The sequence below is a fragment of the Coregonus lavaretus genome (assembly GCF_964263955.1).
Source record: "Coregonus lavaretus genome assembly, chromosome: 25".
Taxonomy (NCBI): Eukaryota; Metazoa; Chordata; class Actinopteri; order Salmoniformes; family Salmonidae; genus Coregonus; species Coregonus lavaretus.
Genome location: NC_140012.1, coordinates 17,427,237 through 17,561,118, shown reverse-complemented (window position 1 = coordinate 17,561,118; position 133,882 = coordinate 17,427,237). Strand labels below are relative to the sequence as shown.

Sequence of the window (133,882 nt, the reverse complement as noted above, 5' to 3'; positions counted from 1 at the left end):
AAACTAAATGCATGCTTTTCAATCGAACGCTGCTAGCACCCGCCCACCCGACTAGAATCACCACTCTCGACGGGTCTGACCTAGAGTATGTGGACAACTACAAATATCTAGGTGTCTGGTTAGACTGTAAACTCAACTTCCAGACTCACATAAAGAATCTCCAATCCAAAGTTAAATCTAGAATCGGCTTCCTATTTCGCAACAAAGCCTCCTTCACTCATGCTGCCAAACATGCCCTCGTAAAACTGACTATCCTACCGATCCTTGACTTCGGCGATGTCATTTACAAAATAGCCTCCAACACTCTACTCAGCAAATTGGATGTAGTCTATCACAGTGCCATCCGTTTTGTCTCCAAAGCCCCATACACTACCCACCACTGTGACCTGTACGCTCTTGTTGGCTGGTCCTCACTACATGTTCGTCGTCAAACCCACTGGCTCCAGGCCATCTATAAATCACTGCTAGGCAAATCCCTGCCTTATCTTAGCTCATTGGTCACCATAGCAGCACCCACCCGTAGTCTGCGCTCCAGCAGGTATATCTCACTGGTCATTCCCAAAGCCAACACCTCCTTTGGCCGCCATTCCTTCCAGTTCTCTGCTGCCAATGACTGGAACGAATTGCAAAAATCTCTGAAGCTGGAGACTCTTATCTCCCTCAATAACTTTAAGCATCAGTTGTCAGAGCACCTTACCGATCACTGCACCTGTACACAGCCCATCTGAAATTAGCCCACCCAACTACCTCATCCCTATATTGTTATTTATTTTGCTCTTTTGCACCCCAGTATCTCTATTTGCACATCATCTCTTGCACATCTAGCATTCCAGTGTTAATACTATTGTAATTATTCTGCACTATAGCCTATTTATTGCCTTACCTCCATAACTTGCTACATTTGCACACACTGTATATATATTTTCTGTTGTATTTCTGACTTTATGTTTTTTTTACCCCATATGTAACTCTGTGTTGTTTTTATTGCACTACTTTGCTTTATCTTGGCCAGGTCGCAGTTGTAAATGAGAACCTGTTCTCAACTGGCTTACCTGGTTAAATAAAGGTGAAATAAAATCAAAATAAATAACATATAAGTGAAATTGTCCCAATACTGTTGGTCCCCTAAAATGGGGGGACTATGTACAAAAAGTGCTGTAATTTCGAAACGGTTCACCCGATATGGATGAAATTACCCTAAAATGAAAGCTGACAGTCTGAGCTTTAGCCTAATATTCATTGTAACATATCCAAAGTGCTGGAGTACAGAGCCAAAACAACAAAAAATGTGTCACTGTCCCAATACCTTTGGAGCTCACCGTATTGGACTCAGGAGGCGCGCACACCATCCACGGCTTCCGAGTATATTACTCGCTAATGTTCAGTCTCTGGATAATAAAGTAGACGAGCTCAGGGTGAGAATCTCCTTCCAGAGAGAAATCAGGGATCGTAACATACTCTGTTTCACGGAAACATGGCTCTCTCGGGATATACTGTCTTAGTCCATACAGCCAGCTGGGTTCTCAGTACATCGCGCAGACAGGAATAAAGAACTCTCCGGGAAGAAGAAAGGCGGGGGTGTTTGTTTCATGATTAACTACTCATGGTGTGATTGTGATAACATACAAAAACTCAAGTCCTTTTGTTCACCCGACCTAGAATACCTCACAATCAAATGCCGACCGTATTACATCCCAAGAGAATTCTCTTCGGTTATAGTCACAGCCGTATATATTCCCCCTCAAGCCGATACCACGACGGCCCTCAAAGAACTAAACTGGACTTTATGCAAACTGGAAACCACATATCCTGAGGCCGCATTTATTGTAGCTGGGGATTTTAAAAAAGCAAATCTGAGGAAAACGCTACCGAAGTTCTACCAACACGTTGACTGTAACACTCGCTCTGAGAAAACATTAGACCACTGCTACTCAGCTTTTCGAAATGCCTACAAGGCCCTCCCCCGCCCTCCCTTAGGCAAATCTGATCACGACTCCATTTTGCTCCTCCCTTCCTATAGGCAGAAACTCAAACAGGAAGTACCCGTGCTAAGGACTATTCAACACTGGTTTGACCAATCAGAATCCATGCTTCAAGATTGTTTTGATCACGCGGACTAGGATATGTTCCGGGTAGCCTCTGAGAATAACATCGACGAATACACTGATACGGTAACTGAGTTCATCAGGAAGTGTATAGGAGATGTTGTACCCACTGTGACTATTAAAACCTACCCAAACCAGAAACCGTGGATAGTGTGGTAGAAATATTAGTTCAATAATATCTCTCAGAAACCGGAGCTTGTGAATTCAGAAAATACTTTATTACAAAGTAACATAGCCGAGCTGGTCCATGGAGCAACTGCCTGCCCTGACTCAGAGCTCTCCTTTTATACAGTTTCATGCTTACACAACATGCATAGTCATGCTTATACAACATACATAGTTACTCCTCTTTATGTAAATGATTAACATCTTTCAGTGCCACGCACTGTTTACTTTCAAAGTCTACGTGTCGTCTCTCTAGGCAGGGCCTTTGCCTCTCATCTCATTATATTGGTGGCGTGACTCTGACACTTTCCCAAAAAATAATATACATACATACGTTACAGAACAGTTACACAATGTATTGACTATAGTCACTATCCAGGCATGCATCTGGATTACAAAGTGTCAATGATGTTTATTCTGTTTTGCCCTTATCATTTCATAACATATAGTATCTCACAAAAGTGAGTACACCCCTCACATTTTTGTAAATATTTGAGTATATCTTTTCATGTGACAACACTGAAGAAATGACACTTTGCTACAATGTAAAGTCGTGAGTGTACAGCTTGTATAACAGTGTAAATTTGCTGTCCCCTCAAAATAACACAACACACAGCCATTAATGTCTAAACCGCTGGCAACAAAAGTGAGTACACCCCTAAGTGAAAATGTCCAAATTGGGCCCAAAGTGTCAATATTTTGTGTGGCCACCATCATTTTCCAGCGCTGCCTTAACCCTCTTGGGCATGGAGTTCACCAGAGCTTCACAGGTTGCCACTGGAGTCCTCTTCCACCCATGACGACATCACGGAGCTGGTGGATGTTAGAGACATTGCACTCCTCGACCTTCCATTTGAGGATGCCCCACAGATGCTCAATAGGGTTTAGGTCTGGAGACATGCTTGGCCAGTCCATCACCTTTACCCTCAGCTTCTTTAGCAAGGCAGTGGTCATCTTGGAGGTGTGTTTGGGGTCGTTATCATGTTGGAATACTGCCCTGCGGCCCAGTCTCCGAAGGGAGGGGATCATGCTCTGCTTCAGTATGTCACAGTACATGTTGGCATTCATGGTTCCCTCAATGAACTGTAGCTCCCCAGTGCCGGCAGCACTCATGCAGCCCCAGACCATGACGCTCCCACCACCATGCTTGACTGTAGGCAAGACACACTTGTCTTTGTACTCCTCACCTGGTTGCCGCCACACACGCTTGACACCATCTGAACCAAATAAGTTTATCTTGGTCTCATCAGACCACAGGACATAGTTCCAGTAATCCATGTCAGTCTGCTTGTCTTCAGCAAACTGTTTGCGGGCTTTCTTGTGCATCATCTTTAGAAGAGGCTTCCTTCTGGGACGACAGCCATGCAGACCAATTTGATGCAGTGTGCGGCAAATGGTCTGAGCACTGACAGCTGACCCCCGCCCCTTCAACCTCTGCAGCAATGCTGGCAGCACTCATACGTCTATTTCCCAAAGACAACCTCTGGATATGACGCTGAGCACGTGCACTCAACTTCTTTGGTCGACCATGGCGAGGCCTGTTCTGAGTGGAACCTGTCCTGTTAAACCGCTGTATGGTCTTGGCCACCGAGCTGCAGCTCAGTTTCAGGGTCTTGGCAATCTTCTTATAGCCCAGGCCGTCTTTATGTAGAGCAACAATTCTTTTTTTCAGATCCTCAGAGAGTTCTTTGCCATGAGGTGCCATGTTGAACTTCCAGTGACCAGTATGAGGGAGTGTGAGAGCGATGACACCACATTTAACACACCTGCTCCCCATTCACACCTGAGACCTTGTAACACTAACGAGTCACATGACACCGGGGAGGGAAAATGGCTAATTGGGCCCAATTTTGACATTTTCACTTAGGGGTGTACTCACTTTTGTTGCCAGCGGTTTAGACATTAATGGCTGTGGGTTGTGTTATTTTGAGGGGACAGCAAATTTACACTGTTATACAAGCTGTACACTCACTACTTTACATTGTAGCAAAGTGTCATTTCTTCAGTGTTGTCACATGAAAAGATATACTCAATTATTTACAAAAATGTGAGGGGTGTACTCACTTCTGTGAGATACTGTATGTACTAGAAAATTACCCATATATTCCCCCCTTTGGGACTTACTAAGTCCCAACCAATAAAACCAAAGTTAACATAAAATGAGTGTAAGCATGCGCATATACTTATTCCTAGCCTTGCCATTTGTGATTTCATTTTATAAGAATATTTTCAGATCAATATATCTTCCTCATTATCTGACCCATCACAATGAGGCCGAGGAGCCCAGTCAGGTACTGGGTTTAGGTCCGGGAGGTTTCCTTCTGAGCTAACACCCAGTTGTTGCTGTTGAGTTTTGCAACCATGACAGGCCCAACCACCCCCAGGGACAACACAATACAGACATTCAGGATTCCCAAACGGGCAGTCCAGTGGTCCTCCTTTAATATTACAGGGCTTTCCATATTCGTTAACATACTGTCCTGGAGCTCCCGGGACGGGGTATAATCTTTGGGTGAATTATTAACAATTGTCTGTACAGTTATTTGTTTTACTGTGGTTTGGATCAAGAGTGATTTCAGCAAAGGCAGTACACAGCAAAAGACCACTCCCATCACCACCAGTGCTATGCCTATCATTATTGCCATTTTTGTAAACATTGCCCCCCACTTTCCCAGGGTTAAGTCCATACAATCCCAGGTGTGAGCATCATGCCCAGCATTGTCCTTAACTTTTTTCCGTAGTCCTTTAAGCTTAGTCATTACTTCAGTGAATGAGCCATCTGGGGCAGTATTATTGGGAATGAAGGTACAACACTCATCCCCAAACATAACACAAACTCCACTTTTTTCTGCTAAAAGACAGTTTAGAGCCTGCCTATTCTGCCAGGTCATTCTACTTGTTGCCTTAGCGCAGAGTCTGTGTAATTAATAAACCTCTGTTGATTATAGTAAATATAATTGATCCATTCTAGGTTTTTGTTGGGTGATCTCCAGACAAATATTGATTCAAATCCTGTTTTAATTTAATCTCTTGCCTTATATTCATTTGGAATTCCTCTAGGCTCACCTATTGAATCTAAATATACAGTTAGGGAAAAAAGTATTTGATCCCCTGCTGATTTTGTACGTTTGCCCACTGACAAAGACATGATCAGTCTATAATTGTAATGGTAGGTTTATTTGAACAGTGAGAGACAGAATAACTACAAACAAATCCAGAAAAACGCACGTCAAAAATGTTATAAATTGATTTGCATTTTAATGAGGGAAATAAGTAGTTGACCCCTCTGCAAAACAAGTCTTAGTACTTGGTGGCAAAACCCTTGTTGGCAATCACAGAGGTCAGACGTTTCTTGTAGTTGGCCACCAGGTTTGCACACATCTCAGGAGGGATTTTGTCCCACTCCTCTTTGCAGATCTTCTCCAAGTCATTAAGGTTTCGAGGCTGACGTTTGGCAACTTGAACCTTCAGCTCCCTCCACAGATTTTCTATGGGATTAAGGTCTAGAGACTGGCTAGGCCACTCCAGGACCTTAATGTGCTTCTTCTTGAGCCACTCCTTTGTTGCCTTGGCCGTGTGTTTTGGGTCATTGTCATGCTGGAATACCCATCCACGACCCATTTTTAATGCCCTGGCTGAGGGAAGGAGATTCTCACTCAAGATTTGACGGTACATGGCCCCATCCATCGTCCCTTTGATGCGGTGAAGTTGTCCTGTCCCCTTAGCAGAAAAACACCCCCAAAGCATAATGTTTCCACCTCCATGTTTGACGGTGGGGATGGTGTTCTTGGGGTCATAGGCAGCATTCCTCCTCCTCCAAACACGGCGAGTTAAGTTGATGCCAAAGAGCTCCATTTTGGTCTCATCTGACCACAACACTTTCACCCAGTTCTCCTCTGAATCATTCAGATGTTCATTGGCAAACTTCAGACGGGCCTGTATATGTGCTTTCTTGAGCAGGGGGACCTTGCGGGCGCTGCAGGATTTCAGTCTTCACGGCGTAGTGTGTTACCAATTGTTTTCTTGGTGACTATGGTCCCAGCTGCCTTGAGATCATTGACAAGATCCTCCCGTGTAGTTCTGGGCTGATTCCTCACCATTCTCATGATCATTGCAACTTCACAAGGTGAGATCTTGCATGGAGCCCCAGGCTGAGGGAGATTGACAGTTCTTTTGTGTTTCTCCCATTAGCAAATAATCGCACCAACTGTTGTCACCTTCTCACCAAGCTGCTTGGCGATGGTCTTGTAGCCCATTCCAGCCTTGTGTAGGTCTACAATCTTGTCCCTGACATCCTTGGAGAGCTCTTTGGTCTTGGCCATGGTGGAGAGTTTGGAATCTGATTGATTGATTACTTCTGTGGACAGGTGTCTTTTATACAGGTAACAAGCTGAGATTAGGAGCACTCCCTTTAAGAGTGTGCTCCTAATCTCAGCTCATTATCTGTGTAAAAGAAACCTGGGAGCCAGAAATATTTCTGATTGAGAGGGGGTCAAATACTTATTTCCCTCATTAAAATGCAAATCAATTTATAACATTTTTGACATGCGTTTTTCTGGATTTTTTTGTTGTTATTCTGTCTCTCACTGTTCAAATAAACCTACCATTAAAATTATAGATTGATCATTTCTTTGTCAGTGGGCAAACGTACAAAATCAGCAGGGGATTTTCCCTCACTGTACATTGGGGTCATGTTCATACGCTCTTTTTACCCTTTTATTGTTATTCTGTGCATCCTGATCTATTGTTTTTACTGACTCCCATTCTGATATAACTACTTCCTGAAGCATTTGTACTCGAGCACATATTCCTATCCATTTCTTAGGCAGGGTGGCTCTAATTCTTTGTCCTCCACATATCCAAAAGAAGTCTGCCACCGCCACCGACTGCTCCTCATAAGTAGAGATCAGTGATAGTGATAGCGTCTGCTTCTCGCATTCCCCAGGGTCACCAGGGCCCCCATTGGTAACTATCACTCCAGTGCTTGACCCTGCTGCCTGATAGGTTGCGTTTCGGGGCGTGTCTGCATTCCAGGAGATATCGTTATTTAGGTGCCATGTGGTTTCACATTTTCCCATACATTTTCCCAAATCATGCGCCCCGCTTGTTTTGTTGTAGCACTCGTACTTCTGCCCATAATCTTTTCGATATTTCTCAGCTGTTTCCATTTTTCTAGGTTCTATTCGGACATTCGTTTTTTACACCACTCCCCCCCATCCTGCTTGATTATAGTATTTGTGGTGGTCAGAACTTCCTAAGAAGGATAAGCATTCCGCAGGGCAATAGGGTCTCTCTGATCTTTTGAGGTGACAGAATTTCAGTTTAAAGTCAGCGCAATCCCTGTAGCTGTGCGGACTTGGTATTACTATCAGTTCCTTCAATGGGGAGGGGGCGCATACTAGACAATTCGTTTTTTTATTACTCACTTTAGCTGAGTATTGTGCCCATTTGTACCAATTAATTTGTAATGCTCCCTCCCATAGTCTCTTCAATTTTGTTGGTGCTTTCATTGTTTCCGGTACTGCTATGGGGGCTGAACTAGATTGTTTATTTTTCTGATTCCTCCAATTAGTCAGACTCCCATACATTTTGAAAGAACCCAGTTGGTTTTGTTGTTTCTAATTCTGTCATTGCTGGTTTAGTTGTTATGACAATTGACAGTCCTTGGGTGATTGCCATGGTTGCGTTAGCTGTCCCTGTTTCTCTTTCCTGTCTAGGTTGACGTGTGGGAATAGGAGTAATGTCAATCGTTGTTATATTGTTCCCTTCTGACCATTTAGTACTGACTATTTCCAAAACGTATTTTGCATCGTTCTCTTGCGTCAAATCCTTCTAAGGTAATTTCCCAAGTGGTGTTTCCCTTGTCAATTTCTATTTTGCAACCATATTAATCCCAGATGGCTTCTCCTATTGTTTGATGATTGGCCCACCCACAGAGTGATAGTTCTAGCAGAGGTTTGCTCCTCCGTATTGAAAAGGATCTTTGAGTTTCTGTAGCTGTCATTTCTTGGGCTGGAATAAAAATACTAGTTTGGGCCGTTTCCAATGGTACCTGCTTTTTTATTCTGCTTTTTATTCTAGCTTCAGAGGCTAGTTCCTTAGGTATTGGTGGGATCACACAATGTTTGGCTTGTTTTATATCCATTATTTTTGCATGTTTATTCCATACAGGTTTTCCATATTTATTTATTTTTGGCTTAACTTCCACACAATGATTTTTTAGGCATTTAATTCTAAACAGTGCATATCCTTCTGACATCTACCTAGTCTAGGCCAGCCTGTGTACAATATTTGATCCCTGTTCATAATATATATTCTTCCTGGTTCAGTAAGGCTATCTCTAGAATATTGTATTGTTGTGGGCAGACTCACTACCATCTTTCCTAGGTTAACTGCTATTAGTGTTAGAGCCATTCCACAGCTTTTCAGTTGTTCTGTTAGGGGGACCATGTGAGGGCAGAGAAGTCAATGGTGGGGAAATCACTTTCTTCAATGGTAGGGAAGTCACTTTCCCCTCTATCTCCTGTTGTCCCTCCGTTGCCTGGGTCATTGCCTGTGCTTGGGGCACCTGCCATAACAGGTATCCCATTAGAAGTATTCCCCACGTCATCAGGCCCCATCTCCTGACTCCCCGGATTTTCAGGAGGGAGAGCCCGCTAGCCTTCGATGTTTGTGCTGAGGCTCGTACTTGCTTCTTCTTCTTCTTGGACTCCGCCTGGTGCCTCAATATCCTCAGCTTCCTCATGGCTCGCCGGTGGCAGGCCAGTTCCCTTCGGGACCCTAGTGCAGTGATTCAGATGGTACCACGTCGTACTTCCTTCCACCTGTATCGCTGTGGGTGTTGCTCGGATCACCGTGTATGGTTCTTCTCTCCTGGGCTCGTTCCACTTTCTGCGGAACACTCGGATGTAGACTTGGTCTCCTGGTATCACCATTCCTGGCTGCTCTGGTCTGGGTTTTTTCCTGGAGATGAATAACTTTATGTATAGCAGTTAGTTATCTTACATATGCTTTAAGCTCCATCTCTAATTGTTCCAATGAGGGTCCTTTGTAGGGTCCTCTCAGAACTGGCACTGGCATGGGTCGACCCGTAAGCATTTCATGCGGGGTTAGGTGCATATTTCTGTTAGTTTGCATGTGATAGCTCATTAAAGCAAGTGGCAGTGCATTCACCCAGTTAAACTTTGCACTGGTACAGATTTTATTCAATTTAGCCTTGAGGGTTCCATTCATTCTCTCAGCCATTCCTTGCGACTGTGGGTGATATACACATCCCAGTCTTTGCTTAATTTTTAACTGCTGTAGTACTTGCTTCACCGTTTTCTGAATAAATACTGATCCATTGTCTGAGCTGATTTCTGTCTGTATTCCAAATCTGGGTATTACTTCTCTGGTTAGAAATTTGATTACTGTCCCTGATCCTAGATCTGCTGATGGTACCGCCTCTACCCATCTGCTAAATCTATCTATTATCACTAGCATGTATCTTTTGCCATTCACCTTTTTTATCATATCCTCATAATCCATGACTAGGTGTCGGAATGGTCCTTCTGGGACTGGTATGTGACCTATTGGCGTGGTTATTCCTTTTCGCACATTGTTTTGTGCACACACCTCACATTTTGTTACTGCCTCATCTACCAATGCCTGTATGTATGGTGACCAGTATCCTTGTTTTTTAATTTTGCGCATCAGTTATCAGTAGATTGAGCAACATAGTGGGTGCTACTATGGTTCCTTCATGAGACCGCCATAGTCCTGTCACATCTTTGGTGGCCCCTCTTTGTTGCCACATTGTTTGTTCATAAAGTCCTACCCGGACTATTTGCACTGCCCCCCCACCCCCACCCCATCTTTTTACGCTGCTGCTACTCTGTTAATTATTTATGCATAGTCACTTTAACTCTACCCACATGTACATATTGCCTCAACTACCTCAACTAGCCGGTGCCCCCGCACATTGACTCTGCACCCCCCTGTATATAGCCTCCCTACTGTTATTTTATTTTACTTCTGCTCTTTTTTTCTCAACACTTTTTTGTTGTTGATTTTTTATTAAGAAATAAATGCATTGTTGGTTAAGGGCTGTAAGTAAGCATTTCACGGTAATGTCTACACCTGTTGTATTCGGTGCATGTGGCAAATAAAAATTTGATTAGATTGTTCCTGCATCCTAATTATATCATCTGGTTGTGGTATAGATTCAATAATGACCATTGGTGCCGTTAACACTGGGATGGTGCAATGAGATGCTTTTTTGACAGTTTCATCAGCCGCATTAATTCCTTTAATCACAATCCCATTTCCTTTCTTTTTGGCCTGACACTTTATTATTGCAAGTTTTGTGGGGTACATTAATGCCGTCATTAATTTTATGATCTGCTCGTAGTGTTGTATGGGTGCACCATCACTTTTCCTAAATCCTTGTTGTTTCCAGCCTGCCCCAAATAGGTGGCATACCCCATGTGCATATGCCGAATCAGTATAGATGTTAACTGTCTTTCTTTTTCCTAGAATGCAGGCCGCGGTAAGTGCTTTTAGTTTGGCTAACTGAGCTGAGCATGGCTGTGGACAGTATTCTGCTATCACTTCTTTAAACTCCTTTCCTTGTTTTCATACTACTGCATAACCTGCATGATTTCCCGTATGATCTTTATAACAGGACCCATCCACAAAATATGATTCTATGTACTCTTCCCCCATATTAAGCAATGGGGTTGACTCTAGGTCTGGTCTAAGTCTGGTAAACGTCAAGGAGTCCGCTACACAGCCATGTGCTTGTCCCTCAAATTCCAAAGGAATTCTCTCAGCTGGATTTACTGTACTGCACCGTTTAATGGAAACGTCTGGATAGGTCAGTAGAGTCATATATTCTAAGGTTCTAGCATTGGTAAGGACAAACTTTCCTTTCTCTATTAGCTCCACTATTTTATGGTGTGTGTGTGTATAGTTACTGGATATCCCATGGTAATGGTGGATGCCTTCTCATATGCATATTGTAGCGCAGCTAAGCCTTGATATCAGGGTGGGTGTCCCTGGGCGACAGAGTCCAATTTAGTACTATAATACGCAATGCGCTGTTTACGTCTTCCACTGCATGTTTCTTGCATAAATACCGCTGCCGCATACCTATCGCATCTATTTGCCACATACAACAGGAATGGTTTTGTATAATCTGGGGCTGCTAGAGCCGGAGCAGACTGCATCTCTTTTTTCATTGTTTCAAATGCAATTAGGGCATCCCTGTTCCATTCAATACTTGCTCTAAGGTCTAGTTGTCCTACTTCCTTCATAATTTTAACCGCATACTCCTCTATCCAGTCTGAGCTAAATCCAGTCATTCCTAAGAATGTCATCATCTGGGCCACTGTTTGAGGAAGCGGCACTTTGCTAATCCCTTCTTGTCCTGGTGCTATTGCCTTTGTTCCATGCGCTATTGTTCGTCCTAGGTATTCAACTTGGGATTGGCAGTACTGGAGTTTTGTTTTTGACACCTTGTGTCCTCCTTCTGCCAATCACTTTAAGACCTTCATAGAATCAGCATGGCATTGCTCCAAGGAGGAGGCACAGATCAACAGATCATCTACATACTGAATCAATGTCCCTTCAAGTATTAGATCTTCCATGTCTGCTTTTAGCACCTGATTAAACACTTGAGGAGAGTGCTTAAACCCCTGTGGCATGCGGGTATATGTGTACTGTTTTCCTTTGTATGTAAATGAAAACAAATGTCTGCATTCTTCCGCCAGGGGCACACTAAAAAACGCTCCACATAGATCAATTACTGTAAAGTACTTGGCTTCTGGGGGAATGTTGGTCAGTAGCGTGTAAGGATTTGGAACTTCAGCAGTCCAGTCCTGTACTATGTCATTTACGGCCCTTAAATGATGGACTAGCCTCCACTTCTTCCCATCTGCTTTAAGAACCGGCAACAGAGGTGTGTTGCAACAACTTTGTGTTTCTATCAGTACTTCTGCTTTTATTAGTCCCTCAATTGTCATGTTGATACCCTCTTCTGCCTCAGGTTTCATATGGTATTGAGCCTTCCAAGGGGGCTTAGCATCTGGTTTTATCTTGACGCATACAGGACTTGCTGATTTTACCAATCCGACATCTGTATCATGTTGTGACCATACCTCATCTGGTATGTTTCTCTCAATTTCCTGTTTTTGCTGGTTGTCTAGTTCTGTTGCTTCCCCTAGCTGTATTAGCTGTTTGGCTGTAACTTCTACCTCCCTTGGGTCTCCAGTCATTACTGTGGTAGTCAATATTTTAATGAGAGCTCTATCTTTTGAGTGATAAATCAACAGGTTGTCTGTTTTGTCCTATTGACTTGTTTTTGCTCGTTTCATCACGGGGCTCAGATCTTTAGCCTCCATTCCCTTATGTACTATTAAATTAATGTTTGGGGCAGCACCGGAAACATTATACCATTTTGCCACAAAGTCTGAGCTGTCCCTGTCTGTTACTTCCATTGCTGCTCCCTGTTTTTCTATAACTATGTACTGAGACATAATTGGTACTGATTTCCCATTTGCGTTTAACAACCACAGCTGTTCCAAAAGATTATCACGATAGGGATCATATTGCATTGTGCAATGATATTCTGATTTTGCTCTATCTGCTTCTGGTATCTGAGCCTGAATAAACCTACCCCATTTCTTGACTGTCTTATCTACTTCTGTCTCAATGCCCCCTAACTAATATAAATTTGCTGTGCCCTGTGTCATTACCATTTGCAAGTTTAACCCTGCTTTATCTATAATCACCCCTTCAGAGGAACACCGAATTTGTATACCCATTTTGCATAGAGCATCTCTTCCTAATTTGTTGACAGGGGTGTGTGCTGATACTAGTATAGGGAGGGTTGCGGATTTGTCGTCAGCTACGAATTGGAGCTGTCATTGGAATTAACTGTGTTTGTCCCGAGAATCCTACAGTTTTGGCGTATTTGACAGACATGGGGAGGTGAGAGGCATAATTTGGACTTACACAACTGTAAGTGGCTCCAGTATCTATCATCATGGGTGTGCCTCTATTTTCTATTTGAACCTGCAGCATGGGTTCCTGATCAGCTCGCGTAGTTAGCACTGGAAACTGACCCTCCCCTGTAGGACTCTCTGGGCACCCCTAGTACCCCTGATTGGGCCCTGCCCATGGGTTCACAGGACCTTGGCATTGTTTTTGATTTTGTTGCCAGCCACAAGTTTGTTTCCAGTTACTTTGGTTTCTGTTCCCCTGTTGTTGCCAGGGGTTTGTGGGGCAGTTTCGCCTGGTATGCAACGGCTGTTGGCAAATAAAGCAGATCCCTGGTGGCCCTTGTGGGCCCCGGTTTCCTCCTCTCTGATTGTTTTGCAGAGGTTTTTGTTGTCTATTGTTATTATTCCATTGCTGGGGTTGTTGTGCATACACATTCACTACTGGTGGTGTGGGTTGCACTTGGGCCTGTGGCGCAGGAAGCAGTTGTGGCCCTCCGGAGGAGCCTGCAGCCACCATTCCAGTCTCATGCACAGGTGCTGTTACTGGAGCCTGGATTTTCTTCTTCCCTTTGTTTGTCAGTTCTTCCAGCTGGCGTTGAGTCAGCTTTCTTTGAATGTCTCTCCCCTGTTCCGTGAGTCTTTGTTCATCCTTCCTGTGTTTTTCTACTGCATGTATCACATGGTCACATAATTCTTTGTGTAATTTTGAGGTTAGTCCTACCACATCCTCCAGCCTGCTTTTTACCGGCTGGGTCATGGCCTCTATTACTGAGTTTCGGAACAAAGTTGTCATCAGTGGGTCCCCCTCTGGGTCTCGTTCTGTTTCCAGTCTCCATCGTTTCAGTTGTTCATGTAGATAGGCAGCTGGATTCTCTGTTTCCCCCAGTGTTCCCCCTTTTAGTGACTTGGGATACATTTTTGCCGGATATTCCAGTCTCAGTATTCGCCAAACTTCAGGGCAGTGTGAGTCAAAGTCCGTCCCGTCTCCTTGCGTGTCTCTCACTTCTCTCCTCAGGTCACTGTTCCCCAGTATATCCTCCATCTTTGCCACTCCTACCACCCTTGCCAACAGTGCCTTTAGATCCCCCACAGCCAGCAGTTTCCCCATGGTTTGTTCCTCAAAGGTCCTTATCCATTTTCCTGCCCCATCATGCAAATCTGGCAGGTGGGCAACCAATCCTTCCAGGTCCTGTGATCCCCACGGAACATAATGTGCCTGGCTACCTTTTATTAAGATTGGACATTGCGCCTCATATCTTTCAGGTTTTTTCACTGTTCTCCTATTCCGCACTCTTCCCTCTCTTCCTTCTTGGTTGTAAACTACCTCCCTTGATTCAGACACTGCTCTTTCTTCCTCCTCCTCTAGTTCCCTGCCAGTCTGTTGTCTCAACCAGTTCTGTTCTCGTTCCTTTCTTTCTTCCTTTTTCATCAGTTTTCTCATCATTTTGTCTCTTTCTCTTCCTATCAGTTCGTTTGTTGCGTCGATAGTTGTCATATCTTAATCCGGAGATTCCTCATCGTCTTCCTTCGTCACCTTCATTCTTCCTAAGGCCTCCCTTAACCCTCCATAGCAGTCCAATCTTTTTGGATTTATTTCTGCCCTCTGTTTGATTCTTTCTGTTTCTTTCAGGTCCTTTTCTCTCATCAGAGAAGGTGTAAAAGGAGTTTCCCTTTCTTCTTCCATTTCTATTTCTCCTTTTATTGATACTAATCCGGACACCTGTGGATATTGTCCACCGGTGTATGGCGGAGGTCCCGTGGACCAGTCCACATTCTTTCTGTTTATTTTCTCATCATCCTTTCTCAACATGTTTCTGGCTTCTTGTATGTTTTTCAGCAGTCCTTTTCCCTCTATTTTAAACATGTTTAGTACTTCTTTTTCTCTTTCTCTTTCAGCCTTTCTCTTCTTTCCTGTGTCATTTGTTTTAGTTTTTTATTATTGTTTCCATTTCCTCACACACCGAGAAGTCAAACGCTCCTCCTTCTCGCCATTTGGTGCCCATCTTCCTGGTGCGTTGTTCCCATTTTTTTGATGTTTTTATTATTTATTCCTTGTATAGGGGATACCTAGCATTCAGGATTTATACTGCCGTTTTGTTCATATCTATAGCCTGTATTCTTGAACTCCCCAATGCCAGTCCCAAATTCAACCCCCTTTTGGCTTCTTGTAATATCTGTACTATTTTTTGTTCCCTAGTTCCTTTTTACCATGTTATTTGCTTTTTCCTACTGTTAATTTGTCCACACTCTTGATTCTCCTAGCTAGAACTTAGTTATTGTAAATGTGTGTGTTCGGTTTTCTCTTATATCTCCTGATGTCCACTTTTCTTTTGTGTGGAACACCTCATAAATCTTATTTTTATTCTAATTTTTCTTATTTCCAAACCACTTGACAGCATGTATCTTTCCACTCTTTCCACGCACTTAGTGCTTTAATGGACATTCACGCACCGTTCACACTTCCTCTCCCAGTGCGAGACTGGGTGTGTCTTCTCTGCCAGGTTACATTTAAGCAACGATCCAGGAGAGGTGTGCAGCCCCTTCCCCAATCAGGACAAGAATCTCTTTCACACTTCTTACTTTCAGTACTTTAATCACACATGTATTCACACTCCCCCCCCCCCCCCCCCCCCCCCCTAGTTCAAACTGGGTGCATCCTCTCTGCCAGGCCACTTTTTATGTGAGGATCCAGGAGAGGTGCGCAACCCCTTCTCCACCAGAGCAGGAATTCCTTTCACACTCACTTGCACTCTCATATTTCCATACGCTTTCCTAAGCGACCTGCAAATTCAGCCCTTTTCCTGAATCACTTCCTCAACACAAGAAAAGCGGTATTATACAGGATTTTTGCCTACCCGTGCAGTCCTCTTAGTGATACACTTCCTCGACACACTTAGAGCGGTATTCGCAGGACTCTCTGCCTATCTATGCAGCCCTCTAGTGATACACTTCCTCGACACACTAGAGCGGTATTCACAGGACTTCTTAATTATTTTCTGATCGCCCAAAACTGATTGGCAGCCGCTTGTGCTGAAATGAATCAGACAGAATGACCAGCAGGACAAACAAAATGAATCAGACGAATTTAACAAATGCCTCAGATGAACAACCGAGTGACCTTGATGAATTGAATGCACAAATTGAGTCAGACCAGTTGACCAAGATGAAAGAGTTGCTTTCGCAAACTCAAGCAGGTCCAATAAAACCAGTCTTGTACAAAACGAATCAGACAAAACAATAGAATAAAACGGATTGATCAAGCTGATCAGATGAGCAACCTGAATGAAACAGATGAAACATCCAACTTGACCACAACCGAATGAACCACAACCGCCCAAGCAAACCACCCACCTGCTCGGGCTGAGCAGATCTACTCTTACTTAGGCTTTTTCTATGTATTGCAACCCTCAAGGCTTTTTATTTCTTTATTATTTTGCATGCATTTCGAATTCAAAAGCTCCCAGTTTCTGTTTTTCTAGTTCTTATGTTTGGAGAGACCTACTTGGTGTCCTGCAGCTGAGGCTGGGCCCTGGAGCGAACCACACAAACTTTATACTATTAAGCAAGAACTTGCTTACCTTTTTAGTGGCCACTTGTTTGTGTAGTTCGTCCAAGCCATCCACAGTCACAGGTGTTCACCGTCTCTGGTCTCTGTTTGTCACTCCTGGCAAGCTCACCATTTAAGTGGTAGAAAAATTAGTTCAGTAATATCTCTCAGAAACCGGAGCTTGTGAATTCAGAATATACTCTATTACAAAGTAACATAGCCAAGCTGGTCCATGGAGCAACTCCCTGCCCTGACTCGAAGCTCTCCTTTTATACAGTTTCATGCTTACACAACATGCATAGTCATGCTTATACAACGTACATAGTTACTCCTCTTTATGTAAATGATTAACATCTTTCAGTGCCACGCCACCATTAGCTTTCAAAGTCGAGTCTCTCACGTGTAGTCTCTCTAGGTAGGGCCTTTGCCTCTTTTCTCATTATATTGGTGGCGTGACTCGGACACTTTCCCAAAAAATAATATACATACATACGTTAAAGGACAGTTACACAATGTATTGACTATAGTCACTATCCAGGCATGCATCTGGATTACAAAGTGTCAATGATGTTTATTCTGTTTTGCCCTTATCATTTCATAACATATGTACTAGAAAATTACCCTTAATAGATGGCAGCATTCGCGCAAAACTGAAAGCGCGAACCACCGCATTTAACCATGGCAAGGTGACTGGGAATATGGCGAAATACAAAAGGTGTAGTTGTTCCCTCCGTAAGGCAATCAAAAAGGCAAAACATCATTTTAGAGACAAAGTGGAGTCGCAATTCACAGACGTATGTGGCAGGGTCTACAGACAATCACTGATTACAAAGGGAAAACCAGCCACGTCGCGGACACCGACGTCTTGCTTCCGGAATAGCTAAACACCTTCTTGGCCAGCTACCAAGGACAGTGTGCTCTCCTTCTCCATGGCCGATGTGAGTAAGACATTTAAGCGTGTTAACCCTCACAAGGCTGCCGGCGCAGACTGCATCCCTAGCCGCGTCCTCAGAGCATGGGCAGACCAGCTGGCTTGAGTGTTTACGGACATATTCAATCTCTCCCTATCCCAGTCTGCTGTCCCTACTTGCTTCAAGATGTCCACCATTGTTCCTGTTCCCAAGAAAGCAAAGGTAACTGAACTAAATGATTATCGCCCGTAGCACTCACTTCTGTCATCATGAAGTGCTTTGAGAGGCTAGTTAAGGATCACATCACCTCTGCCTTACCTGACACCCTAGACCCACTTCAATTTGCTTACCGCCCCAATAGATCCACAGACGATGCAATTGCCATTGCACTGCACACTGCCCTATCCCATCTGGACAAGAGGAATACCTATGTAAGAATGCTGTTCATTGACTATAGCTCAGCATTCAACACCATAGTACCCTCCAAGCTCATCATTAAGCTCGGGGCCCTGGGTCTGAATCCCGCCCTGTGCAACTGGGTCCTGGACTTCCTGACGGGCCGCCCCCAGGTGGTGAAGGAAGGAAACAACACCTTCACTTCGCTGATCCTCAACATAGGGGCCCCACAAGGGTGTGTTCTCAGCCCCCTCCTGTATTCCCTGTACACCTATGACACGCCTCCAACTCAATCATCAAGTTTGCATTTACATTTACATTTTAGTCATTTAGCAGACGCTCTTATCCAGAGCGACTTATAGTTAGTGAGTGCATACATTTTTGTACTAAATGCAGACGACACAACAATAGTAGGCCTGATTACCAACAATGATGAGACAGCCTACAGGGAGGAGGTGAGGGCCCTGGGAGTGTGGTGCCAGGAAAATAACCTCTCATTGAACGTCAACAAAACAAAGGAGCTGATCGTGGACTTCAGGAAACAGCAGAGGGAGCATGCTCCTATCCACATCGACGGGACCACAGTGAAGAAGGTGGAAAGCTTCAAGTTCCTCGGCGTACACATCACTGACGATCTGAAATGGTCCACCCACACAGACAGTGTGGTGAAGATGGCGCAACAGCGCCTCTTCAATCTCATGAGGCTGAAGAAATTTGGCTTGGCACCTAAAACCCTCACAAACTTGTATTACACACATAAAAACATGTGTAATCTCCCTGAAGTCTGAGGTGTTCCTCCAGGGAGGCTATTCTACCTGACACAGGGACACTGACAAGTCCACCCAGCCTAGCCTAAACCCCGGATAGAGGAGCTCAGTGTGTTAGAGGAGACACTGTATAAGGACAGATTGCCAGCTGGCCAGTCTAGATAAACTCCTACTCTTTTTAAGAGAGAGAAGATGGTTATGGCAGTGCTCTTGTCATTGTGCCAGGCAGTGTAACTGTCATTAGAGCAGTTCAGACTCCAGCACACAGCATTTTGTCCAAGTCAGCAGTCATGTCCCTCTCCTTTCCTGCTGATCCCTCTGTAAGCTACTCCCATCAGAGTTCTCCCACTCCACTCTGCCTCCCAATAGCAGTGCCCAGTCAGACCCTCTCTACACAGCAGCTGCCTCCAGTAGTTAAATCTCTCTGGGTGATCAGGAAACGGCTACTCTTTCCCTCGTGTCACCTTCCTGTTCTCCTCAGACAGTGAGAGCTCTCTGTGTGCTGTGTTTGGGTCCTGTGTGAGCTCACAGGCAACTGACAAAAATACAAAACTCATAGTAAAATGTCACATGTGTATGTGTATGTACAGTTGAAGTCAGAAGTTTACATACACTTAGGTTGGAGTCAATAAAACTTATTTTTCAACCACTCCACAAATTTATTTTTAACAAACTATTGTTTTGGCAAGTCGGTTAGGTCATCTACTTTGTGCATGACACAAGTAATTCTTCCAACAATTGTTTACAGGCAGATAATTTCACTTATAATTCACTGTATCACAATTCTAGTGGGTCAGAAGTTTACATACACTAAGTTGACTGTGCCTTTAAACAGCTTGGAAAATTCCAGAAAATGATGTCATGGCTTTAGAAGCTTCGGATAGGCTAATTGACATCATTTGAGTCAATTGGAGGAGTACCTGTGGATGTATTTCAAGGCCCACCTTCAAACTCAGTGCCTCTTTGCTTGACATCCTGGGAAAATCAAAAGAAATCAGCCAAGACCTCAGAAAAAACATAGCAGACCTCCACAAGTGTGGTTCATCCTTGGGGGCAATTTCCAAACGCCTGAAGGTACCATGTTCATCTGTACAAACAATAGTATGCAAGTATAAACACCATGGGACCACGCAGCCGTCATACCGCTCAGGAAGGAGACGCGTTCTGTCTCCTAGAGATGAACGTACTTTGGTGCGAAAAGTGCAAATCAATCCCAGAACAACAGCAAAGGACCTTGTGAAGATGCTGCAGGAAACAGGTACAAAAGTATCTATATCCACAGTAAAACGAGTCCTATATCGACATAACCTGAAAGGCCGTTCAGCAAGGAAGAAGCCACTGCTCCAAAACAATCATAAAAAAGCCAGACTATGGTTTGCAACTGCACATGGGGACAAAGATCGTACTTTTTGGAGAAATGTCCTCTGGTCTGATGAAACAAAAATAGAACTGTTTGGCCATAATGACCATCGTTATGTTTGGAGGAAAAAGGGGGTTGCTTGCAAGCCGAAGAACACCATCCCAACCGTGAAGCACGGAGGTGGCAGCATCATACTGTGGGGGTGCTTTACCGCAGGAGGGACTCGTGCACTTCACAAAATAGATTGCATCATGAGGAAGGAACATTATGTGGATATATTGAAGCAACATCTCAAGACATCGGTCAGGAAGTTAAAGCTTGGTCGCAAATGGGTCTTCCAAATGAACAATGACCCCAAGCATTCTTCCAAAGTTGTGGAAAAATGGCTTAAGGACAACAAAGTCAAGGTATTGGAGTGGCCATCACAAAGCCCTGACCTCAATCCTATAGAACATTTGTGGGCAGAACTGAAAAAGTGTGTGTGAGCAAGGAGGCCTACCAACCTGACTTAGTTACACCAGCTCTGTCAAGAGGAATGGGCCAAAAAATTATAATAATACTAATTGAGTGTATGTAAACTTCTGACCCACTGGGAATATGATGAAAGAAATAAAAGCTGAAATAAATCATTATTTCTACTACTATGACTAAAATGTAAAAATGTAAAATTATTCTGACATTTCACACTCTTAAAATAAAGTGGTGATCCTAACTGACCTAACACAGGGAATTTTTTACATTTACATTTTACATTTTAGTCATTTAGCAGACGCTCTTATCCAGAGCGACTTCCAATTAGTGAGTGCATACATTTTTCATACTGGCCCCCCGTGGGCCTTTAAAAAACCCATAGCTGATACGGCTGACTTGCTTAAACAAATGTGGTTTCTACTGACAATTGACATGTACAAACTATGGCATAAGGGAACGATGAGCGAATAAGAGGCAATCCATAATTTCGATTAAGACATTAATGAGTGAGCTAAGACGGACGTAATCAATATAACTATTTGTTCAGCACTTTTGAAATGTACAGCGATAGAATTCAGAACATGGGCCGTTCTTACAGTACTCTCCCTGTACACCAAGTCAGAACCGTAGGATTAATAAAGGGGGCATATAAGCAGACAGTGAAAGCTCTTCCAATATTCAATGATGACATTTCTCTAAAACAGGCTATAGACTACATGTGCACCACCAAGTCAGAACAGTAGGCTGAGCTATGAGGAGGAAAGGGACCAAATTATTAGGGGGAGGCACATGGGCTACTAAAAGCTTACTACACAACATACACTTTGTATTACTTTCTTAGCTACAGTTTACATATCTCCTTGGCATATTACACCATTTATGCAGCAGCATACAATACATTTTTGGATTCACCTTGTTGTGCTGTAATCACTTGAACAGGAAGGTGGCACGGCGCTCCTTCTTGTAGTTACATTTTGTCATCAAACTTTGTCATCAAAGTCTGGCCAATGTCTGGATTTATGGTGCTTTCAAGACAACTGGGAACTCTGAACAAAAACAAGGTTGAATCATGACGTCAGTGATCATCAGGTTGGAGCTCTAGAAAGAGGCCCGAGTTCCCGACATGGAATTCCGAGTTGGATGACCGTTCAAAACGTATTTTCCCAGTCGTAGCTCGTTTTTCTCAGAGTTCCCAGTTGTCTTGAACTCACTGAAGTCTGAGATTTCCAAGTTTCCAGTTTCCAGTTGTTTTGAACGCGGCAGAAGTCATGCTGGATTGACAGCATGGCCAACGTATTCAACCTTTTCTGGCCCATGTTTCTGATGCATGTGAATGTTTATCCTTTTAAGCTTGGAAAAGAGACCCTTAAACCCAGACTTGGACCACACACCCTCTCCACTGAATAGCAGGCTAGTGATTGCTCTGCAACGCTTGCAGTTAGCCACTGATTCCCTCCAAACCACTCATTGTTGAATTTGTGATTTCCAACTTGTTGTGTAATGTTTATGTCCAATGGCCGATGTGCACCGATACGTTTTATCCATAATTTATCTTCATATGACAAAGATTGAAAAGGATTTGCCAGTAGATTGTCGACTTGGTTCATGATGATGACTGCTTGTCTAGCTTGTTAGCTAAGATTTCTAAAGTGTGATGTTGACATGATCAGTCCAATCAAAGCAACCATAGATATAACGTGATTTGACGTCATTTTATTGGTAGCCAATGACCTTGAGCCTTCTTGGATGGGCACTTCTAATATAAGTATAAGGCAGCACCTAAGGGGCTTACATTTTCGAGCTCTCCCCGTAGATTTTGTGGTGACGTACTGTCCCCATGAGTGACAGAACACTGAGCCAATCACGGCACAACTAGAGAACATTACCAACCCCTACGCTCTGTATTTTCCGCTGGCTGCCCCACCACCACAGAAAGCACTGAGCTAGGCTGAAACACCTGCATTTTGGAGCTGCCTTACTCTAGAAAGCAAAACAGAGACCATGTTAGTATGCAGCTTTATATATTTTTTTCTTACATTGTTTGCAAACTGATATGTGACAGGTATGAATGCCAAAATAACATGCAAAACAGGTAACAAAAAATATATATATACTGTATATATATTTTATTTTTTGCTAAACAGGTGGGGCTCAAAAGACAGGTAGAGCTGAAAGACGGGTCACCACTGGTGTAGATCTTGTTGAGATGTTTTCCGGTGCATTTATTTGCACCTCAAATAAATGCTTCACAGAGTTCAAGTAACAGACACATCTCAACATCAACTGTTCAGAGGAGACTGTGTGAATCAGGCCTTCATGGTCAAATTACTGCAACGAAACCACTACTAAAGGACACCAATAATAAGAAGAGACTTGCTTGGGCCAAGAAACACGAGCAATGGACATTAGGCTGGTGGAAATTGTCCTTTGGTCTGTCAAAATATGAGATTTTTGGTTCCAACCGCCGTGTCTTTGTGAGATGCGGTGTGGGTGAACGGATGATCTCTGCATGTGTACTTCCCACCGTAAAGCATGGAGGAGGAGGTGTGGTGGTGCTTTGCTGGTGACACTGTCTGTGATTAATTTAGAATTGAAGGCACACTTAACCGGCATGGCTACCACAGCATTCTGCAGCGATACGCCATCCCATCTGGTTTGGGCTTAGTGGGACTATCATTTGTTTTTCAACAGGACAATGACCCAACACACCTCCAGGCTGTGTAAGGGCTATTTTACCAATAAGGAGAGTGATGGAGTGCTGCATCAGATGACCTAGCCTCCACAATCCCCCGACCTCAACCAAATTGAGATGGTTTGGGATGAGTCAGACCGCAGAGTGAAGGAAAAGCATCCAACAAGTGCTCAGCATATGTGGGAACTCCTTCAAGACTGTTGGAAAAGCATTCCAGGTGAAGCTGGTTGAATGCCAAGAGTGTGCAAAGCTGTCATCAAGGCAAAGCGTGGCTATTTGAAGAATCTCAAATATAAAATATAGTTTGATTTGTTTAACACTTTTTTGGTTACTACATGATTCCATATGTGTTATGTCATAGTTTTGATGTCTTCACTATTATTCTACAATGTAGAAAATAGTAAAACTAAAGAAAAACCCTGGAACGAGTAGGTGTATCCAAACTTTCGACTGGTACTGTATATGTAGCAGAAAAGCTGTAAAAACCAAAAAAGATATGTGTCCTCCGAAGAGGGGATGGGTTAATATATTTATTTAAATACAAAATAAAAAATAAAAAAAAGTTGTCACCTCTCGATTCGCTCATCTGGTCAAATAATCAAGTGACAAACACAGTATACAAAGGCTCCTGTGTATGTAAAATAGATGGTTCTGTGGATTTTCCTGTAAATATTCCATTCAAACTGAAACTCTTTAGAGACTGCAGTATAACAATGCAGGTTTAGGATTGTTTGATCTTGCTCTCTCTAAATACAGGTTACTGGACAACGTTGCAATCTTGTGGTTCTTCATACCAAAAACAACTTCAGTTCCAAAGCGTTTCCCTATTCTTACCACTGCCAAACAACCTTCTCTATACAGATCTATAGTAAGACTGCCATACACCCCTTCTATCTGTCTTACTGTTGTCTTCAGTATTTACAGGAACAGGTTCAAACATGGTGAGATGGGCAGGTGATGCTTTAGATGGAACGATGGGCTCTGAGAAGAGAGACAATGTGAGAGATAGAGAGAGGAAAGAACAAGAGAAAGAAAGACAAAATAAATGAGTTTAAATACTTAACGCAAGGTGATTTCTTCATCAATTGTTAGAACGCATCAATACTTTAGAAGTATGTAGGCTACTTACCGTCGTCTATGGAGTTGACTCTGATGTTGAAGTGAACGGGACCATCAATATGGCAGCTGGAGAGCGAAGGGGCCACAACATGGCCGCCAGTCTGAGATGTACAAATGAGGTAGACAGGAGAGGCAGGAACCGGAATTGAGGCAGCTGCTCCGTCAACTTCAGCCTTTACTGAGAGAGAGCTAGAGAGAAGAGTTTTTTTGTCAACTCCAACACAGATTTTTCCAGCGTATTTATTTTCTCAAGCAATACTAAGCTGTGTAGGTGTGAAAGAATATGGTATATCCACCTTGGTGATCTGCCATTAACTTCTTGGTGAGATCATTCTGATTAATCTTTCTCAAGATTTCCAGTGAGATCTTCATAGCTCCATCATGGCCGTAGGAGTTCACCATCGTATCCACGGTGTCCTGCCGTCTGCGTTCTCCAGATGGCCTTGGGGATGAGAGAAAAGCCATCTGGTCGGTTCTGAGTCAGGTACCAGTGAAATGTCCAACTAGCTCCTTCAGAGCAGCCAGTAGCAGCTCGGGGACTGGAGCAGGTGTCGCCATCGTAGAACACAGAAATGTACACTTCAGACACGGACATGTTCAAAATGTGTTGAACTGAACGTTGCGTATTTATTCACACACGTTCTCTGCAGAAATGGAACAACTATTTCTCGGTCTAGCTTCTGAAATGTCCATCACTCCTTTACTTACTATGCATCACTACATCTCACTCTCGCTGTCTCCCTCACCCTCTCTCTCTCTCTATTAGTCATCTCTTGTACCAGTCAGTGAAACAGTTTCCTGTATGATGTGCTTAGTGGAGTGCTGCAGATCAAAACAGGAAGCTGTCTGTCTGTAGTTTGATGTTCGGTTCTGCAAGCGTTGCTAAAAACTGTAATTTCCCCACACTCTACCATGTTTTGTTGAAACATGGGTGTCTTTTTCATGTCCTCACATGCCCACAGAGCTAAACAGCTCTACCTTCTGTCATATAAATTAAGCTAGTATCCCTTTGATAACTTCCCCACTGGGCACAGATGTCAATACAACATCTATTCCACGTTGGTTCAACGTAATTTCATTGAAATTACATGGAAACAACATTGATTCAACCAGTGTGTGCCCAGTGGGTCCTTTGGGCTGCTCTAGCAGAATAGAACACAACCTGTGTCACATCTTACTCTGAGGACCTGAGATTAGTAGAATTGTCTAACATTATCATAACCAAAAATGTCATTCCTTGTGCACAACTGATGTCATACAATTCAAGTGCTATTTGCACAATAAAATGGCAAAGGATCCATTTGCTCCATATTGTGGTTTGCACAAACACTGGTTTTGTTTCTTTTTGACTAATTTAATTGAAATCAATTATAATAAAATAATAAACAATTATACACTGAGTGTACAAAACATTAAGAACACCTTCCTAACATTGAGTTGCACCCCGCCCTTTTGCCCTCAAAACAGCCTCAATTTGTCGGGGCATGGACTCTACAAGGTGTCGAAAGCGTTCCAGAAGGATGCTGGCCCATGTTGACTTCAATGCTTCCCATAGTCAAGTTGGCTGGATGTCCTTTGGGTGGTGGACCATTCTTGATACACATGGGAAACTGTTGAGCATAAAAAACAGCAGCGTTGCAGTTTGACACAAACCTACTACCATACCCCTTTCAAAGGCACTTAAATATTTTGTCTTGCCCATTCACCCTCTGAATGACACACATACACAATCCATGTCGCAATAATCTCAAGGCTTAAAAATTATTATTTAACCTGTCTCCTCCCCTTCATCTACACTGATTGAAGTGGATTTAATCAATCAATAAGGGATCATAGCTTTCATCTGGATTCACCTGGTCAGTCTGTCGTGGAAAGAGCAGATGTTCCTAATGTTTGTACACTCAGTGTAAGTGACATTATTGTTACTCAGAAATTATTTTATATGGAATTTATTACCACTGTGCAGCACCTTTAAACACACACACACAGCTCAGTTGGAGAGAGGTAGTTTCATGTTGACAGTATAGTATTTATTATAAGCAGAGAGACAGACAAACCGACACCCCTCCAGGTGTTACACTACATTTGGCACAGAGTGAAATAGTGTGACCAGGAACAATTTTACCCCGGGGTGCACATAGCATCACTACATCGCCTCTAACAGGCCTGCCATATCAACCACCTCTGTCTTTAACACTGTACACTATACACAATTATTCTTAGAGAGTGTGTGTGTGTGCATTTGTGTGTGTACATAAAGTAGTGCACTATATAGGGAAGGGTGCGATTCCCTCCTCTAGCTACTGTTGACAGTTTACAAAACAGAACATAAAAAGGAAATAACAGTAGAAAAGCAGCAGGAACTAAAAGTGTTTTTGGCTGAAAGAAATGGCTTCTGGGAGGAGGGGGTTACTATGGGTTACTAAGTCTCAAACGCACACACTGCAGAACACACACACAACACGCACCATACACAAATATAGAGACAGACACACACACTGGACAGAAATAGGGAGTGTGAGTGCGAGCGAGGTAGTCTGTACTACATTGAGGACTACTCGTCCCTGATTGGGTGAAAGTAGTTGAAATGAACTAGTTAGACGCTGACGCATAAGCAAATGAAACAAACTGTACAAACAAAACAATATTAACCAATCAAATACATCTCCTGTCAAGAAAATAAACAATACCATACATATCCAGCCAAGAAATAAACACACCGATAAAATATATATAATCAGGGTCATTTACCTTGGAGTTTGCACTTTTGGGACTATTCCATTGGTTCCTTTGTACCAGACAAACCAAATAAAGCACAACACAGGTATTTTATAAATGTATTTGACAGATGTATTTGACCCAAGGTATAGTCTTTCTCACTACAGTGGACAGTAGTAATAATAGTAACCAGTAGCACCGGTCCATGCTTCAGACTTCTCTACGGACACAACACTTTGTAACCAATCAACACAGGCTTTATACACACATCTAAACCAGAGTTCTCAAGTCTGTATCTCTGCACAGAAAGAGAAGCCTTTAAAGTCCTCCTGGTTGATCTGTCTGATAACGGCCTCGTCTGTGGGAGTTAACACTGGGTCTTCTCTGGTGAAGTCCTGGTCAAAGTTATTCACATCACGCTTTGTCTTCTACAGAGAGAGAAGAAGAGAGCGAGAGAGAGAAGGCGGAGTCAACCAGGAGACACGTGTTTGTGTGTGTGCGTGTGTTTGTGACTTACAATGCGTGGTTTGAAGGGGGGTTTGAGTCGTCTCTGCTCCAGCAGGGTCCAGTCGATGTCTTTGAAGAATGAGTGTTTCTTAATGGCCTCCTCACAACCCTGAGACAACACACACCCTAACCTCTGGGCTGGAGCCTTAGTCATAAACTACACACACACACACACACACCAAACAGAGGGAGAGACAACAGTAAGAGGGAGAGATCAGTACAGACACAATGATGTTAGAGAAAGACAGAGAGAAATGCAGAAATGCAGAAAGACAGATCAGTTCACACAGATGTAAGAGGGGTGAGATAAAGGTGTACAATGATGGAGTGATGGTACGTACAGCTCTGAGGATGGATACAGCCTCCTTGCTGAGCCAGACAGGGTAGAGGACATCGTCATGGAGGATAGACTCAAACAGGTCGTCTTCGTTGTCTGCTTCAAATGGAGGCTGGCCAGCCAACATCTCATACATTAACACTCCCAGAGCCCACCAGTCCACTGATGGACCATACTCCAACTCCTGCAGGATCTACACACACACACACACATCATCATCATTATCTTTAACATCTGAGGATCTGAAAACACCATCACACGTCAGACACGGGGGAATGTTTAGATATACCTTATGGGACAGAAATGTATGTAACACTGGCTCAGCTCACCTCAGGTGCTATGTAGTCAGGCGTGCCACAGAATGTGGTGGTGGTAACTCCATTGATGATGCCCTCCTTACACATGCCAAAGTCTGCCAGCTTACAGTGTCCCTCTGCATCCAACAATATGTTATCTAACTTCAGATCCCTGAGAGAGAGGACATGGTTGCCACCAACAACAAAAAATGTAACACTGGTTCAATAACAGCAGTTACCATGATATAATTATCATGTGGTGCTCGAACATGTGGGCTGTGGTTCAAGGTCAGGGGTTAAAGGTCAGATGTTACCTGTATATGACCCCGTTGCGGTGCAGGAACATGAGTGCAGAGGTGACTTCAGCAGCGTAGAAGCGAGAGCGAGCCTCGTCAAACTTCCTGGAGCGTTGGATCTGAAACATCAGGTCTCCTCCGTTCACATACTCCATCACGAAGAACAGACGGTCCTGGAGAAGAGAGGAGAGGGTTGGGGTGTGTTTGTGTGTATGTGTGCGTGTCCGTGTGTACATGTGTGTGTATTTGTAGTGTGTACCCGGGTCTGGAAGCAGCAGTAGAGCTGGCAGAGGTAGGGGTGTGTGCGAGCCAGGGCCAGGATGCGTTTCTCTGTCAGGGTGCAGTCCACATCATCATCCTGCTGGATCACATCCTTCTTCAACACCTTCACTGCAAACACCTCCTCACTGCCTTTCAGCTCTGCTAACATCACCTGCAGAGGGAGGGGGAGAGAGAAAGAGAGAGAGAGAGAGACTTTACACCTCACAACCCTTCAACATTAGTTCCATCCCCATGATGGTCATTAGTAGCCTACCAAACTTGCTAACGGCCAGTCGCTAATGGCCTGCTACTCAGCGCTCTATTGTCCCTCTAATCACTCCGACATCAATACAAATGCAATCAAAAATCAAATCATACACTTCAGAGTTTGAGTGGAATAGGATCACCTGTTGCGCAGCGAGAGCCAGCTCCTCATAGCTGGTTGATGCATGGAATTCAATTAATGTTCCTATAAGCACATGTTGCGCAACATTTCTATAGGCTATGCTATGTAATTGTGTGAGAAAACAGGGTTTTGATGACCTCTAATAAAAAGAGTAGGATCCCATCAGCTTTCTATAGGCTAGGCCTACTATATACATTTCTCAACTTTCCTAATATTAAGCACATTGCTTCGCTTTACGACCAGAGTAACCTACCTTACTGGCATGAAAATGAACCGTGGGAAAAGCGTCCTCCATTCGCTATTCAAGTGCATACGGATTACATGTATTTTTCCCCCCTGCCCCTGTTCCGACAGGTGCATGAAAATGGCCCATTCTACACTGAACAAAAATACAAATGCAACAAGCAAACAATTTCAAAGATTTTACTGAGTTACAGTTCATATAAGGAAATCAGTCAATTGAAATAAAAAAATGAGGCCCTAATCTATGGATTTCACTTGACTGGGAATACAGATATGCATCTGTTAGTCACAAATATCTTTTTAAAAAGGTAGTGGTGTCGATCAGAAAACCAGTCAATTTCTGGTGTGACCACCATTTGCCTTATGCAGCGCGACACATCTCCTTTGCATAGAGTTGATTAGGCTGTTGATTGTGGCCTGTTTTTCCTCTCCTCTTCAATGGCTGTGCGAACTTGCTGGATATTGGCGGGAACTGGAACACGCTGTCGTACACGTCGATCCAGAGCATCCCAAACATGCTCAATGGGTGACATGTCTGGTGAGTATGCAGGCCATGGAAGAACTGGGACATTTCCAGCTTCCAGGAATTGTGTACAGATCCTTGAGACATGGGGCTGTGCATTATCATGCTGAAACATGAGGTGATGGCGGCGGATGGATGGCACGACAATGGGCCTCAGCATCTCGTCACGGTGTCTCTGTGCATTCAATTTGCCATCGATAAAATGCAATTGTGTTCGTTGTCCGTAGCATATGCCTGCCCATACCATAACCCCAATGCCACCGCTCACCCACACGACACCATACACACAGTACAGTTGAAACCAGGATTAACCCATGAAGAGCACACTTCTCCAGCGTGCCAGTGGCCATCGAAGGTGAGCATTTTCCCACTGAAGTCAGTTAGGACTCCGAACTGCAGTCAGGTCAAGACCCTGGTAAGGATGACGAGCACACAGATGAGCTTCTCTGAGACGCTTTCTGGTTCTTTGGTTGTGCAAACCCACAGTTTCATCAGCTGTCCGGCTGGCTGGTCTCAGACCAGGTGAAGAAGCCGGATGTGTAGATCCTGGGCTGGCATGGTTACACGAGGTCTGCGGTTGTGAGGCCGGTTGGATGTACTGCCAAATTCTCTAAAACGACATTGGAGATGGCTTATGGTAGAGAAATTAACATTACATTCTCTGGCAACAGCTCGGGTGGACATTCCTGTAGTCAGCATGCCAATTGCACACTCCCTTAAAACTTGAGACATCTGTGGCATTGTGTTGTGTGACAAAACATTTTAGAGTGGCCTTTTATTGTCCCCAGCACAAGGTGCATCTGATCCTGCTGTTTAATCAGCTTCTTGATATGCCACCCCTGTCAGGTGGGTGGATTATCTTGGCAAAGGAGAAATGCTCACTAACAGCGATGTAAACAAATTTGAGAGAAATAAGCTTTTTGTGCATATGAAACATTTCTGGGATCTTTTATTTCAGCTCATGAAACATGGGACCAACACTTTACATGTTGCGTTTATATTTTTGTTAAGTATAATTTCACACATATATTATTTAGTATATGTAAAGACAAGATTAAATTGAGAATAGTCTGATGGGTGAGAATATTATCACGTGAATGATGCCCAGCGTGTGCAGTCTAAGGCCAGAAACAGCGCGACTTTTTCTAATCATAGTCACATGCATCATGTATCCTAGCCCATAGGCCTATATGTTTTGATAAGGTTTGTATTACAACTAAAGTGGCCAAATAACTCCAAGTGTAATCTAAAGGCCTAGGAGCAGGGTTGGAGTGCCCATAGCCTACAGAGAGCCTAGTGCAGGGTTCCCCAACTGGTGGCCCGCGGGTGGTTTATTTGGCCCCCCCAATTATTCTGAGAAAAAATATTTTACAGAAATCTGTTCCCAAGTACTCCCATGCGTAATAGAGAGACACGTGATAGTATACAAATGTAGGCAAGGTTTTAAATGATTATGTTTTAGACAAACATTATATCTGTTTGGGCTTCTTGCGGTCAGTTTGCAGTCTACAAATTATTTGTAATTATGTTCCGGAGTTTTGACTGGCCACTATTTAAAAGAAGATCCCAGCTTTTTCGTGGCACTATATTTATTGCTCCATTCTTAAAACTAAGCACATTAATCCACTTTACAAACGGTGCAGACTACCTGGTATATTAAAAACCTAACCGCACGTAACCTCCATTCGAGTGCAGGCTACGGATTACATAATTTTTTTGTTGGCCATTATAAATCAAACATAATTCCACACATATGTTAGTAGGCTATATGTAAAGACCAGATTAAATTGAGAATAGCCTGATGGGTGAGAATATTATCAAGTGCTTATCAAATTGTGAATGAGAGACTGATGAAGTGTGTGCAGCCTGTGCAAGAAACACCTTTCATGCGACTTTGTTCAAATCATTATTACAGTTGCATCATGCAGCCTTAGAATGTATTAGAAATCAAAACATATAGCCTAAGGTTTGTATCACAACTAAAGTTGCATAAATAACTCTAAATTAAGCATATAGGAGAACCTGTTACAAATTATCACTTTGTTAACCACTCAACACAGAATAGCCGCATGTGCGCAGTCCCTCGAAAATCGTATGGGAAAAATATCCTTTCTATTTTATTTTCTTCAGCTATGTTCAATTGTATTCTTCTTACTTTAAAATAATGCCACGGGAATTGTAAACTAATCTTGTCTGCTAAATCAACTAGTCCAGCCCACAGCCATATGGCATAGCCAGATCAGGGCCTAACATAAGGACGACTCAGAGTATGCTATTTTGTTCTTCTGAAATAGGCTACATTTTCTTCACATCATAATGTTTCTTTAGACCTGCCTAAAATAAATAATGGATTTATTGTGATGGTGTAGGCTAGGGATGGGCAACTCCAGTCCTCGGGGGCCTGATTGGTGTTACACCTTTTGCCCCCAGCCCCAGCTTTTTTATTTTTATTTATTTATTTATTTCACCTTTATTTAACCAGGTAAGCCAGTTGAGAACAGGTTCTCATTTACATTTATTTACAACTGCGACCTGGCCAAGATAAAGCAAAGCAGTGCAATAAAAACAACACAGAGTTACATATGGGGTAAAAAAAAACATAAAGTCAAAAATACAACAGAAAATATATATACAGTGTGTGCAAATGTAGCAAGTTATGGAGGTAAGGCAATAAATAGGCTATAGTGCAAAATAATTACAATAGTATTAACACTGGAATGCTAGATGTGCAAGAGATTATGTGCAAATAGAGATACTGGGGTGCAAAAGAGCAAAATAAATAACAATATAGGGATGAGGTAGTTGGGTGGGCTAATTTCAGATGGGCTGTGTACAGGTGCAGTGATCGGTAAGGTGCTCTGACAACTGATGCTTAAAGTTAGTGAGGGAGATAAGAGTCTCCAGCTTCAGAGATTTTTGCAATTCGTTCCAGTCATTGGCAGCAGAGAACTGGAAGGAATGGTGGCCAAAGGAGGTGTTGGCTTTGGGAATGACCAGTGAGATATACCTGCTGGAGCGCAGACTACGGGTGGGTACTGCTATGGTGACCAATGAGCTAAGATAAGGCGGGGATTTGCCTAGCAGTGATTTATAGATGGCCTGGAGCCAGTGGGTTTGACGACGAACATGTAGTGAGGACCAGCCAACAAGAGCGTACAGGTCACAGTGGTGGGTAGTGTATGGGGCTTTGGAGACAAAACGGATGGCACTGTGATAGACTACATCCAATTTGCTGAGTAGAGTGTTGGAGGCTATTTTGTAAATGACATCGCCGAAGTCAAGGATCGGTAGGATAGTCAGTTTTACGAGGGCATGTTTGGCAGCATGAGTGAAGGAGGCTTTGTTGCGAAATAGGAAGCCGATTCTAGATTTAACTTTGGATTGGAGATTCTTTATGTGAGTCTGGAAGGAGAGTTTACAGTCTAACCAGACACCTAGGTATTTGTAGTTGTCCACATACTCTAGGTCAGCCCCAGCTAACACGCCTGACTCCAATAATCAACTAATTATGATCTTCAGTTTAGAATGCAATTAGTTTAAATCAGCTGTGTCTGCTAGGGATGGGGGAAAAGTGTGACACCACTCCGGCCCGAGGACTGGAGTTGGCCATCTCTGGTGTAGGCTATATTAAATGGATTTATTACACTAAAATGTAGATGTTCCAAAGGTCTGCATCAGTGGCTTGTAGGCTATGCCCGGAAATGCTAAACGTGTTTATGTTAATTAACGCTCAATAACCGTGAGACCGGCAGTTATTCACATGACAGTTACCGGCTGACAAAATGTCATGGCCGCCACAGACCTATGCTCCTCCCTCTCCCTCCTTCTCCTCCCTCTCTCCTCACCTTTCCGAAGCTTCCTTTCCCCAGGACCTTGATGAAGCTGAAGTCTTTGAGAGTCCTCTTCACTGCTCCGTTCTCCCGCGAGGTAGAGGAGGCGTAGGAGGAAGTGGAGGAGGAGGAAGAACCTTGCATCTCTAACGACATCCCCTGTTGTAGCCGCTCCAACTCTGCCAGCTCTGCACACACACATAAATTAAGTCAGACAACTTTGTGTCTTCGAGTATGTTTGTGACCGTGTGTGTGTGTGTGTGTGTGAGTGTGTGTATTACCTTGCTGTGAGGGGGAGGTGAGGGGAAGCTCGTCTGAGAGTTCTGAAGGTGACAGGGATTCTACCCCTGGGGGTAACTAGAGAGAGAGGGGAAAGAGCAAGTTATCGTTATCATTGTCATCATTTCCATCGTCAGTCTGTGTGTTTATACCTTTTTCCTGCGCTGTGCGGTAGTGGAGATCTTGTCAGGGGTGACTCCCATTTCAGCCAGGACTTTGGCGATGCCTTTGGCATCCACACCGCAGTTGGGAGCTACGTTGGCCTCACACCTCTTGTGGACATTCATCTTACACACTACACACACACACACACACACGTCATAGTTAAGAGCTACATTATACTCACACCGTCTGTTGACAATGAACACCCATCTTGCATACTACCACACGCGTGCACGCACGCACGCACGCACACACACACACACACACAGGTGCCATACCCTTGCATTGCAGGCCCTGCCTCATTAGTCCCCATAGTAGAGATCCACAGTGGTCACAGAAGGTAGGGGCCTTGTAGTTGTGGTTGCTGAACTTATGAGGCATGTTGACACTAAACCTCTGGGCACCAACCTGGAGAGAGGGAGGAGGTAAGGAGTGAAGGAGGAAGGGAAGGAGGGAGAAAGGGAAGGAGGGTGGGAGAGTTAGGGGGAGTTTGGAGCTGTGATAGGAATCTACACCTAGTACATAGGAGCATCTCTCTACACACTCTCTTATAACAGTTATGACCAGAGCACAGAGGAACATAGGCCTATAGTTTATAATAGACAGAGTTTGGCATTTGTGGGTCCAAACCAAAATATATCATGATAACTCTGTGGTGGCCAATAACAGTCCACAATACCTCCTCTGGTGTATCCTCCTGCTTCTTCATTCCGGCACACTTGGTGATGATGTGCTCATGGCAGCGCTTGTGGACCACACACGTGCACACTGCAATAAACACACACACAATTACACACTTCCACAATTACACACTTCACTGAACAACACACAATAATAATTCAACATAAAGACAATGTGCATCTCAATAACGTCTCAATTCATTCTAGAATGTTCAGGTATCACTAGAACTTTCATAATAATTCAAGAACCCAGACAGAAAGACAGACAGACAGAGACAACTTGTACTCACCCTGGCATTGGTAACCCTGCTTTCCCAGTACTCCCCTATAAAATCAAAGAGAGAGAGTGAGAAAGAAAGAAAGTCAGCATTTTGTAGAGAAAATAGGGATATTGGCAGCAGGTAGCCTAGCGGTTAAGAGCGTTGGGCCAGTAACCGAAAGGTCGCTGGTTTGAATCCCTGAGCCGACTAGGTGAAAAATCTATCGATGTGCCGTTTAGCAAGGCACTTAACCCTAATTGCTCCTGAAAGTCGCTCTGGATAAGAGTGTCTGCTAAGAGACTAAAATGTAAATACACTATATCGCCAAAAGGATGTGGACAACCCTTCAAATTAGTGGATTCGGCTATTTCAGCAACACCCGTAGCTGACAGGTGTATAAAATTGAGCACACCGCCATGCAATCTCCATAGACAAACATTGGCAGTAGAATGGCCTTACTGAAGAGCTCAGTGACCCTTTCAACAAGTCAGTTCATCAAATTTCTGCCCTGCTAGTGCTGCCCCGGTCAACTGTTAAGTGCTGTTATTGTGAAGTGGAAACGTCTAGGAACAACAACATCTCAGCCGCGAAGAGATAGGCCACACAAGCTCACAGAACTGGACTGCCGAGTGCTGAAGCGTGTAGCGCGTAAAAATCGTCTGTCCTCGGTTGCAACATTCACTAGTGAGTTCCTAACTGCCTCTGGAAGCAACGTCAGCACAAGAACTGTTCGTTGGGAGCTTCATGAAATGGGTTTCTATGGCTGAGCAGCCGCACACAAGCCTAAGATCACCATGCGCAATGCCAAGCGTTGGCTGGAGTGGTGTAAAGCTTGCCACCATTGGACTCTAGTGTGTTGGAAACGCGTTCTCTGGAGTGATGAATCACACTTCACCATCTGGCAGTCAGACGGACGAATCTGGGTTTGGCGGATGCCAGGAGAACACTACCTGCCCCAATGCATAGTGCCAACTGTGAAGTTGGTGGAGGAGGAATAATGGTCTGGGGTTGTTTTTCATGGTTCGGGCTAGGCCCCTTAGTTCCAATGAAGGGAAATCTTAACGCTACAGCATACAATGACATTCTAGACAATTCTGTGCTTCCAACTTTGTGGCAATAGTTTGGGGAAGGCCCTTTCCTGTTTCAGCATGACAATGCCCCTGTGCACAAAGCAAGGTCCATACAGAAATGGTTTGTTGAGATCGGTGTGGAAGAACTTGACTGGCCTGCACAGAGCCCTGACCTCAACCCCATCGAACACCTTTGGGATGAATTCGAACACCGACTGCGAGCCAGGCCTAATCGCCCAATATTAGTGCCCGACCTCACTAATGCTCTTGTGGCTGAATGGAAGCAAGTCCCCACAGCAATATTCCAACATCTAGTGGAAAGCCTTCCCAGAAGAGTGGAGGCTGTTATAGCAGCAAAGGGGGGTCCAACTCCATATTAATGCCCATTTTAGAATGATATATTAGACGAGCAGGTGTCCACATGCTTTTGGTCATGTAGTGTATTCTATGATAATTATTGGGGCTGATTTCTGAGCTGCTTTATCTGGGTCTCACCAGCAGAGGGAGCCCTAGGATGGAACAGAGGGTTGAGGCTGGTGTGTGTGTGAGTTTCTCACCAGATGAAGTCTCGGCAGTGTGAGCAGTAGGTCGGTTGCCGTAGATACGTGGCCATGAACTTGTGTCCGTTAACCTGGTGAACACGCCTCCGGACGGCCCCCTGCCGCTTCCGAGGACCAATCCGCTCTCGGAACACACGCTCCTCATTTTCATTGGCTGCTGAGGCTAACGAACAGACAGACAGACAGACAGCATTAAAGAGGGGTCCAATTCTCAATCCCAAATCACCCCCTGTACCATATTACTTATCCTGTAAGATCTCCACCTGTGCCTAAGGAAGGTTGGGGTAGGGGTAGAGGCTTATGTCCAATGGTGGATTGGACACAAGATCATTCCTAAAAGTACAGTATCTTTCTCCCTCTCTCGCTCCATCCTCCCCTACCTCTCTTTATGTCTTTCTGTGTGGGCACTACAACTAAGGACAGAATATGAAGATTTCTACATTTTCTTCTCCTCCAGCCCCATCGTTTTACCTCCCTCCCTCCATCTCTCCCTCTCTCTGTGTCCCTAGGACCGAATTAGCCTTATGAGACAAGAGAACCACCTCCACTCCTCCTACTCTCTGTCTCTCTCTCTGTCGCTCTCTCTCTCTAGGTTGTCTTGCAGAGGTGGTTACTGTGTGTGTGTGTGTGTGTGTGTGTGTGTGTGTGTGTGTGTGTGTGTGTTTGAGAGAGAAAACAAGAAAGTGGAGCAGCTAAACAGGCCATTACTGAGATCAGTGTGTTTTTACATAATACATCATCCATCTGTTCACACACACACACACGACACAGCGGGGCGGGGTTAGGCAGGTGTGAGTGATTGCCGTGGAGACGGGTGTACTATGAACTCGCAGAACACTAACTGACCAATCACAGCACACACACAAACATACACAATCACAGAGGATCTCAAGTAAGGAAAAGTGAGAGAGGAGGCTAGAAAGAGAGTATATAAAAGCTCAACAACCAGGGTAAAGGGAGTGAAGAGGAGCGAATGGTGGAGTAGAGGTAGAAGAAGTATAGGAGGATACGCAGAAGAAGAAAGAGAGATGATGGAGGGAGGGGAAGGAAGGGGACGAGAGAAGGCCCCTGAGCAGCACAGAACAGATTGCAGAGAGAAGAACTCCTAAAAATACATCTTTCTCCTCTCCCCTCTCTCTCTCTCTGTTATTCTTTTTGACTCCCCAGTTCTTGCCAGTCCTTATATACAAATATAGTACAAATGAATAATAAGCATAAATTAGCCAGCTGAACTCGGAGGAAGTTCAGGTGTGAGAGGGGGTCTGGGAAGCAGTCCGGCTGCACAAATTAACCAATGATTAAATGCCAAAACATTTTAATTTACCAGTCAGGCATCAAAACACTAAATTACCAGTCAGGCATCAGATTGCAATATCATATTGATCTAGTCAATGACATGTTGAGGGAGAGAGAGGGAGAGGGAGAGGGAGAGAGAGAGAGAGAGAGAGAGAGAGAGAGAGAGAGAGAGAGAGAGAGAGAGAGAGAGAGAGAGAGAGAGAGAGAGAGAGAGAGAGAGAGAGAGAGAGAGAGAGAGAGAGAGAGAGAGTGACAGAGAGTGACAGAGAGTGACAGAGAGAGAGAGAGAGTCAGAGCTTGTGTGAGGCTGGGTGCAGGACAAAGGAGTGAGAATCGATTGAGAGAGAGACACACACACACACAAACACACACACAGCTTTACCGACTGGCCTTCCAACAATAGCCCTAGGGCTGGTGTCTGACCTCACTCTCTATGGGTAGAACAGTAGGTTGTGGGTGAAGCAGAGGGTTGTGGGTAGAGTAGTTTTACCTTCAGTAGAAGATCCTGACAGATCGATAATCACATAGACCTTCCCCTCTGGTTCTAAATCAACCTGGAGAGAGAGAAAGACAGTCTGTTTCGATGTACAACACACTGTATGCACACACACACACACCAATGACATCATAGAATAGTAGTATAGTCCAGCTGTTATGACGGAAATGTATCTCCAACACCCAGACATTCAAACACATATTATTGAGAGGAGCACCTATAGCTCCTGGAGCCATGTAGGTGTTGTCAGTTAATTCTCACATGTTTTATTACCCACACCAGGATTTGAACCTGCTTCTGTAACCTAGGCTACCTGCCACCCTCCATAGCTTCAATGGCAGCTGGCCTCACAAGTATTTTACATTTTCCAAATGGAGAGAGAGTGGGGAGGGAGAAAGAGAGAGGGAAAGAGAGAGGGAGTGAGAGAGAGAGCTGGGGACAGACAGACAGACAGACAGACAGACAGATAGATAGATAGATAGATAGAGAGAGAGAGGGGGGGGGGCTGGGGATAGACAGAGAGAGAGAGAGAGAGAGAGAGAGAGAGAGAGAGAGAGAGAGAGAGAGAGAGAGAGAGAGAGAGAGAGATGGGGGTTAAATCCTAGGCTAAGCTCTGGACAGCCGTAGATCCTCTTACGCAACGCTCTGCCTGTCATATAGCAGATCTGCCACCATACACAGACACACACACACACACACACACATAGAGCATATAGCAGATCTGCCACCATACACAGACACACACACACATTACATATGTATGTAGGCCTAATATAAACACACACACATACAACAAGATGGCTAAGTTAGAATCACACACTCAGAGACATTGCATTGCTGAGACTTTAACTACTTTACTGTCGCCATGGACATGGAAAAATTAGTTCACCTCATTAATCTGGTTAGCCAATTAGGATGCAGGGATACAGCCCCAGCCACACACACACACCGTATCATTGGGTGTGAGTGTGATCTGTGAGTGTCTGGTGTCTAGGGAACCTAAAGTAGGTTGCAGACTGAGGCCAGCATTAAATACACATCTGAGTTCTCACTCCCTGACACACACACACACACACACACTGACAGTTCACACACACAGCTCACGTTACACTTACACTGTGTCTGCACCGCTTCCTATCATCATCTCTCTATCCCTCTTCTTCTCCCTTGAGTCCAGTAACTTCTCTCCCTCCCTTTCTCTCTCTCCCTTTATCTCAAATTAAATTCGATCTGCTTTATTGCCATGACATAGATAGGTAAACATTGCCAAAGTAAGGGAGTTTTAAATGCTATTTATTAATAAAAATCACTTTTTAAGTCACCCTATTTCATCCTTTTCACTAAGGCCATATATGACACACATTAGGTAGACACACACAAACACACACAGATTGTATTGTTGATCAGGTTTCCATTTCCAGTGCCTTTGTGCTTGTGAACGCACTGGCCCATTGGTGTGTGTGTGTGTGTGTGTTTACCAGGGCATCTTAAACCCAGTCTGCCCTACTTCTACCGAGGGTCACTGAGGGGCGTAGCCAGTGATGTCACTGCCCGGCAACCATCCAGTTATTACCCAGGAGGCCACAGTCAGTGATGTCACCACAGAGACAGGAGAGGAGGGTAGAGGGTAACTAGCTGTAGCAGTACAGAGAGAGAGTATTGACTAGGCTGGCTCATCAATAAAAACGGATCGATCAGCGGAGTGATCCATTGATCTGCACACTCTGACCTCACGCTGGTTGACAGAGCAGGACAGGAAGCCCTAGGGTGTGTGTGTGTGTGTTACAGTGCCTTCAGAAAGAATTCACACTCCTTGACTTTTTCCACATTTTGTTGTGTTACAGCCTGAATTTTAAATGGATTAAATTAAGATTATGTGTCACTGGCCTACACACAATACCCCATAATGTGAAAGTGGAATTTTGTTTTTTGAAATGTTTAGAAATGTATTAAAAATGAAAAGCTGAAATGTCTTGAGTCAATAAGTATTCAACCCATTTGCTTTGGCATGCCTAAATAAGTTCTGGAGTAAAAATGTGCTTAACAAGTCACATAAGTTGCATGGACTCACTCTGTGCGCAATAATAGTGTTTAACATGATTTTTGAATGCCTACCTCATCTCTGTACCCCACACATACAATTATCTGTAAGGTTCCTCAGTCGAGCAGTGAATTTCAAACACAGATTCAACCACTAAGACCAGGGAAGTTTTCCAATGCCTTGAAAAGAAGGGCACCTATTGCTAGATGGGTATAAAATAAATAAAAAGCAGACATTGAATATCCCTTTTTGCGCATGGTGAAGGTATTGATTACACCTTGGATGGTCACTACATGGATGATATGGATGATCACACCCAGTCACTACAAAGATACAGGCGCCCTTCCTAACTCAGTTGCTGGAAAGGAAGGAAACCTCTCAGGGATTTCACCATGAGGCCAGTTGTGACTTTAAAACAGTTACAGAGTTTAATGGCTGTGATAGGAAAGAACTGAAGATGGATCAAAAACATTGTAGTTACTCCACAATACTAACCTAAATGACAGAGTGAGAAGAAGGAAGCCTGTACAGAATAAAAAATATTACAAAACATGCATCCTGTTTACAATAAGGCACTAAAGTAAAACTGCAAAAAGTGTGGCAAAGAAATTAAATTAATGTCTTGAATACAAAGCGTTATGTTAGGGGCAAATCCAACACAACACATCACTGAGTACCACTCTATATATTTTCAAGCATGGTGGTGGCTGCATCATGTTATGGGTGTGCTTGTCATCGGCAAGAACTAAGGAGTTTTGGGGGTTAAAAAGAAACAGAATAGCACTAAGCATAGGCAAAATCCTAAAAGGAAAACCTGGTTCAGTCTGCTTTCCAACAGACACTGGGAGACAAATTCACCTTTCAGCAGGACAATAACCTAAAACACAAGGCCAAATATACACTGTTGCTTACCAAGACGACATTGTTGCCTAGTTACAGTTTTGATTTGAATCAGCTTGAAAATATATGGCAACACTTGAAAATGGCTGTCTAGCAATGATCAACAACCAACTTGACAGAGATTGAAGAATGTAAAAAATAATAATGTGCAAATATTGTACAATCCAAGTGTGCAAAGCTCTTAGAGACTTACCCAGAAAGACTCACAGCTGTAATCGCTGCCAATGGTGATTCTAACATGTATTGACTCTGTGGAGTGAATACTTATGTAAATGAAATACTGTATTTATGTATTTATGTATTTCATTTTCAATACATTTGCTAAAATGTCTTTTAAAATGTTTTCACTTTGTCATTATGGGGTTTTGTGTGTAGATGGGTGAGAAAAAAAAAGTATTTAATCAATTTTGTATTCAGGCTGTAACACAACAAAATGTGGAATAAATCAAGGAGTATGAATAATTTCTGAAGGCACTGTACATACTCATCAGCCCAGCCCTCAGCAGGCCCCCTCAACCTCTACACGTCACACACAGGTACAGACAGACACAAATGTTCCAAAATTAATTTTGCCTGTGTGCCACAAAACTGTGTTAGCCTGCTGAGCTAAAGCCTATGCATTAGCTTGGGGAGCTAATTCATGTCTTAATTTTACATTTACATTTTAGTCATTTAGCAGACGCTCTTATCCAGAGCAACTTACAGTTAGTGAGTGCATACATTTTTCATACTGGCCCCCCGTGGGAAACGAACCCACAACCCTGGCGTTGCAAGCGCCATGCTCTACCAACTGAGCTACAAGGGACTACAATGTCTCAGGCAAGGATGATTCTCTCTCTCACACACACCCACACACAAGTCTTCCTACCCAGGCCTGGTAGTGTGTGCTGCCGTTCTGCAGAATGTCCTCCAGCTGTATGCTACAGTTAGCCACAAAGTCGTCATATCCGATTGGTGCATCATGGAACACTGACATCTCCAATTTCCGTCCGTCCGTCATCTGGGCTGTAAAGTCCTACAAAAAAATGTGAATAGAATAATATAATATACTTTTTGTCAATCTATCTCCAACTGCAACATTTTGTTGGCCAGATTTACACCAGCCACCTTCTTCTCATTAGTCCGCCTCTGTAACCTTTAGGCTAGCCCTAAACTGAAGCGCATGATTAGTTCAGGTGTGTTTGTGTTGGGCTGGAGCGAAAGTGTGCCACCAATCCTGCCCTGCCCTGGAGGAGTGGATCTGGTACAGTACCTGGTTCCATGCTGGTGAGTTGGTCCTGTTCTTGGTGAAGGTCTGTCCCAGGTGGGTCTGGTCCAGGTTGAGGGTGAGGTAGGGGTCCAGGAGGAATGAGGATGAGTTCTTCCCCCCTGCATGGCGGAGTGCCCAGGGGGTGGGCTTCAAATCCACCGCCTCACACACACGCACCTTCAACACCCCACTGAACACTGGCATGGTGGTGTGTTTGTGTGTATGTGTGTGCAGATGGTCTGTCTGTCTGTAAGTCTGTTCTTTCTAACTAGTCACCATATTAGATAGGTAATCCTGCATACTGTCACAGATACACACACATAGCCTACACACACACACACACACACACACACACACTGTCTCACACACACGGTAATGTTAAAACGTTAACATGGGTAAAACACCCCTCTTCGCTCCTAATAGTCTATAGGACACACCCCACAGTCCGGTACCAAGCCTGCTTGCGCCAAACCAGGTCGGAACAGACTACAGACAGTGCCCTCTATGTTTGTTTACAGTCCGTCCCGTGCAGATGGCAGAGATAGCGAGGGTTGTCGTTAACAAAAATAACGAATAACGACGCTATAGAAGAGGTCTCGGTGGCGGGAGGTGAGGAGAGAAGCCCGATGAGGAATCACAGAGAACGGCTCCGGTCCTGATCATCTGATCAAGACTGTCCCCGGTAGAGCAGCTGCTGTCTCGGGCTCAGGGCGGGGGAGGAGACCTAGCCATCCGCGATCCCTCCACCGTGTCCCGTGCCGGTCGTAAGCAGCTCGAGCTCAGTAAACAGCTCCGACAGAATCTGTCTTGTACGGGGCTGGTTCTCTTCTTTCCCGGGATGTCTGTCTGCTTATCCGGTCGGTCCCACGGGTTACAGGGCTAACCAGTGACAGGCTATCGGTCCCCCTGAATCTGTCTCTAGTTTTCCTCTCTCTCTGCGCGTTCACCCGTTTCCCCCAGCGGTTTCCCAGTGTGAGCGCGAGCTTCAGGAAATGCGCAAAACGCGTCAGCCGCGCAGCTTGCGCTCTGCGCGGGATAGGGGATTGTGTGTGTGTGTGTGTGTGTGTGTGTATATGTGTGTGCTAGATACCACACCCAATATGGTCAATCAGACAGCCTCTCTGCCTAACGAAAGGACACACACACACACACACGTAGAAGAGATGGTTTGGTACACTGATGAATAGCCTAATGGTTTGGCTTTAGCTCAGCGTGCTAACAGTCTTGTGGCGCACTGACTGCGCAGACAACCAAGGTTCAAATCTAGTGGTTTACCTAAGGACACAAGAGCGGTGTGTTGATGAAAACTTGACTGTGTCCCTGCTATGATGTCATACATTATATCCATCTCCATGTTGTCAGTAATGTCTACTGTCATGTCTCCTTTGTCGCGCGCACACACACACACACAGGGGATCCGCAATAGGTTTTTAGTTCATCCAGTCACTTTAGGATGAAATCTCTGTAACTAAATTGTTGCCTATTTAAATTTTTTACATGTAGGCCTAGGCTATTGAAAGCAGTTGGCTAACTCCCCTCAAATGTAGCCTACTCTGAACATTTCATGACTCTAGGACCAAGAAAATGTAGGCCTATTTAAAATAGCTTCTAAAGTTTTATAATTGTATATTCGGTCATGGGAAAATATGGCACTTTTTTTCAATTTCCAGAAAAGTTTCTGTTTTGGAGATTAGGTTTTCACCAAGGACATTCTACTGGAGACATGCGCGTGTGTAGATCGATGGCTCTGCATTCTAGTCTGTTGTCTCCATCTCGGGGCCACAAGGAGGAAGTGCGCCTGGCAGAATAATCACTCATTATAGCCACCAGAGTGCACTGTTTCACATGATTTGGTGCCAGTTTATGTTCATGCAGTGATGAAAAAAACACCTCACAGAGTTGGTATGGCAAAAAGCAGTCAGATTCCCTGAATGACAACGCTTTATACATTGTAGAACAACGCCCAACTCTAGTCTAAGAATAAATTCACTAAGAACAATAAATTAATTTGTATAACGTAACAACACTTCATTAGGCCAACAACGTATTTGTACTATAAACCAACAAATAGGCCTTTACAGTGCTTCAACGGGTCTTCTGTAAATACTTATGTCATGCAATAAAATGTAAATTAATTACTTAAAAATCATACAATGTGATTTTCTGGATTTTTGTTTTAGATTCCGTCTCTCACAGTTGAAGTGTACCTATGATACAAATTACAGACCTCTACATGCTTTGTAAGTAGGAAAACCAGCAAAATCGGCAGTGATTCAAATACTTGTTCTCCCCACTGTATGTTCTGCACATTGTAAATATCATGTAGGCCTATTTCAGACAGCAAACTCTCATAACATAACAAAAAGAAAGATATCCATTGCATGCTGTTGGAGATGCAACTTCGTGCGTCCTGACGCAAACGTGGCCAGGTGAAATAAAATATTAATTTAAAACAACGTAGGCCTATCTCTCTGGTAGGCTATTCTCCTTGATACCCCGCTTCCTTATTAGCTTGTATCCCAGTGAGCAGAGTTTCAGATGTCAAATTCATGGTCGCTGTCCATTACCGAGAGGTGCATCTCCGGACTGCACGCGCTGCAGGTGGGGGTGTATTCTGTCCCGGCCAGAACGCGCATGACGCCTGGTTGCATCCCGTGGTGCGCGAGCCTGGGAAATATATATATATATAAACTTGTTTTATTATAATATCACCAGTTCACCACCCAGATCTTCTGAACGTAAGTTGTGGGTTAGCCTCAGCCCGTCTGCACTAAACTGAGATTAAATCACGTTTATTTACTTTATTAATGACAATGACCTGTTCTTGTTGGCGGCCGTGGTCTCTCTGTCTCCGACCAGTTTCCGACCTGAGTTGGAGTGAGCCCGATGGCGCGCGCCAGCTCCCGTTTCATCGCGGGGTCTGGGTAGGGGTCCTGGAGGTACCATTCCCTCAGCAGGCCCCGCGTCCGCTCCTGGGAATCATCATCATCATCACGATCATCGTCACCATCATCATCATAAACTGTAGGTTATTTATGAGAAAATAAAGAACGTTGCGCTTCAAGTAATTCAAACAACAGGTAGATACATTGAAATGAAATGTATCCATAACAATTAAGGTATATAATTACACCTCCTGAAGAGCCATAGGCTAGTGCATATTAAATACCAATAATCACCAATAAAACAAACAGACCTTGAAGCAGTGTGTCTTCCTCTCGCCATCCCAGATCGTTCTTGGTAACGGGATCTTCTTCCTTACACGGTACTTGTCCAGCGGTCCCTGCGACCGCCCGCGCAGCCTCTCAGCCTCCCCGTTGTGCGCCTCGAGCAACATGGCCTGTAGCTTACCTTGCGAGGCGCAGTGCGTAAAGCTGTGTTTCTCCAGGATGCAATAGAGCTCGCGGTAGTTCCCGGTGTGAAAGGCGACCACAGCATGCGCCCTCCGGACTGATTCATGCTCGGCGATGGAGCACGCGCCACCTGGGACCACCTGCAGGGACCACAGGAACCGCGCAAGCCGCTCGACGTCCCCGATCTCCTCCAGAGTCTCACACACACTGGCCACCTGACAACAACAACAACAACTATCATCTCCAAAAGTAAGACACACAACACAAATAAACAAACACAAACCTGCGCTGCGTAGAAGCGGAGCCCCGGGAGAGCAGAGGCAGGTGCACACGTGGTAGGCTCCTCCGGTAAGAGCGTGCCGGGCAGGAAGAGATGGGCGTGAAAGAGCTCGAGCGGCGACCTGAACACCATCGGGTCAACGAAGAGAAGAGAGAAGAAAAAGACAGTTGTCTGTTATGAGCTCGCTGGTCTGGTGGAGTCTTTCTCTAGCTCACCTGAAGGGCAGAGTGGGACCCTAGTGAAGGGCAGGGTGGGACCCTAGGTCTGCATCTCCATTTGGTGTCCTGCTGGAGGGGGCGGGGCTATGAAAGCAGCGATGCCAATCACAGCGTAGCAGGCGTCAGACCCTCTCCTCTCCTCTCCTCTCCTACCTCCCGGCTCCTTTCCCAGACTTTATGCACGTACAGACTGTGATGTGTCTTACACTTATTTGTCACATGCACCGAACACAACAGGTGTAACCTTTACCGTGAAATGCTTACTTATTAGCCCCTTCCCAACAACGCAGAGTTAAAAAGTAAGACAATTTGCAAATTAAAATAGAAAACAGTAACACAATCAATTAAAATAACCAGGCTATATACAAGGACTACCGGTACCAAGTCAATGTGCAGGTGTACGAGGTATTTCAGGTAATATGTACATGTAGGTAGGGGTAAAGGTGACTAGGCAATCAGTATAGATAGTAAACAGAGTAGTAGCAGCTATGGGGATAGTGTGTGTATGTGTGTGGTAAATATGCATGTGTGTGTGTAATTTGTGTGTGTTGGAGTGTAAGTATGTGTGAGTGTGTGGACAGAGTCCCAGTGAGTGTGCATACATAGATTTTTGGCCTTCAAGAGGTGCCCAATCTGCCAGGGCACCCAGGCCATCTTCTAGGGGACAAAGGCCATTAACCAAAATAGCCAATGAAATTGATTTAAAAACGGAAAAACACTAGCTATTCTGTTAAGAAAAACATTAGTGTATGTAAATGTACATAAACAATTTGCGTAGGTGATAGCCTATGCATATTAGCTACAGCATGTCATGTCCAGACCAATGCTAAGATGAGGGAGGCGCCTGAAAATGTAGCCAAACTTTAATTCAATTTTTAATTAGGCCTACATATATACAGTATAGGTTAAACGCCAGTCATGTTTGACAAATATAATGTAGGATCATTATTAATATTAACATCTAAAGGCTTGATTCTGTCAACATACTTGAGGCACTGTTCTTAAGGCACTGTTTGTTCAAATAGGAGAGAAAGGCCAGTGAGAAAGGCCACCCACCTTGCAATCTGAGTCAAGGCAGTCAACATTTTGAAACTATTGAACAATAAACATAATTGTTTTAAACCTGGACGTTTTTGTCATTTTATGAGGCATGTCTTATCGTGTTCCAACCATAGGACTGTTAAGGGGATTCTCTTATAAACACTTCCACATATGCCATTGAAACCAGAATTTCTCTCATGTTCTCAACTTTCTTTCGGTGTCCAGCAGCCAAAGACACAATCCTAGTCATATTAACAACCCATGCTCGTTGTTGCGTCTTTAGATCTTACCTCTTTCAACATTTCTAAAAGATATTTCAATCGTTGTCATATGAACCCACTCGCATTTGCGGTGCACTTTTGAGAACGGTGTTTTGCATTTTTGAACATTCGGCTTACTGCCACGTGTGCATGCTGTACTTAATGTGAAGAAATAGCCTAACAGTTTATCAACATTTTAATCTAAACATTCTGATCTGTTGCATCAGCCTCATTTTTGATAGTGGTTGTATTAATTTGGGATCTAGCATGCTTACTTTTCTAGGGAGTATTACGGCCACACAAGGGGGCATCGACGGCCATGCTGCCGGGAAATTCGAGGCCTGGGCTTATGGCTTGGGGGTAGAAGCTGTACAGGTGCCTTTTGGTCCCAGACTTGGCGCTCCGGTACCGCTTGCCGTGCGGTAGAAGAGTGTACAGTCTATGGCTTGAGTGGATGGGGTCTTGGACAATTTTCCGGGCCTTCTTCTGACACCGCCTGGTATAGAGGTCCTGGATGGCAGGGAGCTCGGCCCCAGTGATGCACCACCCTCTGCAGTGCCTTGCGATTGAGGGTGGTGCAGTTGCCATACCAAGCGGTGATGCAGCCAGTCAATATGCTCTCAATGGTGCAGCTGTAGAACTGTTTGAGGATATGAGGGGCCATGACAAATATTTTCAACCTCCTGAGGGGGAAGAGGCGCTGCCACGCCTTCTTCAGGACAGAGCTGGTGTGAGAGGACCATATTAAGTCCTTAGTGATGTGGTCACAAAGGAACTTGAAGCTCCCGACCTGCTCCACTACAGTGCTGTCGATGTGGATGGGGGCGTGCTCGCCCCTCCATTTCCTGTATTCCACGATCAGCTCCTTTGTCTTGCTGACATTGAGGGAAATTTGTTGTCCTGGCACAACCTTGAGTTGTATGTCCATATCGTCTGTCAGACAAGTTTCTGAAAAACATAGAATATTACAGTTTTTCACATCCCGTTGGTAGGAAACTCTCTAATGGAGTTCATCCATCTTGTTCTCAAGTGACCGGACATTTGACAATAAAATGGAGTAGAGTGCCGGAATATTTTCTCTGCGTCTGAGTCTAACAAGGACTCCAGTCCTCCTTCCACATCTTTGCTTGCGGTGCTTGGGTTCCCGAACAATGGAGTAGGGTACGATGTAAACAAGGGAACAGCTGAGTTGGACTTGAAGTAGGAGCTGAAATCAAGGTTGAAGTCGAGGTCAGTAGCTGTAGTTTCGTAGTACAAAAGTACTTGCCGGTCATAGGTGATAATGGTTTGAGCTTTCTGTGCAAAAAAGTAAGGATAAACATGGGGAAAAAACTCATAAAATAGTCGGGTTGGAGCAAGAAAGATGACGTCCATCTCTGTCGGCATCATCTTATCTGACATGAGGATGAGAAGAGAAGAGTGTGTTAAAAAAAAGGTTACAGTTTATACAGAAAAAGTTGATGATAATAAAGATGATTACATCAGGTGTCTTCTGAATTCTTTAATGTGAATGGAGAATCTCAATTGGATTTCCTCGATTCCTTGCGTCCACTCCTCGCGTCCTTTTGAAAAAGGTCAAAGGTTAAGATTAAGATCACCTTATTGGTCAATTTCACACAATGTCCAACCGAAATTTGACTTCCACTTTTAACCCAACCCCTCCGAAAGACACATACATACAGGTCAAAGGTAATTGTGGAGAGGAGGGGAGGGAACATGTAAACAAATGCGCTTGTAAGAAATTAGACTCTCCTTCTCCACTATAACGTCATCAGGCAAAGGACATTTACAGAAGTGGAATCCAAAAAAACATGTGTAAAGTGGTAAGAAGATACAGTATGTAGCTAGTTGTGCTAAACATTTTATAGATGAAGGGATAAGTATCATATCAAACAGCTGTTTCAGAGGGGTTGCGGATTTCAAAACTCTTCCGTGGTAGGATACATCTGAGCATCCTCTGCCAGAGCAGGCAATTGAGGAGCATTTCAGTGGTGCAACTGGGTAAGGTGCTTCATTAGGGCAGTCACGTGTGTTAGCAAGGCTGATGTCCTGGGTTCGAGCCTCGGTATGAGCCGAATTAGGAGGCAGTGGTATTTGCAAAGCAAGCAGCGTGACGCCCTTTGCAATGGTGCCGTTACCCGGATCTGCAGTTGTGCTCAGTTCAACCCTGGGATTGCTGTGGAGTGAGTTTGGGGGGTGAATGTAGCAGATGGGGATCTGTGAAACTCTCGACTTATGCTGCCGAATAGCTAGCTTTTCGGTGGCACGACTGGGATAAGACGCTTCAGGAGGTTGAGGAGATTCACCTATGTTAGCGAGGCTGAGGTCCTGGGTTCCAGCCTCGCTATTGATCTGAATCAGGAGGAAGAGGTACTCGCTAAGCAAGCAGTGTGGCCTCCTTTACACAAGGAATATTCCTTTCATATTCTAGACATGATAACTTTTGAACTGATTGCCAATATTCCAAAGGACTGGATAATGAAATGCCTAAATCAAATCAAGGCAAATTTGATTTGTCACATGCACCGAATACAACAGGTGTAGACCTTACCGTGAAATGCTTACTTACAAGCCCTTAACCAACAATGGGGGGGGGGGGGGGGTCAATGTAAATAGTCCGGGTGGCCATTTGATTAATTGTTCAGCAGTCTTATAGCTTGGGGGTAGAAGCTGTTAAGGAGCCTTTTGGACCTAGTCTTGGCGCTCTGGTACCGCTTGCTGTGTGGTATTAGAAGAGAACAGTCTATAACCTGGATGACTGGAGTCTTTGACAATCTTCTGACATCCTTTAAATGGGTCATCTATTAAGCAGCCCCTGGGTACTATCCAGCTTTTACATGTACAGTGAGGGGAAAAAGTAATTGATCCCCTGCTGATTTTGTACGTTTACCCACTGACAAAGACATGATCAGTCTATAATTTTAATGGTAGGTTTATTTGAACAGTGAGAGACAGAATAACAACAAAAAAATCCAGAAGAATGCATGTCAAAAATGTTATAAATTGATTTGCATTTTAATGAAGGAAATAAGTATTTGACCCCTCTGCAAAACATGACTTAGTACTTGGTGGCAAAACCCTTGTTGGCAATCACAGAGGTCAGACGTTTCTTGTAGTTGGCCACCAGGTTTGCACACATCTCAGGAGGGATTTTGTCCCACTCCTCTTTGCAGATCTTCTCCAAGTCATTAAGGTTTCGAGGCTGACGTTTGGCAACTCAAACCTTCAGCTCCCTCCACAGATTTTCTATGGGATTAAGGTCTGGAGACTGGCTAGGCCACTCCAGGACCTTAATGTGCTTCTTCTTGAGCCACTCCTTTGTTGCCTTGGCCGTGAGTTTTGGGTCATTGTCATGCTGGAATACCCATCCACGACCCATTTTCAATGCCCTGGCTGAGGCAAGGAGGTTCTCACCCAAGATTTGACGGTACATAGCCCCGTCCATCGTCCCTTTGATGCGGTGAAGTTGTCCTGTCCCCTTAGCAGAAAAACCACCCCCAAAGCATAATGTTTCCACCTCCATGTTTGACGATGGGGATGGTGTTCTTGGAGTCATAGGCAGCATTCCTCCTCCTCCAAACACGGCGAGTTGAGTTGATGCCAAAAAGCTCGATTTTGGTCTCATCTGACCACAACACTTTCACCCAGTTCTCCTCTGAATCATTCAGATGTTCATTGGCAAACTTCAGACGGGCCTGTATATGTGCTTTCTTGAGCAGGGGGACCTTGCGGGCGCTGCAGGATTTCAGTCCTTGACGGCGTAGTGTGTTACCAATTGTTTTCTTGGTGACTATGGTCCCAGCTGCCTTGAGATCATTGACAAGATCCTCCCGTGTAGTTCTGGGTTGATTCCTCACCGTTCTCATGATCATTGCAACTCCACGAGGTGAGATCTAACATGGAGCCCCAGGCCGAAGGGAGATTGACAGTTCTTTTGTGTTTCTTCCATTTGCGAATAATCGCACCAACTGTTGTCACCTTCTCACCAAGCTGCTTGGCGATGGTCTTGTAGCCCATTCCAGCCTTGTGTAGGTCTACAATCTTGTCCCTGACATCCTTGGAGAGCTCTTTGGTCTTGGCCATGGTGTAGAGTTTGGAATCTGATTGATTGATTGCTTCTGTGGACAGGTGTCTTTTATACAGGTAACAAACTGAGATTAGGAGCACTCCCTTTAAGAGTGTGCTCCTAATCTCAGTTTGTTACCTGTATAAAAGACACCTGGGAGCCAGAAATCTTTCTGACTGAGAGGGGGGTCAAATACTTATTTCCCTCATTAAAATGCAAATCAATTCATAACATTTTTGACATGCGTTTTTCTGGATTATTTTGTTGTTATTCTGTCTCTCACTGTTCAAATAAACCTACCATTAAAATTATAGACAGATCATTTCTTTGTCAGTGGGCAAACGTACAAAATCAGCAGGGGATCAAATACTTTTTTCCCTCACTGTATACTGAACAAAAATATAAACAAAACATGCAACAATTTAAAAGATTTTACTGAGTTACAGTTCATATAAGGAAATCAGTCAACTGAAATAAATTAATTAAGCCCTAATCTATGGATTTCACATGACTGGGAATACAGACATGCATCTGTGGGTCACAGATACCTTTATAAAATGGTAGGGGCAGGATCAGAAAACCAGTCAGTATCTGCCACCATTTGCCTCATGCAGCGCGACACATCTCCTTTGCATAGAGTTGATCAGGCTGTTGATTGTGGCCTGTGGAATGTTGTCCCACTCCTCTTCAATGGCTTTGCGAATGTGCTGTCATATACACTGCTCAAAAAAATAAAGGGAACACTAAAATAGCACATCCTAGATCTGAATGAATGAAATAATCTTATTAAATACTTTTTTCTTTACATAGTTGAATGTGCTGACAACAAAATCACACAAAAATGATCAATGGAAATCAAATTTATCAACCCATGGAGGTCTGGATTTGGAGTCACCCTCAAAATTAAAGTGGAAAACCACACTACAGGCTGATCCAATTTTGATGTAATGTCCTTAAAACAAGTCAAAATGAGGCTCAGTAGTGTGTGTGGCCTCCACGTGCCTGTATGACCTCCCTACAATGCCTGGGCATGCTCCTGATGAGGTGGCGGTGAGGGATCTCCTCCTAGACCTGGACTAAAGCAACCGCCAACTCCTGGACAGTCTGTGGTGCAACGTGGCATTGGTGGATGGAGCGAGACATGATGTCCCAGATGTGTTCAATTGGATTCAGGTCTGGGGAACGGGCGGGCCAGTCCATAGCATCAATGCCTTCCTCTTGCAGGAACTGCTGACACACTCCAGCCACATGAGGTCTAGCATTGTCTTGCATTAGGAGGAACCCAGGGCCAACCGCACCAGCATATGGTCTCACAAGGGGTCTGAGGATCTCATCTCGGTACCTAATAGCAGTCAGGCTACCTCTGGCGAGCACATTGAGGGCTGTGCGGCCCCCAAAGAAATGCCACCCCACACCATGACTGACCCACCGTCAAACCGGTCATGCTGGAGGATGTTGCAGGCAGCAGAACGCTCTCCACGGCGTCTCCAGACTCTGTCACGTCTCTCACATGTGCTCAGTGTGAACCTGCTTTCATCTGGGAAGAGCACAGGGGCCAGTGGCGAATTTGCCAATCTTGGTGTTCTCTGGCAAATGCCAAACGTCCTGCACGGTGTTGGGCTGTAAGCACAACCCCCACCTGTGGACGTCGGGCCCTCATACCACCCTCATGGAGTCTGTTTCTGACCGTTTGAGCAGACACATGCACATTTGTGGCCTGCTGGAGGTCATTTTGCAGGGCTCTGGCAGTGCTCCTCCTGCTCCTCCTTGCACAAAGGCGGAGGTAGCGGTCCTGCTGCTGGGTTGTTGCCCTCCTACGGCCTCCTCCACGTCTCCTGATGTACTGGCCTGTCTCCTGGTAGCGCCTCCATGCTCTGGACACTACGCTGACAGACACAGCAAACCTTCTTGCCACAGCTCGCATTGATGTGCCATCCTGGATGAGCTGCACTACCTGAGCCACTTGTGTGGGTTGTAGACTCCGTCTCATGCTACCACTAGAGTGAAAGCACCGCCAGCATTCAAAAGTGACCAAAACATCAACCAGGAAGCATAGGAACTGAGAAGTGGTCTGTGGTCACCACCTGCAGAACCACTTCTTTATTGGGGGTGTCTTGCTAATTGCCTATAATTTCCACCTGTTGTCTATTCCATTTGCACAACAGCATGTGAAATGTATTGTCAATCAGTGTTGCTTCCTAAGTGGACAGTTTGATTTCACAGAAGTGTGATTGACTTGGAGTTACATTGTGTTGTTTAAGTGTTCCCTTTATTTTTTGAGCAGTGTACGTTGATCCAGAGCATCCCAAACATGCTCAATGGGTGACATGTCTGGTTAGTATGCAGGCTATGGAGGAATTGTGACATTTTCAGCTTCCAGGAATTGTGTACAGATCCTTGTGACATGGGGCCGTGCATTATCATGCTGAAACATGAGGTGATGGCGGCAGATGAATGGCATGACAATGGCCCTCAGGATCTCGTCACGGTGTCTCTGTGCATTCAAACTGCCATCGATAAAATGCAATTGTTGTCCGTAGCTTATGCCTGCCGATACCATAACCCCACCTCCACCATGGGGCACTCTGTTCACAACGTTGATATCAGCATAACGCTTGCTCACACTGCACCATACACGTGGTCTGCGGTTGTGAGGCCGGTTGGATGTACTACCAAATTCTCTAAAACGACGTTGGAGGCGTCTTATGGTAGAGACATGAACATTCAATTATCTGGCAACAGCTCTGGTGGACATTCCTGCAGTCAGCATGCCAATTGCACGCTCCCTCAAAACTTGAGACATCTGTGGCATTGTGTTGTGTGACAAAACTGCACATTTTAGTGTGGCCTTTTGTCTCCAGCACAAGGTGCACCTGTGTAATGATCATGCTGTTTAATCAGCTTCTTGATATGCCACACCTGTCAGGTGGATGGATGATCTTGGCAAAGGAGAAATGCTCACTAACAGGGATGTAAACAAATTTGTGCACAAAATCTGAGAAAAATGTAGCTTTTTGTGAGTATGGAACATTTCTGGGATCTTTTATTTCAGCTCATGAAACATGGGACCAACACTTCACATGTTGCATTGATATTTTTGTTCAGTGTAGATTAATTACGTTTATAGAGCAAAGGTTCTGCACTGCAGCTGCCTTGAATAGTTATTTCACATGAACACGTCAACTATAAAGGCTATTACAAAGAAATGCCTTTATAGTGGTCCTCTGTAGCTCAACTGGTAGAGCACGGCGCTTGTAACGCCAAGGTAGTGGGTTCAATCCCCGGGACCACCCATACACAAAAATGTATGCACGCATGACTGTAAATCGCTTTGGATTAAAGCGTCTGCTAAATGGCATATTATTATATTACGGGAGGTGCCATTTGGAGCAGTATAATATACTCTGACCTCATCCTTGACTGTTAGACAATTACATTATTGAAAGAACATTATAACTTCACCTATAACAAACTCACAGACAGTAGTTAGAATGAATGGTAGAGACAAATCTCTGGTATTGGTATACTGAATGATAACATTTTGTTATGATGGGGTCTCTCAGGCTTCAAGGAATACAAGTCCCAAGTTCACTGTCTTGCCTTGCCAGTGTACAGTCGTGGTCAAAAGTTTTGAGAATGACACAAGTATTGGTCTTCACAAAGTTCACTGCTTCAGTGTTATGAGATATTTTTGTCAGATGTTACTATTGTATACTGAAGTATAATTACAAGCATTCCATAAGTGTCAAAGGCTTTTATTGACAATTACATTAAGTTTATGCAAAGAGTCAATATTTGCAGTGTTGACCCTTCTTTTTCAAGACCTCTGCAATCCGCCCTGGCATGCTGTCAATTAACTTCTGGGCCACATCCTGAATGATGGCAGCCCATTCTTGCATAATCAATGCTTGGAGTTTGTCAGAATTTGTGGGGTTTTGTTTGTCCACCCGCCTCTTGAGGATCGACCACAAGTTCTCAATGGGATTAAGGCCTGGGGAGTTTCCTGGCCATGGACCCAAAATGTTGATGTTTTGTTCCCCGAGCCACTTAGTTATCACTTTTGCCTTATGGCAAGGTGCTCCATCATGCTGGAAAAGGCATTGGTCGTCACCAAACTGTTCTTGGATGGTTGGGAGAAGTTGCTCTCGGAGGATGTGTTGGTACCATTCTTTATTCATGGCTGTGTTCTTAGGCAAAATTGTGAGTGAGCCCACTCCCTAGGCTGAGAAGCAACCCCACACATGAATGGTCTCAGGATGCTTTACTGTTGGCATGACACAGGACTGATGGTAGCGCTCACCTTGTCTTCTCCGGACAAGGTGTTTTCCGGATGCCCCAAACAATTGGAAAGGGGATTCATCAGAGAAAATGACTTTACCCCAGTCCTCAGCAGGCCAATCCCTGTACCTTTAGCAGAATATCAGTCTGTCCCTGATGTTTTTCCTGGAGAGAAGTGGCTTCTTTGCTGTCCTTCTTGACACCAGGCCATCCTCCAAAAGTCTTCGCCTCACTGTGCGTGCAGATGCACTCACACCTGCCTGCTGCCATTCCTGAGCAAGCTCTGCACTGGTGGTGCCCCGATCCCGCAGCTGAATCAACTTTAGGAGACGGTCCTGGCACTTGCTGGACTTTCTTGGGCGCCCTGACGCCTTCATCACAACAATTGAACCTCTCTCCTTGAAGTTCTTGATGATCCGATAAATGGTTGATTTATGTGCAATCTTACTAGCAGCAATATCCTTGCCTGTGAAGCCCTTTTTGTGCAAAGCAATGATGACGGCACGTGCTTCCTTGCAGGTAACCATGGTTAACAGAGGAAGAACAATGATTTCAAGCACCACCCTCCTTTTAAAGCTTCCAGTCTGTTATTCTAACTCAATCAGCATGACAGAGTGATATCCAGCCTTGTCCTCATCAACACTCTCACCTGTGTTAATGAGAGAATCACTGACATGATGGCACATTTTGGGGGGGGATTAAGTTCATTTTCATGGCAAAGAGGGACTTTGCAATTAATTGGAATTCATCTGATCACTCTTCATGACATTCTGGAGTATATGCAAATTGCCATCATAAAAACCGAGGCAGCAGACTTTGTGAAAATTTGTATTTGTGTCATTCTCAAAACTTTTGACCACGACTGTAGACAATGGGTAGTGCTGTATGCATGTGTACGCAAAGAACCTTGACATAACCCTGGACAACACCCTGTCGTTCTCTGCAAACATCAAAGCAGTGACTCGCTCCTGCAGGTTAATGCTCTACAACATCCGTAGAGTATGACCCTACCGCAGACAGGTAGTGGCGCAGGTCCTAATCCAGGCACTTGTTATCTCCTGTCTGGACTACTGAAACTCGCTGGGCTCCCCTCTTGTGCCATCAAACCTCTGCAACTTACCCAGAACGCTGCAAACCGCCTGGCGTTCAACCTTCTCAAGTTTTCCCATGTCACACCACTCCTCCACAAACTCCACTGGCTTCCAGTCGAAGCTCGCGTCCACTACAAGTCCATGGTACTTGGCTACAGAGCAGCAAGAGGAACTGCCCTTCCCTACCTTCAGGCTATGCTCAAACCTTACACCCCAACCCGAGCACTCAATTCTGCCACCTCTGGCCTCTTGGCCCTCCCACCCCTACGGAAGGGCACAGCTCACGCTCAGCCCAGTCCAAGGTCTTCTCTGTCCTGACACCCCAATGGTGGAACCAGTTTCCCCCTGAAGCTAGGACAGCAGACTCCACGCCCATCTTCCGAAAACAACTGAAACCCTACCTCTTCAAAGAGTATCTTAGATAATCTCACAGCACCACCCCTCCTCACCTCGAATTCCCAAACTTTTTTACTCAGGCCCCCATTCCAGCATTGGGGAACATCCCATGCCATTCTATACATTTTGCCATGGGACTGAGACTTTTTATTTTTTGCCATTTTAAAGCTCATTTCTTGCAATTCTACAAATTTTGTCATGGGGTACAGAGAACATTTTGCAGTTTTAAAGTCTTATGTCTGTTCATGCCGACCACATGCAGTTTGGGAACCACTGTGCTAAATGACAAAAATGTACGTTTGAGATGTTAAGCCTTGGCTAGATTGGTGTTTTGTGCATCTCTTACAAACTGGGCATTCTTGTACTATTATGGTTTCATAAAATTCTTGATTAGAATGAACACCCATCTGCTCACTATTTGATGATGTAGGCTACAAGCTCACTGCATGGCATTCTGATAGCAAAACAGCTCAACCATATTCTTGTTTGTAAAAAGTTTGTCCTGTTATGTGATATGCCCCCATTTTGAAACACCAGTGTTACACCAGTGTTACAGGATGTGCAAAGTCTCCCATTGGACCTTTGGCAGTAACATCTTTCAGAAGAGAAACCTGTCAAGGTATGTGCTCTACTTTCAGCCAAATATACGCCGTGATTGCACCTGGCTCCTACTTAGTATGTGATGCCACAGATGGCCAGAAAACTAGCACCATTAGATTTTTATATAAAATCTTTCTATCTTTCAAAACACTCGTAAGCATCTGTTCCATGGCTATCAGGAAACCCGGGCCCATGACATATGGCTGAGCCTAACTGAATCTGTTTGTCTATCAGACTAAATGTTAGATATGATAATCTGACTATAATAGAATGTAGTGTGGCTTAACACTCAAATTATACATATGATAAAGCAGAACAGTGATTAGAATAATGGTTTATATCATTGGCAGACCACTTAGAAAAACATACTTTGCTTACCGGTGATACAGTGGACAGAGGTCACACCCTGGACCTGAGGTTTCTTTAACCATAATAATAATGGTACGTGTGTGTGTGTGTGTGTGTGTGTGTGTGCTTGTCTGTGTCCAGAGCGCCCAGTGTGTCCACTACCTTGGGATGCAGAGATCACACAGTGCGATTTGATTTCAGAGGGCAAGATTAAGCTATCGTACCTATCCAATCCTCTCAGATCTACAGGAGTGCCAATGAGGTCTGTGGGTTGATTTGGGATGGGTCGAGATTGTTGTGCCCTGTCCAAAAACAACCATATACCAGATCGGTGATTGACACTAAGAACAACGACAAAAACAACCGGGAAAACAAAAAAGCTGAAACATACACACACAGGCCCATGCAGATGTGTCAGTGTGAACGGGGGGGGGTCGCTGCATGGGCTCAATTAATGCCAATTACCCCCACAGGCAGATGGATCTGTCTGAACCCAGTCACAGTGTGTGTAGCGCTTCTCTATTCTCTAGCAATGTGTTGGTGGTTTATTCACTCAGGATGTTCTGGGTCAGGATATGTCAAGGCTGTGTCCATTCATTCCATTCTCTGTCTCTCTCTAACACAATTACTCCTTGAGATGCCTTAGCTGTTGATCACAGATCCACTACATGACTGAGTGGTGTCTAAAGCAGACTGGTGGGTCTCTATAACAGAACAATACCACCAGGTAGGTGTGTGTCTCTCCTCGACACACACACACACACACACACACACGTACGCCAGGGTTTCTACACCAGGTATCAATGTTCTGTATTTATAGCTGTATATCTGACTGGTTCAAGGCTTTCTTAACTCTCTATTCAATACACAACTATTGTTCCCAATCTCCCCATAGAGAAATATGAACTGTACAGGAACATACAGCACATTTAAACAGGAGAACAATATTGCATACCACCCGGAATCCCACTGCTGGTTTGCCACAGAAGCTAAGCAGGCTCGGTCCCTAGATGGGAGACCAGATGCTGCTGGAAGTGGTGTTGGAGGGCCAGTAGGAGGCACTCTTTCCTCTGGTGTAAAAAAAATCTCCCAATGCCCCAGGACATTGCCCTGTGTAAGGTGCCGTCTTTCAGATGGGACGTTAAACGGGTGTTCTGACTAAATGTCCAATCTGGCCCTCTTACCATCAAAGTCACCTAATCTTTCCCACTTTCTCTACCCTGTAACTATTCCCCAGGTCGTTGCTGTAAATAAAAATGTGTTCTCAGTCAATTTACCTGGTAAAATGAGGGTTAAATAAATCAATATGAAGAGGAAAAAGAGCGGAGAGGAGTTACCACCCAATTACACACACAAACACCCGTCACACACCCAAAAGCACAAACACTCACCTACAGTATAAACAAAATCACAAGATCATATTTCCTCCCAAACAACCCCTCGTCTCTGATCCAAGCTGTGTTTGTGCGTGAGAGAGAGAGATAGGGTAGGATGAGATGGGCAGATGTTGACTCTGTGATTAAATCGTTATCCAGTAATGTGGTAACATCACATTAACAAGGTTGTTTTTCATGGCTAAGTGTGTGTGGGTGTATGTTGAGGCAAACACATACAACTGACCTGACAAACACACCAGCAGCCAAAAACACAAACAGCTGGAGGGACACACAGACACAGCTGTCTACAGCTGTCTGTTTTCAGTATTCACAAATCGGCAAAGCAAGAGAAACAGAGGAAAGGGAGAAAGAGAAGGAGAGAGAAGAGGGTAAGGAAAAGAGGGAGCGAGAGTGTTGAACATGAGGAGGGTCGGAGGAAAAATGTAAGTACAGGGAGAAAAGAAAGGGACAGAGAGAGAGAGAGAGAAATGTACAGGGGAAAAAGTACAGGACCTATACAAAAGGAGCGAGAGATGGGAAGAGGAAGGAGGGCCCGAGAGGGGCACAGGAAAAGGGAGTTTTGGAGGGAGGGGACAGTAGGGTTAGAGAGAGGAGTGAGGGCAGCATTGTGTGTGTGTGTGTGTGTGTAAAATAATCTGCTCTAATCCGGATCGTGTTAACCCATTTGAGCAGTCAGAGCAGAGCAGAGCAGTCATCTGCTAAATGGCCCCACTCTAAATCATATGCTGTCAGTGACACACCATCTATATGTAGAAGGACCCTCCAGAACACAAAGAATTGCAGGACATTGTCACCTCATACAGTGCATTCGGAAAATGTTCAGACCCCTTGACTTTTTCCACATTTTGTTACGTTACAGCCTTATTCTAAAATTGATTAAATTGTGTTTTTTTCACTCATCAAATCCACACACAATACCCCATAATGACAAAGCGAAAACTAGTTTTTAGACATTTTTATAGAAATAGAAATACCTTATTTACATAGGTTTTCAGACCCTTTGCTATGAGACTCGAAATTGAGCTCAGGTGCATCCTGTTTCCATTGATCATCCTTGAGCTGTTTCTACAACTTGACAATTCCTTCAACCTCATGGCTTGGTTTTTGCTCTGACATGCACTGTCAACTGTGGTAAATTCAATTGATTGGACATGATTTGGAAAGGCACACACCTGTCTATATAACAGTTGAGGTCGAAGGAATTGTCCGCAGAGCTCCGAGGCAGGATTGCGTCGAGGCACAGATCTGGGAAAGGGTACAAAAAAGATTCTGCAGCATTGAAGGTCCCCAAGAACACAGTGGCCTCCATCATTCTTAAATGGAAGAAGTTTGGAACCACCAAGACTCATCCTAGATCTGGTTGCCCGGCCAAACTGAACAATCGGGGGAGAAGGGCCTTGGTCAGGGAGGTGACCCAGAACCCGATGGTCACTCTGACAGAGCTCCAGCGTTCCTCTGTGGAGATGGGAGAACCTTCCAGAAGGACAACAATCTCTGCAGCTCTCCACCAATCAGGCCTTTATGGTAGAGTGGCCAGACGGAAGCCACTCCTCAGTAAAAGGCACATGACAGCCCGCTTGGAGTTTGCCAAAAGGCACCTAAAGGACTCTGACCATGAGAAACAACATTCTCTGGTCTGATGAAAACAAGATTGAACACTTTGGCCTGAATGCTAAGCGTCACATCTGGAGGAAATCTGGCACTATCCCTACGGTGAAGCATGGTGGTAGCAGCATCATGCTGTGGGGATGTTTTTCAGCGGCAGGGACTGGGAGACTAGTCAGGATCGAGGGAAAGATGCACGGAGCAAAGTACAGAGAGATCCTTGATGAAAACCTGCTCCAGAGCGCTCAGAACCTCAGACTGGGGCGAAGGTTCACCTTCCAACCAGACAACGGCCCTAAAGCACACAGCCAAGACAAGGCAGGAGTGGCTTTGGGACAAGCCTCAATGTCCTCGAGGGGCCCAGCCAGAGCCTGGACTTGAACCCGATTGAACATCTCTGGAGAGACCTGAAAATAGCTGTGTAGCGACACTCCCCATCCAACCTGAGAGAGTTTGAGAGGATCTGCAGAGAAGAATGGGAGAAACTCCCCAAATACTGAATACTTATGTAAATGTTATATTTCTTATTTTATTTTTTATACATTCACTAACATTTCTAAAAACCTGTTTTTGGTTTGTCATTATGGGGCATTGTGTGTAGATTGATGAGAATAAAATGTTATTTTTTTTTTTTTGAATAAGGCTGTAATGTAACAAAATGCGAAAAAAATCTAGGGGTCTGAATACTTTCCGAATGCACTGTACCTCTGCCAGCGGAGATGGTGTGTTCATGAGAAGCAGATACATTGAAAGGAGGATGTATAAAAGCAGTCATCAATAGCAGAAGTAACCCATCACCAAAATAACCACCACCACCCCCCCCCCCCCCCCCCCCCCAGAGAAAAAAAACACACCCAGACGACCCATAATGCCCTAATCCAGCTCAAACTTTAAAGATGTGCGATTGTGATTGGAGATTATGATGAAGTGATGAGACAGAGGGGGATTAGACGAGGGTATGGGGGGAAGGGAGAGAGGGGCTGCAGTTTGATTCTCCCTCATTCACTGTCCCTCATGGATTTAAATGGAATGGTGTAAGAAATAAACAAACAGGGTGTCCACTTCCTGAAAAATAGAAAATCAGAATGCACAGTCATATGCTAAAGCAGACACAGACACACACAATCCAGAGACACTGACCACTGTTCCTTGGCAGGTATTTTATTTCATATATAGACGCTTTCTGTAATCAAATGTGAGTGCAATCAAACAACAGCAAATACAAACATTACCGATGTAGTCTGAACCAGGTACACAGGATTAACACTGGGACTCTACCTGAATTAAAGGTACACTCCACAATATGACATCATCATACACAATGGGGCAGCACTCTGCTTTAAAGACAACAGTAACAACATTTTTATCTGCCAAGAAGGCTGACCACATTGGGAAGAGTCAATAGTCAGTTTTGGCAAATTTGAATTGTGTTGGTGATTTCTGTAACCAGGAAGTTGCCCTGCAGTCTATGATGACGTCACATTGTGGAGTAGGGCATCTGGCGGCCAACCAGGGGGTGATGTCACAAAGCAGGATCAAAGATTTAGCTAAAGTTCCTAAATATTCTTAAACAACTCTATATTTCCTATTTTACAGAGACTGATTTGAATTCTACTTTAGCTTTACTCCGTAAAATCAACAGCTACGCGTGAATGTTGCTCAATGTGATCTGGGCCCGGTTTCCCGATAGCGATGGATCTTAGGCCAACGGCCGAAGATGTCAAATGCGTTTCCAAAACACCATGCGTAGAGAACGGTCGCTAAGTGCATCGTTGGAGCATGTGTTGATACAGATAGGATCGAAAGCGAGTGCTGCTCTCGGATCAGCTTACTCCATTCAAATATTTCCTTAACATAATAATTATTTCACAAAACTGACGACGGATCAGCTCCTAGAGATATTACCACCTATGGCTGCAAATATCGAAGCGGCTTATTCTATAATGCTTACCCAACAACAAATGCACTATATCACCGATTTGTTAGGCTACACATCATGAAATATATTGAAACAAATTACAGACAGTAGCCTACAAGTAGAAAAATAGAACTCAATTGATTGAACATGAAATGTATTTCAATGATTAAAATAGGCATATAGCCTACTGTTTATATTTTAACGCAGTCATCTCGGTTTTCATTTGAAGCATATTTTTATATGTCGCTTCCCACTGTTTGTATTAATTGCAAAGACATTGGCAACTTTGTTCTGAAGTTATCGGTGGTCACAGAGACTGATAAACCATGTGATTGTATGTTTAGCGGAGATCTTCTGTGTATAAAGTGACACGGGAGGGCAAAAAAGCATCTAATGACACACTTAGCTGTTCTGAGGTGGTCTGATGCAGGCATTAGATTACGAGCGTCTTCAAGTGCAACGTTAATAACGATGGTTTTGGGAAACAGCTCTGAGATTTAACGACGCTCCTACAAAGGTTCTAACGATGAGCTTAGCCTTAAGATGCTTTTGGGAAACCGGGCCAAGGTTAACTATTGATCCTGCTTTGATCAGATGAGCAGAGCGGAGTAGGTGAGACGGTGGGGTCCAGGAGAGGTCTGTTTTTGATCAAAGTGATCAGGTTAACTATTGATCATGCTTTGATCTGGTGAGGTGAGCTGAGCGGATGGGAGTCGGTGTGGTAATTCAAATTGAGAAATTCCCCGTTGTTTAACGAGATTTAAACCACAGTAAAAGTTGAACATTTAATTTGGGATGCATTTCACTGCGTCACAAAAAAAAATGCACGTACCATATCATTAGGCACTCCTTTTCAATTGAAAAAAAATGAAATTGCACTTTGTGGTGCGTGTTGGAATACTACTTTGCTGTGAAGCCAGCAGCGTTGCAAATCGAGGGCATTGGAGCGAGTGGATGGGACTGGTTTGGGATTTACCGCTCTTCTCCTTCGTTTATCTGACAACAAACAGAGAAAATAAATCAGCAGGAACCAATCAGAGGCGGTCAGGTGGGATCAGTTTGAACCAATACCATCCAGTATGTGTGGCGTGGAGCATAGGGGGTCAGGTGGGATCAGTTTTAACCAATACCTGTCCAGTAGCTGTGGCGTGGAGCAGAGGGGGTTGTGAGGGATAGGGGGGTTGTATAACCATCAACATGTAGCACGTGGACCCCCCACCCTCTGTGTGTGAGAGAGAGAAAGAAAGAGATACATGCATGCGCAGGGCATGGTGTGTAAGGTTGAAGGGAGGGGTGAGAGAGAGAGAGAGAGAGAGAGAGAGAGAGAGAGAGAGAGAGAGAGAGAGAGAGAGAGAGAGAGAGAGAGAGAGAGAGAGAGAGAGAGAGAGAGAGAGAGAGAGAGAGAGAGAGACATGCATGCATGTGCAGGGCATGGTGTGTAAGGTTGAAGGGAGGGGTGTGTGTGTGTTGTGCGTGTTTGGGCGGTTGGGGTTGTCAGGCAGCACAGAGTCCAAGACAAGTACCAGATTGAACCAGTCTGGGTCCCAGTCCCCACCTCCAAACTTTTTCTTTCACACACACACAAATACACCCCAGGTCCTCATGTCCGTGTGTAGTCAGGTGATCAATGTCAACAACATCAAAAAAAAAAAAAAAAAACACCAGAAAACCTGGATGGTAAAATTTATCTACCATCCAGACGCTTCATCAGTCCTTAAAACAACCGCATCACCTCCAAAAACACACTCCTCCCGAGGAAAAGCAGAGTGTGTGTGTGTGGGTGTGTGTATTCATCCTCTCACGCACGCACACACACGTTGTCCACTGGGCACGTGGAGGAGGCAACTCCCCCTCTGGGTGGCTAGACCAATCACAGGAGGAGACCGGGGTCGCAGTTACCACGACTACCAGGGGTCCTCCAGATCACACTGAGAGAGATAGAGAGAGAAATGTTTATGAGGCGCCATTGTACATACAATATAAAACTGATGTTATTTACGTATTGATGTTGAGAAGTGGGTGTGCAAGTGGATCAGGAGCTGAGAATGTGAGGGGTCGGTATGTGGGTCAATCTGTGGGATAAGTCGATCTTGGACTCACCTGATGGTGGCCTACTGAAAGACCGGCTGTATCCCAATTCTTATACTAGGCTACAGCCTGTAATAGGCTTTTTGTCAAGAATAGAACATTTGTAGATTACGCTATAAATGCCATGATGCCATGTAGTAGGAATTCACTGCACACTATTCAGGACATGAAGAGCAATTTTAGACCCACAATGGAATGTTTACAGCAAAAAGTTATCATATACCATAACAGTCAGACAGACACAGACCAAATCTGACAGTCAAGAGACAAACCAAATCAGATGGACAGATCTTAGCATTATTATTAATTCAAATAACTTTTATTGATTATTTTATTAATTCACATATTGCTGTATGGAACAGATTCAGCCTACACACACACACACACACTCATGCATACCTTTATCATATTGTGCCTTGTTGCAAACAGTAAGTGCCACCATTCATCAGAGAGAAAAACAACTCAGTCTTTAGAAATACAATGACACACACTTTTTTACTTTGGTTTTTTGAACTTTGTATACTGTTCCAGAATTTTGAAGTAGTTACAGTACTGTAGTGCACACACCTTAAAAACACATTCTATCAAACACACACAGCTCAGCTGGCTGCTAAGACCTCTCTCTCTCTCGGACGGACAGACAGACAGAGACACACAGACAGACACAGACAGAGAAAGAGTGTGTTGTGCGCGTGTGTGTGTGTGTGTACTGTGCAAACAGGTACAGGTGGTTTATGGGAACTTGTGTTTTTATATGGACAGTCCAGTAGATCTTCTCTCTCTGTCAGGTAGAGGTCCAGACATGATCGGTCCATAGACTTAGACGACTCATCTTTGTATCTACCCATTATGGCGTCTGTGAGAGCACGGATGGACTAGACGCTGTGAGAGCACGCATGGACTAGACTAGGCTGGATTGGGGTAGGGGACAACCACAACATCAGAGATCAGAGGTGAATTAGGAGGGGGGAGGATCTGGTTGGCCAAGGTCAGCAGCTGGAGGATATAGTGGGACGAGGTCTGCCGCTGGAGGTTCTGGTTGGTCACTGTCTACCGCTGGAGGTTCTGATTGGTCGATGTCTACAGCCGGAGGTGGTTGTTGGTCGATGTCTGCCGGCGCTGATGGAGAGGGCGTGTCTTTGCTTTTCTCTGCCTCCGGGGGGTCGGGCGTCTCGATGACGACGGGTGAGGGAGGGGGAGAGGGGGGTGAGGGCCGGGGGGAGTCAGGGAGATCGTCTGCGGTAAAGGAGGAGGATTCCTCCCCCGTGTCGGCTGTATTCTCCCCAGGCAGACGGTAGACGGCCAGGGCTTCCTCCAGCACCGAGCGATACTGCCCCCGGTGGTGCAGGCGGAACTGACGCAGCGCCTCCAAGAGGTTGGTCGCCGTACTGCTGCCTCCTCCCTCCTCACTCTCCTCCTCTCCTCCACCTCCAGCACAGGCCTGGCCAGGGCAACACCATGCCACACACACACACACACACACACACACACACACACACACACACACACGCTAGTGTCAGACACACACCAGTGTCAAACACACACAGGCACTCACACACACTTCAGACACTCTCTCACACCATACTACCCCTACCCCTGTAGCCAGCTACCCGTAGTGACATTGTCTTTGTCCAGTGAGGGAGAGGAGAATACAACAGTGCCTTCCCATTCCCCACTACAACTTCCAACACCCCAAACACAATCACACAATAAACACAAACTAGACTACGCCAAATAGTTCATGTTCATAAGCTGTCCCGGACTTTGGTGTGATTTTCTAAAAGGTTGGGACACGGTAGGAAGGAACATCAGGGAGCAGTATTCATGTAATGTGAAACCAAGTCTCGACTCTAGATGAAATATTCAATTTTGATCATGTTTGGTATTTGACGGTCCTCGAAGCCCATTCACACCCCAGCCCAGAAGAGTGGTGCTGTTGTGACTGGGCTGGAGTGGGTCATTGTGGGCTGGAGTGGGTCTTTGTGGAGGTGGGAGGTCAGGGGTGAGAGGTCAAAGAAGAGTTACTCACCCCTTCCTCTTCTCTTTGTGGGTTCAGCCTGCTGTACACCGCCTCGATCACACTGCGCCTGACCACACACACACACACACACATTAGAGACATTCTCATTTGTGTGCTTGTGTGAAGCTTGATTGAAAAGTTGGATCAATAAATCATGACAGTCTCTCATACTTTCATGAAGTAAGAAGGGTGAGACATTTCTGTGATCTGAAAAGAAAATTGACAATAAAGTAGTTTTCTTCAGTGTGTGTGTGTGTGTGTGTGTGTGTGTGTGTGTGTGTGTGTAGCATTTACTTGCTGGCCAGGCCTCCTCCAGGCGGAAGGTTGGGGATGTTCTCAGAGGAGATGCTCCTCAGAACAGACACCAGGTCAGGAATCCCCTCCTCTCCACAGCCACCCAGCAAATCTAGAGACAGACACAGGATTAGAGTGGAAACACAACATAATAATGGACGGCCAGTTGCATCTGACCAGAATATCGGCCGTCATATCCCGACGATTCTACATGTTAAAACAGCCACTGCTCATCGACACCCAACAGGTGGTCACTTTAACACACCGTGGCGACAGCCACCCGCTGCTATTAGCCATTCGTCGGCGCAGTGTGTCCAAGCTCTTAGAAAGGATGGGTGTGTATATGTGTGTGTTCTCACCCTCTACACGTGTCTCCAGGTATTTGTCCAGTTCCTCCTCTTTCTTCAGGGCTTCCTCAGACACCTTGGGAGCTCCCGGTAAAGTCACCAACACCACACTCATGTTATCTCTGCTGCCCTGGAGACACACACATACAGAGAACGAGGCTTAGATTGTCGGTTAGAGCATGGGTTAGAGTGTGGGTTAGAGTGTGGATGTACCTTGTGCAGACAGGTGTCCACCACGGCAGTGCAGACTCTTTCCAGATCATCAAACACTTGTAGCCGGGACCTGACGAACTCACACAGCTCCTCGTTGGACATCACGTCCCAGATCCCATCGCACGCCAGCACCACAAACTCATCCCCCTCTGCAGCACGCTCTAACACACACACCTGGGGGAGGAACACACACACCTCAGCTGGAGAGATCACACACACACACACACCTCAAGAAGGAGAAAGAACTAGAGTTTACTTTAAAGCTGTGCCACAGTAATAAAGGCATTTTAAATACACACACCTCTGGCTCTGGGCTGACCAGTTGTTCTGTGGGACCCTTCCCATCCACACACTTGTAGTCATAGTCCCCCAGGGCTCTGGACACGGCCAGGGAACCATTGACCCTCTGGATCATCACTGACCCCCCTGCATTCTGGATACGCTCCTTCTCTCTGGGGTTACACGGCTTGTGGTCCTACAGCGAGAAATAGAATGTATGCATTTGAGATAGAGGCTGATGAGCTACAAATTACCTTGCATTCTAAATAACTACTCATTACATGATCAAGGTTAGAGGATGCACATTGCCTAGCTCAAACTGATCCCCTAATGGGCTGTCTCTCCATCACTCCCACCCTCTCTCTTTCCCTCCCTCTCACTCAGTATATTGTACCCGAGTAGAATATACCACTCTCAACCATCCTCCCTCTCCCCCCCCTTTCAAAAGTAGTGCCTTGCAAACGTATTCAGACCCCTTGAACTTCTTCACATTTTATTGTGATATAAAGTGGGATTAAAGTGGATTTGTCATTTTTTGTTAATCTTTTTTTAAAAGATAAATAACAATTAAATAAATAAAATGTAATTTTCAAGTCTTGCCATAGTATTTCAAGCAGATTTAGGTCAAAACTGTAACTTGGCCACTTAGGAACATTCCATGTCTTCTTGGTAAGAAACTTCATTGTAGATTTGGCCTTGTGTTATAGGTTATTGTAATGCTGAAAGGTGAATTCCTCTCCCAGTGTCTGGCGTAAAGCAGACTGAAGCAGGTTTTGGTCTAGGATTTTGCCTGTGCTTTGCCCTATCCCATTCATTTTTATCCTGAAAAACTCCCCAGTATTTACCGATGTCAAGCATACCCATACCATGATGCAGCCACCACCATGCTTGAAAATCTATAGGCTAATTTACATAATTTAGTGGAATGAAATTGGCGGGTGTGTATTTCCGAAATAATGTATTTTATTTATCACACGCACCGTATTTGTATTTATTAAGGATCCCCATTAGCTGCTGCCAAGGCAACAGCTACTCTTCCTGGGGTCCTGCAACATTAAGGCAGTTATATACAATTAAAAATATTACATTACATTATATTTCATAACACTGTACCCAATACATTTAGTGTGTTCCCTCAGGCCACTACTCCACTATCACATATTTACAATACAACATCCATGTGTACGTGTGTGTAGAGTGAGTGTCTATATGTATGTGTCTGTGTGTGTGTCTTCACAGTCCCGCTGTTCCACAAGGTGTATTTTTACCTGTTTTTAAAAAATCTGATTCTACTGCTTGCATCAGTTACCTGATGTGGAATAGAGTTCCATGTAGTCATGGCTCTATGTAGTACTGTGTGCCTCCCATAGTCAGTTATGGACTTGGGGACTGTGAAGAGACCTCTGGTGGCATGTCTTGTGGGGTGTGCATGGGTGTCCGAGCTGTGTGCCAGTATTCCAAAACAGACAGCTCGGTACATTCTGCTCGTCGACACCTCTCACAAAAACAAGCAGTGATGAAGTCAATCTCTATGTGTACTTTTAAGGGCCAGCCGTGCTGCCCTGTTCTGAGCCAACTGCAATTTTCCCAAGTACCTCTTTGTACAGTAGTCTAGGTGCGACAAAACTAGGGCCTGTAGGACCTGCCTTGTTTATAGTGTTGTTAAGAAGGCAGAGCAGCACTTAATTATGGATATACTTCTCCCCATCTTAGCTACTGTTGTATCAATATGCTTTGACCATGACAGTCTATGATCCAGGGTTACTCCAAGCAGTTTAGTCACCTCAACTTGCTCAATTTTCACATTATTCATTACGAGATGTAGTTGAGGTTTAGGGTTTAGTGACTGATTTGACCTAAATGCAATGCTTAAAGTTTTGGTAATATTCAGGACTAACTTATTCCTTGCCACCCATTCCGAAACTAACTGCAACTCTTTGTTAAGTGTTGCAGTTATTTCAGTTGCTGTAGTAGCTGACGTGTATAGTGTTGAGACATCCGCGTACATAAACACAATGGCTTTACTCAAAGCCAGTGGCATGTCGTTAGTAAAGATGGATGGAAAAAAGCAAGAGGCCTAGACAGCTGCCATGGGGAATTCCTGATTCTACCTGGATTATGTTTGAGAGGCTTCCATTCAAATCAAATTAAATTGTATTTGTCAAATACACGTGTATAGCAGATGTTATTGCGGGTGTAGCGAAATGCTTGTGCTTCTAGCTCCGACAGCGCAGTAATATCTAACAAGTAATATCTAACAATTTCAAAACATATACCCAATACACACAAATCTAGTAAGGAATGGAATTTAAGAATATATACATATATGGACAAGCAATGACAGAGCGGCATGGACTAAGATACAGTAGAATATTATAGAATAGAATACAGTATATACACATATGACATGAGTAGTTTTCCATTTCTTAAAGTGCCCAGTGATTTCAATAGGCAGCAGCAGCCTCTAATGTGCTAGTGATGGCTATTTAACAGTCTGATGGCCTTGAGATAGAAGCGGTTTTTCATTCTCTCGGTCCCAGCTTTGATGCACCTGTACTGACCTCACCTTCTGGATGATAGCGGGGTGAACAGGCAGTGGCTCGGGTGGTTGCTGTCCTTGATGATCTTTTTGGCCTTCCTGTGACATGGGGTGCTGTAGGTGTCTTGGAGGACGGGTAGTTTGCCCCCGGTAATGTGTTCGGCAGACCGCACCACCCTCTGGAGAGCCCTGCGGTTGCGGGCGGTGCAGTTGCCGTACCAGGCGGTGATACAGCCCGACAGGATGCTCTCAATTGTGCATCTGTAAAAGTTTGTGAGGGTTTTAGGTGCCAAGCCACATTTCTTCAGCCTCCTGAGGTTGAAGAGGCTCTGTTGCACCTTCTTCACCACACTGTCTGCGTGGGTGGACCATTTCAGTTTGTCAGTGATGTGTACGTCAAGGAACTTGAAGCTGTTGTGTCATCTGCAAACTTGATGATTGAGTTGGAGGCGTGCATGGCCACGCAGTCATGGGTGAACAGGGAGTACAGGAGTGGGCTGAGCACGCACCCTTGTGGGGCCCCAGTGTTGAGGATCAGCGAAGTGGAGATGTTGTTTCCTACCTTCACCACCTGGGGGCGGTCCGTCAGGAAGTCCAAGACCCAGTTGCACAGGGCGGGGTTCAGACCCAGGGCCTTGAGCTTAATGAGCTTGGAGGGTACAATGGTGTTGAATGTCCTTCTCTATAAGCAAGCTGAAAGTTTGTTGTCAATTTGTTTACAGTAAAATAGCATTGTATCTGGTCAAACACCATTTTTTCCAATAGTTTACTAAGGGTTGGTGGTAACAGGCTAATTGGTCAGCTGTTTGAGCCAGTAAAAGTGGCTTTACTATTCTTAGGTAGCGGAATGACTTTTGCTTCCCTCCAAGCCTGGGGGCACACACATTCTTGTAGGCTGAAATTGAAAATATGGCAAGTAGGAGTGGCAATCTCGTCCGCTATTATCCTCAGCAATTTTCCATCCAAGTTGTCAGATCCCGGTGGCTTGTCATTGTTAAATCGACAACAATAATTTGTTCACCACTTCCACACTCACTTTACGGAATTCAAAATTACAATGCTTGTCTTTCATAATTTGGGTCAGATATATTTGGATGTGTAGTGTCAGCAATTGTTGCTGGTATGTCATACCTAAGTTTGTAAATCTTGCCAATGAAAAAATTTAAGTAGTTGGCAATATCAGTTGGTTTTGTGATGAATGAGCCATCTGATTCAATGAATGATGGAGCTGAGTTTGCCTTTTTTCCAAAAATGTCATTTAAGGAGCTCCAAAGCTTTTTACTATAATTCTTTGTCATTTATCCTTGTTTCATAGTGTTGTTTCTTCTTCTTTTTATTCAGTTTAGTCACATGATTTTTCAATTTGCAATACATTTGCCAATCGGTTGTGCAGCCAGACTTATTTGCCATTCCTTTTGCCTCATCCCTCTCAACCATACCATTTTTAAATTCCTTATTAATCCACGGGAATTTAACAGCTTTTACAGTCATTTTCTTAAATGGGTGCATGCTTATTAGTAACTGGAATAAGCAATTTCATAAATGTGTCAAGTGCAGTGTCTGTTTGCTCCTCATTACACACCATGGACCAACATATTCTTTACATCAAAAACATAGGAATCGCTACAAAACTTATTGTATGACCTCTTATACACTATATTAGGCCCAGCCTTTGGCAATTTGGTTTTCCTAGATATGGCTACTGCTTTCAAACAAATCTTAGAGTATTTTGTGTATATTGTTGACAAAAAAAGGACAAATCCATTGTAATCCCACTTTGTAACACAATAAAATGTGAAGAAATCCAAGGGGCCTGAATACTATGCTAAATGGCATATTATATTATACTTCTGCAAGGCACTGCATATTGTACCAGTGTAGGGATACAGTGCCTTGCAAAAGTATTCATCCCACTTGGCGTTCTTCCCATTTTGTTGCATTACAACCTGTAATTTAAATTGATTTTCATTTGGATTTAATGTAATGGACATTCACAAATAGTCCAAATTGGTCTAGTGAAATTAAAAAAATTACTTGTTTCAAAGATACAGGTGCAGCTCAATAAATTTGAATATTGTGGAAAAGTTCAATATTGTAGACTCAAGGTGTCACACTCATCAGCTAACTAACTCAAAACACCTGCAAAGGTTTCCTTAGCCTTTAAATGGTCTCTCAGTCCAGTTCAGTAGGCTTCACAATCATGGAGAAGACTGCTGACTTGACAGTTGTGCAGAAGACAGTCATCAACACCCTCCACAAGGAGGGAATGCCTCAAAAGATAATTGCTAAAGAAGCTGGCTGTTCACAGAGTGCTGTATCCAAGCATATTCATGGAAAGTCGAGTGGAAGGAAGAAGTGTGGTAGGAAAAGGTGCACAAGCAACAGGGATAACAGGAGCCTTGAGAGGATTGTCAAGCAAAGGCCATTCAAAAATGTGGGGGAGCTTCACAAGGAGTGGACTGAGGCAGGAGTCAGTGCATCAAGAGCCACCACGCACAGACGTATCCAGGAAATGGGCTACAACTGTCGCATTCCTCGTGTCAAGCCACTCCTGAACCAGAGGCAACGTCAGAAGCGTCTTACCTGGGCTAAGGAGAAAAGTAACTGGTCTGTCGCTCAGTGGTCCAAAGTCCTCTTTTCAGATGAAAGTACATTTTGCATTTCATTTGGCAATCAAGGTCCCAGAGTCTGGAGGAAGAGTGGAGAGGCACATAATCCAAGTTGCTTGAAGTCCAGTGTGAAGTTTCCACAGTCAGTGATGATTTGGGGAGCCATGTCATCTTCTGGTGTTGGTCCACTGTGTTTCATCAAGTCCAAAGTCAACTCAGCCGTCTACCAGGAAATGTTAGAGCACTTCATGCTTCCTTCTGCTGACAAGCTTTATGGAGATGCTGATTTCATTTTCCAGCAGGACTTGGCACCTGCCCACACTGCCAAAGGTACCAATACCTGGTTCAATGACCATGGGACTACTGTGCTTGATTGGCCAGCAAACGCGCCTGATCTGAACCCCATAGAGAATTTATGGGGTATTGTCAAGAGGAAGATGAGACACGAGACCCAACAATGCAGACGAGCTGAAGGCCGTATTTTGAAGCAACCTGGGCTTCCATAACACCTCAGCAGTGCCACAGGCTGATCGACTCCATGCCACGCCGCATAGATGCAGTGATTCATGCAAAAGGAGCCCCAACCAAGTACTGACTGCATGTACAAGAACATACTTTTCAGAAGGCCAAGGCCATGTCTGTATTACATTTCCTTTTTTCACTGGTCTTATGTCATAATCTAATTTTCTGAGATACTGCATTTGGGGTTTTCATGAGCTGTAAGCCATAATCATCAAGATTCCACCTGTGTGCAATCTAAGTGTCACATGATCTGTCACATGATCTCAGTATATATACACACACACACACCTGTTCTGAAAGGCCCCAGAGTCTGCAACACCACTAAGCAAGGGGCACCACCAAGCAAGCGGCACCATGTACAGATCAGTGTTGGGTTATAAAAAAATCTGAAACTTTGAACATTCCACAGAGCACCATTAAATCCATTATTAAAAAATGGAAAGAATATGGCACCACAACAAACCTGCCAAGAGAGGGCCGCCCACCAAAACTCACAGACCAGGCAAGGAGGGTATTAATCTGAGAGGCAACAAAGAGACCAAAGATAACCCTGAAGGAGATGCAAAGCTCCACAGCGGAGACTGGAGTATCTGTCCATAGGACCACTTTAAGCCGTACAATCCACAGAGCTGGGCTTTACGGAAGAGTGGCCAGAAAAAAGCCATCGCTTAAAGACAAAAATAAGCAAACATGTTTGGTGTTCGCCAAAAGGCATGTGGGAGACTCCCCAAACATATGGAAGAAGGTACTCTAGTCAGATTAGACTAAAATTGAGCGTTTTGGCCATCAAGTAAAATGTCTGGCGCAAACCCAACACCTCTCATCACCCCGAGAACACCATCCAAGCATGGTGGTGGCAGCATCATGCTGTGGGGATGTTTTTCCATCGGCAGGGACTGGGAAACTGGTCAGAATTGAAGGAATGATGGATGTCGCTAAATACAGGGAAATTCTTGAGGGAAACCTGTTTCAGTCTTCAAGAGATTTGAGACTGGAGTGCATTCGGAAAGTATTCAGACCCCTTGACTTATTCCACATTTTACATTACAGCCTTACTCTAAAATGTATTAAATACAAAATTTTCCCGTCAATCTACACACAATGCCCCATAATGACGAAGCGAAAACAGGTTTTTAGATTGTTTTTTTAAATGTATAATTTTTAAAAAACAGAAATACCTTATTTACGTAAGTATTCAGACCCTTTGCTATGAGACTCGAAATTGAGCTCAGGTGCATCATTTTTCCATTGATCATCCTTGAGATGTTTCTACAACTTGATTGGAGTCCACCAGTGGTAAATTCAACTGATTGGACATGATTTGGAAAGGCACACACCTGTCTATATAAAGGTCCCACAGTTGACAGTGCATGTCAGAGCAAAAACCAAGCCATAAGGTCGAAGGAATTGTCCATAGAGCGCAGAGACAGGATTGTGTCGAGGCACAGATCTGGGGAAGGGTACCAAAACATTTATGCAGCATTGAAGGTCCCCAAGAACACAGAGGCATCCATCATTCTTAAATGGAATAAGTTTGGAACCACCACGACTCTTACTACAGCAGGCCGCCCGGCCAAACTGAGCAATCAGGGGAGAAGGGCCTTGGTCAGGGAAGTGACCAAGAACCCGATGGTCACTCTGAAAAAGCTCCAGAGTTCCTCTGTGGAGATGGGAGAACCTTCCAGAAGGACAGCAATCTCTGCAGCACTCAGGCCTTTATGTGGCCATACGGAAGCCACTCCTCAGTAAAAGGCACATGACAGCCCGCTTGGAGTTTGCCAAAAGGCACCTAAAGGACTCAGACCATGAGAAACAACATTCTCATTATGGGGTATTGTGTGTAGATTGATGAGATTATATACAGTGAGGGAAAAAAGTATGATTTTGTACGTTTGCCCACTGACAAAGACATGATCAGTCTATACTTTCAATGGTAGGTTTATTTGAACAGCAAGAGACAGAATAACAACAACAAAAATCCAGAAAAAAGCATGTCAAAAATGTTATAAATTGATTTGCATTTTAATGAGGGAAATAAGTATTTGACACCTCTGCAAAACATGACTTAGTACTTGGTGGCAAAACCCTTGTTGGCAATCACAGAGGTCAGACGTTTCTTGTAGTTGGCCACCAGGTTTGCACACATCTCAGGAGGGATTTTGTTCCACTCCTCTTTGCAGATCTTCTCCAAGTCATTAGGGTTTCGAGGCTGACGTTTGGCAACTCAAATCTTTAGCTCCCTCCACAGATTTTCTACGGGATTAAGGTCTGGAGACTGGCTAGGCCACTCCAGGACCTTGATGTGCTTCTTCTTGAGCCACTTTGTTGCCTTGGCCGTGTGTTTTGGGTCATTGTCATGCTGGAATACCAATCCACGACCCATTTTCAATGCCCTGGCTGAGGGAAAGAGGTTCTCACCCAATATTTGACGGTACATGGCCCCGTCCATCGTCCATTTGATGCGGTGAAGTTGTCCTGTCCCCTTAGTAGAAAAACACCCCCAAAGCATAATGTTTCCACCTTCATTTTTGACGGTGGGGATGGTGTTCTTGGGGTCATAGGCAGCATTCCTCCTCCTCCAAACACGGCGAGTTGAGTTGATGCCAAAGAGCTCGATTTTGGTCTCATCTGACCACAACACTTTCACCCAGTTCTCCTCTGAATCATTCAGATTTTCACTGGCAATCTTCAGATGGCACTGTATATGTGCTTTCTTGAGCAGGGGGACCTTGCGGGCGCTGCAAGATTTCAGTCCTGCACGGCGTAGAGTGTTACCAATTGTTTTCTTGGTGACTATGGTCCCAGCTGCCTTGAGATCATTGACAAGATCCTCCCGTGTAGTTCTGGGCTGATTCCTCACCGTTCTCATGATCATTGCAACTCCACGAGGTGAGATCTTGCATGGAGCCCCAGGCCGAGGGAGAATGACAGTTCTTTTGTGTTTCTTCCATTTGCGAATAATCGCACCAACTGTCACCAAATGTCACCAAATGTCACCTTCTCACCAAGCTGCTTGGCTCTTGTCCCTGACATCCTTGGAGAGCTCTTTGGTCTTGGCCATGGTGGAGAGTTTGGAATCTGATTGATTGATTGCTTCTGTGGACAGGTGTCTTTTATACAGGTAACAAGATGAGATTAGGAGTGCTCCTAATCTCAGCTCGTTACCTGTATAAAAGACACCTGGGAGCCAGAAATCTTTCTGATTGAGAGGGGGTCAAATACTTATTTCCCTCATTAAAATGCAAATCAATCTATAACATTTTTGACATGCTTTTTTCTGGATTGTTTTGTTGTTATTCCATCTCTTACTGTTCAAATAAACCTACCATTAAGATTATAGACTGATAATTTCTTTGTCAGTGGGCAAACGTACAAAATCAGCAGGGGATCAAATACTTTTTTCCCCCTCACTGTATATTTTTTAAATCCATTTTAGAATAAGGCTCTAATGTAATAACATTTGGAAAAAGTCAAGGGGTCTGAATACTTTCCAAATGCACTATACTTATTTTTTGGAAAACTGGACATTTGACCTTATATGAGGTATGTTTTACATTGCTTCAAAGTAACCTAATCTAGGGGGGGGGGGGGGGTCACACTATGGATCATTTTGCTACATGATTTTGAATTTTAGGACCCCTTTAGGTCTTAAAAAAATATATACAACAATTATTTCATAAAATACTAACGGCCATAGAAACGCATTGAATAACACATTCATAAATAGCAAACACGACAGTCAAAAAATGTATCATGGAAACAAGATTGTCTGTCCTAAATCTAGGAGATATTTTTTAAAGACTCAGGAAATACATATACAGTGGGGAGAACAAGTATTTGATACACTGCCGATTTTGCAGGTTTTCCTACTTACAAAGCATGTAGAGGTCTGTAATTTTTATCATAGGTACACTTCCAACTGTGAGAGCCGGAATCTAAAACAAAAATCCAGAAAATCACATTGTATGATTTTTAAGTAATTAATTTGCATTTTATTGCATGACATAAGTATTTCATCCATCAGAAAAGCAGAATGTAATATTTGGTACAGAAACCTGTGTTTGCAATTATAGAGATCATACGTTTCCTGTAGGTCTTGACCAGGTTTGCACACACTGCAGCAGGGATTTTGGCCCACTCCTCCATACAGACCTTCTCCAGATCCTTCAGGTTTCGGGGCTGTTGCTGGGCAATTCGGACTTTCAGCTCCCTCCAAAGATTTTCTATTGGGTTCAGGTCTGGAGACTGGCTAGGCCACTCCAGGACCTTGAGATGCTTCTTACGGAGCCACTCCTTAGTTACCCTGGCTGTGTGTTTCGGGTCGTTGTCATGCTGGAAGACCCAGCCACGACCCATCTTCAATTCTCTTACTGAGGGAAGGAGGTTGTTGGCCAAGATCTCGCGATACATGGCCCCATCCCCATGGGTCTCCCGGTCGCGGCCCGCTACGAAAGAGTCTGGATTCGAACCAGGATCTCTAGTGGCCTTAGACCACTACGCCACTCGGGAGACCATGGGGTTGTACTCATGGTTCTTGGGGTTGTACTCATCCTTCTTCCTCCAAACACGGCGAGTGGAGTTTAGACCAAAAAGCTATATTTTTGTCTCATCAGACCACATGACCTTCTCCCATTCCTCCTCTGGATCATCCAGATGGTCATTGGCAAACTTCAGACGGGCCTGGACATGCGCTGGCTTGAGCAGGGGGACCTTGCGTGCGCTGCAGGATTTTAATCCATGACGGCGTAGTGTGTTACTAATGGTTTTCTTTGAGACTGTGGTCCCAGCTCTCTTCAGGTCATTGACCAGGTCCTGCCGTGTAGTTCTGGGCTGATCCCTCACCTTCCTCATGATCATTGATGCCCCACGAGGTGAGATCTTGCATGGAGCCCCAGACCGAGGGTGATTGACCGTCATCTTGAACTTCTTCCATTTTCTAATAATTGCGCCAACAGTTGTTGCCTTCTCACCAAGCTGCTTGCCTATTGTCCTGTAGCCCATCCCAGCCTTGTGCAGGTCTACAATTTTATCCCTGATGTCCTTACACAGCTCTCTGGTCTTGGCCATTGTGGAGAGGTTGGAGTCTGTTTGATTGAGTGTGTGGACAGGTGTCTTGTGGACAGGTGTCTTTTATACAGGTAACGAGTTCAAACAGGTGCAGTTAATACAGGTAATGAGTGGAGAACAGGAGGGCTTCTTAAAGAAAAACTAACAGGTCTGTGAGAGCCGGAATTCTTACTGGTTGGTAGGTGATCAAATACTTATGTCATGCAATAAAATGCAAATTAATTACTTAAAAATCATACAATGTGATTTTCTGGATTTTTGTTTTAGATTCCGTCTCTCACAGTTGAAGTGTACCTATGATAAAAATTACAGACCTCTACATGCTTTGTAAGTAGGAAAACCTGCAAAATCGGCAGTGTATCAAATACTTGTTCTCCCCACTGTATATTTTTTACACATTTAACCCCTTTTTTTGGGTAGGCACAAAACTACCTTCATACGCCATTTGTTTTTTAAACCGGTACCGGTTACTTTCAGATGAGTCCCGTGACACTTGTGGTGGTCGAAGAGCAAAACGGAGAACACTGACGTGCTCGTGAGAGGCTCCCCTTTCTTTGAATGGTTTGTAGGACGCTACAAACGTTTTCGTAAGAAGGCCGATTTTCAGATGTCTCATGGTCTGACAAACACCGCTCTAGCTCTGCCACCTTTCACCGCAGATGCGGAAGTGCGACACTCGCGGATTGAGATGCACCCAACGCAAAAAAAAACAACTTAAACTAACTGATTTAAATGGGGATTTTTTGGTTATGTAACTTAGATTGACGCACCGGTCTTGGGGGTTAATAATAGTGTTTAACATGACTGCATCGTCTCTGTACCCCACACACACACATTTATCTGTAAAGGTCCCTCAGTCGAGCAGTGAATTTCAAACCACAAAGACCAGGGAGGTTTTCCAATGCCTCGAAGGGCACCTATTGGTAGATTTAAAAAAAAATATATATATATATTTTAAAAGCAGACATTGAATATTCCTTTGAGCATGGTGAAGTTATTAATTACACTTTGGATGGTGTATCAATACACCCAGTCACTACAAAGATACAGGTGTCCTTCCTAACTCAGTTGTCGGATAGGAAGGAAACTGCTCAGGGATTTGGTGACTTTAAAATAGTTTGAGTTTAATGGCTGTGATAGGAGAAGACTGAGGATGGACCAACAACATTGTAGTTACTCCACAATATTAACCTAATTGACAGAGTGAAAAGAAGGAAGCCTGTACAGAATAAAAATATGCCAAACATCCATCCTGTTTGCAACAAGGCACTAAAGTATTACTGCAAAAAGTGTGGCAAAGCAATTACATTTTTGTAAAGAACACAAATCCAATACAACACATTACTGAGTATAACTCCCCATATTTTCAAGCATAGTGGTGGCTGCATCATGTTTTGGGTATGCTTGTAATTTTTAAGGACTGGGCAGTTTTTCTGGATAAAAAAGAAACGGAATGGAGCTAAGCACTGGCAAAATCCTAGAGGAAAACCTGGTTCAGTCTGCTTTCCACTGGACACTGGGAGATTAATTCACCTTTCTGCACGATAATAACCTAAAACACAAGACCAAATCTACACTGGAGTTGTTTACCAAGAACACAGTGAATGTTCCTGAGTGGCCGAGTTACAGTTGACTTAAATCTGCTTGTAAATCTATTGCAAGAAATGAAAATGGTCTAGCAATGATCAACAACCAATTTGACAGAGCTTCAAGAAATGTTTAAATAATAAAAAAAGGTCCAATGCAGCCGTTTTAACCTCATATTCAAAATCATTTCTGGATAATAATGAGAGTTTGGGACCATAAGGTTCTATCTACAAAAAGATTATCCTGAGATAACTGGCTTTACAGTTTAGAACCCCCATTTGTTCGAATGAAGTCAGCAATTTGTATCTTGTATTCTTTAGAATTTAACATGAATTGGGATATTTAGAGTACTATATAGGTTGTTTATACAACAGGTGGGTCTAATCCTGAATGCTGATTAAAACTGCATTCCAGCTGGTGACTACTTCACAAGTTACCACCGGCTAAATCTATGACGTTAAAATTCCTATTTACTCTGTTCCATCTGACTGCGCATCAACCCTTCCAGGAAATGTATAAACTTGATCCACTATAAAAAGCATCTAGACATTATCTCCATTTCTTTTAGACTAGCATTTGGTTTTCAACAGCAGAGATTTGTATAAACCTTGCTGTCGGTCTCTCTGACCTTTTCAATATTGAATTGCGATCTCCACCGTCCCATAATGAGTAGGTGTCCAAACTTTTGACTGGGAGTGTATATATATTATGACTGTAAGTCGCTTTGGATAAAAGCGTCTGCTAAATGGCATATTATTATTATTATTATTATATAAAGTGAATGTGTCCGAACGAGACAGACAGCAAATTGAGCTGGTTGTCTTAGCAACATAATAGTTGTTTTCAGTTGACTGGCTAAATCGATACTTTGTTGCGAGGATGAGTGGAACATTTATTTTGATCTTTTCGGCGGCATGACTACAGATGAATGGGAAAAAGAGATGGCAATAATACCCAGGCATGCAGATTTGGGGGATACTGCATTGAATGACCTAGAGAAAAGCCTCAACGAAAAAAACACAGTTAAGAATACAAACTGGGCTGTGCGGTGCTGAGGGCTGGCTAGCAGAGAAGAAAAAAGTTGTTGACTTCAAAACTGTCACTAAGGAAGTGTTTAACATCCTTCTCCGACAGTTTTATGGAAATGTACGAAATGGGGGGGAGCAGTACAGCATAAGTAGCTACCTGGCACTCCGGAGTGGGCTCAACCGGTTTCTAAATGACCCACCCATCGGTCGCAGCTGGTGCCTTATGAAGGACACTGCATTTATCACCTCGAATCATGTATTTCTGTGGAACATCAAACAGCTAAGAAGGCAAGGAAAATATATCACAAACAGCCACCCTCCCATCACCAATAAGGACATGGCCCAGCTCCAAAACTCCCAGGCTCTGAATCCCGGTACACCAAGGGGTCCAGAAAGTGTGGTTCGACCTCCAGTTACATCTGGGTCAAAGAAGAAAAGAGGGGAACAGACAACTAAAGCGCAACTCATTTCTCGTAAAAACAGACAAGAACGGTCTAAGGTATGTTGTTCATAGCCTGTTTGTGTTATTTCTAAGTTGCTCTCGTAATTAGGCTACTGGAAAACAATATTATTACAACGCATTCTCCCTCTCAGATACGGCACTCTCGCATATAACAAGGCCACAAAGAATCATCTGGACCCAAGGGAGAGGGGCAGGGAGTCCAAGAGGGGATTCATGTTTGAGCAGCCAGGAAACCGACTATGCCCGGTGGCATCACTGGAGAAATCACACAAATCATCAGAACCACGACAGTCCAGAAACTGGTCAATGCTGGTTTAGAAGTGAGGGAGATGATGTCAGTGAGTGGGCATCGGTGCGAAGGTTCGCTCCATAGCTACCGGCGTCCCTCACTGACAGACAGAAAACGCTAGAGCAACATCCTGGCCGAAAACAAATAGAACACTGCATCACCAACACCCAAAAGGCTGAAGCAAGGCAGCAGAAGTTGTAGCACAGACTCTGACAGAAATTTCAACCAATGCACCATCCAGGGGAATGTACAGATTAATGTGACATACAATAAGTAGCTATAGCGATGTCAGCTGTGGTGGATAACAAAAGAGAATGTATGGTTTCATTTATTAAAATCAGCTCAAATGAATGTCATGGATTGCCTTTCTTTTGTCTGAACAGCGTCCTGACAACAGAGCACATTTTCTCTGCTAGGCAAAGTCGTGCATCATAAGCTGATTGTTATGGATGTATCCAAATAAATGTCACTAGAAAACAGCTTAAACAAATGCAAAACTTTGCTGGCTGTTATTCTGGCTGAACTTTTTGACGTAACTGTAAATTAGCCGTAGTTGGCTAGCTAGCAAGCAAGGCATAAGAACGTTGCCAGCCAGTATGGCAATGGAACATTTAGAACGAACGACTGGGTCGTGTCCATAGCAACCCTAGATTTGTGTCTGGACTATATCTTGTGGAAGGATGAAATAGTACGAATAAATTACTCAAAACAACATTTTTAATGAAAATATGTCAATCATTATTTGAATATGTTGGTAACCCGTTGTATAAAAGCGATAATGCCCTCGAAACCGGTGTTTGTTGGATATATTGGCACAGTTTGTCGGCCCTCGACTTTGTCTCAGGCCTAACAACACCCGTGCCAATATATCCAACAAACACAAGCTTCTCGGGCATTATCACTTAATTAACACCCGCCACATCAATCAATCAATCAATCAATTTTATTTTATATAGCCCTTCTTACATCAGCTAATATCTCGAAGTGCTGTACAGAAACCCAGCCTAAAACCCCAAACAGCTAGTAATGCAGGTGTAGAAGCACGGTGGCTAGGAAAAACTCCCTAGAAAGGCAAAACCTAGGAAGAAACCTAGAGAGGAACCAGGCTATGAGGGGTGGCCAGTCCTCTTCTGGCTGTGCCGGGTGGAGATTATAACAGAACCATGCCAAGATGTTCAAAAATGTTCATAAGTGACAAGCATGGTCAAATAATAATCAGGAATAAATCTCAGTTGGCTTTTCATAGCCGATCATTAGAGTTTAAAACAGCAGGTCTGGGACAGGTAGGGGTTCCATAACCGCAGGCAGAACAGTTTAAACTGGAATAGCAGCAAGGCCAGGCGGACTGGGGATAGCAAGGAGTCACCACGGCCGGTAGTCCCGACGTATGGTCCTAGGGCTCAGGTCTCTCAGTTGGCTTTTCATAGCCGATCATTTAGAGTTGAAAACAGCAGGTCTGGGACAGGTAGGTAAGATGTCTATTTCACCAGCCACGTTGGCGGGTGGTCAGGGCTCCACAGTGCGAGCATTTCACTCACATTTCTGAATAAAAGTAGTCAAGTATGATCACATTTATAGTAAAATAAATGTTGCATTAGCTTTTTCAAATTATTTCTGCCGTTTAGTTTCATAGCCGGTAAATTAAATCGCACAAAGTCAAAGAACTCCGAATCCTATATAGCCTATTCCACCTCTCGCTGCAACACTGCCTGGCTGGGGGCTGTGTGCATGTCAAGAGCTGGGTGAAATATTCATTTTTAAAAGTGCTGTGCACAGGCATACAAGTTGGTTTAATTTACTTGAAACTAAAAAGTCTACTGAAGTGAGGCTTTTTTCTTGTGTTTCTTGGCTATACATTTTTTTGCTTCACACGCTGGGTTGTCTTTCTATGTTTGCGTTTCAATTGCTAGGGAAGAGAAGCAACACCGATACTAGTCAGTTTCTCAATCCCACAGGCACAAACATGACAAGTTGCGCTACCACGGTAACCTCCTACACTTAAAGGGGCAGGTAAAAATGTTTGTCTCATCTGTGATATTTTGGTTAAAAGACTCAGGTCACAAAAAATTTAATTAAACAATATACCACATTACTTTTTACTAGTAATACATTTATTGTTTTAGAGACATTACAATGCATGCTCATCAGTTTTTTTTTGTGTTTTGGTGTAATTGTAGTGGGAAAAATACTATTTTGGCTGGTAAAAAATCTCAGTGGCTGGTAGATTTTTTTTATCTGCCTGCCACAGTGGCTGGTGGACCAAAAAGTTAGTGGTATGCCCTGATTGAACAGAACAAGGTTTTGTCATTGTCAATAACTATATTTTGACAAAAATACAAATAGAACCTTATAGTCCCAAGCTCCCGAATTAAGTACCGTACTGTGATTGTTTTCAATTAAAATTGACAACAACTAAAAAATAATCTTATTAGCCATGAGCAATTTCTCAAGCAAAAATTTAGCTAGGACTGTGTGGGAGTGGTCTGAGTGGGGAGGGGAAAACTGAAAATGAGCTGTTATTGGCAAAGAGGTCTGGAACTCTTATCGGTCTATTAACTAATTTACTGGCTGGTGATGTCACCAGGCAGGCCAAAACTCCATCCCATCAAAACAGTATGAAATTTCAGGCGGTCTTTTAAAACTGCTCTTACACTCAAAAGGCATTATCATCATTTTTTTTTTTTTCTTTTTTTTTTTCATTTTCATTTTAACAATTTCACAGTATTATTCCAACCTCAGTGTGGAAATATACAGTTGAAGTCGGAAGTGTACATAAACCTTAGCCAAATACATTTAAACTCAGTTTTTCACAATTCCCGACATTTAATCCTAGTAAAAATTCCCTGTCTTAGGTCATTTAGGATCACCACTTTATTTTAAGAATGTGAAATGTCAGAATCATAGTAGATAGAATGATTTATTTCAGCTTTTATTTCTTTCATCACATTCCCAGTGGGTCAGAAGTTTACATACACTCAATTAGTATTTGGTAGCATTGCCTTTAAATTGTTGAACTTGGGTCAAACGTTTCGGGTAGCCTTCCAAAAGCTTCCCACAATAAGTTGGGTGAATTTTGGCCCATTCCTCCTGACAGTGCTCGTGTAACTGAGTCAGGTTGGTAGGCCTCCTTGCTCGCACAAGCCATTTTGCCACAACTTTGGTAGTATGCTTGAGGTCATTGTCCATTTGGAAGACCCATTTGCGACCAAGCTTTAACATCCTGACTGATGTCTTGAGATGTTGCTTCAATATATCCACCTAATTTTCCTTCCTCATGATGCCATCTATTTTGTGAAGTGCACCAGGCCCTGCTGCAGCAAAGCACCCCCACAGCATGATGCTGCCACCCTTGGTTGGGATGGTGTTCTTCGGCTTGCAAGCCCCCCCCCCCCCCTTTTCCTAGTTCCTGAGTTTGAAGGTAGGCCTGGAAATACATCCACAGGTACACCTCCAATTGACTCAAATTATGTCAATTAGCCTATCAGAAGCTTCTAAAGCCATGACATCATTTTCTGGAATTTTCCAAGCTGTTTAAAGGCACAGTCAACTTAGTTTATGTAAACTTCTGACCCATTGGAATTGTGCATGGGTCACAGCATTATACAGTGAATTATAAGTGAAATAATCTGTCTGTAAACAATTGTTGGAAAAATGACTTGTGTCATGCACAAAGTAGATGTCCTAACCGACTTGCCAAAACTAGAAATGTATGGAGTGGTTGAAAAACGAGTTTTAATGACTCCAACCTAAGTGTATGTAAACTTCTGACTTCAACTGTATACACCGAGTGTACAATACATTAGGAACACCTTCCTAATATTGAGTTGTATACCCTTTGGCCCTCAGAACAGCCTCAATTCGTTGGGGCATGGACTATAAAAGATGTCGAAAGCGTTCCACAGGGATGCTGGCCCATGTTGACTCCAATGCTTCCCACAGTTGTGTCAAGTTGGCTGGATGTCCTTTGGGTGGTGGACCATTCTTGATACACACGGGAAACTGTTAAGCATGAAAAACCCAGCAGCGGTGCAGTTCTTGACACACTCAACCCGGTGCGCCTGGCACATACTACCATACCCTGCTCAAAGGCACTTAAATATTTTGATTTAAGTCGATTTAACAGGGGATCATAGCTTTCAACTGGATTCACCTGGTCAGTCTATGTAATGGAAAGAACGGGTATTCCTAATGTTTTGTACACCGTGTATAAAACACGTTTTTGACGGCACTGGGCCTTTAATGAAAGATGTTCGTTCCTTGTACGCATGCATAGCCTTTCCTGTTGGTCACGTCATTTTACTGTTTGGAACAAATGTAACCGATTTTTAACTGGTTAATGGGGGTCGTTTAGTCGGCAGCAAAATGGACCGAAATTTGCATCCCTAATCTAGTGTATTATATTGTACCTGTGTAGAGAATCCCACTCGTCCATCTCGGCTCAGCACAGCCCGGGAGTCGCCACAGTTTATGAAGTAGAGGTGGGAGGGGCTTAGCAGCACGCCCACCGCCGTGGAGCCGCTGCGGTCCAGCCCCTGCCGCAGGTCCGAGAAGCTGCGCATGTATTCGTCGATCTTCAGGAAGCCCGCGCGGATCCCATCCTTAACGCCCTCCACTGAGCCCGTCCCCGGGGTGAATTCCGCCCCCCCTGATAGGATGTGCTCCAGTAGGTGGCCGGAGCAGTAGTTGGCGACGCGGGAGCCGGCATGCCCGTCGTAGACGGCGAAGAAGGACCAGTCGGTGAGGCCGTGGGGCAGGCCCACCATGGCGGTGTGGGCATCCTCCATCTCCACACGCCAGCCCTGCATGGAGCTCAGGCCGTAGTGCAGCCCATTGCCCTCACCATGGGCCGTGTGCTTCTCTGTCTTAGGCTTGTCCAGGAACGCCCCCATACCTACACACAGCTGACAGAGAGAGGGGGAGGACAGATATGAGGGGGGGAGAGTTAGAGGGATACAGGAGAGAAAACATACATTAAGCTACATTATCAACGCAGTCATACTTCAATATGCCAATGTTACCTTTAGGAGGTCCTGACACCTCTCTTTTAACCACCAGTAGGCAATGCAATGCAATGCAATTCACAAGCTGCAGTATTACAGGCTCAAAACTGCGATCAAACACTCACATTTGCAACCCTTTGACTTGGCAGTGCGAACCCAAATGTTTTAGTGGTCGCTAGGGTGCCAGTGAAATTGTTTTAGCTGGTCATGTTCGTTTTTTGTTCACATTTTGATTATTATTATCACTATTTATTCAAACAGCAAGACAAGTTATTCAAAAAGTTTAGTTTGAAGTCTTGGTTGAATCTCTGCGATGCGCAATTCAGTCATCATGCGCTATTTGAATAACAATTTCGAATGGCTTTCCCAAAAACCTTCCCAATTAAAATGTCGACTGCAAAGTAGGCCTACCTGGCAAAATGATATCCTGATAATTTGTATAAAATTGCAGGGCATTCTGCCATTACATGTAGCCTACATTGTACAGTACAAAATTACCTCTAGCCAAACAACATTCTCCTGCAAGGTGCACAATTGAATTAAAGGGCAACTACACACTCCCCCAAAAATGTGTTTGATTGTTCCCAGACCTCAAGAGTAGTCTTCTGATATGTTTTACGCATTGTTGTGGACTTAAAACATCACATTTCTGTAGTTTTTCTATTTTAAAAAAACTGAGTGAAAACCTGTACTCAGAAAACTGGAAACATAAAACAGGCAAAATTGAATTTACCAAAAGACAAAACTGATTTTATAGGGCCCTACAACTGTTCAAACTCGCTAACAATAACAGTATTTACGGTATTACTTCTTAGTAGACAATGCGCTAAAAACACAGAAAAAGTCCATTGGGCGTCTATTAACAGAATGCTAACAAAATGAGCAAAATTTCTACAGAGGCTGCTAGAAATATACGCTAACTAACGCAAACAAAATTAAACTAATTGCAAAGACAGGCAAACCAGCTCAAAGTTATACAAGTATAGGTAGTAGCTACCGAATGTAATTTTTGGTGAGTTTGGACAATTACAAGCGAATGTGAACAAGGGACGTGGAAATTAACAAAGTTTTGACACATGATTGTCTGAAGGAAGAAGAGCACTGTCTCTGGAGCAGCATGTGTACACGCTGTGCTAGGACTCCGGCGGTACACAGCAGGCGGGAGGCAAGATAGCTAGCTACCTAGCACACCTGTAGACAGTGTACTTTGCCCCCACCCGCCGTGCACTGTTTTCCCGCAGTTCTATTAACGAAGGCCAGGGCAGGTGTTCGGCAGGCATTAGCGAACACTGGGTGCTAGCAGGAATACCCACACGCAGGAACTACCCGAATTGCGGGCCGAAATCACACACTATTGGTCCTGCATGCTCTGCTTGAGAAGGGTGCAATTGTGGCCTGCAATTCGGAGCATTCCTGCATGTGGACATTCCTGCACCTGCAGGAACCCCTCTTTATACTTCTATTGGTCCATTATTAAGCTAGGACTGCTGTACACAGGTGGGAGGCGGGGCCACTCCAGTACAGTAGGTGGCGGTAATGCACCATAACATTGGATGCCAACTGCCAATAAACCTGACAGAAAAAGAGGTGGAGACGACAAAAGGTAGCTAGCTAGCTAGGACGACCCCGCCTTTCGGGCACTGTTTTTCCGCAGTTCTGTTAACAACGCCGAAGGCAGGTGTTCGGCAGCAGGAGAAAAGGACACTGTGCTCGCTAGCTAGGACTCTGGTACACAGCAGGAGGGAGGCGGGATAGGTACAGTGCCTTCATCTGTAGCGCCATACACTCCACTGATCAGCCAAAACAAGCTCAATAACTCAATGCATGCACACACTCCTATTGAATACGCCTTCACCTGTATTGTGAGTAGGCCTATGCCATTTTAATTTACCCAGTTTATCAAGAGATTAACCATTCAAACACAATTATTACCGTTATGTAGTTATGTTGGTAAAAACAAAGTCATATTTAATGTTTGATTTTAAAATTGATACGTTAATGTATACATGGCCCTCTCTGGGACATGTTGTCATCAAAATTGTAAAATGTGATGATATTGAATATTGGCCATCGGCCTCCATGACCCCCAAAAATCGCTATTGGCCCTAAAAAAAAATCAATATCGGTCGTTTTCTAATATGATGCCCCGTCTACTAATTAATTCAGCCACTTACACAGCTGGAGTCACCAGCTTGCTATTCACAAACAAACACATGACTGGCTCAACTGTTCTGGGGAACTACAGTAAGATTCATAATGTAAAATAATGTGAAATGAACGCAATCTGCTTTATCTCCGAACGTATTGCACAAGTTGACTACAGGTATTTACTTAAAGATGCAATATGCAGAAATCGCTCCACCATTTCCTGGTTGCTAAGATTCTAATAGTTCACCTAATTACAGTTTCTGTGACAAAACAAGCAATGCATAGCGTAGAGAATGAATCATTGTACCATCTAAACCGCTGCAAAATATATTTTCAATAACCAAAAAGACAAAACCGAAAGTAAAAGACGCAAAAACGACAATTAAGAACGAGAAGCAGATAAATGGCGCACTTAGAACAGATCTACCACTTCTTAGACTTGCTTTCAATGAGAATTACAGATCTATAGCTCACATTTCTATGTGAATTTGGTCAGGTCGCCCAAAAAGTTACATATTGCAGTTTTAAAAAGTAGCTACAACTATTAAAACGTATGATTACCTTCAAATAAATAATTTTGACGGTATTGAAAAATCATCCTGTGGCTATTTCCAAATACCCCAGTATATCACCCAAGCCTTGTCTAGAGCCCTGTATTACAAGTTTGTTTTGGGGCTTCTCATCAGTCTTCTATTTAAATTGTGTTTCTTTGTGCCCTCGCGGTTCATCAAATGTGCACTACTTTTTGTATCCGGGTGATTCCTCACGAAATCAGGACAAAAAATTATCATACTTTTGGGGATTTTGACTAAATGTAATCAATTCGTAGAAGGGTCCTCTAGAAAGAAAGATCCCACTCTGGAACTCTGATATGCCCATGGAGTATATTATGTTCAATAATATATTGAAAAATGTGACAAATCAAAAATAGTATATTTTCAATATTCATGATTTCACCATGAGGCCAATGGTGACTTAAAAACAGTTACAGAGTTGAATGGCTGTGATAGGAGAAAACTGAGTAAGTCAATGTTGTTGATCCAATGTTTACATGCAGAGTAATAATTTGATATTAAACTGATTATTATGGCAGTAGGCAGAAGGCAGATTACGCAATAGTCATGATGCTTATCTTAAATCAGGGTCAAAATCGAAGTAAGCAGGCCTCCAGAGTGGCACAGCGGTCTAAGGCACTGCATCGCAGAGCTTGAGGCGTCACTACAGACACGGGTTCGATCCCATGCAGCCGGCCGCGACCGGGAGACCCTTGAGGCGGCGCACAATTGGCCCAGTGTCGTCCGGGTTAGGGGAGGGTTTGGCCGGCAGGGATGTCCTTGTCCCATCGCGCTCTAGCGACTCCTTGTGGCGGGCCGGGTGCATGCACGCTGACGGTCACCAGTTGTACAGTGTTTCCTCCGACACATTGGTGTCATGAATACAAAGCTTTATGTTTACCACTCTTCACATTTTCAAGCATGATGGTGGCTGCATCATGTTATGGGTATGCATCTCATGGGCAAGGACTAGGGAGATGTTTGGATACAAATTTATGAAATAGAGCTAAGCACAGAATCCTAGAGGAAAATGTTTGTCTAGCAATGATCAACAAACAAATTGGACAGAGCTTGAAGAAATGTTGAAAATAATAAATGGACAAATGTTGCACAATCCAGGTGTGGATTGTATCAATGACTCCTGAACAGCTCTTATATGCTGCTGCTACTCTGTTTATTATCTACGCGTAGTCACTTTAACTCTACCTACATGTACACTACCATTCGAACATTACATTGTGGAATAATAGTGAAGAGATCAAAACTATGAAATGACACATATGGAATCATGTAGTAAACAAAAAACTTAAATCAAAAGATATTTTATATTTGAGATTCTTCAAATAGCCACCCTTTGCCTTGATGACAGCTTTGCACACTCTTGGCATTCAACCAGCTTCACCTGGAATGCTTTTCCAACAGTCTTGAAGGAGTTCCCACATATGCTGAGCACTTGTTGGATGCTTTTCCATCACTCTGTGGTCCGACTCATCCCAAACCATCTCAATTTGGTTGAGGTCGGGGGATGGTGGAGGCCAGGTCATCTGATGCAGCACTCCATCACTCTCCTTATTGGTAAAATAGCCCTTACACAGCCTGGAGGTGTGTTGGGTCATTGTCCTGTTGAAAAACAAATGACAGTCCCACTAAGCCCAAACCAGATGGGATGGCGTATCACTGTAGAATGCTGTGGTAGCCATGCTTGTTAAGTGTGCCTTGAATTCTAAATAAATCACAGACAGTGTCACCAGCAAAAAGCACGCCACACCATAACACCTCCTCCTTCATGCTTTACGGTGGGAAATACACATGCGGAGATCATCCGTTCACCTACACCGCATCTCACAAAGACACAGTGGTTGGAACCAAAAATCTCCAAATTGGACTCCAGACCAAAGGACAGATTTCTACTGGTCTAATGTCCATTGCGCTTGTTTCTTGGCCCAAGCAGGTCTCTTCTTCTTATTGGAGTAGTGGTTTCTTTGCAGCAATTCGACCATGAAGGCCTGATTCACACAGTACCCTCTGAACAGTTGATGTTGAGATGTGTCTGTTACTTGAACTCTGTGAAGCATTTATTTGAGGTGCAACATTTCTGAGGCTGGTAACTAATGAACTTATCCTCTGCAGCAGAGGTAACTCTGGGTCTTCCATTCCTGTGGCGGTCCTCACGAGAGCCAGTTTCATCATAGCACTTGATAGTTTTTGCGACAGCACTTGAAGAAACTTTAAAAGTTCTTGAAAGTTTCCGTATTGACTGACCTTCATGTCTTAAAGTAATGATGGACTGTCGTTTCGCTTTGCTTATTTGAGCTGTTCTTGCCATAATATGGACTTGGTCTTTTACCAAATAGGGCTATCTTCTGTATACCCCCCTACCTTGTAACAACACAACTGATTGGCTCAAACGCATTAAAAGAAATACATTCCAGAAATGAACTTTTAAGAAGGCACACCTGTTAATTGAAATGCATTCCAGGTGACTACCTCATGAAGCTGGTTGAGAGAATGCCAAGAGTGTGCAAAGCTGTCAAGGCAAAGGGTGGCTATTTGAAGAATCTCAAATATAAAATATATTTTGAGTTGTTTAACACTTTTTTGGTTACTACATGATTCCATATGTGTAATGTCATAGTTTTGATGTCTTCACTATTATTCTACAATGTTGAAAATAGTACAAATAAATAAAAACCCTGGAATGAGTAGGTGTCCCCAAACTTTTGACTGGTACTGTACATATTACCTCAACTAACCTGTGCCCCCGCACATTGACTCTGTACCGGTACCCCCTATATATAGCCTCGCTACTGTTATTTTACTGCTGCTCTTTAATTATTTGTTATTTAAATTTTTTTGTTAACACTTATTTTTCTTAAAACTGCATTGTTGGTTAAGGGCTTGTAAGTAAGCATTTCACGGTAAGATCTACACCTGTGGATTCGGCGCATGTGACAAATACAATTTTATTTTATTTGAAAGCTCTTACAGACTTACTCAGAAAGACTCACAGCTGTAATCACTGCCAAAGGTGCTTCTACAAAGTATTGACTCAGGGGTGCGCATACTTAAGATATTTCTGTATTTCATTTTTAATAAATTTTGTAAATACATGTTTTCACTTTGTCATTATGGGGTATTGTGTATAGATGGGTGAGAGAAAAAATCAATTTAATCCATTTTAAATTCAGGCTGTAACACAAAATGTGTAATAAGTGATGGGGTATGAATACTTTCTGAAGGCACTGTATCAAATGAATTTGATTAAATCTAATCAAAATCTAATTTATGTTTCAGCGTGAAATTCCAAATGCCTGTATCGCAAGGGGGGAAAAGAGTTTTTCATGGAGCATTTATGTATTTTTTGACTCATCTCATTCGCTCGTCCTGTGCTGTGCTGTGTGCACCTTCCCATTCACACACCAAGCCACTTCCCCTGCCACTGACAAAGATAAAATATCACTTCTTCTTCTCTGAAAAGCCGTTTCAACTCGCTATTTGCATTTGGTCCAACAGAATCGATCATATGGACACCGAAACATAGAGATATTATTTTACTGTAATAGATTAGAATATTAGCACAGAGCAGACCCTACTAGAACAGGAGTATCAATGAACATTGATTCTGGAAAATGTATTCTCAGTTTGTCGAACGTGGCAGTGCAGTGCAAAGTATGGCCAGCAGCATTTTAGCCATAGACTTATGTGCTAGCTTTCTCGTCTGTGTTTTATAAATTTGCAATGAACATAAAAATACGCATTTATTGATTTCAACATCTAAACAAAGTGGACAGGCTAGCATGCTGTTCAAAGTTTAGTTGGAGACGGACAGGAGGGTGTGCTCATAACAGTTCAACTGTTTTGCCTTGTTTGCTAGCAAATAGATCCAAGTTGGCTAGACTTGAAATAAAGATTAGTTGGCTACTCTACTAGCACATGGGCTTGTTCTTGAGATTGTTCATGAGATCTATGTTAATTTTCTATAATGCCTGCTACAAGAAGTTGGTCATTATTAGTGGATGGTTTTGGTAAAAAATTGAACAAAAAATGCATTTTCATCGAGACTTGAAAGCCAGATTAGTAATTGCAAAAAAGCAGGTTAAACTATTTGGATTAAATTACTAGTGGGTATTATGGTTGTGGAAGGCCTATATGTAGCCTAGGTATAATTTTACAAGCCCTGAATTCATGAGATTATTGCTGACTGTTCGAAAATGCAGTCTATTGACCTTTAAATTGTGCAACAAAACTTATTTAGAAATAACAAATATCAAAAATAAACCGGGATATTAAATTTGGCCATATCGACCAGCCCTAAATCGCGCACAAACACAAATACACACTCGGCACGACAGGCACGTGCCCAAAAAAGGTTGGTAGGCACAAGGAGTGACTCCCCAGCTGGCCTCTGAAGAATGAGAGTGTGTGTGTGTGTGTGTGTGTAAGTGAGAGACAGTGGGGAGCACACAAGCCATGATGCTCTGTAAAAACACAGTCTATTAATAGTGTGTGGTTTGGGTTTCAGGCTCAAGCTGGGGAAGACACCCCATTCATACCTCTACTAGCCCCCATTTCTCCCTCTAGCCCTCTACTAGCCCCCTATCCCTCTACTAGCCCTAGTCTAGGCTACCCCTTCCTCCCTATACTCAGAGTTGAAAGCCACGTCCACAAATTGGATAAAACAAACATTATTTCTTATTGACCCCCATTTAAAGAGCCAACTTCGCCGTACATTGTTTGTTATACAGAAATAACAAAACATGCCAAAAAGCTGATGTGTTGTTCAATGCACATGTAGCCAGGTCCAAAATCCCGACCTACGGTTCACAATGCTCCCACGTAGGGAAATATAGCCTGTGAGAAGAGGCCTTTGGCTTCAGGCTATTAGGTGTGGGAAAGTGTGAAATGTGGCGATGCGGTGTCTAAGTAGGCTACACGTAGCTATGTGTGTGAAAAACATTTAAAATCACACGCAAGACATTTAACTTGTTTAGTACAGTCCATTTGTAACTCCACTCACTACTTGTAGTTGTATAGTCCGTTTGTGTTGTTGGTCTTGGCTAGCTTACGGTTCTGGTTGGTATGTTTTTCTAAGTAGTGAGCACGCTAGTGAGCAGGCAATGTTGAAAAGTACATCGTTAGACAGGTTGTACTTTTCTTAAATGTCGTTTTGTAATTGACTAAAACAAGCAGATAAGAAAACAGCGTTTGAAAAATGTTACGTTTTTGCTGTGAGCCAATGGGGTAGCCTAGGTAAGCACAGGTTGTTTTCCCCACAGGAGGGCAGGGTTGTGACATTCTATCTAATACCGACTGGGTCTATATCACTGTGTGTGTGTGAGTGTGTGTGTTTGTACAGAGCATCTGTCATGTTAGGCAGTACAACTCTCTAAAAATAACTCACTACTGTTGCCTAGCAACCAAACATGCAGTCTAGGCTTCATTCAGCTACCTCACACGCATCCACACTCTCTCTCAAATAAAATGGGAGCAGTGTGTGTGTTAGAGAGGAGGAACTATTTTCATTGCCCAGCCTGAAACGACAGGGAAACAAAGCTCCAGCTTCCTTCTTAGTACCCCCTTTACTCTCCTGTGGCATTTGGATGGACTGACTGCTACACACACACACACACACACAAAAGTGACATAGCTGTTATTGAGACACATACACCCCTGCTTTTGGATGAAACCACAGACTCTCGACCACTCAACCCTCGAAACTGATGTCATCCCACTTAAAACCACACGCCGAAACCAGGACTCAGATCTACCTCAGCCACACATGGTTGTCAAGAACCACTGGCACTGCAGAGGGAAGTGGAGGCCAGTGATTACATAACTCTAATGCGCGCAGAGTACAGCTCTGTGGTCACACACAGACGTCACTTTTCAAACTGTTCACAGATCCATTTAGAGTCTTCCATTAGGCTTGAAAGAAAGGCATTTCTCTGTACTTCTGTATGTGACATAACTTGAAACCCATTTGAATTCAATCACTTTTTGACAGCAGCCCTTTTGATTTGATCAAAACCTTCCATACATATTTTCCCTTTGTAGAAGTGCTCAGAAAGTTAATTTTTTGACCTGAATGCCAAACATTCAAGAGATAAAGTTGACCCATTTTGCATACCTTACCATGACACAGTCATGTCTTCATCAATGGAAAATATAGGTATACTGCACTGTTGGAGCTGGAAACATAAGCATTTTGCTGCACCTGTGATAACGTGTGCTAAATACACGATATGACCAAAAGTATGTGGACACCTGCTCGTCAAACATCTCATTCCAAAATCATGGGCATTAATATGGAGTTGGTCCCCCCTTTGCTGCTATAACAGCCTCCACTTCTGGGAAGGCTTTCCACTTAATGTTGGAACATTGCTGCAGGGACTTGCGTCCATTCAGCCACAAGAGCATTAGGGAGGTCAGGCACTGATGTTGGGCAATTAGGCCTGGCTCGCAGTCGGCGTTCCAATTCATCCCAAAGCTGTTCAATGTGGTTGAGGTCAGGGCTCTGTGCAGGCCAGTCAAGTTCTTCCACACCGATCTCAACAAATCATTTCTGTATGGACCTCGCTTTGTGCACAGGGGCATTGTCATGCTGAAACAGGAAAGGGCCTTCCCCAAACTGTTGCAACAAAGTTGGAAGCACAGAATTGTCTAGAATGTCATTGTATTCTGTAGTGTTAAGATTTCCCTTCACTGGAACTAAGGGACCTAGCCCGAACCATGAAAAACAGACCCAGACCATTACTCCTCATCCACCAAACTTTACAGTTGGCACTATGCATTGGGGCAGATTGCGTTCTCCTGGCATCCGCCAAACCCAGATTTGTCCGTCGGACTGCCTGATGGTGAAGTGGGATTCGTCACTCCAGAGAACGCGTTTCCGCTGCTCCAGTCCAATGGCGGCGAGCAAAACACCACCCCAGCCAACGCTTGGCATTGCACATGGTGATCTTAGGCTTGTGTTCTTAGGCAGTTCTTGTGCTGACGTTGCTTTCAGAAGCAGTTTGGAACTTGGTAGTGAGTGTTGCAACCGAGGACAGCAGATTTTTATGCGCTGTGCTTCAGCACTCGGCGGTCCCGTTCTTTGAGCTTGTGTGGCCTACCACTTCGCGGCTGAGCCTTTGTTGATCCTAGACGTTTCCACAGCACTTACAGTTGACCGGGGCAGCTCTAGTAGGGCATACATTTGATGAACTGACTTGTTGGAAAGGTGGCATCCTATGAAGGTGCCACGTTGAAAGTCACTGAGCTCTTCAGTAAGGCCATTCTACTGCCAATGTTTGTCTATGGAGATTGCATGGCGGTGTGCTCAATTTTATACACCGGTCAGCAACGGGTGTGGCTGAAATAGCCGAATCCACTGATTTGAAGGGGTGTCCACATACCTTTGTATATACAGTACCAGTCAAACGTTTGGACACACATACTCATTCCAGGGCATTTCTTTTTACTATTTTCTACGTTAAACAAATCAAAATATATTTGAGATTTGAGATTCTTCAAAGTAGCTACCGTTTGCCTTGATGACAGCTTTGCACACTCTTGGCATTCTCTCTACCTGCTTCATGAGGTAAGGATATTGGTTCCGAGATTCTTCCGATAGCATTGAGGAGCAGAACACATCAGTCACTGGCTTCATCAATAAGTGCATCGATGACGTTGTCCTCACAGTGACCGTACGTACATTCCCCAACCAGAAGCCATGGATTACAGGTAACATCCGCACTGAGCTAAAGGGTAGAGCTGCCGCTTTCAAGTAGCGGGACTCTAACCCGAACGCTTATAACAAATCCCGCCATGCCCTCCGACGAACCATCAAACAGGCAAAGTGTCAATACAGGACTAAGATTGAATCGTATTACACCGGCTCTGACGCTGGTCGGATGTGGCAGGGCTTGAAAACTATTACAGACTACAAAGGGAAGCACAGCCGCGAGCTACCCAGTGACACAAGCCTACCAGATGAGCTAAATCACTTCTATGCTGGCTTCGTGGCAAGCAACACTGAAGCATGCATGAGAGCATCAGCTGTTTCGGATGACCATGTGATCACGCTCTCCATAGCTGATGCGAGTAAGATTTTTTAAGCAGGTCAACATTCACAAGGCCGCAGGGCCAGATGGATTACCAGGACGTGTACTCAGACCATGCGCTGACCAACTGGCAAGTTTCTTCACTAACATTTTCAACATGTTCCTGACTGAGTCTGTAATACCAACATGTTTCAAGCAGACCACCATAGTCCCTGTGCCCAAGGACACTAAGATAACCTGCCTAAATAACTGTGTGTTTTGGGTCATTGTCAAGCTGGAATACCCATCCACGACCCATTTTCAATGCCCTGGCTGAGGGAAGGAGGTTCTCACCCAAGATTTGACGGTACATGGCCCGTCCATCGTCCCTTTGATGTGGTGAAGTTGTCCTGTCCACTTAGCAGAAAAACACCCCCAAAGCATAATGTTTCCACCTCCATGTTTGACGGTTCTTGGGGTCATAGGCAGCATTCCTCCTCCTCCATACACAGCGAGTTGAGTTGTTGCCAAAGAGCTCGATTTTGGTCTCATCTAACCACAACACTTTCAATCAGTTCTCCTCTGAATCATTCAGATGTTCATTGGCAAACTTCAGACGGGCCTGTATATGTGCTTTCTTGAGCAGGGGGACCTTGCGGGCGCTGCAGGATTTAGTCCTTCACGGCGTAGTGCGTTATCAAATGTTTTCTTGGTGACTATGGTCCCAGCTGCCTTGAGATCATTGACAAGATCCTCCCGTGTAGTTCTGGGTCCCTCACCGTTCTCATGATCATTGCAACTCCACGAGGTGAGATCTTGCATGGAGCCCCAGGCCGAGGGAGAATGACAGTTCTTTTGTGTTTCTTCCATTTGCGAATAATCGCACCAACTGTTGTCACCTTCTCACCAAGCTGCTTGGCGATGGTCTTGTAGCCCATTCCAGCCTTGTGTAGGTCTACAATCTTGTCCCTGACATCCTTGGAGAGCTCTTTGGTCTTGGCCATGGTGTAGAGTTTGGAATCTGATTGATTGATTGCTTCTGTGGACAGGTGTCTTTCATACAGGTAACAAGCTGAGATTAGGAGCACTCCTAATAGCACTTTAAGAGTGAGCTCCTAATCTCAGCTCGTTACCTGTATAAAATACACCTGGGAGCCAGAAATCTTTCTGATTGAGAGGGGGGTCAAATACTTATTTCCCTCATTAAAATGCAAATCAATTTATAACATTTTTGACATTCGTTTTTCTGGATTTTTTTGTTGTTATTCTGTCTCTCAAATAAACCTACCATTAAAATTATAGATTGATCATGTCTTTGTCAGTGGGCAAACGTACAAAATCAGCAGGGGATGAAATACTTTTTTCCCCCTCACTGTTCGTGAGAATGCTATTCATTGACTACAGCTCAACGTTCAACACCATAGTGCCCTCAAAGCTCATCACTAAGCTAAGGACCCTGGGACTAAACACCTCCCTCTGCAACTGGATCCTGGCCTTCCTGACGGGCCACCCCCAAGTGGTAAGGGTAGGTAAGAACACATCTGCCACGCTGATCCTCAACACGGGAGCCCCTCAGGGGTGCATGCTCAGTCCCCTCCTGTACTCCCTGTTCACCCATGACTGCATGGCCAGGCACGACTCCAAAAACATCATTAAGTTTGCCGATCACCGACAATGATGAGACAGCCTATAGAGAGGAGGTCAAAGACCTGGCCGTGTGGTGCCAGGATAACAACCTCTCCCTCAACGTGATCAATACACAGGAGATGATTGTGGACTACAGGGAAAAAAAGAGGACTGAGCACGCCCCCATGATCATCGACGGTGTCCACATCACCAACAAACTATCAAGGTCCAAACACACCAAGACAGTCGTGAAGAGGTCACGACAAAGCATATTCCCCCTCAGGAGAATGAAAAGATTTGGCATGGGTCCTCAGCTCCTCAGAAAGTTATACAGCTGCACCATCGAGAGCATCCTGACTGGTTGCATCACTGCCTGGTATGGCAACTGCTCAGGCTCCGACCGCAAGGCACTACAGAGGGTAGTGCGTACGGCCCAGTACGTCACTGGGGCCAAGCTTCCTGCCATCCAGGACCTCTATATCAGGCGGTGTCAGAGGAAGGCCCTAAAAATTGTCAAAGACTCCAGCCATCCTAGTCATAGACTGTTCTCTCTGCTACCGCACGGCAAGCGGTAACGGAGCGCCAAGTCTAGGTCCAAAAGGCTTCTCAACAGCTTCTACCCCCAAGCCATAAGACTCCTGAACAGCTAATCATGGCTACCCAGACTATTTGCACTGCCCCTTCTTAATGGGTTTGAGCCAATCAGTTGTGTTGTGACAAGGTAGGGTCTGTATACAGAAGACAGCCCTATTTGGTAAAAGACCAAGTCCATATTATGGCAAGAACAGCTCAAATATGCAAAGAGAAACGACAGTCCATCATTACTTTAAGACATGAAGGTCAGTCAATACGGAACATTTCAAGAACTTTTAAAGTTTCTTCAAGTGCAGTCGTAAAAAACCATCAAGCGCTATGATGAAACTGGCTCTCATGAGGACCGCCACAGGAAAGGAAGACCCAGAGTTACCTCTGCTGTAGAGGATAAGTTCATTAGTTACCAGCCTAAGAAATTGCAGCCCAAATAAAACCCATCAGAGTTCAAGTAACAGACACATCTCAACATCAACTGTTCAGAGGAGACTGCGTGAAGCAGGCCTTCACGGTCGAATTGCTGCAAAGAAACCACTACTAAAGGACACCAATAATAAGAAGATACTTGCTTGGGCAAAAAAACACGATCAATGGTTCCAACCGCAGTGTCTTTGTAAGATGCAGAGTAGGTGAATGGATGATCTCCGCATGTGTGGTTCCCACAATGAAGCATGGAGGTGGTGGTGAGATGGTGCTTTGCTGGTGACACTGTGTTTTATTTAGAATTCAAGGCACACTTAACCAGCATGGCTAACACAGCATTATGCAGCGATAAGCCATCCCATCTGGTTTGCGCTTAGTGGGACTATCATTTGTTTTTCAACAGGACAATGACCCAACACACCTCCTGGCTGTGTAAGGGCTATTTGACCAAGAAGGAGAGTGATGGAGTGCTGCATCAGATGATCTGGCCTCCACAATCCCCCGACCTCAACCCAACTGAGATGGTTTGGGATGAGTTGGACCGCAGAGTCAAGGAAAAGCAGCCAACAAGTGCTCAGCATATGTGGGAACTCCTTCAAGACTGTTGGAAAAGTATTCCAGGTGAAGCTGGTTGAGAGAATACCAAGAGTGTGCAAAGCTATCATCAAGGCCAAGGGTGGCTATTTGAAGAAACTCAAATATAAAACATATTTTGATTTGTTTAACACTTTTTTGGTTACTACAGGATTCCATGTGTTATTTCATAGTTTTGATGTCTTCACTATTATTCTACAACGTAGAAAATAGTAAAAATAAATTAAAACCCTTGAATGAGTAGGTGTGTCCAAATGTTTGACTGGTACTGTGTATGTGTATATATCAGAGCATATGAGCGGAGTGGAGCGGTGAGAATCTCAGCTCCTCGCTCACGGAGCTGTAACGGCGTTTTTGATCGCCAGCTGAAGCATGTGAATGGGGCATCTCAGATGTAAATTTGACAAAGTAAAGTACTGATTTATCATAGTTTCTTGGGGGAGTGTAGCCCGGTTGAGCTGCGCTGGCGAAGTGTTGCATCCCTTCGCGTTCTCCTTTACTCAGCGGTTCATAGTCCATGAAAATCATTTCAAAAAATGCTACATCCAGCTCTCTTTTTCTCTCCCTCGTTATGGTTGGGCCTTTGCGTGCAGTGAATAAACTTTTGAATTCCTCAACCCTTTTCTCTTGTTTCTGCTGCTGCTCCTCTCGCTCTATAAAATACAAATTCATGGACGACACAAATTAAATTAAACAGATGGATTCTGGGTCAGGCTTGAGCATGCTTCAGACTCGTGGTGTGAGCGAGCGAAATTGGAGCGGGACATAGGGCGACGCTCCGTCCTTTTAAAAATGCCGCTCTGCGCTCTGTTCAAAATCCGTCCGCTCACGCTCCACGCTCGCTCCCGCTCCACTCCGCTCATATGCTCTGGTATATATATATATATATATATATAGTGTATTTGTACGCGACCAATAACATTTTATTTGACACAGCACAATAGAACAGTAGTGATGGGGCTATCTGTTCAGCTGTCATATCCAGTGGACGTGGCTGTCCCAAATCAACTCCTCAAACCTAGCACCTGTTGGTCCCATGTTTCATGATATGAAACAAAAGATCCAGAAATGTTCCATACTCACAAAAGGCTTATTTTGCTTACATCACTGTGAGCATTTCTCCTTTGCCAAGATAATCCATTCACCTGACAGGTGTGGCATATCAAGAAGCTGATTAAACAGCATGATCATTACACAAGTGCGCCTTGTGCTGGTGACAATAAAAGGCCACTCTAAAATGTGCAGTTTTGTCACACAACATAAATGCCACATGTCTCAAGTTGAGGGAGCGTGCATTTGGCATGATGACTGCAGGAACTTCTACCAGAGGTGTTGCCAGAGAAATGACTTAATTTCTATACCATGTTGTTTTAGAGAATTTGGCAGTACCTCCAACCAGGCTCACAACCGCAGATCACGTGTAACCACATCAGCCCAGGACCTCCACATCCAGCTTCTTCACCTGCGGGATCAGTGGGAAAATGCTCACCTTCGATGGCCACTGGCACACTGAAGAAGTGTGCTCTTCACAGATTAATCCCGGTTACAACTGTACCGGGCAGATGGCGTCGTGTGGGCGAGCGGTTTGCCGATGTCAACGTTGTGAACAGAGTGCCACATGGTGGCGGTGGGATTATGTATGGGCAGGCATAAACTACGGACAACGAACACAATTGCATTTTATCGATGGCAATTTGAATGCACAGAGATACGGTGACAAGATCCTGAGTTCCATTGTCGTGCCATTCATCCACCACCTTCACCTCATGTTTCAGCATGATAATGCACAGCCCCATGTCACAAGGATCAATTCCTGGAATGTGAAAATGTCCCAGTTCTTCCATGGCCTGCATACTAAGCAGACATGTTACCCATTGAGAATGTTTGGGATGCTCTGGATTGACATGTACGACAGCGTGTTCCAGGTCCTGCCAATATCCAGCAACTTCGCACAGCCATTGAATAGGAGTGGGACATCATTCCACAGGCCACAATCAACAGCCTGATCAGCTCTATGCGAATTAGATGTGACGCGTTGCATGAGGCAAATGGTGGTCACACAAGATACTGACTGCTTTTCTGATCCACGCCCCTACTTTTTTTTTGTATCTGTGACCAACAGATGCATATTTGTATTCCCAGTCATGTGAAAGCCATAGATTAGGGCCTAATGAATTTCTTTAATTTGACTGATTTCCTTATATGAACTGTAACTCAGTAAAATCTTTGAAATTGTTGCATGTTGCGTTTATAGTTTTGTTCAGTGTAAAATCGTGAGAATCCAAATAGATATCGTATATGCACCAAAGTATCATGATCGTATCATGAGGTCCATGGCAATTCCCAGTCCTACTCCCTCGGTCCGTCTCTTCTCCCTAAGAGTGATTCCTCATGAAACCCAGACAACAAAATACCATCATTTGGGGGACTTTCACTAAATGTAATCCATATAATCGTCCTTTGGAGGAAGGATTGTTGACATATATTTGACATTTGTATCTAAAGCATAGTTGGCATATTTATGACATTTTGGCCTTACCCAGGCCTCCTTTAAGACTCCATGTTTCATCTGTAGATGCTACAAATCAGAAATTGGTGTCATATTAAGCTTTACCGCTTGCTCTGTAGTACGAGTAGTATTTTAATTTCAATAGAAAATATGTACATTATGAATATTGACAAAAATAAACAAATATTCTAAATAATAATCAGTCTTCTAGTAGTAATAAAGATAGGGATGTGTAAATGATAAGGATCTGTCTAAGTTAACCTAATTGCTCCTAGTGTCACTACTGTCTGTCTGTCTGTGTGACATTACTCTCTCTGATACCTTGAAGTAGTTGTTTCCCTTGCTCTGCAAGGGACGTGTCTTTTGTGGAGCGAAAGGTAACGAGGCTTCGTGGGTGACTTGACGATGTGTGCAGAGGGTCCCTGGTTCGAGCCCAGGTTGGGGCAAGGAGAGGGATGGTGTGTGTATATGTCCTTATCTCCCAGTCAGAGTCTAGGTCAGTGGTTCCCAACTCCAGTTCCCCCAACAGTACACAATTGTATTGTAGCCCTCAGGGTCTGCAGGTGACTTTGACCTCGCCCACCACCCCTCAGGGGTCAGAAGTCATCCCCCAGACTGCACGGACCGCCACACACACCTAAACCCACCTGTCCCACTACTACACCCAGGCCAAAACATGGTGGCCATGCTCTAACAGCACAGTGCCAGGGGTTTGTAGCATGGTGAGTACCTGCCAGAAGACACCGACCCTACCATTATGCTTGTTTACACTGAGCTGCACTGAGGTCAGAACACAGTCATGGTTACATTAACTGGGAAAACAAGCAGTATTTCAATCTTCTCTATGGAGCAGTGTTGATAAAGGTACAATTTGGAGTACAGTGCCATACCCCATCCCTGCATTGATGTACGTTTTCCACCCATATCTTGCGCGGCCTCAACGTCTTAATGTAACCATGATTGTGTTCCGACCTCTGCGCAGCTCAGTGTAAACAAGCCTACTGGTAGGGTCAGTATCTTCTGGCAAGGTGAATACACCAGTTGTGGGTTTGATTCTCCCATGGATGGGACACAAACTAGCAAGGTAAATTAATGGTAATATTCAAAATCTCCCAGCATGTCTGGCCATCACATATAATCAGCATTGCTTTATGTAGTTAGCTGGCTAGTTAGCAAGGAAAGTGTAGTCAATGATTAACGTTAGTTACATGCTAGCTTTGGGACAACATCGGGAGTCTATGGGTTTGACTCGCTGCGTTGTGCATAGTTATGGTGTGTGGCGACAGAAAATAACCATACAACAATATAGCCAGCTACTAGGACCCCTGGGGGTACTTAGCCTATCCACAGGTGGTCCTTGAGAAGACTCAAGAGACCATAATGCTTACTGGTAAAAAGCACATGAGGGGGTACTTCAGGGGGACAGTAACGGAAAAAGGTTGGGAACCACTTGATTATATAATTAACTGTGCTAATATTACGCTTGATCCGATTAGATTATTTCTGGCACGAGCGGATGTTTGTTGGTCGCGTTAAACAACTGACAACAAACCAAACGCTACAGTTAGCTAGATAGCTAACGTCAGTTAGCAAGGTGTCATCTGAAAAATAAGTGGCTAGCTATTTAGCTAAATAGTTGGCAAAATAATGAAATTTCCCAGCCCACGCACCGTATTTGAAAACAATTGATGCACCTTTTAGACGACGTTGACAGTCAAAAGCATGTAACTAACGTTAATGCAGTTAACTAGTTAATGTTAGCTGGTATTCAAAATAACAGAACACAAATTCATGTTCATGCGAGAATCAACCACTGGTGACGATAACGTCAGTTACAGTAAGTAGTAAGCTAGTTAAATGCGAATAGGCCATGCTAGGCTAACGTTAGCGAGCTAGCCAACACAACGATTGCCCCCTAGCTAAACCTCTTCATTTATACTTACGTTTCCAACTGTAAAACGAATGTAGATGTTTTTTAGGTCCCTGCGTAGTGGGTATTGTCGTGGTGATATATTATTTTGTTTCCTTATTTGACAAAACAAAATAAGCGAGTTTGGCCTCAGATGAGCGGCGATAATTCCTTTCTCGGCGGTTCCCTGTTTGGATGGCGTAGGTTTTTACGCATGTTTGACACCAAATAGGTTTCTCACATCAAACAAAAAAAAAACTATTCTGTACGTTTCTACACAAATATGGACAGTCAGAATTAGTTATAATAGACAACACAGGCGAATCTCGCACTTTCGTCCTTTGGGTGCTGAATAAGAGGTGCTATTTTTGGTACTTCTTCGGTGATTGGTCAAAAATTATCGAGGGTGCTAACATTGATTGGTTGAAATTGCTGTCAATCAGCTCTGCCCTCGTTCAAATCTGTCGTTTCATTGGTTGACGTGTAACCGTCTGACGTTTTTTAAAGGTGCGCTCGTTTTCCCGATGGCATGTCCCGACATCAGCAGATGAGCTCAGGGGTTGAAAGTCAGTTAAAACAAAGAAATTCGTTTTTAGTTAGGCAATGATGTGGTCTTCCCATACTTCAAAAGATTTACAACTAGATGATTCAAAACACCTAAGACACACACAACTCTATCCTCCACAGCACACACACACCCACACATTAGAGAGGGAGTGACACTGAAGAGAGATAGAGAAAGAGAAAGGAGAGGGAGAGAGTGAAGAGTTATAGGGAAGTAGGATGAGGGAGGTCAACGATAGATAGTGCAGAAAGACAGTCTGAGGTCTTTAGGATTAATATCAGCAATTACTCCTCCCTGTAAAACCAGGGACGCTTGTTTTCATGTAGTGTTTCTTTGTGTTTTCCAGCAGGATTAATCTCAGTTTTATTAATGGACAACTCATTAGATATCACAGCAGCTTTCCCCCGAGGCCAACACACAGCCACAGGCCTGTGTTTGTGTGTGTGTGTGTGTGTGTGTGTGTGTGTGTGTGTGTGTGTGTGTGTGTGTGTGTGTGTGTGTGTGTGTGTGAGTGTGTGTGTGTTTGTGAGTGAGTGAGTGAGTGAGTGAGTGAGTGAGTGAGTGAGTGAGTGAGTGAGTGAGTGAGTGAGTGAGTAGAGTGGGTATTTTAATTTGCTAAAATTTAGGATTAGGGTGGGTAGAATTGTATCATTCTTCTCTGATCTCAGGATGTTCAATCTCAGTTTACCCCCATGAACAAACATACACACATTGGCAGGCTCCAGTCGGCATGGGGTTAGTGGTGTGTGTGTGTATGTGTATGAAAGAAACCGGGGGTAGGGGGTCAGGGGCTGTGTTGCTCTGGCCCCTTAAGGGGATTTAGAGTCTTATAGCAATGGATCAGAACCTAAATTAAAAACTGTACTGTACTGTACAGAAAACAGTGTCACACACTGAAATCTGAGCACTGATAAATTGTGTTCACTGATTGTGTTTGTGGCCGGATGAAGGAAAGAGGGAGAGAGGGAGGGAGGGAAGAATGAAGGATAGGTAAGGGACACAGATGTACACTCTCATTTTCAGTCCAGAAATCAGATATCTATGTCACATCATTACTACAATATTCTGCTTGTTCATTCCCAGTTAACACATTTTACGGAGTTTATACACACACATACACACATATTTGATTGCACAATGAAACATTGGTAATAGAAATAACACAAATATACCAGGCTGTGTCACAACCGGCCGTGAACGGGAGTCCCATAGTGCGACGCACAAATGTTCCGAAGGACACATGACTCGACCTTCGCCTCTCCCGAGCCCGTTGGTCAGTTGCAGCGATGAGACAAGCTCGTAATTGGATCACAATTGGATATCACGAAATTGGGGAGAAAAGGGGGGTAAAATTAGAGCAAAAAAAATAATAATAAAAAAATAAATAAAAATAAAAAATAAAAAAAAGTATATATATATATATATATATATATACATATAAAAGAAGCTGTAACCAAGAAGAGGCGCTAAAGGGTTTGGATAATACTGGGTGGGACAAGATGTGTAGGCTACTATACTATAGCAATGGGACAAAGATTTGGGAAGACTGGGTTGGGGCTGGGTGTGATATGTCCTTCCCTCTGGTTGAGAATGACAGATCACACTCAGTTTGCATTGTTATGATTACGAAACAGGCGTTTCATACAGTACTTTCATTACGACAGATGCACAATGGAAAAAGCCCCTAACATCTGCAACAGCAAAACAATGTTTCCTTTTAACATTCTAAGTAAAGCTTTTAACATATTTCCAACGGGTAGAGAGACCCTCTGCTAGTCAGTTGCAACATTGTCCCTAATACAAAGACAAAATGTATTTTCTCTCCTGTTTACCAGTAGGGTGTACTCTTGAGCAGCTATTAAAACACTATTTGAACAACCCAAAACGTCTGGCATCTTTCGAGAGCTCTGATTTTCCGACCTGAAGATCACTGACATCATGATTTGACCTCGTTTTTTCCGGAGTTCCCAGTTGGCTTGTGGTGCATTCAAGAACTCTGAAAAAAACTAGGTCAAATCATGATGTCAGTGATCCTCAGGTCGGAAAGTCAGAGCTCTAGATGCCCAAGTTCCCGAGCTGAAATTCTAAGTTGGATGACGTTCAAAACTATTTTTCCCAGTCGGAGCTAATTTTTTCCCAAGTTCCCAGTTGTCTTCAATGCACTGAAGTCGGAAGTCAGATTTCAGAGTTTCGAGTTCCCAGTTGTTTTGAATGCGGCATTGAAAGCATCATAAATACAGAGATGGCACCATTGTAACCAATTATGTATTGTGCCACGTTCAAAACAACTGGGAAAAAACGAGTTCCGACTGGGAAATATATTTTTGAATGGTCACCCAACTCGGAATTCCAAGTTGGAAACTTGTGCATCAGACTTTCAGACCTAAAGATTACTGACATTATGATTTGACCTATTTTTCAGAGTTTCCAGTTGTCTTGAAAGCACCAATAAACCCTGAATTGCTGATGCTATGTATTGGCCAATGAGAGACTATTGGCACTCCCCAGAACCGGGCTCTCCAACCGTGTTCCCGGAGAGCAACCATCCTGCAGATTTTCATTCCAACCCTAATCTAGCGTACCTGATTCTAATAATTAGCTCGTTTAGCAAATGAACCAGGTTAGTTACAACTGGGGTTGGAGCGAAAACATATAGGAGGGTACTTAGCTCTCCAGGAACAGGGTTGGAGAGCCCTGCCCAAGAAGAAGCAGTCCTCCATAGGAATGAATGGGATTCTATAGTATTGCGCAAGAAATATAAGTGAAATATGCAATGAAATTGCGCAATTAAATGTTTCAAGGACAAAAATCACATCTATTTAGGTATTATTTTGTTGTAGTGGCCACAGTAACATTAGAAAAATTATAATTTAAGGGAAATGTTTTTATATATGTTTTCATTTTTTATTTGTATGTTTAGCTCACATGATAAGATTTTAAATGTAGCCATTAAGGTGTCTGTAATAATAAACGTGGCAAAAACTAATGTAGACATTAATAAATGCATTTCTATAGTTCCCAAAATCTTTTTCACAATGGTGGGGGAGTGCCAAGATGGGGGCACGGTGACTTCAAAACAGCACTCCCTTGTCAGTGATCCAGTGTATATATAAATTATTGGTTGGAATTTGTGTACTTCGAGTAATTTCTTCACAGCCGTTCTGTAAGCGTTAAAAATTCTCTGCTCCAGGTGAGGCTCGAACTCACAACCTCGGCATAGCTCAACTCAATACTGCTGTATAAGTACCGCGCGCTAACCGATTGCGCCACTGGAGCCCTGATGTTGCCGGCTAGGAATACAGTTTAAGAATGTCATGTTTGTTTTTTAGGGACACGTCGACTTGTACATCATTTTTTTTTTCATTTTCTACATCCAACAAAGTAGCTTGCAGCTAATTGTATGGCTAAGTATAACCGACTGCGACGTTATGCAGTGAAATCACTGGAGGGGAGGAACGAGGGAGGAGAGAAAAAAAGGTACAGGAGAATGCTGGGTCAGAAAAGATTAGATAAGAGGCTAATGGGAAATAAAAGTTACAAACATGAACAATTAGCTAATAATATTCTTCCTAAATATCTCATGATCTGTGGAATAACAGGGACCAACTTGGCACCTGAGGCACAGACTTTGATCAGGCCTCATTGCGCCCATCCTTTCCATTCCTCCCTGAGACCAACCATCACCACCAGGCCTAACACACACTAAACAGACTGTAGAAGGAGTGAATTCAGTGTATTGTATTAGGCTATTATTTATTTGCCAGTATCCTGGGGCAAAGATTATTCTTATAGCCAACCCTATTTCCCTTATTCATCTGTGGTTGTGAGGTTCTTACTGAAATGCCTCTGTGAAAAAGAGGTATTGTATTGTATGTCTACTGTCTGTGTTCCATTGTGTAGTCTATAGCATTCACTAGCCGTCACGATGGAGTTAGTTTATGTGTGATTATTAGACTGGAACAGTCTGTCATTAATTCTGTGTTTTTGAAGGCAGGAGGCAGAATATGAGAAGTCACACTATGAAACAGCACACATAAAACAATAGGAGGGGAGGGCGAAAGGAAGGTGGTGTATTTGTTTGATGTAATGGTCTCACCAAAGCATTCCAAGCATAACTCACAGAAATATTTGTAATATATCATATGGTATGTATTAATTCATCATCCATTTTATATGATATGTTATGAATTACAATTCGTACAATATGTAACGAATTTGCAAAACGTACAATGTTACGAATTTGCTAAACGTATGATATGTTACAAATTCCAATTTGTTGTGGCTAACGTTAGCTAGGTGTCTAATGCTAACGTTAGGTAGCTCTAGGGGTTAGGGGTTAAGGTTAGGGTTAGCTGAAAGGGTTAAGGTTAGGGGAAGGATTAGCTAACATGCTAAGTAGTTGCAAAGAAGCTAAAAAGTAGTAAGTAGTTGCAAAGTTACTAATTTGAGTGGCCTGGATTTACATTTACTCTGTTACGTCTAGTCTATGAGACCAGTCAGCTGTGGTGTGCTGTAACCATCAGTGTGATTGGTGTTCTGAGCAGTCTTCATTCTTCTCTGGATGTGGTTATTATTCTGGAGCACTGTGTTTCCATGGGATATTTATAACATCATTCAGATATCAAATACCCAAACCAGAGAAACCATCCCATCTGTCATAACAAACAGACACACACACGCACGCACGCACGCACGCACGCACGCACGCACGCACGCACGCACGCACGCACGCACGCACGCACACACACACACACACACACACACACACACACACACACACACTGACCCCTGGGAATAGGACAGTTGAATTAATTCAAGCGTCAGGCCCTCTGAAGAAAAGGACACAAGGAGACATGGAAAGGAGACGAGGAAACATAAAGGAGGCGAATAGAGAAAAATCTGTAATGTGTTTTGTTTTTAATCAGCATATTTCATATTTCAACACGTGACGTACAGAAACACCAACATAAACATAATGGAGAAGTAATCAAAGATCAGCTGATCAGGAGGTTTGACCTCAGAGGCATGCTGCTGCAGGAGACATGTCCTAAATGGCACCCTATTCCCTAGTGCACCAGATGGCTCTGGCCAAAGGTAGTGCACTACATAGGGAATAGGGTGCCAAATCAGATTAGATCTGTCATGACAGTCCCAGGTTCTGTTGAGCAAAGAGGAAGTGTTCTGCCTAGAGCAGGGCTAGTTAGAGCATAGAAATAGAGTGGCTAGACTGTACAGTGTTGCAATGGGTATAGTAATATACAATGGCTCTGAGGGAGAGGAACGTACATCTATGTTGTTGCCTCAGAGGTTCGCAGTGTCATGGAACTGCAGGCTACAGAACGATGCAGTTATCCTTTTAAATGATAACAATCCCTTTAACCATCTAGATATGATCAAACCATCCCTTTAAATCCAGTTGATCCGATCTGGTTAGTTGATATCTGGTTAGATCTCTCTGACACACTGAGCAGAGCTATATATACAGTGCCCTCCTTAATTACTGGGACAGGGAAGCATTTTTTCTTTGTTTGGCTCTATACTCCAAAAGTTTGGATTTTAAATCAAACAATTACCACGAGATCAAAGTGGAGACTGTCAGCTTTAATTTTTGTGTATTTTCATCCATATCGGGTGAACCCCTTAGGAATTACAACACTTTTGTTATATAGTTCCACATTTTAGGGGAGCAAAAGTATTGGGACAAATTCACTTATATGTGTATTAAAGTAGTAAAAAGTTAAATATTTGGTTCCATATTCATAGCACGCAATGACTACATCAAGCTTGTGACTCTACAAATTTGTTGGACGCATTTGCTGTTTGTTTTGGTTGTGTTTCAGATTATTTTGCTCCCAATTGTAAGTAATGTATTGTGTCATTTTGGAGTCACTTTTATTTTAAATAAGAATATAATATGTTTCTAAACACTTCTACATGAATATGGATGCTACCATGATTACGGATAATCCTGAATGAATCGTGAATAATGATGAGTAAGAAAGTTACAGACAAACAAATATCATACCCCCCCAAAAATGCCTCCCCTGTTATTGTAATGGGGATATGATATTTGTCTTGGGGATATGATATGTGTGCCTTTTAGAAATTACAGCACTTTTTGTACATAGTTCCCCCATTTTAGGGGACCAAAAGTATTGGGACAAATTCTCCTACACTACCAGTCAAAAGTTTGGAAACACCTACTCATTCAAGGGTTTTTCTTTATTTTTACTATTTTTTACATTGTAGAATAATAGCGAAGACATCAAATCTATGAAATAGCACATATGGAATCATGTAGTAACCCAAAAAGTGTTAAACAAATCAAAATATATTTGAGATTTGAGATTCTTCACCCTTTGCCTTGATGACAGCTTTGCACACTCTTGGCATTCTCTCAACCATCTTCATGAGGTAGTCACCTGGAATGCATTTCAATTAACAGGTGTGCCTTCTTAAAAGTTAATTTGTGGAATTTATTTCCTTCTTAATGCGTTTGAGACAATCAGTTGTGTTGTGACAAGGTAGGGGGGGGGTATACAGAAGATAGCCCTATTTGGTAAAAGACCAAGTCCATATTATGGAAAGAACAGCTCAAATAAGCAAAGCGAAACGACAGTCCATCATTACTTAAAGACATGAAGGTCAGTCAATACGGAACATTTCAAGAACTGCAGTCGCAAAGACCATCAAGTGCTATTATGAAACTGGCTCTCATGAGGACCGCCACAGGAATGGAAGACCCAGAGTTACCTATGCTGCAGAGGATGTTCATTAGAGTTACCAGCCTCAGAAATTGCAGCCCAAATAAATGCTTCACAGAGTTCAAGTAACAGACACATCTCAACATCTGTTCAGAGGGAATTGTATGAATCAGGCCTTCATGGTCGAATTGCTGCAAAGAAACCACTACTAAAGGACACCAATAAGAAGAAGAGACCTGTTTGGGCCAAGAAACATGAGCAATGGACATTAGACTGATGAAAATTTGTCCTTTGGTCTGGAGTCCAAATTTGAGATTTTTGGTTCCAACCGCCGTGTCTTTGTGAGACGCGTGTGGGTGAATGGATGATCTCTGCATGTGTAGTTCCCACCGTAAAGCATGGAGGAGGAAGTGTTATGGTGTGGGGGTGCTTTGCTTGTGATACTGTCTGTGATTTATTTAGAACTCAAGGCACACTTAACCAGCATGGCTACCACACATTCTGCAGTGATAGGCCATCCCATCTGGTTAGGGCTTAGTGGGACTATCAATTGTTTTTCAATAGGACAATGACCCAACACACCTCCAGGCTGTGTAAAGGCTATTTACCAAGAAGGAGAGTGATGGAATGCTGCATCAGATGACCTGGCCTCCACAATCCCCCGACCTCAACCAAATTGAGATGGTTTGGGATGAGTCGGACCGCAGAGTGAAGGAAAAGCAGCCAACAAGTGCTCAGAAAATGTGGGAACTCCTTCAAGACGGTTGGAAAAGCATTCCAGGTGAAGCTGGTTGAGAGAATGCCAAGAGTGTGCAAAGCTGTCATCAAGGCTATATGAAGAATCTGAAATATAAAATATATTGGATTTATTTAACACTTTTTTGGTTACTACATATTTCCATATGTGTTATTTCATAGTTTTGATGTCTTCACTATTATTCTACAATGTAGAAAATAGTAACAATAAAGAAAAACTATTGAATGAGTAGGTGTGTCCAAACTTTTGAGTGGTACTATATGTGTACTAAAGCAGTAAAAAGTTAAGCATTTGGTCCCATATTCATAGCACTACATCAAGCTTGTGACTCTACACATTCGTGAATGAGTGAGAAAGTCAGTTTATGGTAGCATCCACATTCATGTAGAAATGTTTAGAAACATATTCTATTCTTATTTACAATAAAAGTGACTCCAAAATGACACAATACATTATTTACCATTCATTTATATTGAGGATATAATAATCTGAAACACAACCAAAAAAACAGCAAATGCATCCAACAAATTTGTGGAGTCACAAGCTTGATGTAGTCATTGCGTGCTATGAATATGGGACCAAATACATAACTTTTTACTATTTTAATACACATAAGTGAATTTGTCCCAATACTTTTGCTCCCATAAAATGGGGGGAACTGTGTACAAAAAGTGCTGTAATTTCTAAGTGGTTCACCCTATATGGATGAAAATACTTTCAAATTAAAGCTGACAGTCTGCACTTTAACCCCATGGTAATCTTTTCATTCAAACCTTCGAAGTATAGAGCCAAACGAAATATGCAGTGAATTCGGAAGTATTCAGACCCCTTGACTATTTCCACATTTACAGCCATATTCTAAAAATGATTAAATCGTTTTTTTCCTTAATCAATCTACACACAATACCCCATAATGACAAAGCAAAAGCAGGTTTTTAGAAATTCTAGCAAATGTATAAAATAAAAAAACGGAAATATTACATTTACATAAGTATTCAAGACCCTTTACTCAATAATTTGTTGAAGCACCTTTGGCAGGGATTACAGCCTTGAGTCTTCTTGGGTATGATGCTACAAGCTTGCCGCACCTGTATTTGGGGAGTTTCTCCCATTCTTCTCTGCAGATCCTCTCAAGCTCTGTCAGGTTGAATGTGGGAGCGTCGCTGCACAGCTATTTTCAGGTCTCTCCAGAGATGTTCAATCAGGTCGAAGTCCGGCCACTCAAGGACATTCAGAGACTTGTCCCGAAGCCACTCCTGCGTTGTCTTGGCTGTGTGCTTAGGGTCGTTGTCCTGTTGGAAGGTGAACCCTCGCCCAGTCTGAGGTCGTGAGCGCTCTGGAGCAGGTTTTCATCAAGGATCTCTCTGTACTTTGCTCTGTTCATCTTTCCCTTGATCCTGACTAGTCTCCCAGTCCCTGCCGCTGAAGAACATCCCCACAGCATGATGCTGCCACCACCATGCTTCACCGTAGGGATGGTGCCAGGTTTCTTCCAGACGTGACGCTTGACATTCAGGCCAAAGAGTTCAATCTTTGTTTCAACAGACCAGAGAATCTTGTTTCTCATGGTCTGAGAGTCCTTTAGATGCCTTTTGGCAAACTCCAAGCGGGCTGTCATGTGCCATTTACTGAGAAACCGCTTCCATCTGGCCACTCTACTTTAAATGCCTGATTGGTGGAGTGCTGCAGAGATGGTTGTCCTTCTGGAAGATTCACCCATCTCCACAGAGGAACTCTGGAGCTCTGTCAGAGTGACCATCGGATTCTTGGTCACCTCCCTGACCAAGGCTCTTCTCCCCTGATTGCTCAGTTTGGCTGGGCGGCCAACTCCAGGAAGAGTCTTGGTGGTTCCAAACTTCTTCCATTTAAGAATGATGGAGGCCACTGTGTGCTTGGGGACATTCAATGCTGCAGAAATGTTTTGGTACCCTTCCCAGATCCGTTCCTCGACACAATCCTGTCTCGGAGCTCTACGGACAATTCCTTCGACCTCATGGCTTGGTTTTTGCTCTGACATGCACTGTCAACTGTGGGACCTTATATAGACAGGTGTGTGCCTTTCCAAATCATGTTCAATCAATTGAATTTACCACAGGTGGACTCCAATCAAGTTGTAGAAACATCTCAAGGATGATCAATGGAAACAGGATGCACCTGAGCTCAATTTCGAGTCTCATAGCAAAGGGTCTGAATGTAAATAAGGTATTTCTGTTTTATATTTTTAATACAGTTGCAAACATTTCTAAAAACCTGTTTTCACTTTGTCATTATGGGCTATTGTGTGTAGATTGATGAGGATTTTTATTTATTGAATCTATTTTAGAATAAGGCTGTAACGTAACAAAATGTGGAAAAAGTCAAGGGGTCTGAATACTTTCCGAATGCACTGTATATACAGTACCAGTGAAAAGTTTGGACACACCTACTCATTCAACGGTTTTTCTTTATTTTTACTATTTTCTACATTGTAGAATAATAGTGAAGACATCAAAACTATGAAATAACACATATGGAATCATGTAGTAACCAAAACATTTTAAACAAATAACATATATTTCAGATTTCAGATTCTTCAAAGTAGCCACCCTTTGCCTTGATGACAGCTTTGCACACTGTTGGCATTCTCTCAACCAGCTTAATGAGGAATGCTTTTCCAACGGTCTTGAAGGAGTTCCCACATATGCTGAGCACTTTTTGGCAGCTTTTCCTTCATTCTGCGGTCCAACTCATCCCAAACCATCTCAATTGGGTTGAGGTCGGGTAATTGTGTGATTTTATTATTATTATTATTGTGGAGGCCAGGTCATCTGATGCAGCACTCCATCACCCTCCTTCTTGGTCAAATAGCCCTTACACAGCCTGGAGGTGTGTTATGGGTCATTGTCCTGTTGAAAAACAAAAATGGTAGTCCCACTAAGCGCAAACCAGATGGGATGGCGTATCGCTGCAGAATGCTGTGGTAGCCATGCTGGTTAAGTGTGCCTTGAAATAAATCACCAACAGTGTCACCAGCAAAGCACCCTCACACCATCACACCTTCACCTCTATGCTTCACGGTGAGAACCACACATGCGGAGATCATCTGTTCACCTACTCTGCATCTCACAAATACACAGCGGTTGGAACCTAAAATCTATAATTTGGACTCATCAGACCAAAGGACAGATTTGCACCGGTCTTATGTCCATTGCTCGTGTTTCTTAGCCCAAGCAATTATTTTCTTCTTATTGGGGTCCTTAAGTAGTGGTCTCTTTGCAGCAATTCGACTATGAAGGCCTGATTCACGCAGTCTCCTCTGAACAGTTGATGTTGAGATGTGTCTGTTACTTGAACTCTGTGAAGCATTTATTTGGGCTGCAATCTAAGGTGCAGTTAACTCTAATGAACTTATCCTCTGCAGCAGAGGTAACTCTGGGTCTTCCTTTCCTGTGCGGTCCTCAAGAGAGCCAGTTCCATCATCACGCTTGATGGTTTTTGAGACTGCACTTGAAGAAACTTTAAAAGTTCCTGATATTTTCCAGATTGACTGACCATCATGTCTTCAAGTAATGATGGACTGTCGTTTCTCTTTGCTTATTTGAGCTGTTCTTGCCATAATATGGACTTGGTCTTTTACCAAATAGGGCTATCTTCTGTATACCCCCCCTACCTTCTCACAACAAAACTGATTGTCTCAAACGCATTAAGAAGGAAATAAATTCCACAAATTAACTTTTACAGGCACAGCTGTTAATTGAAATGCATTCCAGGTAACTACCTCATGGAGCTGGTTGAGAGAATGCCAAGAGTGTGCAAAGCTGTCATCAAGGCAAAGTGTGGCTACTGTGAAGAATCTCAAATCTCAAATTTGTTTAACACTTTTTTGGTTACTACATTATTCCATATGTGTTATTTCATAGTTTTGATGTCTTCACTATTATTCTACAATGTAGAAAATTGTAAAAAATAAAGAAAAACCCTGGAATGAGTAGGTGTGTCCAAACTTTTGACTGGTACTGTATATACTGTATATTTATAGCTCACAACCACCACTCACTGGCATGTAGCAGGTACAGAAGAAGAAGAAAAAACATCAAGTTCTCACACTCGTGCACACTTGCGCTTAACCACATACATTCTCACACGCACACACAGGTTTCTGTCCCAGGGAAGTTTAATCTGTACAGGTGGGAACCACTTTCTTTCCCCACAGCAACATAGCACATCACTTCCTCCCGAGGTGAAGGGTCAGATATTTTTTTTTTTAAGGGGGCGATGGGGAGGGCAGGGGGTCGGGGGCCAGGTGAAACTAGGGTTGGGGTCTTGCATGTAGAGCATTGGCAGGTGACAGGCATGGGAGGGAGATAGGGTCAGAGGTCAGGGGTCAGTGGTCAGTCGTGGATAACGATGGGTCCCCTCATCCTGAGGCTGGGGTGGGGGTGTGGAGGGGCGAGTAGCGGCCCCTGTGGTAGTGCCTGGGAGGCCTTGCGCAGGGTGATCTGCTCACAGGGCTGTCGACAGGCGCGCCTCAGCTGGGACCGTGACAGCAGCCGCCTGGCCCTCCTGGAGAGACAGGACATGACATCAGAGGGGACAGGACATCAGAGAGGACAGGATATGACATCAGAGGGGAACTCAACAGAACGTTAGAACACACGGTCTCACTCTAACCTTTTATTCTGCTAAAACACTGGGAGAGACTGAGAGAAAGATACATTAAGTAAAGGGCTGTTGTTGCAGAGAGTCTATTACTACAGCATTGGCAGCATCTCGCCTTCTCTCTCTCGCTCTCTCAGGGTTGTTTATAATTTCTCTGAACAGAAAAATGTATCAATTACCTCCAGTACAACTCACGCTGGGATTTAATTTGGCTAATATAGACACTGTGTGTCAGTTTGTGCGTGCATATTGTGTTGTTTTGGCCATTGTTTTTTACTGCATTAAGGAAAGAGAGAGGGAGATGGAGAGAGAGACGGGTCCTGAGGGCAGGGCTGTCTGGTGAATGCCTGAGTGTTTATTAGAGAGTTTCTCTGTGTGATATAATCAGTAATATTGATCACTCCATCTAGTGAGGCAGGACCAGTCACAGAGTCATGGAAAATGTATGAGTGTGCCACACACACAGTCGCTAGTACCTTTTACTGAATATATTCTTTCATAGTCTCGAAAATCGCAGACCTAGAGCAACAGCATTAGGTCTGGGGAACATGGGGGAATTTCTCGGTAACTTCAAAAGGGGAGAACAAAAAAATCTGGGGAGAGTGCTCTTCAGACAGACAACTCTACCAACAAATCACGAGTTTGGGTAGGTGGGGCGTAGAATGTGAACGGCAATTGTGCTCTTGAGCAATAATCCTCTCAGAAACATGACAGAGGCGGACACAATTCGGATCCAGATACAGTAGTTAGGGTTACTATAGTGGTTGTAAGCTTGTTACGCTAACGTTAGCTGTCATGGTGCATGCAAACTACTTACTAGCGAAACACAAATATTCTCTGCAAGCTCCATCTAGCTAGTTACAAATGTTGTGTCCGGTGGGGATGTTTAAGACATAAGGCTCAGAACGGATTTCCTGCACGTCCATTTCTGCCTTGCCCAACCTATGCTTGAACCTGTGCAGACGTGTATGTTGGAACATTTTCAATATGGGAAACAACCTGTCCGCCGACCCTTGGGAGACTAATCTCTACCTGTTTAGAAACATTGGGCATATGTAATCTTACACACACACACACACACACACAAACACAAATGCGCACACACACCACCAGCCTGACCTCTATCTGAGCTCTAATTGGTTCTAATTAGTGTCAGCCAATCAGATGAGACTCATTAGCATATTACAGCTGAGATTCTGGGAAGAGGAAGTATTCTGGCACACACACAAACACAAACACACACACACACGCACACAGTGGCATGTAAGTGGATGCTCCAGTGGTGCAGTAATAATATTTCCATTGAAGCCTGGTCAATATCAGACAATTAGACTAAAATAACCCTTCATCCAGGGAAAAAGGGGGGTGATGCGGGTGGACATTTTTCATGGACTGTGTGTGAGTGCATTATCAAGTTGACTGGACTGTACGATCCACAAGTGAGAAACAGACTCCACAGGTAACCCAGGTCACATGTGTGTGTGTGTGCTTACATTTGCGTGTGCACGTGGGTGTGCATGTGTGTGTGTGCGGGGTTGGGGGCTTACCGTGAGCAGGTGTGTAACGGCTGCAGCACTGAAATGAAACAAGCAGCCAGTCACTGACAGGAAGGGAAACACACGCCGACCCACGATGCAACAGGGCACGAGAGGTCAGGACCTGTATTCCCAAAGAGTCTCAGAGTAGGAGTGCTAATGTACACTCTTAGAAAAAAAGGTGCTATATAGAACCTAAAAGGGTTATTTGGCTGTCCCCATAGGAGAACCCTTTGAATATCCCTTTTTGGTTCCAGGTAGAACCCTTTTTGGTTCCATGTAGAACCCTTTCCACAGACGGTTCTACATGAAATCCAAAAGGCTTATCCTATGGGGACAGCCGAAGAACCCTTTTGGAAGCCTTTTTTTCTTAGAGTGTAGGATGGTGCATTTGAGGTCGTAATAACATTATATGGAACTGATCCTGGATCAGCACTTCTACTCTGAGACACTTTTTGAATACGGGCCCAGGTGTGTGTGTGTACATTAAGAGAGATAACATTATGTGAGTGTGTTTTGTATGAGATGAGCCTATTTGGTTACCTGTGGAGTCCCATTCATCAGCTTGGCAGTGGCTTCAGTCTCAGCCCTGTGTACCCTACAGTTGTGATCCCCATTAAAAGATGTTAAACTAACTATCCCTTAACCTAGCAAGTTGATGCATAGCAAAACAATATCCATAGACCACACACTAAAACCAAATGGTTCTATATAGTGCCAACTAAGGGTTCTTTGGCTTGTAACCATAGCGGAACCCTTTTTGGTGGTACATGGAACCTTTTTTTGAAGGTTCTATAAAAAACCATGCTCATAAGGTTCTAAATGGAACCTGGATGGTGCTATAAAGAACCCTTTCCTAAGATTCTATAAAGAACAATTAAAAAAGGTTGTATATAGCACCAAAAAAGGGTTCCGCTATGGTTACAACCCTTTTGGGGGCTAAATAGAACACCTTTATGGAGAATGGTTCTTTAAAGAACCTTTCTCAATCTCAACGTTTTTTGTAGAACCATGCAGGGTTTTTAGCCATATTAAATTGTTAAAATTGCATTAATTGTATTATTGTGTTTATTAACAAGTTGAATCAGGTTGCTAGCTCTGGAACGGCTGGGGGTCCCTGAGGAGAGAATTGAGTCAACCGTTCTCAACTGACACAAGGTCTTACGCAAGTCTTTCACAAGACACCATCACTGGCCATAGTCAGATATAATAATATAATGTAATAGCATAACACAACAGATTAGATCAACTGGAATGACACTCACTCACGGTTGCACAAAAAGAGCTGTGCGCAAACCACGCCCCAAAATATTTGATTGAGCCGCCACCCCTACATTTTAATTATCACTAAAAAAATTACCCTTTTTTGAACTGCAAAGAACCTTTGAAGAGCTCAAAGGGTGCTTTGGGTCAGTATGGTTTTGGGTCAGTATGGTTCCACATAGAACCATCACCCTTCCTAAAGAACCCTTGAGGAACCCTAATTTCTTAGTGTGCATCTATAGTCCAATTTGACCCAGTTTGACCCAGACTCAACTCCTGATGCATCTCAACGCTCAGCTGTGACCTGTTTATTCATTACATTTCTACGTCCTCATCTCTATTATTCTATTTCTGTGCTCGGTGAGTCATGGTTGTCGAAGCTTGTTAGGACATGGCTGCTTCAGCCCAATCAGCTGTCAGTCCCAGGCATAATCAGCCGTCACGCGGCAATCACATATAAGACAGTCGAACGCATCATCAGCCCAGCTGCCAATCAGAGGCCACACCTACCTGGTCTCCCGGGAGACGAGGAAGAAGCTGTCGTCAGGGGCATCGATCAAGTTTGGGCGTCGCTTCCTAATCATGACTCCGCCCCTAGCACTGCCCCTGGTCCCTCCGACTCCACTGCTACGGCCGTTGTGCTGGGAAGAGCCAATCACAAACAATTAGAATATGTCAATCATATACAAGCACCTCATAATCATCCAAGAAAAATCTGCCATGTTAAATGATGCAATATTGCGGAGTCAACCTTAAATGTCTGTATTTGAAGTCTGTATTTGAATGTAGTTGCTGCCCGACTACATTGCAGACGTTGCATTGCATCATCAACCAATAGTTGTGTGCTACGTCATCAACTGGGCAGCAGTCGGGCAGATTGGTATGTCATACGATGTGGTTAGCGGATATATTAAAACCTTTCCAGGTATTTTGAGATCTGGGATGCGTCTGCAATGTAGTCAAGTAGGAGCGCAATCTACAGTATGTAAAGTGTTTAGTAAAAGAAAGACTGTTACTCACAACTGGTTCCGTTGTCTGCCCTGGGTTTTCTACAGAAGGACACAGGAGACAACATGATAGAGATTAATTGGTGTGTGTGTGATTGTATGTGTGTGTGCAAGTGTGTGTCTGTATGTGTGTGGGTGTGTGTGTGAGTGTGTGTACCTGGGCGTTTCTCCGGCTCTGCTCTGGTGTGGTGGTGGAAGCTGCGTTTACCCAGAAGGCCATGGGGACCGTAAGGGAGAGAAGAGAGGAGGCGGCGTTGGGGGGGGGCTTGTAAGCCGAGGGTTCGGTGAGAACGGGGGGCGTGTATCGCGGGGCGGGACTCTGGAACACATTACATCACACATTTGATACCCATATCACTAATTATTTTATGTTTTTGTTGTCATAGGAGAATGTCATTCTTTGTGGATTACTCATGTCATAGAAACATGTCGTGGGACGTATTTGCTCCATTATTTAGGTATTGTGTGTGTGTGTGTGTGTGTAGGTGTAGGTGTGTGTGTGTTACCCAGGAACTGCAGGACGCTGGTCAGGGTGCTCCTCTGGGTGGTCCGGATTCTGGATGGTCGCCCGACTTGCCCCTCCGACACCCGCAACATATCTAGACCAATCACCAAACAGCAGCTCATCTACTGACCAATCACACCGCCAGTGACAAACAAAGCAGCTGTACTGTCATTCACAGTCAGACTCAGGAATATTGAGACATTTTGGTTAATCTACCGGTGCCTGTTGCATGCGGTGTAGTTTTCTTGTATTGTTTAATCTCTAACGCAGAATTTATCTGAAGGCTCCGAAACGAACTGTAACCCACTAAAAATAGCTGTGCAACTACTAATCTGCTACTGTAACTATCTTGCTTCAGTCTGAGTTGAAAACAGTCAGTTTATGAGACTGAAACGATGTGTTTATAGACGACTTACTGAATAAGATGGTTATGGGGAGATGTAGTAGCAGAGCTCTCTCTGTCACACACACAAACTGAATATACGTTAAAACACAACACCTAAAATAAAAACACTAAAACATACATGCTCACATGCATGCACACACACGCATACAGCATGGTGAGGGTGTGACTGGGGTGTGATGGAAGCAGGCAGAGAGGCGGAGTCCATGCTGTAGGGGCAGGCCTTGTCTGGTCCTCTGGCCAATCGGTATGTTTGATGTAGTGATGGACAGGTACATAGACACATGAAGCACAAGGACTCAGAGAGGATGGTTTCAGCTGTGACTTTATTAGTTACCACTGTCACATTCACAGAGAGACAGAGAGAGAGATGGATAGAGGAAGAGATATAGACAGAGGGAGTGGAAGAGAGAAGAGCAAGACAAGGTAGGAGAAATAGAGATGAGTCCATATGACTGGGACAGAGGAAGGTCCTGATATGGGCACGTAAGAGTTGATTACAGGACAGAATGGGAGCAGGAGTGGGTTGACATGGCAACACAGAAATAGTAAATAATAAACAAGCTTCAAACTCAGAAAGAAAAGCAGAGAATGGAGGGCTGATTACCATCATCATCATTATCTTCATAGAAGCCACTACTTTTTACTTCTGTTCCCCTCCTCCCTCTACCTTCCTTTCCCTCCTCTCCCTTATGTCCATTCCTCATTATCTTCCTCCGTGTTGTCAGATGAGCTCTAGCTAATCAAACCGCTCTCAAGCAATCACAGCGATCACTCATACACACAATTACTTGCAGAAAAAGCACCTATACACGCAGAAAAGCACACATACAAAGGCTCATTAATGTAACACGCAATGTGCTGCGCAAAATAGAGCTTTTCTTATTAAAATATACTTCTAACTAACCTTAAATATATGCATACATTCTACAACTATCATATACTTTGGCCTGGAAAATAGGACAAGCATAAATTATATGCATCTATGTTTGTGTATGGGTGGGCATGTATAGAAAATTACTTTTTCTGAAAAATGTTTGGAGAAGAGTGTGTGCTTGTATGGATTTCAAACGGCTATAATGGCTGTTCAGTTGATACAGTGACTTAAAAACAAACCAAAACAGACAAACCAACAGATGATGAAACACAAAAGTCATGAGGACAGGCAGTCTTTATTGAAACCGGGGAGAATACAAAACCAAAATAATAATAATATAATACAATATAACAAAAACAGAGAGAGAGACAGACGTGGGAGGGGGGGGCAGCGAGGTGGGGGGGATGGGTGAAAGGGGGGTGTCAAGGTGAAGGAGGGGGCAGTGTGTGTGTACGAGTGTGTGTTCGTGCGTGTGTGTCCATGTATGGGTGTGTCATGAGGCAGAAGTTAGGAATTGAAGGAGCTCTTACACTCTGCCTTTATGGCGCCACAGTTAATGGGCACAAATGGGCGCCGCGCAGCGCGTCGAAGTCTGATGATGTCGCGGCACATGTGGCGTGCCAGCTTGGTGAGGCGGGAGGCCTGCAGCAAGAAGGCCTGCTTGGTCTTCGTGGAGGACTTGGGGCTGCCGCTGTTACGCACCGGCACCATGTGACTGGACTGGCGGGGGCCGTGGCCACGCGACCGAGGCTCCTAGAGAAGGAGAAAAGGCTCACATGAATACCTGTTGTCCATGACCAAGAAGAACAACTGTTCTACATGATATATCCATATCTGAACGTTCAGTAACATTGAATAAGCAGAATTTGGTTTTATGTTGAGTGGGGAACAATGTTAAAGGGGAGGTGTGGGGTAGTTAAAGGTGAGGTCTTACGTTGGGCAAAGGACTGGGTGGGGTCTTCTCCTCGGGCGCCTCCGCTCTGCTTGGCATCTTAAGGCCACCGTACTTCTTCCAGTACATCCAGCACGACACACACAGGCGACATTGCATGTTGGGCGGCCCCCACGAGTACCACTGGGCTGATTGCATCGCTGTACACACACATACATAAAGACTCATACACCTTATCAATGCATAATCAATAAGCATAATCAGTATCTAACAGTCCATCAATAAGGTTTCCTCTTAAACACTGTTCATCAGTCTCCCATGAGGGATGGAGAGCTGGATGGCTGGATAAAGGTGTACTTACAGTAGCAGCTCTCGCAGGCCCGTCCTCCCCCCGCTGCATGGTAGGCTCCAGGCCCCGCCCCATTCACCATTGCCATCTTCCCATTGGTCACTGAGAGCTGGTTAGGGTTGGGCTTATTGCTGCGAAACGAGGTAGATACACAAAGCTTACAATCTGAATCCTATGTAACAGCTGAAGATACACATACACTATATATACACACAAAAGTATGTGGACACCCCTTCAAATTAGTGGATTCGGCTATTTCAGCCACACCCGTTGCGGACAGGGGTATACAATCGAGCACACAGCCATGCAATCTCTATAGACAAACATTGGCAGTAGAATGGTCCGTACTGAAGAGCTCAGTGACTTTCAATGTGGCACCGTTATAGGATGGCACCTTTCCAACAAGTCAGTTCATCTAATTTCTTCCCTGCTAGAGCTGCCCCGGTCAACTGTAAGTGCTGTTATTGTTAAGTGGAAACGTCTAGGAGCAACAACAGCTCAGCCGCAAAGTCGTAGGCCACACAAGCTCACAGAACGGGACCACCGAGTGCTGAAGCGCGTAAAAATAGTCTGTCGTCGGTTGCAACACTCACTACCGAGTTCCAAACTGCCTCTGGAAGAAACGTCAGCACAAGAACTGTTCGTTGGAAGCTTCATGAAATGTGTTCCCATGGCCGAGCAGCCGCACACAAGCCTAAGATCACCACGCGCAATGCCAAGCGTCGGCTGGAGTGGTGTAATGTTCGCCACCATTGGACTCTGGAGCAGTGGAAATGCGTTCTCTGGAGTGATGAATCACGGTTCACCATCTGGCAGTCCGACAGACTAATCTGAGTTTGGCGGATGCCAGGAGAACACATCTGCCCCAATGCATAGTGCCAACTGTAAAGTTTGGTGGAGGAGGAAAAATGGTCCCTTAGTTACAGTGAAGGGAAATCTTAAGGCTGCAGTATACAATGACATTCTAGACAATTCTGTGCTTCCAACTTTGTGGCAACAGTTTGGGGAAGGCCCTTTCCTGTTTCAGCATGACAATGCCCCCGTGCACCAACGAGGTCCATACAGAAATGGTTTGTTGAGATCGATGTGGAAGAACTTGACTGGCCTGCACAGAGCCCTGACCTCAACCGCATCGAACACCTTTGGGATGAATTGGAACACAGACTGCCAGCCAGGCCTAATCGCCCAACATCAGTGCCCGACCTCACTAATGCTCTTGTGGCTGAATGGAAGCAAGTCCCCGCAGCAATGTTTCAACATCTAGTGGAAAGCCTTCCCAGAAGAGTTGAGGCTGTTATAGCAGCAAAGGGTGGGACCAACTCCATATTAATGGCCATGATTTTGGAATGAGATGTTTAACAAGAAGTTGTCCACATACTTTTGGTAATGTAGTGTATATGGACATTGTGCATCAACACTAACACACACTCAATCAAACACACACACTTACTATGTGGGGATGTAAACCTGCTTCAGTTTGCTTTCTGCTTCTGCTGCCTTCAGTCTCTTCTGCTCGGAGAGAAACACAGAGAGGAGAGTTAGACTGCAAGCCAAGGAAAGACCAGAGGATAGCTTGGCACTGGATGCTGCTAACAGCTAAGCAAGCTAGCTAGTTAGCAGGAGTGGTGTAGAGATACTGAGACTTACCTGCTGTACGTATCTGTCTGTTGTCTTCCACATGTAATAATACTCTATTATACTGGTCAAAGACTTCCACGGTAGCTAAAGTGAGGGAAAAGTATTAATAACTTTCATGTTTTTGACGTCTGTGTGTCAGATCCCTCATGAATATTGATGAGCAGGCTGACCAGGGTTATTCTGAACCCAACATGTCAGACGCAAACACACACACACAGTTTACTATATACACAGGCAATCAAACATGTTTGGCTATTCATGAGCACCTGCCCTCCACACACACACTGAGACTTACAAAGTCTTGTCTTATGTCGTTGAAGTCCTTTCCGTATTTCTCCAGAGCCTCTTCAAACATGGCTGCCTCCGAGGCGCTCCACTCCTCCATCTCGTCTCGACACAGCACCGGCCCACCGGACGGCACCAACACACTCAACGCACTGGACAGGTCGTAACCATGACGATGCAGCGTGTCCATCGCATGGAACTAGAATAGGCAGAGAGAATATTGTAGAGTTTATCCGTGGACGTTCAAGAAGGTTACATCCGTAGACGAACAGTCAAACTCAGGACAATTCAAAAATGGTGTGTGTGTGTGTCTCTCACCAGCGTGATGTCTCGTGAGGCGGCGGCTGCACTCGTATGTAGACTGGGCTGTCTGACCGAGCTGCTACAGTCCAGCGCTCTGGCAAAGGTCCCCACCGCCCTACACACACACAGTTTTGAGGTCAGGGGTCTTAGGTACCACCAACAGGAACTGAGAGGTCAGGGGTTAGAGGTTAAATGTCCTACCGTGCGACCACCAGGAACTGGTCAATCTGTTTGCTGGAGAGAGGACAGTCAGGATCCCAAAGCTTCTCCTCTAACTTTGACTGGTCCCACTCATCTGATTCCACTACAAAGAGATACATACAGTCAGAGGGTGTGAGTGTGTGTATGTGTGTGTGTGTGAAGAACGTATGGTAAGTATGTCTGTGTGTAGGTGTGTGCCTACCCTCCTGTAGCATGTCAGGTACGTCGGCCTGAAAGCGTGGTCCCACTCTGATCTCTCCCTTATCAGCCAACAGTGTCTTTTGGGTTGGGTCGTAGACCAGCGAGTAGAAGAACGTATCCTACGTAAAACACACACACATTTTACAATATATACACACACAAAGCTGACACATTAGAATGGCATGGGAGGCATTTTAATGGCAGGTGTGGATGTATGGTGCACACACACAAGCCCCCTTACCTCTTTGTCCAGGTAGGAGAGGACAGCTTCAGTCTCATTCAACAATGCCACACTACACTTCCCCCTGAGAAAGAGACAGAAAGAGCAGAGAGACGGCGAGGGGTGAGACAAAGAGTGGGGGAGTGAAAGGAGAGAAAATGAGCATGGTTGTCTGTGTTAACATCCAGGCATACTGCCTCTTACGGGGGGGGGGGGGGGTACCTGATATGTGTGGCTGGTAGACTCTCATACTGGCGGGAGAGGAACAGTTCTCTGTGGCGTAACTGGTGTTTCTGTTTGTCGGTCAGCTCCGCCTCCAACGGACTCTCTTTCTCCTCCTCTTTATCCTCCTCTAGGTCCTCTGCACATACACACACATTAAACATGACCGTCTGAGCCTGGACCCCTGCTGTATGGCTCAGGAAACTCTCCAGACATTCAGAGCCACTTACTTGCATGTTTGTCAGCCAACTGTATGAGGCTGTGTGAGATGTCTCTCCTTCTGTAGAAACACACCACCTTGGCCTCCACATTGCCACTGGCCGTCTGAAGGGAGAGAGAGGTGAAGGAAACTCTTAGAACACAGATTTATCACAATTAAATAATACTCCTCCACATTACCACTGGCTATCTATGGGAGGGGGAGAGAGAGTTAACACTTTAAAAACAGTCTTGAATTGAACTGAGAGAGAGGGGCGGGGACTAAGTAACACGTCTGAGACTTGTTCCCTGGCCCAATATCCAGGACACTGACTGAAAAATCATTTATTTGCTAAGTACATTTACACATACCCAGAATTTTACTTGGTGATATGGTGCAACTAGCAATAGACAATATATAGAGACAGAAACAGACAGAGGAATTTACACAAGGTTTACATACATTATACAAAAAAGATACTATACATTGATTGATTGCCTGATTGGTCAGACAGATGTTTTGTCTCCTCTTGAGATTAAACACACTGGAGGAAAAGCATGGAGGAGAGCGGGAGGGAGGTACGGATTAGGGGTGTGAACTTTAAAACAAAATTGGGAGCCTTAACATTAAGAACATAAAACTGGCATTAGGCTACAGTCATGGAGCCTCCGTGTGGCTAGTTATTAGGAGCTATCTAGGCTAATCAATGGAAGATGGAATTACAATTACTGAACTAAAAGTTAAATGAGAAAAACTTTTTTCCCCTTCACAAATTAAAATCACTTTGCAGTTATCACAAAACTACCACTAACAGGTCCCGATCATCATCAGAAAAAAAAAAAAAAAAAGTACAAATACCCAATGCAACAATGCTGTGACGTTAGTAGGAGAACAAAATAAAAATAAAAATTGCTACTTTATTAACGGGAGCTGTAATGCACGAGGTAGAGCGAGAGGCTTGAAGCGGAGCAGCAGCTCAAATGTGAGTGACGAGGGGAGCAGGGAGGGGGAGAGAGATTGCAAACAAATTGACTTGCGCTGGTAGACTAACTTAATGCCAGTTATTTACAGTGGGGGAAAAAAGTATTTAGTCAGCCACCAATTGTGCAAGTTCTCCCACTTAAAAAGATGAGAGGCCTGTAATTTTCATAATCGGTACACGTCAACTATGACAGACAAATTGAGGGGAAAACAATCAAGAAAATCACATTGTAGGATTTTTAATGAATTTATTTGCAAATTATGGTGGAAAATAAGTATTTGGTCACCTACAAACAAGCAAGATTTCTGGCTCTCACAGACCTGTAACTTCTTCTTTAAGAGGCTCCTCTGTCCTCCACTCGTTACCTGTATTAATGGCACCTGTTTGAACTTGTTATCAGTATAAAAGACACCTGTCCACAACCTCAAACAGTCACACTCCAAACTCCACTATGGCCAAGACCAAAGAGCTGTCAAAGGACACCAGAAACAAAATTGTAGACCTGCACCAGGCTGGGAAGACTGAATCTGCAATAGGTAAGCAGCTTGGTTTGAAGAAATCAACTGTGGGAGCAATTATTAGGAAATGGAAGACATACAAGACCACTGATAATCTCCCTCGATCTGGGGCTCCACGCTAGATCTCACCCCGTGGGGTCAAAATGATCACAAGAACGGTGAGCAAAAATCCCAGAACCACACGGGGGGACCTAGTGAATGACCTGCAGAGAGCTGGGACCAAAGTAACAAAGCCTACCATCAGTAACACACTACGCCACCAGGGACTCAAATCCTGCAGTGCCAGACGTGTCCCCCCTGCTTAAGCCAGTACATGTCCAGGCCCGTCTGAAGTTTGCTAGAGTGCATTTGGATGATCCAGAAGAGGATTGGGAGAATGTCATATGGTCAGATGAAACCAAAATAGAACTTTTTGGTAAAAACTCAACTCGTCGTGTTTGGAGGACAAAGAATGCTCAGTTGCATCCAAAGAACACCATACCTACTGTGAAGCATGGGGGTGGAAACATCATGCTCTGGGGCTGTTTTTCTGCAAAGGGACCAGGACGACTGATCCGTGTAAAGGAAAGAATGAATGGGGCCATGTATCGTGAGATTTTGAGTGAAAACCTCCTTCCATCAGCAAGGGCATTGAAGATGAAACGTGGCTGGGTCTTTCAGCATGACAATGATCCCAAACACACCGCCCGGGCAACGAAGGAGTGGCTTCGTAAGAAGCATTTCAAGGTCCTGGAGTGGCCTAGCCAGTCTCCAGATCTCAACCCCATAGAAAATCTTTGGAGGGAGTTGAAAGTCTGTTGCCAGCGACAGCCCCAAAACATCACTGCTCTAGAGGAGATCTGCATGGAGGAATGGGCCAAAATACCAGCAAGTGTGTGAAAACCTTGTGAAGACTTACAGAAAACGTTTGACCTGTGTCATTGCCAACAAATGGTATATAAAAGTATTGAGAAACTTTTGTTATTGACCAAATACTTATTTTCCACCATAATTTGCAAATAAATTCATAAAAAATCCTACAATGTGATTTTCTGGATTTTTTCCCCTCATTTTGTCTGTCATAGTTGACGTGTACCTATGATGAAAATTACAGGCCTCTCTCATCTTTTTAAGTGGGAGAACTTGCACAATTGGTGGCTGACTAAATACTTTTTTTCCCCCACTGTATCATCTCATCTGATTACATAGTACATGTATTGACTGCATCAAACGGAGAGACGGTAGTTCAGCTAGCTAACGTTAGGTAGGTTAATTGAGACTACATATTGTAACTTGAATTGTGCGCTTTGTCCTCTTCCTAATCCTACAGTAAATAACTCCATTCAGATTATTAAATAGCAGCCTCTTGGTGGTGTTGGCTCTTGGTGGTGTAGCCCGTCCTCATTTAACTTTTAGTTCAGTAATTGTAATTCCATCTTCCATTGATTAGCCTAGATAGCCTCCTAATAACTAGCCACACGGAGGCTCCATGACTGTAGCCTAGTGCCAGTTTGATGACTTGTGATTGGACGATAACAACAAGCTACACACGTCACTCTCATGAAAAGCAAGAGCACCAGCAGCGTAAATTATAAATGTGTCTCTCCGCGGGATGCGCGATGTAGACCATCTGCATTGTGAATTCATGTGGAACTTTATTAATTTTCTTATTGTTTTATCGGAAAACCGATACAAAAATGGCAGTCTAAATGTTAAGAAAATGTTTCCATTGGTCACATCCCTAGTACGGATGGAGAGTGAGGGGGAAGGGAGGAAGTGTGCCCATTCTCACCTGCCGGTTGAAAATGACAGTTTTAGGCAGGTAACATCTGTCGCTATGGATCATATTAAACACACAATCTCACATGCACACACACACTAGCGCAGGTGAGGAGAGGGAAAGTCACAAAACAGACAGGCATTCCACCAATTCCCTCCTCAGGCACATCAGCCAGAGTACTTTAATTACGTATGTACACACACACACACACACTCCAGGGCGGGCAGTACCTTGTTGAGTTCTTCTATCCGGCGGATCAGGTAAGGGTTGCTGGAGGAATTCTCAAAGAATACATAGTCTGGAAGAGAACATAATAACATCACATTAACACACGGCCTGCCATATAACCTACTCCATTACAACTACTGGGTGTGCAGGCTTTTATTCCAGCCCTGTTCTAACACCTAATTCAACACCCCTAATGGGGCTTAAACCAGTGACCCTGCAGTTAAGGGGCCAGGCCACTGTATGTTGTCTGTGCCATAAAGATCCAGAACCCTTGGTAGAGGCTGCAGTAGTCAAAAGCTGGGAGCCAGGGTACACACAGTCACACACAAATTATTTCTGAGGGTTGGTGGTTCAGGTCAAAGTTAAACAAGTCAATCAGGTCTGAGTGGTACCTCTACCTATAGATGCCTGTCAACCATCATCAAATAGGTTTGCTACCGTACTACACACACACACACACACACATTTCACATCTCTACTCAGAAAGACAGGCGATACACAGACAACCACTTTCACCCATAGGCAGATTACACATTAACTCAGTAGATATAATATCATAGCAATAATATCATACAGTATATTATAATATTGATGCAATGCAAATACACAGCAGTGACATCAAGTGGAAAACACTCCAAGATGACAACAAATCAAACATCACGTGACACATTCCGATATTCTGTAGCCAAGTAGAAAAAAAGCATCGTTACATTGTTGCCAGATAATCTTTTCACCCAGCAGTGTGTAAATATAACGTTATCATACATGCAAGACAATATCCTTTACCGCCGACTTTGTTGCCCAGATGTTGTGGGATAATTATCATAAAACAGTAGCTAGCTACTGGCTATCCTCACAAACGTAAAAGATTCATTCACGCGACGCCATCATGAGACAATGTCGGATGCCATCAACAGCTATCTAACTGTTAGGTGGCTAACCTGGTAAAGCTAACCACATAGCTAGTTAGGTAGCTCATTGAATATGAGCAACAGTAAAACTACCAAATACAGATGTATGGGCCATTCCCTTCACACTGTCAAACAATAGAGCGTTATTATAACGGTTAAGATAATTCATTGCATTGGCAACAAAGCATGCCCTTCTAGCCAGGGGGGTAGTTAGCTAGCTGGTAGCT

The 133,882-nt window shown here is 43.9% G+C and overlaps 3 protein-coding genes and 1 pseudogene across 5 annotated transcripts in view; all 4 read right to left on the bottom strand.

The window, feature by feature from the left end:
• Positions 1 to 26,524: 26,524 nt before the first annotated feature.
• Positions 26,525 to 43,864, bottom strand: LOC311100478 (protein kinase C epsilon type-like). The gene is made up of 16 exons (XM_084141399.1): positions 42,926 to 43,864; positions 42,542 to 42,688; positions 38,727 to 38,790; positions 36,938 to 37,103; positions 35,341 to 35,375; positions 35,050 to 35,138; positions 34,649 to 34,778; positions 34,361 to 34,503; positions 34,211 to 34,286; positions 33,945 to 34,117; positions 28,926 to 29,099; positions 28,685 to 28,839; positions 28,404 to 28,542; positions 28,079 to 28,267; positions 27,748 to 27,894; positions 26,525 to 27,658 (listed from the first exon to the last, which is right to left on the bottom strand). The coding sequence occupies exons 1-16, from the start codon at positions 43,124 to 43,126 to the stop codon at positions 27,515 to 27,517; spliced, it is 2,172 nt and encodes a 723-aa protein (XP_083997525.1). The 5' UTR covers positions 43,127 to 43,864; the 3' UTR covers positions 26,525 to 27,514.
• Positions 43,865 to 45,456: 1,592 nt separating this feature from the next.
• LOC311100386 (homeobox protein SIX3-like) lies at positions 45,457 to 46,687 on the bottom strand (annotated as a pseudogene). The gene is made up of 4 exons: positions 46,559 to 46,687; positions 46,119 to 46,490; positions 45,741 to 45,894; positions 45,457 to 45,589 (listed from the first exon to the last, which is right to left on the bottom strand). The product of its transcript is annotated as a homeobox protein SIX3-like (transcript).
• A 16,313-nt stretch (positions 46,688 to 63,000) lies between these two features.
• Positions 63,001 to 106,877, bottom strand: LOC311101210 (protein phosphatase 1B-like). Of its 2 annotated transcripts, none has more exons than XM_084142316.1 (8): positions 106,528 to 106,858; positions 87,525 to 88,019; positions 69,037 to 69,210; positions 68,736 to 68,909; positions 68,535 to 68,652; positions 68,176 to 68,287; positions 67,891 to 67,948; positions 63,001 to 65,701 (listed from the first exon to the last, which is right to left on the bottom strand). In XM_084142316.1, exons 2-8 carry the CDS (start codon positions 88,005 to 88,007, stop codon positions 65,678 to 65,680), a joined length of 1,143 nt encoding a protein of 380 aa, XP_083998442.1. In that variant the 5' UTR covers positions 88,008 to 88,019; positions 106,528 to 106,858; the 3' UTR covers positions 63,001 to 65,677. The 2 variants fall into 2 exon arrangements, with proteins under 2 accessions (XP_083998442.1, XP_083998441.1); XM_084142315.1 differs by lacking the exon at positions 63,001 to 65,701 and adding an exon at positions 65,708 to 67,302 and having other exon boundaries at positions 106,528 to 106,877.
• Positions 106,878 to 118,889: 12,012 nt separating this feature from the next.
• Positions 118,890 to 133,882, bottom strand: part of LOC311101209 (metastasis-associated protein MTA3-like) — a gene marked incomplete at its 3' end in the record, with an annotated part of 15,704 nt that continues 711 nt past the window's right edge. The window contains exons 2-19 of the mRNA XM_084142314.1: positions 132,747 to 132,814; positions 129,289 to 129,382; positions 129,059 to 129,197; positions 128,858 to 128,921; positions 128,618 to 128,735; positions 128,416 to 128,518; positions 128,230 to 128,329; positions 127,922 to 128,110; positions 127,636 to 127,710; positions 127,439 to 127,497; positions 126,001 to 126,119; positions 125,682 to 125,839; positions 125,278 to 125,500; positions 123,469 to 123,561; positions 123,120 to 123,281; positions 122,976 to 123,004; positions 122,466 to 122,596; positions 118,890 to 119,061 (exon numbers count right to left, since the gene is read on the bottom strand). Coding sequence (XP_083998440.1) covers positions 118,890 to 119,061; positions 122,466 to 122,596; positions 122,976 to 123,004; positions 123,120 to 123,281; positions 123,469 to 123,561; positions 125,278 to 125,500; positions 125,682 to 125,839; positions 126,001 to 126,119; positions 127,439 to 127,497; positions 127,636 to 127,710; positions 127,922 to 128,110; positions 128,230 to 128,329; positions 128,416 to 128,518; positions 128,618 to 128,735; positions 128,858 to 128,921; positions 129,059 to 129,197; positions 129,289 to 129,382; positions 132,747 to 132,814 — 2,096 coding nt within the window. The remainder of the gene's footprint in view (positions 119,062 to 122,465; positions 122,597 to 122,975; positions 123,005 to 123,119; positions 123,282 to 123,468; positions 123,562 to 125,277; positions 125,501 to 125,681; positions 125,840 to 126,000; positions 126,120 to 127,438; positions 127,498 to 127,635; positions 127,711 to 127,921; positions 128,111 to 128,229; positions 128,330 to 128,415; positions 128,519 to 128,617; positions 128,736 to 128,857; positions 128,922 to 129,058; positions 129,198 to 129,288; positions 129,383 to 132,746; positions 132,815 to 133,882) is intronic.

Bases quoted from the DNA above. Each gene is read 5' to 3' on its own strand.
- LOC311100478 (XM_084141399.1), bottom strand. From the start codon at position 43,126: ATGCCAGTGTTCAGTGGGGTGTTGAAGGTGCGTGTGTGTGAGGCGGTG. The intron at 34,287-34,360 runs GTATAAACACAC...CTCTCTCTCTAG, and splicing joins CCGCACAGCGCAGGAAAAAG to TTACCCCCAGGGGTAGAATC. The intron at 28,543-28,684 runs GTAACATCTGAC...CCTCTCTCTCAG, and splicing joins CGCAACGGGGTCATATACAG to GGATCTGAAGTTAGATAACA.
- LOC311101210 (XM_084142315.1), bottom strand. From the start codon at position 88,007: ATGGGGGCGTTCCTGGACAAGCCTAAGACAGAGAAGCACACGGCCCAT. The intron at 68,910-69,036 runs GTGTGTGTATTT...TTCCTCCCCCAG, and splicing joins TGGTCAGCCCAGAGCCAGAG to GTGTGTGTGTTAGAGCGTGC. The intron at 68,653-68,735 runs GTACATCCACAC...GTGTGTCTCCAG, and splicing joins TGGACACCTGTCTGCACAAG to GGCAGCAGAGATAACATGAG.